Source organism: Synchiropus splendidus, chromosome 4 (genome assembly GCF_027744825.2).
Source record: "Synchiropus splendidus isolate RoL2022-P1 chromosome 4, RoL_Sspl_1.0, whole genome shotgun sequence".
NCBI classification, from domain to species: Eukaryota; Metazoa; Chordata; class Actinopteri; order Syngnathiformes; family Callionymidae; genus Synchiropus; species Synchiropus splendidus.
In genome coordinates, this window is record NC_071337.1 from 33,004,559 (window position 1) to 33,109,696 (window position 105,138).

Below are 105,138 nucleotides of genomic sequence, written 5' to 3' on the forward strand. Positions count from 1 at the left end.
TTCCAGTCCTGTGTGCCAGCGTAATTGTGAAGTTGACCAACATTGAACGAGGACATTTGTGACATTTAAACAACATTACGGCAGGGAGTGGCAGGAGCCAGTTGCTGAATGGTCAAATGCCTGTGGGCAACATCATGATTTCTGCCGTTTAACTTGTCCAGAATACATCCAGGTAGAATGCATAATGCACAGCATCATACATTCTACCTGGATGTATGACAACAGCACTGCAGTGTTTCTGTCTCGGTCTTCAGGTCCAATGCTTTCAGGGTGCATGCTTGAAACTGTCTGCCATAAGTGGAAATTGGAACAGCATACATTAGCACAACAACTTCTAAAAAAGAAAGCATTTAAGTTGGTGGTGATATGAAATCATCTCACTGTGATATTTATCATTATAATAAGCGTGTAAAATGTATATAAAATTCTTGGGTTGTATGTCATGTAGCGATGTTAAGTAATATTAGAACAGTTTGAGCTCGTAACCACTTCATTTTAAACCAGCACTACTTTTAGTCCATCTGAAACAGTACTATGAGTTTTGTCGTAAAGATCCGGGTGCTGTGAGATGAACACAATCAAGTGCTCCGCCATACATCAACAACGAGCATTTAGTTTGACTGGATGTTTAATTATCCAAATCGAGCTGGGTCCAAAAACATGAAAAACACAATTTCATTCAGCAAAATGACATTGCTGTTGTGCAAGCTTGCAGGTTCAAAAATGAGCAATTTTATTTCACCAGATCCCTCTCCTCCATCAAGGCTAGTATGTTACTATTGCATTTGACCTCACATATCGTGCGCCCTCACAATTGTCACTGCTCGTATTGCCTCTGGAAAGTTTAGAAAACCACACACATGGATTTATATTTCTTTCCCACACTAACCCAGGTGGGCTCAGCTGTTCAGTAAAATCAGGTTAAAACAAAACTGTGCTGTGAGACTGAGAAAGCCCAGTCTCCTTCAATCATTGTCTTTCAGTCATCAGTCATCTTTTCTTTGTTTTTGGCAACTCCAGGAGCAGCTGACCTTAAGGACCGCAATGGAACATAAGGGGTGAAAAGCTCTACCAGATACAGAGGGGCAAGATCATTTAATGCTTTGAAAACAAACAGAAGAACAGCTGCAGACAAGTCAGGGATGCCTGGCTAACTCCTACAAGGAGACAGTTACGGTAGTCCAACGGGCACTTGATAAAAACATGGACCACTGCTTCCAAATGCTACCTGGATAAAATGGTCTCTACCTGAGATGGGATAAAAGAAACACGACTTGACAGGATCAAATTTAAAATCACTGTCCATCTTAAAACTAAGGTTTCTACAAGTGGGTTTGACATAGACAGAAGACCCAACAACAAGCATGAATGATTATTTCGCTTCAAAACAACACAATGTAACCAGATAGATGGCGCTGTCACTGCTGAAACACAAGCAGTTTGTTTACTGCGCCAGTTTTTGCTTTTTCAAAAACTCCTTGCTTTCGTGTCATTGACTTTGTTAGATTCCTACAGAAGTTGAGCAAAGCAATCTTACAAAATTACACAATTTGACAGTTGACCGTCTTCCATTAAAAGGATGATCTCTCTGTCAATCTGTAAACAGGAAAGACATTGTTAATTTATATTAATCAGGATTCCCACGCACAGTGAATATTTGTATGTGCTAAAATGAAATTTCTATAGTTTACCCCATCACCATTGCATTTAATTATAAAATTGGAAGGCCCAAACATTGATCTTAGTGGCTCTTTTTCATCTCTCCCACTCCAGGAAGAAGTGTGTAAGGTGAGAGGGTTGTTAGAGAGTTGCATAAGTAGAATATGATGTGAGGAGCAGCAGAGAAAAGAGGAGAGCAGAAACATGAATGGAGGATTAGAAGATGTGTGACAAGATGTGGAGGGTGACAGAAGAAAGGCAGGAGAGGAAGGGGGAAGGGGAAGAGAAGGGGAGGAAAATCAGGAATCCGAGTACATTAGTCATCGAAGTCACCAGACAAGACAGTCATAAGAAAGCAGAGCTCCCGAAGTACCAAGCGAGTATATTGCTAAAAACAGGGAAAAATATCAATCAAAATCAGTCGAAGCAAACACTGGGCTGGAGGAAAGCTGGCCAGATGAAACAATCAGGAGTTCCGATGGTCAGTCAGCAATGGTCCAAATCTTTGAGGAGAAGATGAAAGGTTTTGTAAAAATTTTTTGATCCTAAAATGAGAAAATCAGAATCAAAATAAGAAAAAAATGTATTAATCCCAAAGGAAATTATTTTCATAGCATGCTCTGTACCCAACATATCACAATAAAATAGAAATAATATTATAAAGTGCAAAAAGCAATACAAAAGAGCTTAGAAACAATGTGCAAGAAAAAGCAGATTCAAGGACAGAGTGAACAGAAAAATCCTGCCAAAGAATCCGTCACTGTAGTTTTTTCAGGGATGAATTGTACAGTTTTATTGCCACAGGAAAAAATGACCTCCTGTGGCATTCAGTCTTTGAGTTGGGTAGCCTCAATCTATTGGTCCATGTGCTATTGGACCAGGAGCTGATGGAGGGGGTGGGTGATGTTGTCCAGGATGTTCCTTAGTTTCAGGAGCATCCTTCTCTCCAGAACTGTCTCCAAGGAATCCAGTTTCACCCCCACCACATCACCAGCTTTGTGGATGAGTTTGTGGAGTCTGTTAGTGTCTGCCACCATTAATCTGCAGCCCCAGCAAACCATAGCGAACAAAATTGCACTGGACACCACCAACTCATAAAACATCCTCAGCATTGTCCCGCAGAGGTTGAAGGACCAGATCCTCCTCAAGAAGTAGAGACGACTCTGTCCTTTTTTGTTCCGTTCTCAGTGTTCCGAGCCCAGTCCAGTTTATTGTCTGTGAGGACCCCAGGATATTTATAGTCCTCAACCATATCCACATTGACACCCCCGATGGAAACGGGGGTCACAGGAGACTTGGTCCTCCTTATGTCCACCACCAGTTCCTTGGACTTTGCCACATTGAGCTCCAGATGGTTCAGCATACGCCAAGAAACAAAGTCCTCAACCATAGCCCTGTACTCAGTCTCCTCACCCTTGCTGATACATCCAACTATGGCAGAGTCGTCAAAGAACTTGGCAAGTCTCCGACTATAGCTGAAGTCCGTAGTGTAAATGGTGAAGAGGAATGGAGAGAGAACAGTTCCCTGTAGTGGCCCAGTATTACTAACTACTGTGTCCGACACACAGCCCTGCAGGCGCACGTACTGTGGTCTACCCATTAGGTAGTCCATAATCCAGGACACGAGGGCGGCATGGACCAGCATCTCTATCAGTTTCACTCCCAGCAGAACTGGCCTGACGGTATCAAAGGCGCTGGAGAAATCAAAGAACATGATTCTCACCAAGCTGGCGGGCTGGTCCACGTGAGTGTAGACCCGGTTCACCAGGTAGATGATGGCATCATCTACTCCCAGGTGGGGCTGGTTGGCAAACTGGAAGGGGTCCAGAGATGCTGTGACCATGGGCCGGAGCTGATTGAGAATCAGGCGGTGGGAATACACCCTGGACAGGTCGACTGTCCATCACAGGCAACAACATTAACACACATACTTTAAGAGTGTACAAACCTAGTGAGCATGTCTTTTGGCTGTGGTGTTGTCCGGCTAGCGGGTTATACACTTCTCAAGGTGTAGCGTGGGGAGCAGAAAGAACCACAGAAGTAGTGGGATGCAAACTTCGGTTTATTCCAGATCAGCATCAGCATAACATCGTCTCAGCATCATTTTGCATCGCTTGGCATCATATTGTTCAAAGTACCGACACATTAAATAGAGACTGGATCGAGGCCATTCCTCGTACCAGATACACCTACATCACAAACATACATGTCCATATTTAGTATTGTAGGCTAGTGTTACGTGTTTTTCCAGAATTCAAGACACTTGTTTGGGTTACCATGACATGACCTTCATGAAATACTGGACAAACAGATATCCCTGTTTACACCCGAAGGTGTAAATCTCTGGTGTATTTGGAAACTTGGCTGAACATTCTGTTTAAAAGTCAAGGTTATCAATAAACTGACCTACTCCAGCGTGAGTGGATAGGAAACAGATTATCAATTAACAAACTGTTTACAAACATGTTTCTAATGAGACATATCAAATTACTCTCCAACAGTGGGAGGAAACCGGAGTACCCAGAGAAAACCAGCAGAAATGTGATGGTTTAATGAGCAGGGTGGAACCCAATAGCAAAATGTAGCGGGAACACGAGGCAGGAACTGTTCAGTAATTTAATACAATAATTGTCCAACAATAGTCCACAAAACACAATCACAAAATATCAGAAGTTCAAATGTCTTAAAAGGTCCAAAATTCAAAACGTTCACCAAACTGGGGAGAAAACAATCAACAAGCAATGAATCTGGAAATCAAAATCACACATGGATGTCAGAACAACACACGGTGAGAAGAAAAACACAACTAAAGCGCTCAAGCACCAAGGCAAACATTCAAAATCACAAAACTTCAGAGTCCAAGTAACGGGAGACCGATCAGGAATTTTACCAGTCTGGAAATTTGACGAACTGGCACACAAAACTGGAACTAGGTGGAATTTAAAGGGTGCTGCCTCCAGCGGGTTTTAGGGGTTTAGTTCCAGCTTAGTTCCAGCTCGAAAAAACAGTGACGAGGAGAGAAGTGCGGCTACACAAGAAAGGTCCTGAGCAGGATTCCAACCCTTCTTGCTCATTGCACCGCTCTGCCACCTGTGATTATTATTATTATTGTTATTATTATTATTATTATTATTATTATTATTATTATTATCATTATTAGTAGCGGTAGTATTCATTCTTAATATTTTGGTTCTTGCTGATATCAGCCTGAATTTTTTTTCAAGCTTCATGTTAGCACTCTTGGGAGGGTCATATCACAAGCATGGAAGAGGATGTAGGAGTCTCAGTGGCCTCAAAGAAAGGTTAGTCGGGGTTGAACCATTCAATCGAGGCTAATCGCAGGATGGACAGCTGATGTCCTTCCCACTAACACAAATTGAGAAGTTATCTATTGAACTATCTGTCAAACACCTGCCTCTTATTTTCTCCTTCTTGCCCATTATGCTGTGCATTCAGCAGGTCACATGACTGCTCAGAATGAAAAGAATGACAGCCAAATGGCTCACTATTTGCCTTTGAATAGCAAGAGGAAGGGGATGATGATGGGAAGCTGCAGAGAGATGGCTGGCTAGCCTCCTTACATGATTGTGTGGCCAGATGTCGCTGGATGCACTCTTGGTGTTGCAATACTTAATAACAGCAGGTTTGTCAGCGTTTGCTGCCCGAGCAGCTGCAATCTCAAGTGTCACTTCCCATGCTCTGTGAATAAGAAGAGTGAAAGTGGGCTTGACCAGGAGGTAAATGCTTCATTGAGAAAGAGATATAAAAGCCAAGCCATTATTCCATAGTGGAGCCAGATCTCCTCAAGCACATGTGGACTCTCTATGATATCTGAGCTGAGTGCCAATGAAAGTATGCAGCTGCCAGGCATCACTCGGTGCTTTGAAATTATTCTAATCGTTACCAACTAATTTCCTGACCATCTCTTGTTTGTTCAAAGAATGGCAAAACAATCATCTCAGTTTGTCGTAGTACTTTGCCTCATCAAACCAAAAAGTGAGGTGAAAAGGCAAGCAAACATTGACTGATCAAATGAAATTAAAGCAAGTATCGATTTTGATTGGAAATGAAAAAATACTCTATTTTTATAGCCGGAGCAAACAAAGTTAGCAATGCTAACAGCAGAACACTCAATTTGAGCAACAGAGCATCAGACGCTGAAAATCGAACATCAGGCACTAAAAACAGAACATACTGCGCTAACCAACCAACAGATGCTTAGGCGAGTGAACCACACTCGGGGAAAGCAGCTCAAGGAACAGCTAGCAAGAGGGTGAGATGCGGTAGCTCCGGTGTCCAATTTCATTCAGGTCATCACCAAGACTGATCTTGAGTGCTATAAAGCGTTGTAGCACTCAGTCTTGGTCACAGTGAGTTTCAGTGACTTAAGAGTCTCAGGAATTGCTTTGTCTGCACAGATGACAGATGGAGTTGTTCTAGTAGCTTCAATGTGGCCTGAGGTGAGGAGTAGAGCATGAGTCTCAGCTGTTATTATGGATAGGTATCCTGGAAACCAAATTCCATATCGATACTGTCTACATTAGCTCTTTTTTAGTGAGCCAGATCGTTTGGCTCAGCTTAACAAGAAGTTGTGTGCACATACCTCGTAAATAATTAAATACTACCTTTGTACTGAGGTATTCACCAGTAGCAATTACATTTTCTAATATCAGTTTATTTATGCAGCCAATTGTTTTCAAATTGTTTTACTGACCCCTGAATCCAGACGGCTGCACTGTCAGGAGTGAGGGGCAGCCGTAACCGTGGATATAATGTCGGCTCGTTGTGGACACATGTATGAGGACACCGAAACAGGATTCAGACTTCAGACAGTTGTGTGATGCAACTTGTTGATAAACACTTTGGGAAACTGACCAATGTTTTTACACCCTGGATGTGTCCAGGGAAGCTTGGAGTGTTTTAGTCAGAGACTCAGCCAACTCAGTTTGTTTTCATACATTTTTATCACACATACATTGTAAATGCTTTACATGACAAATTGTTAGACCATGACATAATGTTGCTTAGTTCTTTTTACATTACTTACAATTCAGCCAGTATTTCTTCAAAGTTGCATTTTTCAGAGATTAAAAGGAGAAGTTCGGATCATTCCTGCCCCTCACTTTTCCTAAATGTTTATTTTTAGGATAATAATTTAATAATTTAATCTATTATTTTATCATAAAAGCTCTTATCAACACTATGGGATGACAAACAGCATAACTCTCCATAAGTCACGCGTGATATAACCTCAAAGGTTTTGTGGGACCAAAGATCATTTAAACCAACTGCTGCATTAACCTGAGAAACACAGAGAAAAAATCACAAGGAGTGAATGTTTAAAAAAAACAGTTATGTGTCTGTGATTTATAAAAGTAAATAAGAATCTGTTTCAATGTGTCTCCTCTCGCTCCGGTCCGCGTGACCAAACTGTCTAGTTTCCAAGCTTCTGTATTCCTCTTGCATAGTGATTTCTCGTCTTGTCCTTCTTCGTCACTCCAATGAACCTGATCATCTTTAACTCTGCTTCCTGTCTGAATCAGAACTTCTGTCGCTAACCTCTCTTAATCACAGATCACCGTAGACAACCATCCTGACTTGGTCCAACCTGCTTTAGCCTTATCTCATTTGTTTTCTCTTCTTCTGCTCCCTCACCTGCCTCTCTCCCGGTGTAATCTTAGGCCCTACTTGAATCCTTCCCCAACCTTAAGTCCTCATTGTGGCCCTCACATGCTTCTTCTATTAACCACACTTCCTCTCAAGGACCTCGAGGAAGCTTCCTCTTGAACTACAAAGTCCAGTGTAACTCCTGACATCTCTGTACATTGTTATAAGCACCCACAGTGTAAACACATTTGTGGTGCACTGTCATGAAACCATACTGCTACTCCCCAATGGTGACCTCACTTTTCAGCAAAAATTCAGGAATACCTAAATGTCTTCCACCTCACCATCACTGTGGTTCTTTGGTTGCTTTTTTCATTGTCAGTTAAGAGGCCAATGTTCTATTCATGTCCCTGTGACCCAAGGTAGTCTTGGAAGGCCTCTCCTTTATTGCACACAAAGTTTGTCCTCACTTTGCAAAACGGTCCTCACTTAAATGACACAAGAGCAAAGTTAAACCAGAGTTCATCACGCCTTAAAACTACACGTTACACGCACATAGCTCAAAAATCGTACTAGAGTAGTAAAACCATTTATTAACATGAGGGCCACATAACTTACCTGGTCAGAAGTACATCCACTGGTCTGTCTCCCTTCAGTACTATGCCTGTGGTCCTTGAAGTGGGGCGTAGCACTTTCTGAGCCTATGACAACGCCTGTTTAAAAACAAATTGACCAGGCTTGCGTGCACATCCATGCATGAATAACTTTCATTGACTGACCAGATACGCAGACGTCACAATACTACTATTTCATCGAGAGCAACGAGAGAATCAGGGTCAAAAATAAAATAAAATAAAATAAAAAATAAGCGTCATATACATAAACCCAAAATTAAGAGTACACATGAAAACAACAAAAGCTTTTACTTTTTTTTTAAATCTTGCAATTTGGAGCAGTAATAGAATGGATGTCAACCATGTCTCGTGTTCAGACAGGAGAGAAACCTGTCAGTCAAATAAACAAAGGCATGCTATTCAGATAGCTATTGAGAAACAAAATACGTAGGTGAATTTTTTTCAGGCGTTTCCGTCAAATGGCTACGTTCTGCGCAGTGGACAGGAAGCTATTATGAAGCAAAACATATCTAGGAAAAAAAAACTAAGGGTCATGTACATAAGTCGAGCTGATAATATCATATTAAATATATTTAGCAATAGAAATGGCATCAAACCTCAACAAAAGCTTTTAATTAATTACAAAATCCTGCAATTTACAGTGGAGGAAATTAAATGTTCGGGTTAGCTCATCACACAAGTAAGCACTACATGAAATGAAATACAACAGAGATAATAAATATGCAACAACATAATAGCATAATATATATAAAATGAATACTCATGTCTTGTAAGTAAATTACTCTCTGAGTTAATTTAACCTTTAAATTAATAGAAGCAAAAGCGTAGAAATTATGTCTTGTCAGACTAATAATATGAAATGGACACACACTACATATAATGCAAAAACAAATGATAAAGCATGCACATGATGTTTCAAACTTGAAAGAAATTTGAATTTCCCATTTAATTTTGACCACTCTCTCTGAAACCGTGGAGCCCGTGTTAGTGTTTTGTTTCTTCCTCTGTTTCCGTGTGTTTCCTGGTTTCTTTTGTGATTGACTGTCTCTGTTCATTGTGCTTTTGTCTCTCTGTTTCCAGATTTAAGTTTGTTCGATTCTCTCGGTTCGGTGATGCTTTCTGTTGGACTCTCATTCAAGTTTATGGACTTCTGCTGGTTTGGTGACCCTTTGATTTTGGACATTCGGACTTCGCTTTGTTTCTCCTGGTTCAGTGACGCTTTCTGTTGTGGTTTTATTGTTGTTAATGAGTAATATATTGTACTTGACTCGCTCCTGCCTCCTGTGACTTTCATCACTGCATTTGGGTCCCGCTCCGTGTATTAACGCATAACATAGTGCCCACATTTAAACGAGCGCTACCTCTTTTATTAGTTCCATTAGCTCAGGGTCCACAGAGTCCTTTTTAGAGGTGGATATATAGTTGTAACACCACTGCATTAAAAAGTTTGGTGGTGGTCCACCCTGGGCTAGACTAACAGATATCAATCTAACAGTCTTGCGATCCCAAAACACCAAAAAAAAAAAAAAAAAATTACTTACTTATCAGAAGCAGATTTATTGCCAGTGTCAGAGAGGATCCCACCATCTACAAAAGAGCTTTAGTACATCATGCAGTAATGAAAAAATAAAATGAAATCTGAATAAATAAACCAAAATAAAATAAAATCAACAATAACAAAGAAACCACAAACAACAAGGGCTGTTCACAAATTCATCAGTCTCATGGTTGAGGGGAAAAAGCTGTTTTTGTGATGGGACGTTCTGGTCTAGATTGATCACAGCCTCCTGCCACCGGGCAGAGGGACAAACAGTCCATGACCAGGGTGAGAAGGATCGGCTGAGATCCAAACTGCCCGTCTCTGGGTCCTGGAGACATGGAGGTCATGAAGAGGTGGTAGTCTGCAACCAATCAACTTCTCAGCAGAATGCACAATGCGCTGTGGCCTGCCCTTGTCTCTGGGGGTGGCACTGCTGACGCTGCATCACCACACGGTGATGGAGAAGGTGTCAGGGAATACTGGGGTACTTTGCCACTCTTTCAAAAAAATCTCTCTATCCCTGCCTGCATTTCTGTTCAGGAAACAGGTAATAAAAAAGACAGTAGACAGAATACAGAAGTAAGAATTGTCTATATTCTGATAAAACTAATATTTTTACATCAGAAATTTCTTTCAGGTAAGAACTGAGAACATAGCATGAACAAATTCCTTTCTCAGAGTTCCACTGTCAATACCAGCTCCTCTGATAAGTGAAACTGAGGGGAGATTTTTTTGTTTTTCAATCAAACAAGGTTTAGTCATACTGAAGTAAATACAGCTATACATAAAAAGATACATTTCCAAAATGCATTGTATTGAGCTTTTGCCACAGATGCTTGCATTAACTGCTAAATATTGGGGTCGGGGATACAACTTTTGAAAAATTGCACAGGCCGTCTAGAATGTACAACAGCATGATTAAATATATTAATACTGTAACCACATACAATTGCCATGATTGGTTAACTGTAAATATCCAACAATTTTCAATGAATAAGTTATTAAATCATTATGAAAATAAGGTTGAAGTCTGTGGATTGCTCTACATACAGGATTAATGGGGAAAATGTGTAAACATGGATACATGTGAATGAAAAGAAGCAAGCGTGACTGACTTTTTCATGAAAGTTTTCCTGAATGTTGGGTCTTTCCTGGGGCAATATAATATCAGTGATCTGTAGAGGCATTAGACAAATAATCCACATGACAATAATAATTTATTTACTAATGCTTTTAGTACTCTTCCCTCATCTGAGAGTTTCTCCCTTTTACTCCTTGACAGATAGTAATTGAACTAGCGTACTCACCAACCAGGTGTCACATGTTGTTTTTGGCATTTTTTTCAAATTCCCTCACAGGGATAGTGAAGTGGAGCAGTGTCAGTATATCCTTGGACTGTCATAATGGACAGAGTTGCCTTCCCTCCTGCAAATGATTTCAGGTAAGGATCTATGTAGCCTTCTGCCTCAGGTGGCACTGCATAAAGTTTTCTTTGACCAGGTCCCCTGACAAGAAAAGCCCTTCAATGTACTACTCACTTTGAAAATATTCAACAGTGCCATTGGAGAAAGAAATAAAACGGCAATTAATACTTCAACATCTAACCAACAGCTTCATATATAACTTCAACGTGGCCATTTTGGCGAAAGTCAAAAATGTAAATTGTTATATCTTGTGTCTTGTCTTTAATAGAACCCTGTGTGTCATGTGCTGTCATTCTTTTTCGATTTGTCATTGTTCTCATTCTATTTCAGGTGTTATGTACAAAGCTGCAAAGGAATACTTTATTATCGAGAATATTATTTACATATCATATATATCACCACCATGTGACCGCTACAAATAAACAAGTCAATTACCCAAAGACAATTTACTCATTAATGATCTGCACCCTCAGCTAAATGTATGGTCCTTCAACCCATCTCTGCCTGTAGTGTTAACTCCTCAGCTGCGCATGGAGTCTTAGAAAATTGTACTGCAAAACACTTTGGTGTAATGTTTCCTTTCTTATGTTCGAAGGAAAAGACCTGCATCTTCTTTTCCCAGTTGTATTTCTCCCAAAAAGAGCAGGAAAATACCTTCAAAAGCAAATAAAGACAGAAAGCAATCAAGAGCTAGGAAAATGGCTCTCAGAAGTGTGCCGTCTTGTGAGGCTTCGTTATTGGATATTCTCCCGGAACCCTGTTCCGAAACTGAAGAAAAAACCATGAACTCGCCACCCAATGGGCCTCACGCTCCATTCGTTTTTGGCAATGAGTGTGGCAATACCATAGGGCTTCGCTCACTTCAAAAAAACAATGTTCTACGAGTACCATGTGCCACCCCCCTAGTGAGGCTTCGCTATTAGATAACCCCATGAGCGAAGCGGCGGGAGAAATGTACAGTACGAACAGTTTGTTTCCAATTACAATATATATATATATATATATATATATATATATATATATATATATATATATATATATATAATTATAGTGGTGGGACTTTGACGAGTTAATTACAATCAATTAATTACAACCAAAAATGTGTTTCAGCAATTTATCGTTTTCATTTCACTCACTTCAAAAAAACAATGTTCTACGAGTACCATGTGCCACCCCCCTAGTGAGGCTTCGCTATTAGATAACCCCATGAGCGAAGCGGCGGGAGAAATGTACAGTACGAACAGTTTGTTTCCAATTACAATATATATATATATATATATATATATATATATATATATATATATATATATATATATATATATATATATATATATATAATTATAGTGGTGGGACTTTGACGAGTTAATTACAATCAATTAATTACAACCAAAAATGTGTTTCAGCAATTTATCGTTTTCATTTCACTCACTTCAAAAAAACAATGTTCTACGAGTACCATGTGCCACCCCCCTAGTGAGGCTTCGCTACTAGATAACCCCATGAGCGAAGCGGCGGGAGAAATGTACAGTACGAACAGTTTGTTTCCAATTACAATATATATATATAATATATAAGCCTGTTGATCAATCACTTGGAAGGCGAAACGAGGCACGATTGTTCGAACACGTGAGTATGGTATGTAGATTGGATGACTACGTCATGTAATATGTATGTGCTTTTCTGTTTATTATTCTGTAGTTTTCACGGTGCAAACCGACAGTAAAAACACCAGTATTGAAACTCAATGTCTGTTGAAATTATTCCAAGAGGCCGCTACTGGGGGCAAGTTTCATTTTAAGACAAATATTTTCAAGACATTAAAAAAGCTGATTTATTGTCCTTGTCATGTCTGCACTTTGTTTCTTTCTGTTCCATTTTGTATTTATGTCCGCGTTGTCTCGTGTGCTTTTATTTTTTTACTCCTGGTTGCTCCTGTTTCCGTTTCCCATCTCCTATCCAGCTTTACAGGCAAACGCAGCTGGCACTCGTGTCCAGCTCAGTCCTTCCATACATATATTCACGGCAATGCCAGCTCCGTTTGCTAGATGGTTGCTTTTCACTCTGTTTAAGGTAAATCTTTCAAGACTCCCGTGTAATCGCTTTCCTCCCTGACTTTTTTCCAGATTCTCCCTGCGCGCTTGAATTCTTTTTCAGCCGTATCCTTTGTGCCATGTTCCTCCTCGCTCCACTATCGTTTCTCTCTTCCAGTTTCAATCCAGTCCGCGTGTGAGCTGTTGTTTAAGTCTCACTTTTTAGTTACATATCAGAATCAGAATCAGAATCAAATTTATTGCCACCAACTAGGAAAGTGTTTTGGAATAAAGTACTGACAAAAAATAAAATAAAATAAGGTAAAGTCAGGTAAAGTAAAGTAAAGTAAAGTAAAATAAAAATAAAATAACAACAAAGCTGTTCACGAATTAAACAGTCTGACGGCCGAGGGGAAGAAGCTGTTGCTGTGACGGGAGGTTCTGGTCTGGATGGACCGTAGCCTCCTGCCAGAGAGAAGAGGAACATACAGTCCATGTCCAGGGTGAGAAGGGTCGGCTCTGATCAGACCTGCATGTCTCTGGGTCCTAGAGGCATACAGGTCCTGAAGAGGTGGCAGGCTGCAACCCATCACCTTCTCATCAGAACGTACGATGCACTGCAGTCTGCTCTTGTCCCTGGGGGTGGCGCTGTTGTCCCAGACAGTGATAGTGGAGGTGAGGATGGACTGGATCATGGCCGTGTAGAACTCCACCAGCAACTTCGTTGGCAGTCGTAGTTTCCGTCAAGTTTAACCCTCGAGTGTGTGTGTGTGTGTATTAAACCGCCACCGAGCACTTTCAGTTTATCACCACCGCGTTGAGCTTAACTCCGGGTGTGTTTTCTGTTCTCCCAGTTATAGGCTTCAATTCCAATTTGCCTCTCTTGTGTTTCAGATTCTTCCCTAGTCCCTGTGTGTTGTTCTCGGCGTCATTACTTATCATTTGTCTGTCTGTACGTTATTTATCTGACGATGAATCTTTGTGATTTAATCTCGCCTCCTGTGCCTTCTGTCAGCCAACACTTCCTGCACTTGGGTCCATCCATCCAGAATCATGACAGTGCTATTGTCAAACTGATGCAAAATAAACAATATTTTGTTGTTTAAATGTATGTATGGGTCCATCATTTGATTCAGTAATATAACAAATTCATTCAAATTGAAAAATGTGGCTTTTTGTGGCAAATATTCTCATACCATTTAACTGCAATTAATTGAAATTAATTAATCACAAATTCTCAGATTAATTACTTTTTTTTTTTTAAACTGAGTATCACCCATAAAAGGTAAAAAAGGGTAAACTTGGGCAAACTGTGTGAAGGGATCCATCATCACAAGGATATGTTCATGTCTTCCTTTACACTTCTCCAGCGGCAAGAAATCCATGTTTGTGATCGGTGTCCTCTCTGGTCTGTTGTTTTTCACACAGCTGCACACTTGTGAGAAGCAGTGCTCCACATCTTTGGCCAAGTAAAGGCATTCCCTGATTGCCTTTGCAAGCTCTGTGGTCGGAATGAAGCTGGACTCTCTGGTGACCGTGGCAGAGTTGAGGACTCTGCTAGATATTATGGACAACGCCAGCCACCCTCTGCACACCGTCATCAGCAACCAGAGGAGCTTGTTCAGTGAAAGGCTGCTGCTCCCCAAGTGTCAGACCAACAGACTCAAGAACTCTGCCATCGTACTCTACAACTCCTTACTTGGCGGGAGGCAGTAGTATAGTAATGGACACTTGTTCAATGTTCAATACCCGTCTCTCTGGTGCAATAACCTATTTTAATCTTGCCCTTTCTTGCCTCTTTTGCTGCTGGAAATGTAAATATCCTGGAGGGAGTCGTCCCAAAGGGATCAATAAAGTCTCGTCTAAGTCTAAGTCTATAAGCTGGACAGTTTTGTGTATATTATGTGCTGTTTTGTCACGGTCTCTGCTCATAAACAAACGTAGGATGGGGGGGCGGACCGGAGACCCAGCAACGACAGCCTGCGATTACACTCATTTTGGCAAAAGCTAATATTTTCATTTCTACCTACAGCTGCTTTAGGCGTTATGATTTTTTTTGCCAATACTGAGGACCTTTTGCCTGGTCCTCACTTCTTCAACTGTCAATTTGAAGTGAAATAACTTAAAAAGAACTAGGTTATTATAATAAGATATTAGCAAGATTAAGGTTATCCTTTTGTTTTGGATGGTTAAGTAAAGGATGAGCGGCTGGGGAAAGTTTTATGTCATGGACAGTCCTCACGCATATAGAAAACTTATTGTGTGTGTGTGTGTGGGTGTGTTTATACATGGTCGAGTTAAAGCACCTTTCTATAACTGATGCAAACTGTGTGTGCAATAAAGGGAAGCCTTTCAAGAATACTTCAAGACATGCCTAGAAAATTGGCCTCATGAATTTCGTTGAAAAAAAGACAGAAGTCCAGACATGATGGTGAGGTGGAATTCGTACATTACACACACCTTATCAGAGACGTCCAATCTAACAGGACTGCAAACAGCTGCTGCCCACTTTGAGCGGTGATTTCCCCATCAGATGGACCCTCACCCGCAGACATAGATGCAGATGCAGATGTTCAGAGTTAGAACATTTGAAAGAAGCATTGCTGCTTTCAGTCTTCACAGAATGTACGTCTGGAGTTGTGTTCTGATCTGGATTTGACAAATGCTAACTTCATTGCAGAGCTAATATCAAATCATTGTTTTAAAGGTCTCATCATGCGCAAGGACCTCTGAAGTATGAATGTCAAATGTGAATCCCCAACAGAGGGAGTGACCTTTGAACCTTAATTAATGTCCACGTTTGAACACCCACAGTTGGTCAACAATTGGGTGTTTGGACATGAGACCAACAGTTCTTGGATGCTCTGAGAGTCCACCATCCTGTGGTTTTCACTTTCAACATGGGTGTGCTTTCATTTATAATTACGTAATCATCCCTGACCAAATGATACAATACTTAAAATATTCTCCAATGAATCATTCCCTTGTGACCTCAAAGCTCCAGAATTACACTCAGTTGCAGATTATTTATTTTTGTTCACCTTTTACTGAAGAGAATTTGAGGTTGTATGTTAAAACTGCAAGTCCCAAGCTAGCCCCATCACAAGCATCGCATGGTGGCCAACTGTTGTTGGATGCTAGACACTAGCTCACCCTATCTGCTGATGAGGGTGTCTGCAGTGTGTCCCATGGCAGGTAAGACACATTTTGTGAGTGGATGGTTTTGTCATCTACAGGGACACAGAATGCAGGTGTGACAGCGTTTATCCTGCAAGCAACACCTCTTCAGAAGGGACAGATATACCGCCCTTAAACCAGAGGCCTGTTGTGGAAGGGTTCTGGGAACAGGCCAGAACAGCCAGCCCCAGCAGAGGTTCTGGTAATGTCACGGTTTCAGGGTGTCTTGGAAAAGGACTGTCCAAACTTGTCGAAGTGGTTAATAGGATGAAAATTTCACAGGCATTTTTTGGTCCGACCTGAAGGATCCGGTCAAAAGGCAGTTCCTGTGGTCAGATGTGGACACACTTCTGCACAGAAATCATAGACCCACTTCCTAATTATAAAGAAGACAGAGGGGTGGAGACCAATACTGGTCCCCAGTGTCCTGAACCAGTTTATTGCTCGGCGTTCTGCATGTTGTAGAGAAAGGAGATTGGATGAAATCAATTGATCTAACAGATGCCTACTTTCATGAGTCAATTCGTCCATCAAACAGGAAATCAGAGCAGAAACACATGTGCTGTGGGAATTGGCACCTCACATTATGCAGCACACGTGCTATGGTATATGGTACGACAACTACACTGCAGTACATTCACCTGCATCAACTGGCAGGTGGGAGGAAGATCCAGAATAATGTGGCCGCAGAGAGGCTCTCCAGGGGCACCCACTCAGAATTGGTACTATTGCTGTTGGACATAGGTAGATTGCATAAAAACGCTCTTTGCGGCAGCTATATTGGCCTACCAGAATGGATGGAATGGCAAATCCAATCCAAAATGGTGTCTCTGACCGTTTCTCCTTTGGTGTTCGAGACTCAGCGTCAATTTAATGAAAAACAATCAAATCTAATTTAATCGATCTCATCCTGCCATGTGAATTTCTCCCTGTGGAAAAAGTCGAGTCACCTTATGCTCTAATAGAAAAAACAAAAAGAAGTGAACATAAAGCTAAGAAAAGTGAAAATGGCTCAGGGAGTGAGGAGCAAGATGATTGGCAATCACTCATTAGATTACAGCACCAGAGAAGAGAGAAGTATCCTGCAACCAGAAGCAGTTGAGTTCTAGCCTGGTGAAGGAATAGTGGCTGAAGATCAGGGCAGTGAAGGCGATATGGAACAACAGGCTGGATCTCAAGATGAAGAAGATGAAGATTTTTTTAATGGGTTTTTTTTGGTAAGACTTTTTTCACATGAAGGGGGGAAAAATGGACACATCATTCAAAACTGTTTATTAGCAATTCATTGGATGTGTTTAGATTAAAAAAAAAACAAAAAAAAAAAACAACTTTGTACAACACTTGTTGTGCACCCACAACAACTCCTGCATGAAACATTAATAATAAATAAAATGTAAGTGCTTTATGTACATAGAAATGTAGATCAAACATCACACTGAAAGCAGCACAAATTATTGAAAAATGTTTCTGGTATTGGCATCAGTATAAATTTTGAGTCATCGTTATTTACTATCCTGATTGACACACCACAGGCTTCAGGGAGCAGAGTTTCCTACCACCAAGGCTGCACAAGGAGTAAATGCAGTATTAATGTTCAATGTTCTTAGCATTTACCTGCACAATGTCTGAAACAAAGTCACAGTCACATACAAGCTGACAAATAAATCTTCTGAATTTAGACTTTCCGTAATCCCAAAACTATCTGATATCTATTGACTGCTTTGTTGATTAAGTTGTTGTTGGAACACTGACAAATGGGCTGGGATTTGTTGTTATTGCTTCTTGGGTTTCTGATTAAATAAATGAATAAATAAATAAATAAATACAAGATATCATGTTACCTTCTATCATAAATGACTAAAAGTGAAGCTCCGAGGGGCATATGGAACAGCTTCTTCCGGCAACAGTGCAGCCTTGGTATAGACCACCTTCCAACTCTATCATCTCACTTTTCAGCTATAAACTAAAATCAGAAAACATGTCAAAGCTTTTCCAAAATATACAAATTGAATTGAAATTGAATTTAATGTGTTGAGCAGAGTTACAGAGTTATTTCAACATTTTTGTCAATCAGTGATTTACAAAAGTAAAAAAGTCTTCAGATATCCAAAAGAATTTAGGACTGTACATTAGAAAAGTCATCTTGTTTGCCATATTGTATTGAGTGGCACTTCCTATGGCAAAGACACAAAATACGGTCATGCAGCACTAATATAGTGCAAGATGATGCCCGAAATAAAAAAATAAATAATAAATAAAACGGTGGGAAAGAGGCAACTTTTTTCATACATGTCCCTTTTTGACTTGGTCCAAGTGTGTTTAGTATGAGGTGCCCTGCATCTTTGCAGGAAGAAATGAAGAAGATAATGCAAACTTCCAGAAGCATAAAAAAATGAAGACAATTGAAATGAACAAAGTACATCTCATCAAAGGTAGGAATTCAAAGGCCGTTCATGAGGTTTCTCTTTTTATGGGAGCTATGTTGGTGACCCCATAGCATTTGGACAGATGAAGTACAAAGATGGATGACATCTACATGTCGGCATCTCCATCATAGTCAAGGGTTATTGGTTTCAGTCTGTTGGTCATCTGCCGGCGCTTTGGTTTCTTTGGTTTCTTGCTGGAACACAAGACATGAAATACATGAACACTTCTAAACCATCACCACAGACGTTCAGCAGGTCACTGGATTTATTGCCAATATTTGACAGTTTCAGTAAAATGTGTTTTCAACTCATCATATTGTCAGCAAACATGAAAAGTGAAAGTGTCAAAGATAAGGATGGCTGAAGTTTGAAGAAGGTGGCACACACAATCACAGCAGTCTGGTGGCACTCAACTTTTGGCAGTTCCTGCTACTGTTAGTACAACTCCGTAGCCAACCATGTGTGGTACAGCAGAGCCAAACTACTGTTCACAGCAGCAACCATTTTGCAAACAAACAGGGACTTGGGAACATCATCGCCTCAGAGCTGTTGACCTAAAGTAACCGTCCCCATGCTGAAGTGGCCCAGGCTCTAGACAGAGGAAACCAAACAAGACCGCTTTGACATCACAATCATTCTTCATCCATTAGTAAAGGAACTGATCAACATGGATAGTCAGTTCACTGTGCTCATGTGAGATCTGCTTCACGATCACAAGCTGCACTGAAAAGGATTGGAAGAATCTACAGCTAGTCATTATTAAAGCAGAGACGTTAATTGGGGCCACATTCCCCCTCCTCTCCATCTGCACTGGTCACCTCCAAAATAACTGCACTGTTTCTTCTATTTATGTTGTTTTCTTTGCCTACAGAGCTGTCCCAAAAAAATTCACAGTCATGCTGGAGACAATGGAAACAGTGACAATAAAGCTTCCCATCTTATCGTAAAAGTGAGATTTAAGATAGCAACTAGAGAAGGCTATTATATCCAAAGGTAAACATGTAACCATGTAATCTCATCTGTCATCCTGTTGATGTTTAATTTTGCTTAAGGTTTTTTGACAGTTCCTGATTCTTGTGTCTCTTCCATGATATTACCATGTATAGCCAATTAGTTATGGCCACAAAGTGGCATTAAGTACTTGCTCAACAAGATAACTCTAATTTCAATATAGTAGCAAAAAGGGACTAAACATTTTCATGAAATTCAAGAAAACTTTCTTGATTATTTTCTCTTCATTTTCACTTCTTAACCCCTGAGTTTTCATGGTTAAAATGTGCGTTTTGCCGCATGTGTTTTATTTCCTTACACCACAGGTTGGTCAGATGTCAAGAAATTGAGAGAGAAAGTAACAGTGTGTGGTCTTTCAAAGAAATATGTTCATATTGATCAGCAGTGTGCACCGTTCCACCAGCAATGACATGACTGCTGTAGTGAAATTCCTTCTTATCTGATCTTTAATTATTTCTTCAAATCCAACCCAGTGAATGTTTATAACCTAACCCCAGTCCTAAGCAAATCTGGTCAAATCTGATCTGCAAGTGGGATCCCTCCCAATAGTGTCTCCTCCATTCCTCCGCTCATCCTCTCAGATGACATTGTAAGATGCTGCTGGCATTACTTTTATCAAAGATTGATGCATGGAGTATCTTGATCTGAGAGAAGTAATTTAGCGCAGATGTGTTAAAATAAAATAAAAGTACTTTCATTCAGAATCATGAATGATGAGATGATTTAAATTTTATATCAACACACATTCTTTCAGAAGATCCTTCTCATCACCTACAAATAACCTCGCTCCTTTATACCTATCTGACCCTCTACAGCATCATTCCCCGACTCATCGCCTCCGCTCTGCTGACGCCCGCCTTCTCACACCCATCATCAAGTCAAAATACCGCACCCAGGGAGACAGGTCATACACCATCGCTGCACCAACTTTCTGGAACTCCCTGCCCCTTCATATCCGGTCCACCAACACACTTATCTCTTTCAAAAGTCAGCTCAAAACCCAGCATTTCAGAATAGCTTTGGAATTTGTTTCCTTTTATTAATTATTGTAACTTTTTCAATTGATCACATCATTTGATTAATGGTTAGCTAAATTTCATTAATTAATTCAGCACATTAACCAAAACATTTTAAAAGTTTCTGGGGAACTATATCGCAGGTGGTGCGCTGGCAATAAATTTAGAAAATATTAATTTTGCGTCCCACCCCATCATTTTCACTATGCTACTGTAGCCTGTGAAGGACATCCAGATTTAGGCTCTTCATCAGTTAGTTTGTGAAAGGATCAATATTTTTAAAAGTTGCTTCATGTTCGATATGCCCCAAATGTGACATCACGATATTATTTTGCTTTACTTACGTGATATGACTCGATATTCATCAGTTAACAATTATAAACAACAGAACCAGACGAAATGATTTAAATTATGTAAGTTCATTAAACAATATAAACATTACTAACTTTCTCCTGAAGCTATTTCAAAATATAAAAATCTCAACATTGTTTCGCGTTTGTGTGAACAACAAAGTATGCTCCTCTATATTGACCAAAATTGCAAATACAGTTAATACAGTTAAACAAAATAAATAAATAAGAGTAGCCCCACTATTTTACATTAGTGTAATTGCAGTAATGTAAAACAGGTTACAATTATTACCTTGTTTCTGTGGTAAGTGAGTAGTGATGCGGTGTAGCTGTGGCAGCTACTCACCTTCACGACAGGATGCGCTGGAGCACCAGTGGGACGCTTGGTCACAAGTGGACCGGAGCTGATCTGATCTTCAGACTAAGTGATTAAAGTCTCTACGTGATATGAACTTGGTTGTGTCCTTTGTGCTTCTGACGTAAACAGCTCTAGTCGATCGTCACACATCATCCGACAGTGCCTCTGAAACTGAACCTGCTCTAGTTCACGGCAGGCCTGACAGGTGTAAGGCACCCTGTTGCTTTGTGGTTCTGTCCAGTAAGCCCCATCTAAGGGGGACTGAATGCCAGAATCACAGAAGAGGCAACAACCCTGACTGCTGAAAAATTGTGTAAAAGATGGAGAAGTGACAGGCACAAAAAAAGACAATGGATGAATAAATGATGGCAAAGCTCAACACAAAATAAAAATATGAAGACATAAAATGAAGTCGGGACAGCTTGGAAAGGGAAACAAAAGGGTTTTCTGCTTACCATGCTACGTAGGTCATTGAGATGATGAAAACCAAGAGGACCAGGGCTCCTGTTGCTACGCCGTATACCCAGGTCTTCATCTTCCCATCTGCAGAGAGGCCATACACTCTTATTTAACACATTGCATAGCACATGCATACTTCTGATTTGCTTTCTTGAATCCAGGGGATATTGCTTATAATTTCAGCCACACAACAGAGTATTACCAGGCCAGTGGTACTGGAAATTATGTTACAAAAAAATTCACTTTGAAACAATTCATGACAACAAATAAGGGGTTTTAGGAGAGGGCGTCCTGGGGAATCCATTAATATATGGGGCGGATTGCTTGTTGTCATGAGCCGTTTCATTGGAGTCAGAGTTGTCTAGATGTGTATTACCTGGACCAAATGGCTGCAGGAACCATGTTCGTCCTGCCCTTCCTGGTGAGCTCGATTCAGCCTCAGGGGGGTTCAAGGCTCTAATGGTCTTCACATCTGCTTTAGGGTATCCTGCAGTTGGAATCTCCAGTACTGGGATGAGCGTGCACTCATCCAACTCACCGTCAGAGGTCATGACCTCTGTGTAGCCATCTTCACAACCACATACACCGGACTGCAAACAAAGCAGCAGGAAGCACAGGGTCAGCATGTCTTAATGAGTTGTCTGAGGTAAATTCAGAATTGAATTTGTGATGTAGTGATAAAATTGCATCCATATTTAATTAGTAAACTTGTACAGGATTCTGTGTACAAAACACTTCTCTGGCTGGTTTGAAAAGGCGTTGGTTTCAGTTAGCTCCGATGCTGGTGCTGTGTCAATGAGCACTGTATCCACAAGGATATATTCGGTCAGATTGTACGTACATTTTTCATTTTTTTTAAATACCACGATTATCATGTTTACACATCAAAACTACAACTAGAACTAAAACTTGACTAGAATTTTATGTCAATCCAGCACACAGCTATCAGACATCCAAAAGAAAATGCCCACAAGAAATGAAAAATGGTCAACATCTGATCCAGAAAACATCTATTTTACATGTGAAAATCCCTGGTAGACCAACTAAAGCTAATTGACCCTTTAACATATTTGTGTCAGGATGACAGCCATGATTTGGGACCTATCTAATCTTGGTTGTGTTTTGTTTTCTGATTTTGTTTCAGTTTATGCCCTTCTCCCAGGCAACATACACCAGGTCCAACCTGGCGGATACCGAAACACCCCCAGGTCTGTGTAGAGAAACAATCCCTTCACCTGGTCCTGAGCCGACCCCTCGGTCTCCTCCCAGCTGGCCGTGCCTGAAATACCTCTAAAGGAAGATGTCCAGGGGGCACTCTCATTAGATGCCCGAACCACTTCAACTGACTCCTCTCAACGCGGAGAAGCAGCGGCTCTACTCCAAGTGTCTCCCAAGTGACAGAACTTCTCACTCTATCTCTAAGGGAAACGCCAGCCACCCGTCGGAGAAAACTCATTTCATCCGGTTGTGTCCAGGATTTCATTCTTTCGGTCATGACCCACAGCTCATGACCATAGGTGAGGGTCAGGATGAAGACTGATCGGTAAATAGAGAGCTTTGCCTTTTGGCTCATCTCTCTCTTACACACAGCAGTGAGGTAGAGCGACAGCAATATGGCCCCTGTTGTGCTGATTTGCCGACCAATCTCTGACTCCCTTACCTCCCCACTGGAGAACAAGACCCCCAAGATACATTAACTTCTCCACTTGAGGCCGGGACTCATTCCACACCAAGCCACCCTTTTCCAGTTGAGAACCATGGCCTCGAACTTAGAGGTGCTGATCCTCATGCCAGGCATTTCACACTGAGATGCAAACCGATCCAATGAGAGTTGAAGGTCGCACTGTGACGAAGCCTTGAGAACCACATCATATGCAAATAGCAGTAAATATAGATATAAACCAAAAACAGGATTTCTAGACAAAGCGCAACCCTGGTAGAGACCAACTCCCACCGGAAACACATTGGACCGTCCTCTCCAGCACCTTAAAGTAGACCTTACCTGAGGAGTGTGATTCCTCTATAGTTAGAACACAACCTCTGGTCCTCCTTTTTAAATTGGGGAACCACCACCCCAGTATGCCACTCATCCGGTACTGACCCAGACATCCTAGCAATGTTGAAGAGGCGTGTCAGCCAAGACAACCCTTCAACACCCTGCGCCTTCTTTTTCTTCTCATCCTCCAGCTCTGCCTCCCTTACAAAGGGTAGAATGTCCGTGTTAAGGAGTTCTTCAAAGTGTTCTTTTCGACGGCCAATTACATCCTCAGTTGAAGTCAGAACATACGGCCGCAAGTCAGATGATATGATTACAAAATCGATCATTGACCCACGACCTAGGGATCACTGGTACCAAGTACACTTTCCGATGTTCAAACATGGTGTTCGTGATGGACAAACCGTGACTAGCACAATCCAACAACAAACAGCCATTTGGGTTCAGATCAGACAGACTGTTCTTCCCAATCATGCCTCACCATCATTGGCCATATGTACAATGACGTCTCCCAGGAGGACAATGGAATGACCTGGCGTGGCCCAAGACTCCACCAAGGGCCTCCAAGAAGGTCGGATACGACGAGCAACTGTTCAGCGCATACGCACAAACAACAGTCAGAGTTTTGCCTCCATTAAGCTTAAGCCCAACAGAGGTGACCCTCTGGTCCACCCGAAAGAACTACAGCACACAGGTGTTCAGCCAGGGGCTTTGTGAGTATCCCCATGCCCACCTGGCCTCTCACACCTTGAGCAACACCAGACAAGGAAAGAGTTCAGCCTCTATCAAGGAGCTGGGTTCCAGAACCCAAGCCGTGCGTAGAAATGAGCCCCACCAGATCCAACTGGTAACACTTCACCTGCCACACTAACTCAGGCTCCTTACCCCACAGTGAGGTGACGTTCAACATCCCCAGGGCTAGCCGATGCAGCCCAGGCAATGTATGCAGATGCAGCCCTCTTCCACTGCCACCCAGATGACAGCGTACTCGACTCATGAGACCACCGCAGGTGGTGTGCCCATGGGGTGAGGATGGAATGGATGGAGCATCCACATAGCTCTTTTGAGCTGTGACCGGCCAGGTTTTGTGGGTCACCCGGCCACCAGACGCTCGTGATAGGTCCAACACCCCGGTACCCCTCCAGTGCAGGGTACACTTAATATATCCATTCCTCTTCATGAATCAATTTGGACAATGCTTAGTCTGACCTCTCTTCAGGGACTTGTTTGCCATGGGTGACCAGACAACGTAGCCTCCTGAATCAATTAAGTATGCAAAACCACACCACCACAATAAGGTGATGGTCATGGGCGACCGGAACTAAAATCTGTTGGCTTATTTCTTGAAATTTGGCATAAAAAAAAGAAAGAAAAAGGAAAACTGGTCAGGGGTGGCGTCAGAAGCACTTGAGTTTTCAGGGATAAAAATGTTTAAAATCTGGAAAAAAACAAGAGGGTTTGATTGATAGTTTTTAATGAATCTTTCAAAATATATTGATACTTGTAGACCATCTTGGCTGAGTTGTTGTTGGTGGGGTAAAATGTAGGATTCGACCTTGGTTGTGTGTCAGAGATTAATAAGGATTCTGCTGTGTTTGGTTAGAAACCAGGATATAAACTCACAGAACTGGATTTGTTTTCGGGGGTTTATAGAAAAGTAAACCTACAACAGGTTATCTGCAATTGACAATAAAAGAAAGGTGTTCTAGTGATTGATTACGCCTAAAATACTGTTTTTCGATGACAGTCAAATCCCTTTTCCCCGCTGGTAAATTACGGGGGGATGGCTTCTATAAGGCAAGTACAGTCTTCAATTGTATGCCAAGTCTCACGGATGATAAAAAAGTCAATGTCATTAGAAGTGATAAAATATTGACATGAAAACTGTTAGTGTTCAAACAGCAGATGTTTAAAAGGCTAAAGTTTACTGCTGAGCAGTTTTAAAATGCAGGAATCTATTTATGAGGATTAAATTATCATGTCTGATCAAGATCTAAAAAAAAAAAAAACAAGCACACACCCACCCAGTTTCATGGCAGTCACATTCAATGAAAAGTCACAACAAAATGTAAGTTACAGAATACAGAATCTGTAAAAAACAGATAATCGGTGTAACGGAATACATAAAAACTTTGTGTTACTTTGTGTCCTCTAGTGGCCATCAGATGGACGAGTAGTGGCCCAGTGAGAGGTTCTGATTGGCCCACGTGGCGAGTGTTTATTTATGGATAATGACGCAACTGGGAGTGAGATCTGTGTCATGCATTAGAAATACACAAGCAAACAGTGAAAGTAAGCCGTTGTCTTCATTGAAACTTCCAGCACATCACCATTGGATTATAAGGACTGATTATGTCGTGGCTTAGAAACAACCATCATCTGCCTCTGAATATGGGTGGAACTTGGATGAGGCCCTCAGAGATTGTTTTGTGAGTGGTTTGCGTTCAGGTGTCATACAACTTGGGTTGCTATCAGAAAGTTATTTGGATTTATCACATTTGCAGTGTCAATGGAGTTGGACTAAACAAACACATTGGACTGTTTGTGCATAATGGACAAGAACATATTTTTTCTGGTCAAACTGAATAGAAAACAAAGGCACATATAATTGTATGTATTTTGTTAACATCCAAACACAACACAACATCCTAAGTTGAGAAAAGAGAGTGGGCAGCGCCCTTAGTAGTGGTTCTGAAGGCAGGCAAAACATTGTAGAACATGTGGTGATTATGAGATCAGTGTGAATCAATTCATTGATGCTGAGACATAGCCTTTGCCAAAAATGGGGGATTTGTTTGCAACATTGGCAGGAGGAACAATTTCCATCCCATGCATACTAGCATCTGCAGTTGAATGAGGAGTCAAACAGTATCTGACAGTGAACACACATAAAGGACTCTAGAAATACAGTATGCACATCTCAGTCATGGTGCTTTTCAGTCTGTCATGGACCAAATTCTTTAGGTTAGGTTTGGATTACGTGACTTCAAAAGTCTGAATGGGATGTTAACACCCCTGGGAAAAAATGGTCGCTGTGTAGAGCTATCAAAATGTAATTTCCTCGAGTGCAGTGTGGAGTATCTGGGACATTGCATCAACAAATATAAGTTTCCACACAACAGATGAAAAAGAACATCCTTCCAACAGCAAGTGTCACTGAGTCGAAGTTGTTCCAGGGACTTCTGAATTATTATTGATTGTTTCTGAAAAACCCTTCTTCTGTTTTGCAAACTTGGCATGATCTCTGAAGAAAGCGTGTCAAATGGATTTGGACAATTAGCTGTGAAAGAGCATCTAAGGAAGCTCAACAGTTGTTGCAGCAGGATACTGTACACAACAACACACAACTGCCATTAAGGATAGCATGTGATGCTTCTATGCGTGGTGTGGAAGCAGTCATAACACATATTCTTTCCAAATGGAAAGGAACACCAAATAGCTTTTTCCTCCAGCACCCTGACTGTCACAGGACAGAAATATGTGCAGATTGAGAAAGAGGATCTAGCAATAATGTTTGGGTTGAAGAAATTTTACATGTATCAATATGGGTGGTTTCAGTGCTGGTAGCGATGAGAATGCAGCTTTGCGTTCTCACTCTAAAGGCATACCGCTGCTACACTGAGTGCATGAGATCAGCAGAAAGTGCTGATGTATTGTCTCGCTGATCTCAAACTGCAGAGCACAGCAGAAGAGGCTTCGTCTCTCACCTAGAGTAATAACTAGTTACTTCTACGGACATTGAGACTAAACTATCGAGCGCAGAGCAAGCTTTGTATAAAGGACCAAAAATGGTATAATAATGGTATAATGAATCAATTCCGAAATAAAAGAACAAATTAATGAATTGGGTTGGACATATCATACTGTATGTATGGGCGGCCTAACTATGAGGGAAATGAAATCCTGAACTTCATTCACAGAAATGAGTTGTCTGCAGAACAAGGTAGTATCCTATGAGTTCAGCAAGGCATCATATCACCATGTTTTGGGCAGCATTACTTAAGATCCATTGATCTCTATTATGAGTATCCGTGTGTCTGTCAAATGAAGGAACTTTACCACATTTACCGGTGGTGGCCAGCATGTGATGTTGAGATCAAAGAGCTTGAAACTCTGTAGTTTGTAAAATAGTGCAGAAAACACCAGCTATGGCACTATTGTACATTGCAATGAAGATAGCCAGAAAGAGCTTGGCAACGAATTCACAGTGACTTTGCAGAGAGAGATCAACAATGTTTTCTGGTGGTCATTGACAGCCACACAGTTCTTCCTACAACTTCTGAGAAAACTATTGACATCCTGTAGTGGTCGTTTGCTCCTTACAAATTGCCAGAAGTGACTATTTAATAAAAGTGGATGAAAGTGGAAGAGTGAACTAAAGCAAGTGGATCAGAAGCGTCATTATGATCACAATGCTCCGCCACTTCATCCGTCTTTGGAACCATAACTGTCCATATTCAAAATTTCAAGGGAGGAACTGTGAAATAGTCAAAAGCAACTGTGAGAGGGACTTGGATCATTATCTGATATAGGAAGAACCAAAATGTACAAGCAACACCTCCACTGAAACAGGCAGCTAGTTCACTCCATCAGTGTCAGGATACAACCCAGAAAAAAAAACAAAAAACAAACAAAAAAAAAAAAACACCAGTTGAAAGGTGGTATTCAGAGCAGCAGAAAAAACCACTGAAATGTGATTTGGTTTTGGTTAAAAATGACTAATATTGTCCTATTAGAGATCAGTTATTGTCCAAAGTATTGTTACCATTAGCAGACCACATTATGTATGATATACCGAATATCCCAAAGGGGCTGTCATAGTGTAGGTTGCGTTGTTGCCCTCTAGTGGTGCTTAGAGGCTCAGTGAAAAATTTTGGCTGGTCAACATGGCGAGTGGCTTTATGCCACTATGTTCCAGTAAGGTGCTGAAATAATACAAAGAAATTTTCATTTCAAATTTAATTTTCCCAAATGTCACTGCATCCAAAAGTGTGTGGCACCATCAAAAGTGATGTAGTGGCACTCAGCATCTCAATACTATGGGAATTGTACTGGTCAAATTTGCTCTGTGAGCATCAAACACACATCTGAAGCACAAAGTTTGCCGCATCAGTCTTGCACCACCCTGCTGTGTATACGAGAATATGAAAAATGGTAATATCCACATGAGGCATTTTATAATTTAAAAGTTTAAACAAGCAAAACTATAATGCTGAATTAACAATAAATTAACTAAAGTATGGCTTAGCTCTGTAAACAAAAAAACAAACAAAAAAAAGATGAGAACCACTTAAGTGTAAGTTTGCACTTCAACAGTCAAACAGATGTGTGAAGGAAGCGTTGATTTAGATGTCAGTTAAATTACCACATATTGTTCTGTGGATGCCTGTGGTTACTGTTATTATTATATGTAATAGAAACCATTGTTCCTTGTCTCTGCAACATATGTTTTAAGGCATGTAACAAAAGGTCAGTTGATGAAAATGCCGAAGACCATAAGGTAGTGTTACAGTGTCTATTTCTGTTGGGTGATTGGCTTGTGACTCTTCAATAATCCAAACAGTTTGAACTTCATGTATGGCTTTGCCTAATACTGTCTGTCCGACCAGAAAAACATGCCATCACAGGAGTGCCTCCAGCTAAAAAGGAGATTGAAATAAACACACATTCATAAATGCCGAAATGCATTTATGTCACAATTTTTCAATGGTAGCGCCCAAAGGTTTAACTTGGACGTGGAATGACATGACCCGTCATTTCTAATGTCAATATTACTTTTGCACTAATAAAATGTTCAGCCAAGTTTCCAGGTGCGTCAGACCTGGTGTCCTTAGGAAGAAAACGGGGACATCCATCATTTGTAATGTCAGACCATGATGGCCTGGATTCGGGAAATCACACAACACTTCCAGTGACTGGACATTCTAATATGGTCATGTGTTGATATAATAATACATGCGTGATACTGTGTATTGGATTGGAGGAACACCCTTGATCCTATTGGGTATTGTATGGTGTAATGGATATGAGGAACCATATGCATTTCTCTATTTAATGTATCTGTATTTTGACTTCTTTGATGCTGACCATTGATGCTGATCATTGACAACCAGATGCTGATGTTGATCTGGAATAAACTAAGTCTGCATTCCATGACCTCTGTGGCTGGGCTGGTTATGTCAATGCTCATTTATATATTAACTCTTTGGGTTGGACTGTTGAAATATTTTTTTCAAATAAAAGTTCTGCACTTTAAAACTGATTTTAATATAATTGCATGACTTATGATGTGCTTGAGCCAAGTACATCATATGTAAAAGTCATGTGGTGAAAGGGGTGCTGCCACAGACTGAGTCAGTGACCCTTTTTCCAATTATTCATTTTATTTTTACTCACAGCACAACACCGTTCAGTCCGTTCATTGAGCTATTGCAGTTCTTCGATTTCGCCACATGATGGAGATGAAGAATTAACATTCCAATCTATCAGGTTGCTGCTGGATGTGAATATAAGTAAATTGGATGCACAACTTACTAATACCTACACTATCCCACAAAATCATGTGGTTTTGCAATAAATTAGTCCGAACTGTTTTTTCTACAAAATATTTAAAAGGTCTTGCAATCTTTTCATATTCCAGGTGTTCCTCATAAAACATGTTGACATGAGGTCAATTATGTTTTTATTTATTTTTGCATTTTTGCAATTTTAAGAAATTGCAGTTCTTGTATCACCACCCCACTTAAGTGGGGTCAAAAATGACCCCAGTAACAATCAATTCAAATCAAACCCTTTCTGCTATAATCTAAAGACATTTCTCATATCTCGGTTAAGATGACACAGTTTGTTCAAACAAAAGAGCAATTTCATTTTTGACATCCACATCTCTTATCAAAGAGCAGGAAACAGCGAATATCTTCAAATATTCAAGTTGGCATCATGCCCTTGTACATGTGTTATGCAGAAGACTGGTACACCCCAGTTCTCACTTACTGCAAGAGTGGTCTATCCAATGTAGGCTGTGAGCTCATGGTCCCATTTTTTTCACTCTTTTCCCCGTGGCTACCCTTTGTCCCTCTATGTTTGTACATGCCAGCTCCTCTTCTATTTTATATTGTCAGACATGAACAGCTTCCATGCATCCATTGGGGAGTCACTATTATACCCAGGTGCAGACCCGGGCAATAAAAATTAAATCGTGACTGCAGCTTATTCGGTTGGACTCAGAGGACTCCTCACAGGCTAACTGGCCTTGTTCAGTGGAGGGAAAGAACAGTCTTTCAACAGCGGTTGACAGAGAATTTTTGACAGTGAATAACTGAGATACCTGCTCACTCGCAAACAACAGTGCTGCGCATACTGCCCCCAGCAGGCCAGAGTGAGTAAGGGAAGTATGGCCCTAGTGTCACATTGGACAGTGATCAGAGGAGCTTACAAGATTTGAAGAGTTCCTTTGCCTTGATCTTTGCAATTATATATTGCATTTAACCAAATACAATATGCACCACCCCCTCGAATAACAATTACCGGAGCTACCAGAGAACAGAATTCAGTCCCTGTAAAAAAAAGTCATGGGCTCACTCACCTCTGTGCAGACTGATCGTGGCTTGCTGCAGATTGGATCACATGATCGGTCCACCAGTGGCTCAGCTGCACCATGGCAGCCGCCTGTGGATCACATATTCGATCTTAATTATTGAACTTCACTGCTACTTTGAGGAAATGGTAACACATAGCAGTAAAAATTAAATGATACATTTTGACAATATGTTGTGGAATGTGTAATGAGTTTAAGGCAGAAAACAAGGGGCAGTGTGTGGATCAATTACAGTAAATGCAGTAAATGTAAATATAGTAATGCTTTGCAACTATGGCTCTGATGGAATACCATCATCAAAATGCCTGCTGGTAGTTGCTACAAGAGGCGTTTGTGGTTCCAAATGAAAAAAAGATTTTCATTCAATCAAGTGTCTGTTTCTTGTCTGTCATTTTATATTAACAAATGGTGTTTGATTTGTGGTTCATATACTTCTTTTTTTAAGCACATCAAAAAATTGTACAAAACAAAATTAAGGAAAGAATGAAGGATGACAAATGGTCTACCAGAAAAAGTGACATGTTTCCAGGTCAGGATTGTGTAAAGAGTTATCTACAGTGTTAGCAAGATGACATGGTGGTGATGGCGTCAGCGTGAAAGAACCAAGCTCATTCATTTCTGAGTAATTTAGTTCTAAGGATTTTCCGGCACAATAACTTAGGCCCCTGTGATCTGTTTGGTCTATGATGACAAACCACGTGATGTGAAAAGGATTAGACTACATTTCCTTACACGGGATTGATGAAGCACTTTGTGTTGTGAACACACTTATAGACTTCACGGAGCAATTTGTGAACTGCAAATCTCTCTCTCTCTCTCTCTCTCTCTCTCTCATTCTGAGTTTATTAGAGGTCAAGCATATGGACTGAGGAGGGAAGAGAACATTTTGACTCTGGTGGCACTGATGGGGCTGATTCAGCGTATTACCCGGAGTTTTTGTAGCGTCGTGTTTTGACACTGACCTATGTATTGAAATGCTGCAAAAAACGTCTCCCCAAGATGATACAGTTGGCAGTTTTATTCTGTATTAACAAACATATTTGTTTAAGATGATTTAAAAGCTACGGTGGTTGACGTTTGAGATTGCTTGAAACTGTAAGGGACTCTCGGGCAAGTCCCATTGCCCCAAGTTTGAAGTTCATTATAATCCTGATCAGTCATTCAATGTAAACATTTGTTTACGAGTGTTTTTTGTGAGGCAGCCATATTGCAAACCAAAAATTGTTTGATTTTGAATTGACACGCATGTAAAAGTCACTTTGATGTGAAGCTCTATTAGTATTTAAGATGTGATGACGGAAAAGGAAAAGTTGGATCCCAGGGTATATGTCACTCTAATGTTTGATTCATAAATCTGACCTGTAACATTGAGTCCATCAGAGCGTTCGCACCAGACTTCACGTGACGATCCCTGCCATGGTCCAGTTCTCCACTTGTACTCTAAACACTGGCCATCTACAAGGTAAGGCATGGTGGGAAATTGTTTAGCAAAATTCTACACTGAGAATCCCCAATTCAAATCATGATTATATCACTGACCTGTGCATGGTCGGACATCCAGCTCCTGCTCTGGGCATTGCAGTAGATTTTCTGGGTCTTGTGCCACAACAGCCCGAGATCTGACCTGGACTGATCCAAAGCCTTGATCGTCACCACCAGCACAGCTGAGCTGACACTGACTCCATGCTGTCCAGTCTGTCAGGTAGCACTCGCCTGTATGGGTTTTAACCGAATATAAGAAATTCTGTGATGAATATTCTTTCAAATAATCTCTAAGAGAGGTGATGACTGCTGAATGGTATGCTAAGAGCAAATTTCAATGCTGGCACTGAAGAATAGCACTTCAACAGCAAACGACATGTGCACCTCCAAACAGAAGCCCCACCTCAACAGAACAAACACAGGGAACACACATAGAAAGGATCCTTACATTTGGTTTGGTGAGGAAGTGAAACTTTGGCACATAATTGTAACCAAAAAGTGTTTTACAATGCATCTCATTCCCACTCATTCTCAGCATTTGCTCTTTTGACACCTTGTTTTTTTCAATGCCACCGACATCACTCTCACTCCATTGTCTATTCGCATTTTCATTTTCAACTTTCATCTTTCACTCTGCCAGCAAATTTTTTTTTCTTCATTAATGCAATAGCATTCCCCTATCTCAGCTCATCTCCCTTTTGTTGGACCTCATCGATCATAACGTGACATACCACAAAACATGTTACAGTTCTATTTCATATGTGCTCCGCCATGTAACGGCCTTCGCCATTGGTTAATCCACCTCGAGGCACTGGCCTCGGCCTGAGACTTTGATTGATTGTCTCTCTGGCCAGGAAGGCACCTCCCACCACATATAAGACTCCCCTACTCCCGCTGCTCTGCTCCATTTTCCACTCAGCCTGCTTGGGCCCGGGCTTACTCATGCGTCATGCACGTTCGCTCCCTGGCGAACAACATGAACTTCCTGGCCGCTGCTATGGATCGCTTGTTGTTCGAAAAGGACAAGCTCCGTCGGGTCCAAGTGACGCCGTGGCATTTGAGAAGATGGTGCTGGCCGCGTCCGTGGATGCTGCGCGCGTTTGTGCCTTGTCCCAGATGGCTACTCGCAACCTGTGGCTCGCCAAGACAGGAGGCCGAGAAGAGGAACCTCATCGACACCCCCATCACCAATGGCACGCTCTTCGGAATGTCTCGGAGTACCTGGAGAAGCTCGAGACCCAGAAGTCCTCCGCAAAGCTCTCTGAACACTTCCGCTTCTCTCTCAACGGGGTCTCAGTCGTCGTCGTCCAGTGCATGGGACGCCGCAATGTCTGGGTGGAGCTGCCTTGCCTCCGCGAACCTGACCAGCCTTCCACCTGGCCCTTCTGTGGCTCCTCATGGCAGAGCGCCTGTCCCCAAAAAATACCTACTTCTTCATACAATAAATCTTTCAAGAAGTATTCTCTGTTGTGAGATACTTTTGAAATTTGTGATTTGCAACATTTGCGTGCCGCTTTTATGGGTCCGCCACAGTCTGGTCCCGTAGGTCGGCCTCGTGTACATGCTTTGGGCCCGCTAGCTAAGTAGGCTAAGCTGGCGCTAGCCCTCCCGACCGGCAGCCAACTTGCACCATCCGCGTTGGGGAGGCCCAGTGCAGCTGCCCCAACCGCTCTTCTGGGTATCGAGTCTAGCAGTGGACTTCATTTCCCTGCATCCCTTGCTGATGATGTCACCAATGTTGCCGGAAATCCACAGCTTATGGTGATAAAAGCGAGACCGGACAGCGGCCCTTTCGAGGGGAGGCCCCCCGCACTTTCCAGTCGTGACGGGCGGGGTGTCTCTTCCTATGGCCCCACCTCTCACAGATTTCCATTCAGTGTGGGTGGATCTGTGTGCCCCCCTCTCTCTGTGGTTAAACAGAACACTGAGCAGGGGCTACGCACTTTAGTTTTGCGGCTGTCCCCGCAACTTTGCTGGAATCTGAGTGACGTCTCCACGTTCCCCAGCGGAACGACTGTGTCTGGAGCAGGAGATGGTGTCACTCTTCCAAAGATGAGTGATCTCCCCAGTTCCGCGGGAAGACCGCGAGAAGGGGTCCTATACAGTCTACTTCCTGGTTCCAAAGAAGTCAGAGGGTCTCAGACCCGCCCTGGATCTTCGAAGGTTGAACGCTCACATCGCTTCCCACTCGTTCAGAATGTTGACAATCAGACAACTGTTTGAGTGCGTCAGACCAGGGGATTGGATGACCTCCGTGGACCTGATGGATGCATACTTTCACGTCCCCATTTTGCCATGCCACAGGCGCTACCTGAGGTTTGCAGTGGGGGACGATTATTACCAGTTGGACCGTCTGCCCTTCGGGTTTTCACTGGCTCCACAAACCTTCTCAAAGGTAATGGATGTAGCGCTGGATTATCAGGTTATCAGGTATAAGAATCCTGACATATCTGGATGACTGGCTCATTCTGGCGGCTTCAGAGGACGAAGCGGGCTGCCACACGGTGATTGTGCTGCACCATATCAGACGTCTGGGCTTCGCAGTCAACGTCCAGAAGAGTGTGCTGCAGCCCAAGCACTTGCGCTCAGTATCTGGGGCTTCTCCTCGATGGGGATTCTCCTCACTCCATGACATCTGGTCTCATGTCAGCAGCACACTCTGTGGTCAAGCTGGGTCTGTTACACATGAGGCGGCTTTAACGCTGGTTCGCACATCTCAACCTCGACCTGGTCAGAGACAGATCGAGGTGGCTGGTTCTTTCGACCCAAGCCGGGTTGGATCTGATCTTCTGGGACCCCAGAAGTCATCTCCTCCGGTGTCTGTATGGGCTCCGTCCAGCGATACGTGCACGTCTTTAAGGATGCATCCCCGACGGGCTGGGGAGGCGCGCTAGGAGAGGAGCGCGTGTCGCATATAAATCAGCTGGAGCTGACGGTGGTGGAGGAAGTGCTGATGCACTTTGCGCCCCGTCTGGAGGGCCATCACGTGATGGTCAGGTCGGACAATTCCATGACAGTTGCTTATATCACCCGCCAGGGGGGAGTAAGAGCTCCTTCTTTGCACAGAGTGATAGCTCACATATTGACTTGGGCGTCCTCTCATATGCTGTCTCTGAGAGTGCGTCACGTTCCAGGAGTGCTGAACGTGGACGCGAACAGAATGTCCAGAGGGAACGTGTTGGCGAAAGAGTGGGGTCTGGCGCCACACGACAGGGCCTCAGAGCTCATTCGACGATGGCCATCTCCTCGTGCTTCTATGGAAGACATCTGCCAAGCAGCTTCTTGGTGATCTGCTTGGACCTTTGCTCAGAATTATCTGAGAGACATGATGGACACTTCTGTGGCTCACACTGTTTTCGTCTGGACGTGGGTCTTCGGCCATGGCTGGACCATCTGGCCGTTTGGTTTCCGTGGTTTAACCAATAGCGAGGCCATTATAGGCCGTTAGAGGGTGGAGAACATATGAAATAGAAATGATGGTTACTCACGTAACCCAGGTTCTATGAATATGTGCATAACCCTCTAACTGGCTGCCCAGCAGGCCTCCTTCCGCTGAGTTCCAAAAGGAGCAGAGCGGCGGGAGTAGGGCAGTCTTATGTGTGGTGGGAGGTGCCTTCCCGGAGGGGGGGGGCCAATCAATCAAAGTCTCAGGCCAAGGACAGTGCCTCGAGGTGGATTAACCAATAGCGAAGACCGTTGGAGGGCTACGCACATATTCATAGAACCTGGGTTATGTGAGTAACCATCACCTTTTATTTGAAAAAAATGATTTACGACTACAGTGGGGTCCTGACTATCCAGTCAAAATCTGATAGTCAGTATTCAAACATTGGGCTTTTCTACAAGATTATTTTCTCTTTTTTTTTCCATTTTCACATATCAAAGGTATTAAAACCAAACTTATAGAGTCACTGAAATGCCTATGGTATAATGTATGAAACAAAGTTGGTTCTGTTAAACTACAACACTAATTAAGTGTAAAGCAAGTTCTAAAGATCGAGAACAAGCCCTTGTGATGTCACACATTAGAATGCAGTTAAAAAAGCTTTTAAACTTCAGTATTGGAGGTGAAATGCCAATGCTGGTGGCAGTGAGCAAGTAAGCCTGTTCTTCTCACTGTAAGATGAAGAGAGTCAAAAGAATTGGATTAAGGTAGCCGTGGTAGTGACCATGCTGATGCTAAAAGACAGAATAAGTCTCACTGTTTACCCGAATGCATTGCGTTTTGTCCTGCTGACCCTGCTTAAGAGAATTTAACATTCATTTATCTCTGAGCCATCATTTCATGTTAGCCTGAGGTCATGTGGTTGAAATAAAAATAAGCCTTAATTTACATGAACCTGCACTTCTTCCACAAAAAATTACAAATACCTCAGTATTCAAACATAATTGCAGCTACTTCCACCGCCTCAGAGCACAGCGCACTGGTGTTTGGTACCTCAAGTGACGTCAGAACATGGTGGCAGTGTTTGAGCCCCTTATAAAAATCTTTTCAGAATCACATCAGCATGTTATGTAAGGAAACATAACATGCCATATATATATATATATATATATATATATATATATATATATATATATAGGATGAAAACTCTGACTTCTAATTATGCATTGGTGGATGTAGATGATGGTGACACTTTCATGTTGATAGTTTTTACATTTTACGTTATATTTTATAATGATAACTGAGGCAACTCAATGGTCAGTTGCAGTGAGTCACTATCCTAATATGAGTGCCCCTTTCTGCATTAAAACGAGATGATTTATGGGTTCTACCACAAGATTTACAAGATAACTTCACTGTAACTGACTTTTGGATTTGGTTTGTTGAGCTTATTCGTAATTCTCATTTATTGTATAATATCCTGTTCGTGATCCTTTAAGCTGGGATTTCACATTGAAAGCATTTTGAATCCTTCTTGAATGTTTATTTCTAACCTCTGATACATTGCATACGTGTTGCTTAACAAATTGTATGACATTTATGTAACTATTGTATCAAATGGCTTCTTAGTCGATACATTGCATACATCTCAGACAATATTTGAGCTTCCATGACACTGAGAATGAAGTGGAGTGAAAGACCCTTTTCGTAATTTTGGCCCCTTATTCCCACTTTACATATTTTTCAGATCAGTGGCCAACATTTTTCTTCAGATTGTAACCAAATATCACTTTAGTTCTGCCTCAGAACTCTATATTAGTTACTTGGTTCCCATTAATGCTAACTTTTTGCAGCTAAAAGTTCCCACTTTTTAGGAACTTAGGACTGGATATGTGTAAGGTTGATGTTGCCATTGCGTAAATCAACACCACATCCCACACAAAATGGAGGTGGTTCTATTGAGTCTGACCCTTGTGTGTATGTAGGCCCTCTCTCCTGTTGGCCGGTGTAGGTACCAAATGTACCTACACTGCTTACCAAATGTGCCCTACCTGCATTGGGATGATGACATCACATCCAGCATACACAATGTCTTTTTTTAATGTTTTAATGACCCAGAGAAAATCAAAATCACATTTCACATTCGTAACATTTATTTCCACAAAATACGAAGTTAGTCATATTATCATGTCAATCTTTTTGAAAATTAATGTTACGCATGTGGTAGAAAGCGCCATCAAATACTTTTTCTCTGGCTCATTAAAACGTTAAAAAAAAGATATGTTATACGCCAGATGTGACGTCATAATCCCAAAGTAGGTAGGATACATTTGGTAAGTGGAAAAATTTGTTACCTGTACTCTCTGGTGAGGCGGTGGTAACTTGTCCTCGTAAAAAGGAAACACTACGTTTTACAACAATAGGAATAAAAAAAAAGCAATCAATGTCAAAATGCTTTTAGATTCTTACCCGGGCAAGGCTTGGTGCACGGCTCCTCAATTATGATGGGGGTGTCTTTCTCTACTGTAGGCTCCAGATCTGCACACAGGTCATCATCAACCAGGCGGCTGTCCTTCAGGTTTTTACCATCTGATACATAGCAGGACACACTTCGGAAGCGCATGCCATCCCCACACCTGGCACCCTACGTGAAAAAGAAGAATGTTTGTCGTGAGGCACCCAGAGGGTAGAAGAGAAGTATAGCCAATCTGACTAACCTCAGACCTGCACTGAGACCAGTCGCTGTATCTCCAGCTGTAGCAGGGTTTTACCACACATGGCTTCCACTGCTCCACCTGAGAAGGACAGGGCCTGCCGTCACCCTGGGGAGCCTGGATTACGACCCTCCTTCTCCACAGCTTCCCTGAAAAAGAGACAATTTACTATTTGCGACATGCTGCTTTTGACGTCTGTGGTGCGCCTTCATTATCTCAGCACACCACACATATTTAGATTCTGTCTCTGCTTTGAGCAAGATGTTCGTCCTCCAAGCCAGAAATAGCTCAAGATCAAAGAAGATATAACAAAGTGGAAACAATAATCACAAAAAGGGGTGGAGTTTTAGGTGTTTTTCACAGATGAATTCCAAAACGAAACACTTTAATAAAATGACGTAAACACACCTGCTGCTCACAAAATTAAATTTGACACAGAGACAACTCAAGGATCGGACTAGGCGAGGACTGTGGTGGATGTGAGATTTCCTCCTCTGAATTAATTACAAGTTGAGGCTCGCGAGTTATCGGTTCTCCCCACACACAGAAATTAATGGTTGTCAATACTGTTGTGTTGACATCTTTCACATTTATGACAAATTTTGGTGCTGCTCTTTTATACACAGCGTGTCGCAGCCCATAGCAACAGATATTAAGCAGAAGTTAAGAATCACGATGTTATTCCTTATGCATGTTGTTGAGTATTCAGTGCCTCTGAGGTTATTGGAAAGAATTTTCTTGACACTAATGTTAAACTAATGTTTACAAGTGTAAATCATTATTGTGTTTGGTTTGGTTGTTCATAAAATTGTCAACATCTTGGAAAATCTTAAGTTACGTTCAGAACAGATTCAAAAAGTGTGAGTGATTTACGAGAACAAGGTTTAATCTACTGAAGTGGTGGATACATTTGTGGAAGAATAAATGAATGTATCTCATTAGAAACATGTGCAACAGTCAAGTTAAGCTATGATCTGTTTCCTAACGCCAGTGGAATGTTGAACCGTGGTCCACCCATGCTGAACTCGGTCAGTTGAACAATAAAAGTCACTTTTGCACAAACCGAATGTTAAGCCAAGTTTCCAAATACATCAGATCTGGTCTCCTGAGTAAGTAAACAGGGACATCTATCATCTGTAATGTCAGGTCTTGAGGACCAAGCACCCTGGATTCGGGAAATCATGTAACACTTCCAGCAATCGGGCATTCTAATATGGTCATGTGTCCATGTGTGTAATATTGTGTGTATTGGATGGTGTAATGGATTCGTAGAACGGCCTCGGTCCAGTCTCTATTTTAATGTGTCTGTACTTTGACTTCTCTGATGCTGACCATTGACAACTAGATGCTGATGCTGATCTGGAATAAATTAAGTCAGCATCCAACTGCTGCTGCGGTTCTTCGTGCTTCCATCTCTAGACGCCCTGAGATCTATGGAACCCGCTGGCCGGACATCACATTCTGCTGTTAGCTAGAGTAGTAGTATAGATGAAAAAAAAAAAAATTCCAGTACCTTGAAGACCACATGTGTGTGTGCATTCGGACCAAGATGACCAGCTGGACAGTAGGCAGTTCAGTGGACACTCAATTACACAGGAAGCATTCATCTGCCACTTACTCTCTAGGCCCAGCTGTAAGAGAAATGTTGGAATTTAAGACAATGCTCTCCAATCCAGAAACTTTTCATCTGTAAGCATTCATCTCCAACTGTGTGAGCAAATAAAGAAGTGATGTTGTCATTCGCACTCAATGTCACTTGTTTTTTCATTACTTTATTCACTGTATCCATAAAGCTCTCAGTTTTACTATGAACCACCAGACAAAAAGTTGTTTAGTTATCATGAAACACACATGCACGTTTTTAAGCAAAGTAAAAGCAGGGGTTGAAAAACATACAAACCTCTTTGCAGATGTTGAGGTCGACTGATTTGCCATCACTGCGAACACAGTCCAGCATTCGTGTCTTGATGCCACTTCCGCACACAGCTCTGTTGCTGAGCTGACAGGTGCTCCAATCTGTCAGGTACAGAACAAGTCAAAAAGGGTACTAGGATGACAATGTGGACAGAATGGACTCTTACCAGTTATGTTGTAGGAAAAGTGGAAACAATTGGTGTTCAGTGTGCATGTCTCCGTCTCTTGGTTTGGAGGGCAAACGCTATTCTGACCCGGCTGACGAAGTGGAGTGGCATTTCTGACCCGAGTGTGGTTCCCACCGCATGGCTTGAAAAGAGGTGACAAAATTTGTGAATAAATAATAAATCAGTAATGTGAAATCTGAAATACTGGTTCAGTACAGATGTGAAAAAACGGGTTAAACATTTTTTGCTGCAGAAAAGAAAATAACCATGTCTCCACAGCAGCAATATGCTAGGAATCCAACATCAAAATTGATCGGTTCAGACGCTTACCAGAGGACATGGGTTCCAGGGTCCCCACTCTGACAGCACACAGTCCTCTGGGCAGGGCAGTCTGCTATTCCTGGACCCGAGTGGCATCTCCTCTGGATCACACAAGTAGTCTTCCACTTGCTCCATGGGCCCATCAACAGTATTCAGCATACACCTTGATCAGGAATAAGCCTTTGTTAACTTGTCATTCAAAGAGAGATTACTTCATTTGAATGATCAGCGTTAAATTCACACTTTCCTGGTGAGAATGAATAGTCAAAAGCCCTAATAAGAAGTTGATGCATTGTCCAAGGACGAATGGTGATGTCTTAGAACTCTCCCCTTCCTGTGGGATAATTACCCTTTGAAAGAATACAGATGTGTATTTTTTAATTCTAATACTAAATCAAATGTATATAAAGTCTTCATTGTATATGGCAAAGTTGTCTTGTCGAGAGAATTTGAGAAAGTTATTTGTTATCAGAAAGTCCAGGAGAAAATTCTATAACAGGACTTCATCACATCATCAAGTGATACCTCCTTTATACTCTATTTATTTTGTAAATCATCATTTCTCACTTTTAAATTGTGTACTGGTATGCATCCTGGTTTGTTTTATGAACATCCTGTAACCTGTACCAAAAGACAATTTGGCAGTTTTTTTTTTTTTTTTTTTTTTTTTTCATGAAACACATTCAGAAGTAAACCTGAGTGCTGATAAAACTCGAAGGGCTCCTGTTTACAGTCTGACTGTCTATCGGAATCCCAATTAATGTTCCTGACACTCAAAATTTTGTGAGATTAGTAACCACTTTGGTTCGTATTTGTTTATGCAGGATTTTTCATCCAAGCCATAAACTCAGCACGTGTTGCCTGTGGAGAACACAGACTTGCAGAACAAGGAAACAGGGTGGTCAATCTTTATTATGTGTGATAAATCACATATTTCTCTTTCAAGGAACCTGTTACAGGAACTGGAGTATGAAGAAGTGAATAAAATGTAATAATGCCATTTAACGTGAGCTTTTCAATGTGTGATCAACTAAAATCTAACTGTATACATCTGTTTAGATCCATTCTAGTGCACTCTGAGACAGTAAGAATGTGGGTTGATCCATATCAATTATTGACCTCAGTGTTTGAAGTTGAATAAGAGTTCAAGTCAATGCAAGATCCAAGCATGCAGGAGGACAGTGATGAAGTCAGATTTCATTCAGCAATTTGTAAAATGATGTCAGTTGTATTGCTTTGGCATGTTACAATCAATTTACGGGCCTCTGATCAGTATAGGGCCATTAAATCACGACATGTAGGGGGACTTCAGATGAAGAGATTTATTGAACTATAAGACATTATTTAACTTGGTAATCTATTAATTGAACGTGTTAGTTTAAAACCTTTAATAGTTTCCTTTAGACTTGTTATGTTCCGTGTTTTTCTTGTGCTTTTATTAGGTTATTTCCTGTCTGTGTTTTCCTTTTCCTTTGTTCCCCCCAGCTTAATGGCAGCGCAGCTGGAGCTTGTCCGATGATCGCTGATTTCTACACCTGGGTTCCAGTCTGCCCTGCCAGATGGTTGATCCTCGTCCGCTGGTAAAGTCCTCCTCGAAATTAGGTCTTTGAAAGCTGTCTACTGTCTGTGCCGTTTTTGCCGCTTCCATGTTTGTTCCTCTAGTTTGTTTCCTGTCTTCGCCACACTGTGCGCTCTGCGTGAGTCTCTTGTTGGCTTTTTTTCCTCATGTGCGTGTTTGAGTGTTCCACCACCAAGCGTTTTTAGTTGTTTTGGGCCTTGTGGATATATGCGAGTGCCGGTTCGGTTGTCCCCGTTAGCTGGCTTTATAATAATTTGCCTCTTTTCTGTTCTCAGGTTTTCCCCAGCCTTGAGTGTTTCCCTTGCTCCGCGTTTTTGGATAGCAACGTCCTTAGTTCTTCATCTCCTGTCTGTGCCCTGTTATTGGTTTTGTTGTTGATCAAATATTGTAAAACTTAACTTCGTCTCTGTCGAGTCATCTGTGGGTTACTATTTAGCGCGTGGGCCTGTTCACCTGAGCCAACCATTACAGGAATGAATCAAATGTAGTATTAATATTGAATCTTTCTTTGTAATATATTTGCCACAAGACACCAGCATCTGTGATTATACTCCTCCCACCTTATAGTAACTACAGTTATGAATGTATTGAATGTTTTTTGTCAATTTATTATGAAATATCTACATCATAAACTGTATTGTGAAAACAAATGTACTGCTGTGCTGACTATGGTTCGAAATCAATTTTAAGGGCATGGTCACAAGGGCCAGCATGCCTTGCATAGAAGAAAAGCCATGGTTCTACAGTTAGTGTAAGTGAACTACTGAGCACAGGCATTACCTGAGCTGGCGAGACAAACACTGTGGGGCATTTTCAGAGCCAGAAGGAGGCTGACATGGGGTCATTTACAAAGGCTGTTCAATCTTAAGAGTAACAAAACATAAGGGCTGAAGGCTGGTGTTTTGAATTCAATTGTTGACATCTCCGTTTGAATGGTAATATCATTTGAGTAAAATCACCCGAATGAATTGCAACAGATTCAAATGAGCCATGTGTCATATAAAAAGACCTACCGGACTTTTCTTGTCTGGACACCCTCTCCACAGTTTTTCTGTAGGTTAACATTGCTGACCTTCCAGACACTCCACTGTTCAGCCACCCATACATACTGGCCACAGTCACTGTGACAGGGCACCACTTCATACACCTTAAATAGAGATACAACATGATAGAAATGCAAATGCTAAATATTATTTCTTAGAGGGTCATGAAAATTTGTTTGTCTACTTACTTGAGCCTTCAGATCCAGTGCATATTACCAAGAAGGGAAAGAACAAGAATTAGAAAATAATAGCATCAAAAACGCAAACCAAATTATACATATATATGGAACAACTGATTGTCAAAAATGGACCAATCTATCTATATAATTATCTTGCTCCTCTAGTATCAAGACATCATTCAGAATATTATTTTTACTTTTAAACATTTATTTTTTAGTTTAAAAAATTCTCTCCTGTGTCTTCAACACAGCAGACGGCTCCTTGCCCCTGAAGCACTGTTAAATGTCCATGGAAGAGCCTTCGTTGCTAAGAACAAAAATAGACTGTCAAGTTTCACATGAAAGTTCCCTTTTTCCAGCCATTTTGAGAGTTAAATGGAACCCATGTGAATGTGATACTCCTGATACTCAACTAGCTCAAAGGAAGGTCAGGTTTATAGCTTCTCGAACCAGCTTAAGTAATGTGCTAGCAAGCAGACTTTCTAATCATCTTTTAGCCATCTAACACAATTAGCAAATACAATGTATCATACGAACACTGGAGTGATGGTAGCTGGAAAAGGGCCTAATATATACAGATATATATCTCAAAAGTAATAGTAATTACCTTACCTGATTGACATGGTCCAATTTTGGACAGGGTCTTCCTCCATTATATGGTTTTTCTCTGAGCCACTTAGAACGAACTTTTACCCCACCACCACAGGACTTGCTACAGCGCGACCAGTTGGACCACTCGCTTAGCTTGCAGTCCGAGGGACAAGGAATTATGCAGGCCTCCTCAATGTAACCTGGAAAATGTTTAGAATGGTCAGTACTGTATACCACATAGCATATGTTGTCGGTCACAATTGTATAATGATTGAAGTTACGTGACAGCAACCAGAAAAATCATTTTCACCAAAAAGTAAAAATAAATTAAACAGCAGTGTGGTAAAAGAGTATTTTTTCCTATATATTACGAATGTCCATAGATTAAACATTTTCTTCTCAAATTAATTGCACTGCAGAGATACTTTAATGGCATATTAATCACGCATTGTGCATCTATACCATGACTACAAGGATTTTTTTTTTTTCAACGCCAATAATGTTTACAATGTTATGCTTTCAACATATTTTTGTTGAGGACAGAATTATTGGCCACTGGTGTTGCTAACATTTTACTAATTAAATTGAGAGCAGATGCAAAATGTGTGATTAATTTGCCATAAATCACAAGTCACCTCGGCTCTAGTGTGAACAAGATTAAAAAATGGCCAGAAATATTCAACTATGATCAGATGACTGTAGCTTGAAAAGGGTTGAAATGCAGGCATACTGTAAAAGAGAAGAATCTTCAGTGTGACCCAAATAATGGGATGGGATTCAATTAACTACTCATCTTCTTTTGCATATAGTGATGCCACCAGGGGATGGGTGTTCATCTGATCCACTACAGACGTTCTTCCTCATCTGGCAAAATGAGAATGCCTACTCTAAGTCTGCCTTCAGAAATCAATGTCATACTCCAAAATGCATGGACAGTTTAATTTCATATTTTACATGCAATTCTGAGGAATCAAAGGAAAACTCAAAAATGTAAAATCATAATCACCTAGAATAAAAGCAAGACAATAGAACCTCTGCCCCAGCTCTAAGGAAACTTACCATGACTGTTGCAGCGGGAAGTCTCAACAATACGGTTGTCCTGATCATAGCACACCGTTGCTTGGTAGCGGTACCCTTGACCACACTCCCTGATGTCACCCAGGACCTTCATGCCCAATTGACTTTCAAGCCGTCCTCCCTCTGACAAGATACAATCTGACCAGTTACCCACTGGCCGGGCGTTGTATTTGTTGCAGGGGCAATACTGAGTCTCAGTGAGTGGGTAAATCTGGTTGTTTTTGCACTGCTCCCGCTTTTTGCTCTTTCCTGCAAAGGCAAATCCAGATTGCAATGTGTAATCCACAAGTACACAGCAGTGAGACTATAACACAAACTACAGATGAAGTCCATTCACCAATGAGGATCCTCTTGCGAGTCCGGACACCAATGCAGTTAGCTGTGCAGGAAGAAAACTTTGACCAGCTGCTGAGCTGACATGCTTCCTGACAGGGGACCTGGCAGAGCTGCGTGAGTGGAGGCATCGAGATGGCAGACTTAAGACATGCCTCAATGTCTGCTGGCCCACCCTCCTGCTTACGACAGGAAACAGCTAGAGAAGAAAATAGAGGGGGAGATTAAGAACTGTCAAGACTCTCAATGGAGTTTTGCAGCGGCTTCAGGGTCGAATAGAAGAAGAAAATGAATGAAAGAATTAAATAACCTGACTGACTCCATTACAAAATGTGTTTTACCAAAAAAAAAGTTATTCTTAACATCCATATTAAGACGTTACAAATAATTAACAATTTCTGTAAAAATCAAAATATAAATGTATTCATTGATTATTCATTAAAATATAGACAAAATCATGCTTTTTTTGTTTGTTTCCACAAATAAGTAAGTATATATATATACTTACTTATTTGTGGAAACAAACAAGTAAGTTTGTTATAGTATATATATATATATATATAAAAACTTAACGTGCGCAGACCGTTCAGCTGACCCACGACGTGCTTTGTTATTATGTATAACGCAGCTTCTGTATGCAGACGTGTCCCGTTAGCTACTTTACTGACTGTTTTTTCTTCTGACTGTTTTTCTTCATATTGAGGTGTAAAATCTGTCCTGTCTCCGCACTGGACCGTGGTAGAGTGTCACAGGGGAGGTGCTCGCTCTCAACAACTACAAAGCTGGAGCGCTCACTCCAGGGTTGTATGTCCTGTTGTCGACTGGAGTTCGGACAGGGATGAGGCGAGTCTCGGACAGTTATTTGGTTTACTTGGTTTATTACTTTGTCGTCGTGGGTCAGTCAGTAAATATTAACACAAAATCTAGTATAGTGAACATAGGAAACCTTGTTGTTTGCAACATCCATACATTTCATACTGACCATGACATTTTTGCTCAATACTAAGTGGTAAATCAAATCAAATCTGCCAATCTCAAACAATGAAAAAAGCAAACAAAAGGCATTGCACACAGGAACATAACTGTTCAGGACAATAAGTATGTGTTGGTATTAGGGGCAGAAATTTGTGTATAAGAACTGTTCTTTATTCAGGTCCTTTTCAGTCTCTCCAAAATATATGCCAGAATTACGCTTATAGTATTTAGTATCAAATTAAATGTAATTTAATACTATGTTGTAAAACTAATATACATGTAATGTGTTCAAGTATTCAAGTAAATGGTAAATTCAAGTAAAATATTGCAATGGATATTGAAATAAACATTCATTTAGCTGAGATTTTTGGGAGCCCTTGGAAATGCTAGGACTCTGGAGCTTGACTCTTTTCATATTGCTGACCATGACATGACCAGCGAAAAGAGTCCACAGTGATTAAATAAGTACTCCACTCAGCAGTGGAAAAAAAAAATAAATCGCCAAAAGTCATTATATTTCTGAGGGACAGCAGCTGTCAATGAACATGAGGCCTGGTAACTGTTGAATTGGCATCATCTTTGTGGTAGAATTCACTCTCACAGATAAGATTAGATTAGATTACATTAGTCACAGCAGCAACAGTCAATGAAAACAAAAACGCCCAAGATATTAAAGATAAGCAACAAGCATCAAAGATGCTCACGAAGCAACAACATACATAAAAACACAAAGCAACAAAAGAAAAGAAAAAAAACAGTCAAGTCACATTCTTGAAGTGCCTCTGGCTGGAAGGAATGAATCTGAGTTGTCAAGTGGTTTAGTAGCACAGTTGGTGTGAAACAGACATGGCCCAATTTTTGCAGTGCGATAACCCCTCTGAAAAGCCTTTTGCATCCAATCTAATATCATTTAACCTATAATTGATCAGTCAAATACAAAGGTATTCCAATGCACAGATGTGTATGAATTGTGTCCTCACCTCGAATTTGCAGACCTGAGCCACATGTTTCCTGAGCTCCAGGACTGTCCTGACGAACTGACCATGGCACCAGCTGGCACCGCCTCCATTTATGAATTTTCCATCTTCAGAAGACAGTGAGATTTTACTAGTGCTGCCAAACATGCATCACTAAAGGAGCACTAAATTTCTCATGCACTTTTACACACATGCACGCACAGGTTTGTTGGACCATGTTGGGTCAATAGATCGTCATAGTACTTGCAGATTCTGAGACAAAGGGAGTCATTCAGGTCAACATAACATATCGACAAAGGAACGATAGTCATATTTTCTTTATTTCCAGTGGTGTTCTAGACAGCTCTGTACAAGGCTGAAAAGTGTTGTCTTCAGTCCTCCTAACCAGTTAAAGAGGCTATGTGTAGTTCGAGAATATTTGCCTTTGGCTGCGCCGCAGGTAAATGAGTGTAATTGCAAGCTGTTGTAAAGTTGGGTCTCTAGTCTTGCCTCCATCCCACGTTTATTTGTTTATGAGGAGAGACCGTGGCCAAATAGCAAAAAAAGTGATCACAGATGACAATATGCACAACACTGTCAAGCTTATACTTGTAAAGGGAACTCTGGAAACGTCTGTCAGTCAACATCGGATTTACTGTGAGATGTGGAATTGCCATTGTGCCGACTGTGTTTTTTGAGCGGTATATCGACCATCCCTAATATATACAATGTAACACTGCTACTCATGAATCACGTGGGTGAGAGAATATGCCCCAAAGAGCCAGCCACACAGGATCTGTCATGTTGGTTTGTTGCAGTGAGCAAATGTTTGCGATGCGAAAGCATTATTGGCCACTCTTGTATTTACAAACATTATTGTTCCTGCTGTGCCCTCCAAATTGGGGAAGATTGATTGGAGAACCTTCAAGTCAAAAATGTTGAAAGAAAACGTAGATTGTGAGAAAAAAAACATACAAACTAATCTGTGGTGTGACCAATAGTTTAGAACGGCGGCAAATTCACTCTTTTTTTGAATATTGTATATTATGACATAACCAGGCATTGGCCATATTTAATTACATACTTTTGCAGCTGTTTATCTGATCCACTGGCACTACTCCTATTCATTTCTTTAGCAAGAATGATGTTGTCAGCAGTCCAGCTTCCTCCATCACCATTTTGACTATGCCCTCCATCGTCATTATTATTCTTATTATTCTTATTGTTATTATTATTATTAGATCACTGCATTGTTATATTAAACCCTAACCCTAACCATGTATTGCACAATGCTGCAGAAAATGAGCAAGCCGATGATTAACATGTTGCTATGATAGAAACCATTAATGAGATGCAAAACATCAATTAAACAAGACACGACATGACAGCAGGTGAGTTTTTATCATAATAAATATAATATTGACAAAGCTGGCAGACCTTCACTATGAATTGTACAATGACTCTGCCAGATGTGTTGGCATGCAGAGCAGTGAGGCAGTTTTGCTGTCATCAGCCTTGTGCGCTATATTGCATCTAAAGTGTTGCTACAGTCATCTGATCATGAATACATATAAGTCTACAGATTGTGTGTGTGTGTGCGTGTGTTTGTGTGTGCTAACCAATCAAAGTGACTCAGGATAGCCAAGATGTGAGGTATACAGATCTCCTGGTGTACGATAGACATACATTTTAATATTCTGTAATGCTTTCTATATATTGTCTCATTTTTATACAAGCAAACACATCAAGTGTTGGATGCAGTAGAGTACCTATAACCCTTGCAGACAGATGTTGCATCACATTCTCGCTCTTGGGTCAAAACATCAGGGCAGTCCTGTCCCCCATTTGCCGGCAGCTGCAAAATGACACGTTTTCTGTATTGCCTCTTCTTCTTGTTCCATCCTAGAAGAAAGCAAGAAGCTTTGTGTTAGAAGGCGCTCTCCAGAAGATCTGAAATATTAAATGAAGTGACCGGGTGCTTCTATACACAAGACTGAAAAGAATAAGAATGCATGAAATGTACAGAAACATCAGAAAAAAACATTGTCAATACTGAAATGCATATAAGCAGACAAAGTGCATACAGCATTGGTATAACCAAACATTCATCATTGTTTGGTCGGCATAACAGCAATAACTGAACTGGAACCCGAGAGAGTGCATCAGACTGAGAACAGAAGAAGGAATTGACAAAATTGTACGAAACAAATTGTCCACAAGCTTTGCATGACAGATGTTATAAGATGGATCACTAAGCTAAAAAAGCTTTATGGTGTTTCCATTATTTTGGCCAACCCTTGTATTGCGATCCCAGATGTCGATCCATCTGTTGAGGTCGTTGGTCCAGCTGTTTTTAACCACTTTGAACCTATAACTATGACTTCTCTCGAAAAAGTGGTCAGACAAATTAAACCATCTGGATCTCTGATCTAGTGCCTTCATGTCTACTCAAAGATATTCTCCCAATGATTGGTCTGCTGGTTCTTCAAATTATTAACAGCAGCCTGGCATCTGGAGTGGTTCCCAATTGTTTTAAGCATGCTACAATACAGCCACTGTTAAAAAAACCCAGGCCTGGATCGCTCAGTCCTGTCAAATTACAGGCCCATCTCCAAGCTGCCTTTCCTCTCCAAAATTCTGGAGAAGGTAACTAAAATCCTTTTTAGATTATTTTAATATTTTAGAGGCTTTTCAGTCTGGTTTTAGGTCTCACCACAGCACAGAATCTGCTTTGTTGAGAGTTTTTAATGACATATTCTTTTAGTCTCTACACATCACCCCCATCTTAGCTTCTCTCCACTGGCTGCCTGTGACTTTTAGAATTGATTTTAAAGTTCTTCTGTTTGTTTTTAAAGTTCTAAATGTTCTTGCCCTTCAGTACCTAGTAGACCTTTAAACCCCCATGTTCCTCCACAGTCCTTAAGGTCAGATGACCAGCTGCTCCTGGAGGTACCTAAAACTAAGCGGAAGATGAGAGGAGACCGGGCTTTCTCAGTCTGTGGCCCCAGCTATGGAATACCCTCCCTCCCCATGTCAGACAGGCACCATCATCATTTTATCCTGAAAATACAGTTGTACAGCACTCAGTAACAATCTTGTATTGCTTTTTACGTGCTTTATAAATAAATATGGTATGGAATGGTATAAAGAGTGAATTCTAGTTCCGTTAGTCATGTACTATAACCATGAGGTGTGAATGTGTAGGAGTAAATAATATAGTATAGTATAGTCTTTCTACTGAATCATCAGGGCTGTGGATATCTAGCAGTGATCAGAAACAGGTTTAGAATGAGAATCAAAGTGGCTTTATTTATTCCCGGGACAATACTGTATAACCAACAGCATTTAATAAACCTTATTTACATTGGTATTAAAGTACACTGAGCTCAATTAGCAACAACATCTCTCATGACATGGCAAATTTGAATGGCATTAGGTTTCTTCATGGCAGAAAAAGTTAGAGTTTGCTCTATGTTTAAAGATCATTGTTGCACTTCCACTCCTAACAACGCAGCTCCTGGAGTAAGTGTCTCCTGAGCCCTGGCAGGCCTCAAGTCTTTATCAGTGGTATTGATGATACATTTTCCGACTGGTATACCCCTTAAGGTTTGAGCTGAAGAAATTTACTGCTTACATGTAATTCTGTGCTTACATGCAAGCGTCTCCTTACTGCAGGATGGCTTCTCAGCACTCTCCGATGGCAGGAATGTGGACTCTCCGTATAAAGGACACATCTAAGCATCGGCCTCCAGTCAGCCTTCGCTGCTGTAAACCAGTGTTGCTTCTGTGAACTCTGATCTCAAGTTTACTGATCTCACCTCATAACAAGAACAAATATCAAAACCAATCCAGAGATCTGCCGAAAGATGTGTGTTGATGATGATGATAGCTGTGTGATAGTGACGGTGGTCAACCGTCACTCTGAAACGCTGATTCTGCTTATTCTGACTTACACGGCAGAATGGAAAGAGGTGGAGGGAATAAAATTCAATGAAATACTGTTCAAACTGTAATCGCTAATTCTAAAATAGATCCTGTGGTTTAGAGAAAAATGGCAGTTTTCCTTAAACAAAAGTTTGAAATCACTAACAAAATCACCAACTTGTCACCAACTAAAATGATTTCCAAACTGTACAACGGTATCTTGAGTAGATAAGGAGAGAACACACATATTGCAACCGAAAAATGGGAGGGAGGCGGAGGGCCTATAATGCGACAGCATTTGAAGTAGTAGTATATTAGGTAACAGCTCTGTGCAACCTTAATAAGAAGGACAAGAGTCATGTCAACATTGTACACAAGATCAATGTGATGAAAACAAATCATCATTTTCTAGTGCTATTGGACTCATTTAGCAAACTGGCCAAAGTGGGCGGAACATGTTAATTCAGTTAAATTATAAAATCACTAAATAGCACATGAAGGATAATGGCTTTGTACAGGTGGAATATATTTTCCCTCACCACCACATTAATGCTCTATATACATAACATTGTTCTCTGTTGATATTCAAGTCAAAGACACAGTATTAAAAAAATATATTTTATAAAAATGGGGCTTTTCTAGTTGAGGTGGAGTACCAACACCATTTCCATTTCCCAATCTGGGCCCCGGATTCAAAAGTTTCTGGATTCTGGTGGCACTGTTGTCCAAGTATGGTTTGTGGAAACTTGAGCTATTATTTTCCCTGCAAGCACTATTTTTGGGATGTGCTTAAAATGGTAATTCAGGCTCAAAGTGAACCACGGAGAGAAAATGGCAATGACAGTATTCCATAATGGTGTGAGAAAAAAAAAATCTCTACAAAAAATATGCGCTGCCTGTGTGTGAGCATGCAGGTGTGCATGCCAATGTGCATTTCCATTACATATGTCATAATAGAGATTAATGAATTCAACAAGGTCCCCACTGAAGACCCAGGGATCAAATACACCACCGTCCACTGTGAAACTAAGTGAATAACAGACTAATAATTCACATAAACATTGGTTCGGCTGACCTGGTTCACATGTAGCTGGGCACGGGCTCCATTCACTGTAAGGAGTGACCACACAGTCTCTCTTGCAAGGCAATAAACAAGGCCTGACCGAGTCTGGACGCACAGTTTCTGGACACCTGTGGAGTAAACAGACACAAACAGTTGGAAACAATAGGAAAAGTCACTAAAGAATAACATTGTAAACAAAGATCTTCCCCACTGGCTTCAATATTAATTTGCCTTCTTAATTGTTGAGTTTTACTCATTCACATAATCATCATCCACCAGATATTTGTAAACCTTCATATTTAAATGTAGCAGAGAAACGCATCCTTGCCAACCTGCACCTACTGGTGAGCTCCTTGATGTACCCCCTGCAGTTAGCCTACCTTGCCTGGCATCAGTGTCGAGGACTCCATCATCTACCTCCACCACACATCTACCTCTCACCTGGAGTAGGCTGGGAGCAGTCTGAGGATTATGGTCTTTGATATCCCGAGTGCTTGGGGGACAAGCTGAGTTATGCGGGGGTGGCCCAACACCTTACAAGATGGATAGAATATGTGTAATGCACACTGCTTTGCTGCACGGGGACACTGAATGGCACTCTCCTGGCTCATGTCCTCTTCACCCTCTACACTGCAGACTTCCCCACAATACCCCATCCTGCCACCTGTGGAAGTTCTCTGATTACTCTTCCATCGTCTGTGTATCGAAACTGAGGTCCTTTGGGGTGCAGGGAACATTCCTCTGTGGTGGTATCACCTATTTTCTATGGATTGGTTTGTTGGGTGGGCAGTATTATGGACAGAGACAAGAAGAGGCTGGACAGACTAATTATGAGCGCCATCTCTGTTCTTGGCTGCCTTCTTGATTCAGAGGATGGCAACTTGGCATCTGGAAAGGTGAAGGCTGTCTTAACTGTTATACGTGATTTGAACTACGGGGACCACAAGAGCTGATTGCAATACATGGTCTCCACACTTGATGGGAGAAATCCTTATACAGTGGGCCATCTGTGAGTTTCTGGGATTGCTATTATATTGCCTGCTGGTGTTCTCACAGATTTTGTATAACTACCTTTCTCATGAATTTCTAAGATCATGCTGTCCTGTAATACAAACCGTTTGTGAGAAAAAGAATATTGATTTGTCAAAATAAAATGTGAATTACAAACTAAAAAATAATGGATGGCGGAAGTTGAAGTATTCAGACAATGTTCATTTCTAGCATGAGTAAATACCAATACATGGCATTTGTGTAAATTACTTTTTGGGTGGAACTTGACCCACGTTGACCCGTGTGCAGATCACTTTGCGGGTTTGCATCCCCACTGAGCAGGAGAATTCATCCCCTCGTGTCCGACCTAGTGTGGAGTTAGTGGTGGGTATGGACGTGTCTTCGATGCACTGTCCCCATGCACCTGTCTGCCAGTGGTACACAGTGCATGGGTGCTCATTGCAACTGCGCACCTCCTGCAGGGAGCTGACGTTGGGACACTGGATGCCTCCTACGAGGATGGAATGGAACAAAAATAGTTAATTGTTATCGTTTTTTCAATTCACATCTTTTATTACGACGACCGGAATAAGGTGGTTTGCTCTCTCCGGGTCGGTGGAGAGTTATTGCCCCAAGTGGTGAAGTTTAAGTATCTCGGGGTCTTGTTCTCGAGTGAGGGAAAAGGGGAACGTGAGATTGATAGACGGGTTGGTGCAGCGGCAGCAGTGATGCAGTCGCTGTATCAGACAGTCGTGGTGAAGAGGCAGCTGAGTCACAAGACGAAGCTCTCGATTTACCGATCAATCTACGTTCCCACCCTCACCTATGGTCACGAGCTTTGGGTAATGACCGAAAGGATGAGATCGCGGATACAAGCGGCTGAGATGAGTTTCCTCCGCAGGGTGGCTGGGTGCACCCTTAGATATAGGGTGAGGAGACCCCGGGGAAGACCCAGGACTCGCTGGAGAGATTATGTCTCCGGTCTGGGATGAGTTCTGCACAAATGCTGGAGATATTAAGGGGTCGACATGAATCCAAGCTACAACCTTCACAGTGGCTGCGAACCAACACAAGAGAACTTCTAGCTTAAACCTACTTTAAATGAGAGAAAATTAAGATAAGTGCGCTATCCTCTTACCGTCTCCGGCATTGTAGGCCAAGATGGACCGGTGCCTGCTCTGCTTGCCCTCAGTGTTCTTTCCAGTGCACGTGTGAGAGCACAAAGACCAGGCAGTCCAGGTGCTAAGGGCACAATCCTTTGGGCATGGAACTTCACAAAGAGAAGGCATTGGTAGAATAGCATCCTGACAGAGTTGATGCTCCACACTGACCCCTAAAAAAGATTGATTGATTGATGAAAAAGATTTGGATGGACAACAGTACAACAGATGTACAATGCTGGCAGCAGTCATAAGTCTATTTCCAAAGACAGCCTCTGGATGTGAAGCTGAGCATGTCCACTCAGTTTTTTTGCTCCACCATGGCGAGGCCTGCTCTGAGTGGAACCACGGCAGTGGTGAGCTGTGCTCACTTTCAGTGTGTTGACTATCTTCTTATTGAGCAACAACTGTCAGAGCGGTTTTCAACTCACACCTCTGGGATGCTTTCTCCTACATCCCTGTGGAGGTTCGGGACATTCAGCACGAGTAGTCAGTGTTCAAGGCTGCCATGGCTGAAGCTTCAGTGGTGAGCTGTAGCATGAAGGTCAATTGTACCTCAATGGGCGATAACCCAAGGACATCTTGGTGGACACCAGATGTCATGGAAGCCGTCCAACTGAAGAAGGAGTCTTATCGAGACCCAGTGTCTAGTGGGACTCCTGAAGCAGTTACAAGGTACCGGCTGGCCCGAAGGGTTGCAGCTTCAGCTGTTACTAAGGCTAAACAGTGGGACCAGTTTGGAGAATTCATGGAGGGAGATTTTTGGTCTGCACCAAGGCGCTTCTGGAAAGTGGTCAAGCATCTCAGAAAGGGGAGACAGGAGAATATCCAAGCTGTTTACAGTAAGGATGGAACATTGTTGACCTCAACTGAGGATGTAACTGGCTGTTGAAAAGAACTTTGAGGAACTCTGTAAGGGAGACAGAGCTGGAGGATGATAGGTAGTCTTTGTCAATTTCTCAAGCTGAAGTCTCTGTGGTAGTCAAAAAGCTCCACACTGGCAAAGCTCTCGGAGTTGATGAGATTGGTCCAGAGATACTGAAGGCGCTGGGTGTTGAGGGGCTGTCTTGTCTGACACACCTCTTCAACATTGCGTGGCTATCTCTCAAGGGCGCCTGGGACTATGACCTGCCAGTCGACATGTGCTTTAAGGACTTGGAGAAGGCGTATGAATGGGTACCTATGGACAACTGCCTATTGAGGGCAGCTCAATCTTTGTATTCCAGGAGCGGGAGTTGTGTCCGGATCCTTGGGTGCAAGTCTGATGTGTTTCCGGTGGTGGTTGGTCTCCGACAGGGTCGTGTTTTGTCGCCAATCATGTTTTCGGTTTACATGGACAGAATTTCGAGGCGCAGCTCTAGTGGGGAGGGTTTGTGGTTTGGTGACCAAAAGGCAACACTCTCTATTTACCGATCAATCTTCATCCTGACCCTCACCTATGGTCATGAGCCGTGGGTCATGATGGAAAAAATGAGGTCCTGGATACAAGCAGCTGAAATGAGCTTTCTCCAACGGGTGGCAGGGAATCTCCCGAAGAGATAAGGCGATGAGTTCTGTCACTTGGGAGAGACTAGCAGTAGAGCCGCTGCTTCTCTGCATTGAGAGGAGTCAGTTGAGGTTGATCTGGCATCTCATGAAGATGCCTCCTGGATGCCTCCCTTTGGTGGTGCTTCAGGCACAGCCAGCAGACCGAGGGGTCGACCCAGGACCAGGTGGAGGAATTATATCTCTACACTGGCCTGGGAGCATCTCGTGACCCCCTAGTTGGAGTTGGTGGATGTTGCCTGGGAGAAGGGCGTTTTCACATTGGGGTGCACTCAATCAGTTGCCGATCATTTAGACATCAATGTGTTTTGATTTATTTTGAGGGGACAGTGAATTTGCAGTCACACAATCTGTAACTTGAATATGTGCATGTGTTAATAACATTCATTTCAACACTGAAAGAGGGTCATCTTACCATCATAATTGATACACTGCACTTGAGGAATCTGTGTTCCAGGACCACATTTCATTTTGTTGTCAGCAACACACTTTTCCAGCTTCACCACCAGCCAGTTATAGCAGCTAGGGTCTTCGCAAGGTATAGCCTCCACCAGGTGGGGGCAGTTCCCTGTGCCTCCTGTTGGCTCATTCATGATCTTTCTACTCCGTAGTTTAAATCCTGCCATGAAACAACAAGAGAAATTTGAGCAGCCTTTTGAGAGCTAATTATTCCGCACCAGTCTGACAGATCATATTTAATGGCCCATCCCTCATTATCAAAGTTTAGTGTTTGTGCTTCCTGCACGGGGCACTCGCTAGTATGATTAGACACTATACGTTCCTGCAGCCATCCTTGTTTAGTTTGCTTAAGTGAATATCATTTAAATATGTGACTTGTGAATGACTTGAGTGATTCAAACTGAGCTTTTGTATATGCGTGGTGGTCTGGTAAGCAAGACCCGAGGCCCATGAACATGTGTTGTCCATGCTGCCCTCACGATTTTTGACATCTCCAAATCTGAGTTGTTCACAGAACTCTCCACTGACCTAAACGTAGCTACAGTAATTTGGAGGAAGTATATTAATAATCAATACCACCTGACTGGATTGAAGACACTTCTTTTGCTAAAGAACAGGGAGTGAGATGGAGAGTGTAGCATTCAATTCACCAGAGCCTTTGCCTTTGTATGCGACATATAATAATAACCAAGTTAGTTTTTCTTCATCCTGAAATTGAGGCTTAACCTTGTGGCATCCATCAAAAGGGACCTATGAAGAGGTGTTTTCCTCAAAATTGGCACTCTCTACGGTAGTTATGCTTAACCACACACATACACACATATCACAATGGATTTATAAGGCTTCATAGAAGATGTTATGAGGGTGTGTCACTGACTTAAGTGTCACTAGCATCTACATCTAGCAATACACTTGAAGAAATACTTGGTTTTCATTGCAGCCAAAGAAAAAAAATGCAATTCAATTTTGTGCCTATACAGGTATACAGTTGGTATAACAGTTGGTTCAAACCACATTGTTGTGGAAGCGACAGCTCGGGTTATTGTAAGAAGATGGAGTGTCTGAACGGCTCAGAGACGCCAACGCTGGACATTAATGTAAATGTAAAACTCTATAAGAAGGGTGAGCAGCATAAAACAGTGGGTAGACAGTGGGACTCACTGGGTCTTTTACCAGCAAGTATTGATGCCACCTCACCAATGTTTCCATAGCTTCTCTGCGCTGTTTTGATAGTGGTGATACAATCACTTGTCATTTGGTAGTTTTTGAAAACTGTGGGCATTTGCACTTAGTTTCAAAACCCATTAGAGGCAAAATTTCAGGGCAAAATAATATATTATGGGTGCCACTGTTCCCTCATTCTGACGCTCTTCGTATTTTGGTGAGAAGAACAGGTTTCCATGCTCACTGGCACCATCAGAACGACGGTTCGGCATTTCTTCTCTGACACTTAAGCTGAAGAGCTTTTTTACATGCATTCTAACAGTGCACCGACAGTATCTACCTCCAGTGATGTCACAAAGCATCGTTTTCGGTTCTCACAATTGTTTTTCGAAACTCAATGTTCATTTTGTTTGTTGTGCAATTATAGTTCTTTAGTATTAGTAAATATCCCCAGTTACTGTCTGCGGTGATCACTGACACCAGATCTATATAGACGCATTTTGAGTAGGTGGAGACGTTTTCAGTGTTTTCAGTGATGCTGGCACCATGTAAATGCAGTCTTAATTAGCACAACAATGCATGATTAAAAAAAATCCATCATCAAATCATTGCAGTTAATTACTAAAAATATTGAATTATTTACAAAAAATGTTTTAATTAAAAAAAAATCTACATTTCAATATCTTAAATGCAAAATGGGAGGGATTATGTTCTTCTTATTTTTCGTTTTTTCTTTTTAATCTGTTGTTTTTTGTGTTTATTATTGTGTTTCATTATATAGTTAGGAAAATATGTTGACTGAAATGAAAACGAAAATATGTATAATGAATGTATAAACACTGACAGCTCAACATCAATAAAAAATATTTTGATAAAACAATGAATAAATAAATCAACAATTCAATATTCTGATGGCACAGACATACAGTACCAGTGCCATAAGTAGATACAAGCTATACTCGTAATATCCGACTTACGACTGCGATCGGTTCCATCAGATTGGTTGTAAGTCGAATGCCAATTAAAATAGAGTGAGATGCTGGGATACTGTGCTGCCGTAACTGTCGTACGCAATGTCGGCTGGCTGCCATAATGGCCGTACGCGGTGTGGCTGTGCTGCAGTGCCAGACATTGAATTTAAAAAATGAGCATCTGCTGGCGGTGGTCAGTATGAGTGGACATACGCCAAGCAGGTCATAAGTCAATGTTACTTGTATACAAAACACTATTTTTAGTTTTAAAAACAGATCCAGGAACAAGACCCAGCAATGATGATAAAACAAACTTTGTGAAATCTCTTTGCTCCTCGTCTTCACAGTCAGTGATCATTCAGATTTTACATTTTAAGTGTCGGGAAAATAGAAGACACGGAATATGTTCGCCTGTATTAAATTATTGAACGGTAATCTGTAATGAACAAAACACAAAATACATGACACGCATGTAGCATGACAATGTGAAACACTGAACTTACTGACTTAAGTCATATGTTGATCACTGGTCTGATCCAAGTCAGACTGCCGGGCTGCAACTAACAACTACTGTACTTTAAAAATATAGGCATTGATTATCTTAACGACAAGCCGGCATATGTGATCATAGTTAATTCTTGCTGAAATGTCAGCATTATCTTACTTAAGCCACGATATGTACTATACATGTCTCAGTAGGAATGCATCCTTTTTGCAACTGCTACTCTTTTGGACTGTAAAACTAAAAAAATAATATTATAATATGATTGTTTCTATTTGTCAGATAAATTGCACTTTGTCATACTGAAAATGAATCAGTAAAATTATGTAATTCTAAATTCTAAAACTTTATTAATTTAAAAAGTATTCACGAAAGAGTTAATATTTGTATATGCTAATATTTATACATGTTGTGTCTACCTTGTCATTGTACTTTAACTGTTTGTGTATTTATAAAGATAAATACACAAAAGTTTCAAAAAACATGGGATGCTGTGAAACAGAGAAGCTTACAGGTCAAATTTTTTATCAAGTCTCAAGTCTTTGGTCACAAGTCCAAGTCAGAAGTCAGAAGTGTGTCCATCTCTGCTGTGAAAAAATTGCGTATGTTGTTAGTACTATTATTATATTATTATTGTGTTTTTCTGCATAAGCATGTTTCATATATGAGCCTCCGTATCTTTGTCTTTATTTACCTTTTTTGACTGTCTGGTCCTGACAATTGTCAAAAGTGCATTGACCCCATGCACTCCAGGAAGACACTTCACAATCAATTGGACAGCTGATATGGCAAAGCTGTGTGGTGTTTGGTGGGATTCCCAGGCAGAGACCACTGTCAACTGGACGCAAATCTGTAAGCACAAAAAAGTAAAAATTATAAAACTTCAATAATCCAATCACGTGTGATGAGAGAAAACAATCTGAACATCAAATAATCTGAAATGTCTGAGGTAGTTATTTTATTCCTCTATTCATTTCTATAAACCTTTTCAGACATTCAGACCCAAAACTGCAACCACACATGAAATGATGAAAATTATGGATGTCACGATGCCACTTATTTTGTGGGCCAAGTGTGAATTAGAAGGACAAGTACAAGTAAAAGTTCTGACATTTGAGGACTACCGAGTACAAGTAACATCCGACTCACCACCGGGATTGGTTCCGACCAACCAGTCATAAGTCAGATTGGATGTAAGTGGAATGCCATTCAAAATAACCAACGCGAGGGTTATAGGTACTTCTGTGTGAGAGTGAGATGCTGGGATACTGTGCTGCCATAACTGTCAAACGCATTGCCGGGCTGCTACGTGCTGCGGTGCCAGACATCTGCTGGCTGTGGTTGTAAGTACAGGTGGGCGTGAGTCGAGCAGGTCATAAGTCGGATGTTACTTGTACTAACACCAATAATCAGTAATTATTATTATTACATAACAGCCATTTACGTATTATTATTTAATTGCTATTATTTATTTATTTTCTCAGCACATGTTCCCTGAACAAACATGACTCCACTGCCACCTGCATATGCTGATATATATCTAAGATGCTGGTACTGTCTATAGGTTTGCATTAACAGTGTTCCCTTGTTGACAGCAAATTGTGAACTACCTTATCATCATATTTTATTTTGATATGATACTTCACGTCTCTTTTCATGGGCTGACTTCCTGTCGAAAATTAACGACACTTGGGGGCATGAGGAGCTCTCGCCAATCTGAAGTTGCCTGCTTACCATACATGCCTGAGACCACCCTCATTCGCGTGAGAGGTAAAAAAAATCAGCCCTAACACGTCATCTTCTGTCAGCATAGGGAACACAAAACACTATTTTTAGTTTTAAAAACAGATCCAGGAACAAGACCCAGCAATGATGATAAAACAAACTTTGTGAAATCTCTTTGCTCCTCGTCTTCACAGTCAGTGATCATTCAGATTTTACATTTTAAGTGTCGGGAAAATAGAAGACACGGAATATGTTCGCCTGTATTAAATTATTGAACGGTAATCTGTAATGAACAAAACACAAAATACATGACACGCATGTAGTTTACATCATGACAATGTGAAACACTGAACTTACTGACTTAAGTCATATGTTGATCACTGGTCTGATCCAAGTCAGACTGCCGGGCTGCAACTAACAACTACTGTACTTTAAAAATATAGGCATTGATTATCTTAACGACAAGCCGGCATATGTGATCATAGTTAATTCTTGCTGAAATGTCAGCATTATCTTACGTTGTTACATGTTCCCTGAACAAACATGACTCCACTGCCACCTGCATATGCTGATATATATCTAAGATGCTGGTACTGTCTATAGGTTTGCATTAACAGTGTTCCCTTGTTGACAGCAAATTGTGAACTACCTTATCATCATATTTTATTTTGATATGATACTTCACGTCTCTTTTCATGGGCTGACTTCCTGTCGAAAATTAACGACACTTGGGGGCATGAGGAGCTCTCGCCAATCTGAAGTTGCCTGCTTACCATACATGCCTGAGACCACCCTCATTCGCGTGAGAGGTAAAAAAAATCAGCCCTAACACGTCATCTTCTGTCAGCATAGGGAACATCTCTCCACAGATACATTTACGTGTGGTGTTCCGCAGGGTAAAATTTTAGCCTGGGATGTACATTCTTTTCACTTCTGATGTCAGCCAAATACCTGGATTTTGAAAGCTTAAGACATTATTTAAATCCAATATTTGCCCCACTATCATAATTTTTGTTGATGCATCAGAAAAGGAAGCTGGAAGCAACCAAATGACAGAAGAAAGTGAGAAAAAGATGAAATCATGTCAACAGCAAAAATCCCATCGTGAAAACGAGTTTGCAAGTCTGAAATATCTTATATAAAAGGCATAAGAGATAATGTAGTATATGATGTAGAAGATGGAATCTCATTTTATTTTAAGATTTTTCACAGAGCATTTATTTGAACAACATGAGGAACTTAAACTTCTGTGGTTTTGCACTGTTTGTTTACATACAGAGGCGCCTCGCTTATTCATTCTCATACAGATAAACAAGGATCAAGACAGAAACATGCTAAGACAAGAGTGTTTAAACTGGCACATAGATAAAGATGTAAGAATGTGGTCTACAAATGTCTCAGTTAAATACAAGGCTAGATAATTTAACATAAATGCAAGCCTATAAAATATGTTATGAACAGCACTTTAAAGGTGCAGATATATCTTCCGCTGGCAGACTGTTCCAGTGTTGGGGAGCCCTGACAGAAAAGGCTCTTTGACCTCTAGATGTAAATATTGGCATAAGGATAACTGAGGGTCGTGGCTCACTCGTAGGTCGTTGTTGTTAATATTATATTGACAATGTAAGTGTTGGAAATCACCTTCTTTACTATGTTGAGTTCTGAAGATGGATGATAAGTCCACAATGGTCTGGACACAGAATATCTCCCGTGTTTGAATTCCACCTCCACACAAACCAGTCTGGTTTCCACGGCGACGATCCTGCTGGCTCAACAGTATGTCCACTCTGCACTCTGTCCACTCAGTGGTTTTCCAGCTGTAACTGAGACACAAATGCAGACAACATGATGAGGAAGTTGTGCTGAATATTAAAAAGACTGAATATCCATTTCAATTCGTTTGCCTACTCGTCAACACCAAAAAAGACAGTCTTCAACCTTTGTGGATGTGATGAAGGCAGTCTGTATTTCTCAGAGGGGGTATTAATGTCTGTGACGTCATGTGGCATCTGAACAAAAGATGCACCAATTTGTCCTTTCTCCGAATAATAATCAGTATAACTTGTCATGGCAGAAGAATCCCTTGGGCAAAAATAATCAATACTGCTTGTTTATGAACTCCTCGTTTGATATTTGAATGTTGTGCATGTTTAGTCAATTACTTCTTTCACCCTATAGCGCTGATCTCTGAAGATAATAAAATAATAATAAAATTCAAAGATCATCCAACCAGATTGAATTGAATGCATATGACATAGGCCTTCAGTCAAGTCCAAAAAAATCAAAAATAAAAACAAGAACTGATTGGGAAAGAGGGGGAAATGTTTTGTCACTCACTGAATTGGAAAGAGCAAAAACGCCACTTTTTAATCACGAGAAGTAAATCTGTGCCCAAACAGCAGCAGTCCGTCTCCTCATATGTATATATTTAGTTTATACGTGGCGGAAGCCCTGTGGTACATTCATTTGGAAATTCTCAGTTTTGTATCAGAAAGACTCTGACAGCGGCACAAGAAACATGTCAGAGTAGAATCAATTGGCTGCACGAGTGCACCAGTGCGTCATATCATTAACATTCAACGTGAAGAAAATATTTATTTGCACCCACCAGGCACTAAGTCTGTGGTAGCCGCTTAATTGGAAGTGCCGAACTTTCTCCGCCTGGTTATCTCGCCTATATCTCAGGAAATGTAGGGGCAGAGATCAGCGTGATACGCGCTGGAATGTCACCTCATTTTGAAAATGAAAAAATGAAATTTGCTTGTTATGTTAGGCTAGCAGAGAAAGCCTTTCTGGCCCTGATGGTCCAGCACTGTGCGTCACTCATTACCATAATGTGCACAAAAAAATCCTTGATTGACGTTAATGATGGCATAGCCCCTCCCGCCATGCTCTTATTTTTGTCGCTTCCTGCTCCTTTGTGTGTTTTTGTCTTTCTTGACAGTGTTGAGCACGATCGACAGCTGCAATCAATTTCACTGATGAATCTCCACGTCTTAAGAAGAAGCTGGAAGTTGATCGTGAATTGTCAGTGTTTTTGGACCTCTTTGATTACTCCCTGGATTTTGGTTGCGCTTGCTCCGTTGGAAGCTTACATTGTTATTTGTTTTGGACTTGGGCTATGCCTAATTTGTGTTGGCTTTGCCATTTTTGTAACAAACGTTGTTTGCCTCTCACCCTAAACCTAACAATCCAAAACAAATGGCCAAACTCAACCAGGACTGTTAACCAATCTGAACTTTAATTAAAGGACGTTGTTGTTCTGGAATGACTCATTTGTGATCGTTGAAATAAGAACCATGACCTAGTGTATGTCCACAAGTTTACTACAACCATTCAGCATCAACATTCAAACTGGTGCTTCACACGATCTCATCTCTCATCTCCATTTTCAACACTCAGTAGATTCAATCATCACTCATGCCTTATCACTCATTCAGTTTCGGAATAACTTATTTAACTCACTTATTTAACTTATGTAACTCATTTAACTTATTCCATTCATTGTTCAAGATTCTGAAGGATTTCTCAGTGACTCCACTTCATGGAGCTGTCATGATGTAGCTCTGAAATGTTATTCATCACCATGGGTCGTGTGGTTAAAGCTGTGTTCTCATCTTCAAGACTTGTGTTTGATTCCTGGCTCTGCAACTGAGCAAACTTTGTTGCGACAGCACATAATCACTGAAAGTTATTTGACAGTATTCTGAATATACATACTCCCAGTTCTTTGGACATGTCTGTCTTTACTGCAATTGAATGACCATGAATAGTTTTCTCCAAAACATGTTATGATTTTGGATAGTGATGATCTTAATTAACAGGTATATGCGTGTGCATGAGCAATACATGCACACACAGAGGAGGAGCAATGAACAAGAGGGGTAAGGTTTCACCTTCCAATCAAGAAGCAGACTGGAGAAGGAAAGTGCTTCTCGATTTAAAAGCCAGGCATGAGAGGCACTGTCATGCAGAGTGCTGTGCAGCAGTAGAATGCAGAGCAGTACCGTGAGTTTGCTCCGAGGAACTGTTGCATTGCTTTTATCAAGCAAATCCACTCTTGTCTCTTCTCATATCTCCTCCACATGTACAACATTCGGCAGCTACACAGCAGATCACTCCCCAGACTTGTAATTACATGTTACTGGTTAAAAGTAATGTCCACACGAACCAGGTCGTCGGGTCCCCCGCCCTCAACTGCCACCTAGTTCTCTTTGCACCCGACCCCTATGACTCCCTCTGTGGGTGGTGGGTCTGCAGGAGGAACAGCCCATGTTGTTCATTCGGGCTTGGCCCGGCCGGGCTCCATGGGCAGAGGCCCGGGACCTTCAGCATGCGCTGGGGCGGTTTGCAGCGTGCAGAGTGTGAAGCGGCCGGGATGAGAATCAGCACCTCCTGAGGCCATGGTTAATAACCGGTTTGCTCTCTCCAGGTCGGTGGAGAGTTCTTGCCCCAAGTGGTGGAGTTTAAATATCTCGGGGTCTTGTTCTCGGGGTGCAGCGGCAGCAGTGATGTGGTCGCTGTATCGGACCGTCATGGTGAAGAGGGAGCTCAGTCATAAGACGAAGCTCTCGAGTTACCGATTGATCTATCTTCCCACCCTCACCTATGGTCACGAGCTTTGGGTAATGACCGAAAGGATGAGGTCATGGATACAAGCGGCTGAAATGAGTTTCCTCCGCAGGGTGGCTGGGCGCACCCTAAGAGATAGGGTGAGGAGTTCGGTCATCCGGGAGGAGCTCGGGGTGGAGCCGCTGCTCCCCCACATCGAGAGGAACCAGTTGAGGTGGCTCGGGGATCTGATCCGGATGGCCCCTGGACGCCTCCCCGGGGAGGTGTTCCGGGCATGTCCTACCGGGAGGAGGCCCGAGGAAGACCCAGGACTCGCTGGAGAGATTATGTCTCCGGTCTGGCCTGGGAACGCCTCGGGATTCCCCGGGAAGAGCTGGAGGAGGTTTGTGCGGATCGGGAAGTTTGGGCTTCCCTGCTCCGAATGCTGCCTCCGCGACCCGACTCGGATAAGCGGTAGAAGTAGGTGAAGGTGAAGGTTAAAAGTAATGCTGTTGGGTCGATTATCCTCAACCAAGAGATTACCCCAGGCCTACTTGCCCCCTCTTCATCCACTGCATCCAGATGACATTGTAAGATGCTATTCACATTATTTATATCATAGATTAATGCTTTGGGTGTATATTGATCAGAGGTAAGAGAAATGTAGCATCGGTGAGTCAAATCAACTTTACAACAATTAACTTTCATTAGTCTCAGTCTTAAAGATGTTCCTTGTGGTGATATTGATGGGATCTTTTTCATTTTATATCTTTACGCAATCTCTATTTTTTTTCTTTCATTCTCTACTTTTCGTGAACAAACATTACAATAGTGTGTATGGTGTGCAAACCGATAAAATATCAAACACATGTAAAAACTAGAGAAGAGGGGCAATTTGTCTTCTCTGCGTTTACTCTGTTAACAGTGTCAAATGACAGTAGCGGCATGACTAGCCAGAGGCTAAAGTGGCAAATATGGCCAACTTGGAAGTAATTCTTCAGGAACGATGAGAGTTTCACCAGGAAAGAGAAACTCAGTTTGAAGCTTTCAAAGAGGAGATACTGAAGGTGACTAAGACACACGATGAAGCAGATGGGCAGGTTGTGAAGGTGAGGGCGAGGATACAGAACACAAAGGAAGTGGTAACAGAGATGCTAAAGCTACATGCAAAGAGAAGGTAGTGGAAATGGAGAGCCATTCCGAGGGACAATATAACAGTATACGGCGTACTGGAGGGTGCAGAGAAAGAGTCAATTATGACATAGTTGGTGGAGAACCTGCTCTGCGAGGGTTTTGAGTTAATGGAAGATGCGGCCAACTTGAAAAATCACAGCTGAGGTGGGCCGAGAGTGTCCAATAGGGCATGTCCATGTGCCATCATTGTCAAATTGTTGAGTTTCAATGAAAGAGATAATATTCCACGAGGCATGGCAGAGAAAGGGATTCACCTGGCAACTGTTGTGTTCTGGTATTAATATTGCGTGTGGCCGGTGGATGTCGCAAGTGAGCTGAGCTACAGAGAAGAGGAGAAGAAGAGAAGCATCCAGAGAGATAATGAGAAAATAACAGACATGGAAAGTTAAAAAATAAAATAAAGAAGAGAATCTGGACTCCAAGTGTCCTGTGACTACTTCCACCAACACCACAGCAACCAAGCCAAATAAACCTATATTATCACGACCCTATGACAGTTCTGAAAAAACGAGTGTATGCAGAGGTTCGCAAAGTTCTGAAGGAGAATCATATTCAAGGGTCTGACGTGGGTGAAAGGAGGCAAGAAACAAGCAACGAGGTGTATGCTTCCAGGAAAGGATTTGAGCTACAAGGAGAAACTCAGAGCCTCTCAAAGATCATCATCGGCTAGCTCAAACAACGGATGGAGAACTTGTCACACATGCACTTGTAGCAGGTGGAAAGTTCTATCTGGTTTTTGTTCATCTCCATCTTCACCTCAGTGTGTGCTGTGGGTTGGGAATTGAGTGTGCGTATCTGTGTCACGGAGCATGAATGTTGTGAAAATGTGGATTTGTTGATGTGTAGCATCATTGCGGGTGTTGTTTGGGCGTGTCGGCGAGGTTCGTGTGTGCTGAGTTGTGAGTGTTTTTAGTGAGTTGTGTGCATGTGCATCAAGTTGGCTGCAGCTGTCGTGGTCACCGGGGTGGATAGTGGATCATTCTTTTTTGCAGGTGATGGTATTGTGTTCTTTCCAATCAATACAGGTATGGGATATTATTTCAATCTATGCACTTGTATTTATATTTTTATATTTATATTTTGTATGAGTTATTTAAATTTTGTACAAGTTGTTTGTTACAGCATGGTGTATTTAGTTATTTTTATATATATGCGGAGTGGTTTTCTGTGGGTTGGGAGTGTGTGAGCTGTAGCTGCACAAAACTGGTATTTTTTTTTGTGTGTTCTTTCCAATCAATGCAGAGAAAAAACAATGTAGGAATTGGAAGTCAATTTGACTGCTCATTCACGTGCCAGTGCTGGTTGATGTAGAAGAGCTGATTTCTCTGAAAGTGGCTCATGGTTGGTCAAAATGTGCGTATGCACTGAGCCAATAGGTGCAGCGGAGCTATGCACAGGAGAGAGAGAGAGAGAGAACCTTTGCTGTGCAGGTTTCAGAGATAACACACTAGTCAGGTGAAGAAATTAAGAGTGTAGTCAGTGAAAGAAACCTGTTCCTTGTACATTTTAGCCTGATCCACCCGAGCTCACTGTTCCATGACAAGTAGTCACAGAATACAGATTTATGAGCCTTATCAGTTTTGAGAGAGGATAAATATTTGTAAAAGTTGCTTCAAGTTCTTTGATATCCAGCGCCCTCAATGGTGTAAAATGACTTCAATGACGAGTTAGGAATCTTGATATACATATTGTGACTATATTACATTATGATTCAGTTGAAGAAATATGTAAGGAATCTATCCAATTCAAAGACAATTTTATTTCTACCTTTTTAATTTTTAAATTTCACACATTTTCCATTCCTCAATGCAAATCATGCAAATTGTAAATTCCCATCTCTGTTATAAACGCTATAAATATATTTGTATATATATATATATATATATATACTTGTAAGTATATATATATATACTTACAAGTATAATGGTTCAATGGAGGAAACAAATGTTGTATGACTATATGGAATGTAGTATTCTTGAAAACAAAAAGATAATCAAAAAAATGACAAAACTAGTGATTACCATATCCTTACAGAACCATTAACATACTATTCATTCAACTATTCAATTATTCATATCATAGAGCTGGAGGAGGTTTGTGCGGATTGGGAAGTTTGGGCTTCCTTGCTCCCTTACCCCGGATAAGCGGCAGAGGAAGACCACGTTATGCCATACCACGTAGTCACAGATTAAGTTCATAAATAGCGTCATTTTGATGCTTACTTACACAATGCAAGGAGACACTGAGTCCGCTTCAGGGTTGCAGGACACCTTCTCTTCCAGTACTGGACATTCTGCTCCTCCTCCGATGGGGTACTGCCTCACTTTGCGAGTACGATACCGTTCCCCTTTGGGCCCACTGGGATCATAGCACTCCTTCGAACAAGCTGACCATTCTGACCACTGAGTGACTTCACAGTTTTTGGTCATGACACAGGCCTGTACAGTCGATGGCAGGAGATCTTCGATGCACCGGCTGGGGAGAGGGTTGGGCAAACAATAAGGTCCATTAAATCACTCATTTTCACAAATGTGATTGCAGTGTACTTTTGAAGAGCATGGGACAGTAATCAACAATTGAGATTCAACTTTAACAACACAACCTTAAGGACTTACAGACAATCTGACACACAAGTGGAGCTCACTGCTGCCTGAACAATGCATCCCCCAAATCACGCCTATCCTATTCATGTCTTCATTTAGTGCATTCAAGAACCACATTAGTTTTCTTTTCTCATTTTAGCAGGAAGCACCATTTTTCCATTCGTCAGAGTGGGGCGAAAAAAAGTAGGTATGCAAAGATTCGCCCAGTTTACTTCATGGAGCTCCATCACCTCGACTTAATGGCAGGGGAAGTGGGGTGGTTGTCATCCATAATGAATATTTTAAGTATAAACAATGTCACAACAGCACTTTTCCCTACTTTGAAAAGAATGCTTTTATAGTCAGAAAATGAAATGGAATTAACATCATTTTTTCATACTTGATGTATGGCGTGATGAATGAAAAAATTTAAATATGTATCAGTCTGATGAGTCACAGATCAATCTGAACTCCTACTTGTAACTGTCAACCTATCCTCACTCACAAGGCATTATACACACAATATATAGTGGACGTCCTACACTGACGACAATGGCCCCTTTCAGCATTGCATGTTGACGGATATGCATGTGTATTGATTTGCCCACTGCGTCCACCAGGGTCGAAGCAGTTGCTATGTATAACAACCCCTCCTTGGTGACGGTCCTGTCAGAAAGTCACTGTGACTGATACACGCAGCTGTTTGAGGGCTTTTAAATAGCAGTTAACGTTAAAACCTCAATGTTTAAGAATATTTGCTTTTGCAAGCTCGAAGCAGGTCTGCAGAACAGAGGTAGAACATGAGATATAGCATGTTATACTTGTCCAGACCAGATGGACCAGAAACACTGCTAATGACAATATAGTCACTAACATGACTAACACAATTACGAGTACGCTTTGACAGTGCAATACGACAAACATCAGACATCGATAATTGTGTTAGAACATGAACAAGTCATTCCTGTTGTTTCGCTATTTTCGCCATGCACAAAGTATATCTAGCACCTGTTCATCTGTTTCGCTGCAAACATATATACTACACTCATATACAAGCTCAAGCATATACATACAGGTATTTGTTTCCCTTAAAAATTATTTAGTAACACAACAGAGACAGTAGTGAACACAAAATTGACTTACAATTTGAGTAGAAACATGTGTTTCAGGATCAGAAAAAAAGCCTTTCGTAGTGCTCAGTTATTACCAGGCTATAAATGCATCTCCTATATCGACTCTTGCCCGGGATCTTGCTCTTTCATCCCATTCTTCTGCCATGATGTAAACAAAGGAACTCAGCTCGCTGCTGAGATCGCATTGCCATTCTTTTGTTAGTTACATAGTCCAAGGGAGTGTTTAACAGAGAGCTAGAGAGTCTGAGTCTAGGTTTTTTGACAGTTCAAGCTGAAACCTGTCATCTGAGGGAATATGAAAATAATGTATTTATGTCTAATTGACACACATTGTTGCTGAATGAAAGGAGTGCCATCCCATGACTTACCTAACCCTAACCTCCATCTTTTTCTACACGTCAACCACTGTGTCGGCATATGCTGCGGGAAGAACAAGTGCTTCAAATGAAATACTTATGCGTCAACATGCGAAGATGAAGGCTGCCTTTGGAGTGTACCCTCCCCACCCATTCACCCAATGTTGTATCGCTACAAGATTATGCGGTCTGAGTCTCAAAATGTGTATGTAGATGTAGATTGTATGTAGACATTTTAAAGTACCATCGTGCTGAAAGCCAAAAATGTAATCATAACATATGTGGACGGGGAGACCTAAGAGGTTCCACCAACTTAGAGAAAGTGCCAACAGGTCAGGTCATTCTGGATAGGTACATACATAATTGCTTCTCACCTGAGAGCTTCTACATTTCCATTCTTGTGCACACAGGACACTTCCCTAGTCTGGTATCCAACTTGCAGTTCCCAGGACTTTCCCCCTATGCGGTTTAGGCGGTTGGTTGTTCGGTTTTTCTTGAGGATCTCCGGTTTCTCCAAATTAACTTTCTTTGTCTTCTTAGTCATCCTCATACGTTCTTTAGTCTTTGTTGTTACCCATTTATCCACATTCTTAGCTCTTTTCTGTTTTGAATGGTCTTCATCTTGCATTGGCCTGACTGACTTTTTACCTTCTCTGCCCATATTTTGATTTGGTCTTGCAGGCTTTTCTGCTTTTCTGTTCTCTTTTTTTCCTCTCTTCAATAGTTTTTTACTGACTTTCATGGGTATTTTAGCCCATTTTGACAATTCTTCTTCTTCTGTAATCAACTTGTCCTCCTCTTGTGAAGGTTTCTTACTGACCAACAATTTGTCATTCTCAGTAACAGGTTTGTCTGCTTGTCTGGCTTTCCGCTGCTGTGGCAGAGAGCATGGGCCCCAAGGTCCAACTTTGAGGCTATAGTGATTCTCAACTTCCTCACACGGTCCTGGTTGGCAAGTTCGGAACTCAGTCAGATTTGGACATGCAGTACCACCAAAAAGTGGTGGGGTTAAAACGAAGCGTATTCGATTCTGCAGGCCAATACCACAGGTTTTAGAGCAAGAATTCCATGGACTGAACAGGGACACCACACAGTCCTGTGGACAGGGTATGAGACAGGCCTGCTCTAGACGAGGTTTAGGCTCAAAGTATTCACAGATTTCATCCTCTGCAGATTGTCCATTTGTTCTCTGGACACAGCCCACCTCTCTAGTTTGGATACCTTCCACACCTCCAGTGCACTGGGTTGAGGGCTGCAATTCTTTTTGCAACTCAATTTGCATGGACACAGGAACACATTGGTTCCAGGCACCCAAGTGCCAGTCATATAGGTCTTTGTGCCAGTCACACACTCTGAAGCAGCTCTGCTGGTTGTCTGGCCTCGACGTTTGGTCACAGTTGGTGTGCAGAGTTGTCCATCCTTCAGAGTGTGCGCACCACACTGCCCTGCTTTGGCTCCCTCCAGGGCCACACTCACTCCCCATGCATCGACCCCATGGACCTGCATAGACAGAGAAAAAAAGAAGAAAAGGTTAGTTATACTAAGCCTCAATACTTCATCAGAATCAGCTTAATTGCCAGGGTCAGTGAGGACTCCATCAACTAGGAAAGTTCTTTGGTAAATTGTGCAATAAAATAAATAAATAAATAATGAATTAATAAATAAACATGAAATTTTTTTTAGAAGTAACTAATAAATAAATAAACCACAAACAACAAGGGCTGTTCAATTCAGCAGTCTGACAGCTGAAAGGAAAAAGCTGTTTTTGTGATAGGAGGTTCTCTTGTGGATTCACTGTTGCCTCCTACCAGGTAAGAGGGAGGGAAGAGGGACAAACAGTCCACGACCAGGGTGAGAAGGGTCGGCTCTAATCCGACCTGCACGTCTCTGGGTCCTGGAGACATACAGGTCATGAAGACTGCCACCGATCACCTTTTCAGCAGAATGCACAATGTGCTGTACTCTGCACTTGTCCCTGGAGGTGGCACTGCACCAAATGGTGATAGAGAAGGTGAGGATAGAAGCAATGCATCTTAGTCGGCAGTTGGGCCTTCTTGATGAGGGAACTGATGGTCGGTTCCCATTTGAGGTCCTTGGTGATGGTGGTTCCCAGGAAGCAGGAGTCCACAATAAAAATGGGCGACTCAGCCGTCATGATGGGGGATGGAAGAACTGTGACTCTCCTGAAGTCTACAATCACCTCTACTTCTGGATGTTCAGTGTTCAGCTCCAGGTTGTTGTGGCCGCACCGGGACACTGGCCGGTCCACCTCTCTCCTGTAAGCAGAGTCATCTCCATCTGAGATGAGCCCAATGATGGTGATGTCATTTTGATTAGCTCAACGGACTGGTGGTTCTATACAGGGAGAAGAGCCATGGAGAGAGTTCACATCCCTGAGGAGACCTGCTGTTGAGGGTGCGAGTGTCCGAGACAGTCGTCACCAGCCGCACAGACAGGCTTCGGCCAGTCAGGATGTCAGTAATCCACCTGCAGAGGGAGTCAACCAAAGCTTCAAGCAGATCTGGGAGAATCGTATTGAAACCAGAGCTGAAGTCCACGAACAGGATCCTCGCATAGGTTCCTGGGGAGGGGGGAAGGGCCTGGTTAACTGCGTCATCTACATATCTGTTGGCTCTGTTGGCAAACTGCGTTGAGTCCATCAGGGGAGCAGTGATAGACTTCAGGTGGACTCCAGGCGCTCAAAGGCCTTCATGACCACCGACGTCAGTGTCACTGGTCTGTAGTCATTCAGTCCTGTGATTCTGGGTTTCTTTGGGACAGGAACAATAGTGTTGGATTTAAAGCAGGCTGAAACATGACAGAACTCCAAGGACTCATTGAAGATGTCCGTGAACACAGGGGCCAGCTCATCGCAGTGACCAAGAATCCTACCTGCACCCACAGCTCATCAGGCGGGCATTTGACTACGTCTACATGACTTTGATTAGACAGAAGTACTGACAGACTCAAAGGGTTTATTTTTATTTTTATTTTTTTTTACTTTTCAATTGAAAAAAAAATACATGCACTAATTGATATAGAATGATATTACTGGTGAACTTTTTTAAGATTGAGGGAAATTAGTAAATCAAAACATCAAACAAATCAATTTCTGTTTAATTTTTTTGTTGAACTACATAAACCTACTGCAATGTTCAGAAAAATAGTGAAATGTGGGAATTTTGGAGCAAAAATGGAAGCCAACTTTCACTCTGCTCCTTTCTATCTCTGACATGTATGAAGTAATATTGGTTATAATGCAATTTTTATAATGTAATTGTAATTTTCTGTATATTTCGTTGAGGTCATACCAATGGCAAAATAACTCAATTTGCCTTGACTGGACAGGGTTTGGTCATCTTCATCAAATTCTTTGCAGCACTGTATCTGAGGGAAGTTGTCAGAACACACCATACCGATAAGCAAAAAGAAGAAAACTGACAATATAGGTATGTCACAAACCTAAATGCACACACGCACGTTTGTCTTCTTATCTTAGTGAAGACTGTCATTGACATATATTGACATAACCCTATTCTCAGCATCTCCCTCTAAACCTAAGCATCTAAAACAAATGGCTAAACTTAACTTTCACACTTAACCAAACTAAAAGCCAATAATAATAACCATGGTATTTTGGAGTTTTAACCCACAAAATGAAGCATGACCGGCCAAAATGTCCTCACTTTGCAAAAATGTCCTCACTCTGTTGATTGAAAACTCATACAGGTTCTCAAAAAAATAGAAGTACAAGAGCGCGCACACACACACACAGTTCAATGTAGCTAATTGTGAGTGACAAGAAGAGGAGGAAACAAGTTGGTGTAAAGCTCTTTACAGTACTTAGCCAAATCTCCCGCATGTTCCCACAGCTAATCAGAGCGCAAGTGTGCCAGTGAGTTTAACTCAGCACAAATGTCGTAGCAAGGGTGTTTATGGGGGCAACTGCATGTCAGACAACGCAGAACTCATATTACTCATTGTCATATTTCCGATTTATTATTATTATTATTATTATTATTTATCCATTTTTTAACCTGGTAACTTTTGCAGAATTCCCTGCATTAACCACCGTGGAATTGTATTTGAAGTCATTTATTTACAACGGAACAATGTTGCAAAATAATAAACCTTGTAAAGTTTCAAGGAAAAGTGTAGTTTTGAAAATCAAAGCTAAAGAAAAGTGAGCTTGGCCATTTCATTTGTCATGCTTAATTAAATGCATATTTTAAAGATCACATTCCATAATCACATGCATTTATAGAGGCCAAATGAGAATCAACTTCCTTTCTCCCTAATGGCAACAGCTATTGAAGTTTGTACCAGTGCTTCCGATATGACAAGAATGGAGGAATGGAGAGCTGCATTAGCAGGAGCAATGGCATTATGCCCATGCTTTGAACAATATCACTGTTCAAACTATTCTCTCTCCCATGGCGTCACATAGTGAGCATCTTCAAGTGACTATTGTGTCAAATGATGGTGTATAGATTAGATTACATTACCTTCATTCTCCATTCATCGCCTTTAAAAATGTATCTTCGCTATTTCGCTTCAGATGTCATAAGAAATATATAGGACGTGAAGAGCACCAACCCAAACTGCCGACCTTCATCTACGCTCATCCCACTGAGTCAGGATATGCTGCAGGAAAACACTACACATTAAACACATCTACTCACATGTCCGTTGTCCTGCCAGACTCCTGGTGAAGGTGAATGACAGCAAAGTGGAACCGCCAAAAATGATACATTAAAAAATTGCTTTGCGTTCCTACGGTAAACTCTCTTTCGTGACTCTGCTCTCTTGTACTACTGTAATTATTCCTAAATTCTGGGCATGCTTGACTTTCTTTCTGCCGCCTCCTTAGTTTGTAGTTTGTAGCTTGTTTACTGTTTCTCACTGCTCTTGTGAGTGTTCCTTTTGTTTTCTCGCGTTATAGTTATTCCTCGTGTGTGTATTTTATTCCACCACCGAGCTCTTGTTGTTATTTGGGCCTCATGTGTTAATTGCAAGGGCATTTTTGTTGTCCCCCTTGTCAGGCTTGAGTTTTAATTCGCCTGTTTTCTGTTTCCAGGTTTTACCCATTTCCTTTCGTGTTTGTCTCCTTTGCTCCACCAGTCTTTTGGTTCATCGTTCCAGTTCGTCTATTGTTTATAGTATTCTCGTAATAAATCATTATTAAACTTACTCTCGCTCTCCCGAGACTCTAACAGTTCAGCAACTGGGTCTGATGACTGAGCAGCCATGACAAAGACGACAGGGCACATACAGTACCAATGAACTAAATCAAGATGAATGAAATTTCAAGAGATAGTGGAAAGACACTGCTGGTCATGTTTTGATTGCACAAGACAAAAAAACACAATCTGGGTGTTTTTTGTAGTACAAATTCATTTGGGCCAGTAGGCTCCTACTCTGCCTCTTAGTTGGTAGAGTAAACAGGGATCACACCATTCCATGAGAGAGGGATAAGGTATGTTTTGCTACAATGCATTATGGGTTGCAAAAGATGGTTTTTCCTCAATAACATGGGATGTGAATATCATACTGGCCTAAAACATACATTGCTGGACAGCACACATGTCTGAGTTGATGGCAGTGCGGTGGCAATTGTTGTGACATTAGGAACTCCGCCCAGTTAATTTGAGGGTTGTGACGCTTCAACCACGGTAAACATTAAGATGAAGGGCGTAGTTGGGCGAGGGAAAAATCAAAACCTGATCTGCTCGTTGTGATTCCCTACGACACCTGAAACAGGTGGTGAAATAGGTGGGCCTGCTGGTTTAAAACGATATGAGATTTCATTGCAAAGCTTGTTTAAATCCAAAGATTTTAGAGCAGATTGTGCCATCTGATGGGCTCTGAAAATAAGGACGGCATTTCATGAAGCCTCATCAGCACATCACTGCAATCATCCACTACACGTATGATCTCTGTGTGCTCATGTGGGGCCAAAATTCATGCACACTAGGTGTGGGCCACTGAGAGAGTTCCGCTCCAGAAAAAAAAAAAAAAAAAAAAAAAAAAAACGTCTGAGGCAAATTCAAGAAACAGTGGTGAGCCACTTTTCACCAAACAGCAGCTCAACTCAAGGAAACAGGTCACCTTATGGCAGATTATGTTCACAAACTGCAGCAGTGAAAGTAAGAAAATATATTAAGTAACATTTAGACTATTGCTTGGTCAAATAAAATAAAATATATGAATAAATAAAATGAATGAGAATAAGTCTGGTGGCGATCATTGTGGAACAGGGGGGCTATGATTGTCTGGTTTGGCTATCACCAGGATATCTCCTCATGTCAGACGAATGGGAGCAGCGAGGGACCGAGTCAACTAAGGGACTTGATGACAGCAATATCTTTTGACTCATGTGAGAAAACTGAAATTATTACATAAAAGTAGAGATGTCCTGATACCGATACCAGTATCACTTAGTGCTCCGACACTGGCCAATTTCACTGTAGTCATAAGGAGTCAGCAAGTACTCAGGTGTCAGTACTCATGCTCAGTCAGTAAAAAAATGGTATTGGGACATCCCTACACAGAAGTCAGATTACGAGAGGGAGAGTAGCACTTGGTGCACTTGGAACAATGAGTTAGCAGAAGACTGAGGTTGAGAAACACCAAAGGCTAATTAAAAAACAAGTAAGGGAATGAGAGAACTAAAGTCTGAATTCTGTCCCAGGAATTAGCTGTAAGAATACAAAAAAGAGCAAAGGGAATCATAGAAACACTAGGACCACCAGGGAGACAAACAATAAAATCACCCCAACAAAACAACCAAATTACTTCTGACAAGCATATGACAAACTATGAAAGTGATATTGATCTCAACTACATCTGTGAGAGCCGTCACCAGACCAACTATAGAGTTTGAATTGCAGCATAAAAAGAAGAGAAACAAATGATGTGCCGGCCAAATAACCTTTTTTCATGTGTGGTTAAAGATGTATGCTATTTCTTCAAAAATGTACCGTACAGCTTTAAATACAACAGAATGCTATGTAAGAATTAAATAAAACAATCGAACACTGGTTGACAGACTTTTATAGTATTTTTTTTTCGAATAGATGATACATGTGGCACCCAAAGGGAATTAACAAAGGTAGTACGACATAAAATTGTAATGTAATGTCGTTATTGTCATAGTTTGCACATAAAATATTCAGCAGGAAGCCAGTGCACTGAAAAAAACCCAACTTTTTGGTGTTGTAAAATGTACTCAATGCACTGTCATAATTTCTACGTTGTAATTTTCGGTTTCAGTTGGAGCTAGATTTCTTCAAGTGTATGTATTGGGGTGGGATTCCATTAAAAAAAAACTAATTAAATAGTGAATTTGTGATTAATTAATTGCAATTAGTGGTTATAGTCGCAGTTTAATGGTACAAGAATATTTGCCACAATATTTGAATTTGAATTTGGTATATTACTGAATCAAATGATGGACCCATACATACATTTAAACAACAAAATATTCTATATTTTGCATCAATTTTGACAATAGCACAATAAATCACAATGGTGGTTATATTCAAGTTTTTATGTAATGTTATTTAAACTAAAGCTCTTTTAATGTCTTGAAAATATTTGTCTTAAAATGAAACTCGGCCCTGTAGCGGCCTCTTGTAATAATTGCGACAGACGGTGAATTTCAATACTAGTGCTTTTTCTGTCTGTTAGCACTGTGGAAACTACAGAATAATAAACAGAAAAGCCCATACATATTACACGACGCATTGATCTAATCTACATACTGTACACACATGCGTTCGAATCGTGCCTCGCTTCATCTTACAAGAGCTCTAAATAGCGCGGCTGCACTCCTTCGCTTGTCACTTCAAAATTGTGATACAGACGAGTGATTGATCAACAGGCAGAACATACATATATATATATATATATATATATATATGTATATATACATATACATATATATATGTATATATATATGTACATATACATATATATATATATATATATATATATATATATATATATATATATATATATATATATATATATATATATATATATATATATTGTTCTTGCACCGGCAACAAAGCAATTACAAAATAAAAACATGATCATTGACCACGACCATGAATTAAATTAAATTAAATTAAATTAAATTTTTAAGGTATTTTTAGAAGTCTCGTATCTCTTGGAACGCTTCACCTGCACATGCGCAAGATCCCACTCAGTGATCCATACGGGTACCGTAAGGTGCTAACATTATGTAGCGATCATACTAACGAACTACTACACCGCCCCCCCCCATAGATTATAATCTCAATAACCTCAGTTAGAGCTAGATAGCTAGATATTATTGATAATCAGTGAAGACCATATACCTTTTTTTTTACTTAACTTATTTGCTAAATGTATTACTCAATCTCTCTACATGAACACTTAGAGATTCAGTCTGTTTAGTGCGGTTCTCTGCCTATGTGGCTTACGTCGCTCCGGTTGAGTTTCTTGACATGGATGAGCAGCTGCATCTTCTGTCTGTGTGACTTCTGTTTGTTCCTCAGAGCTCGCTGAGTAATCCGGGAAAGCACAGTCATCCATTCTGCTTAGAATCATAACAGCATTAGAAGCACGAAGGTGATCCACATGCACCTTGATTTGACCTATTCGCACATCATAGGTCGTAGGACCTCTATGTTGTTAAACTTCCCCTGCAATCCACAGTGTCTTAGGATGTCTAAAAAAGAGGTTTTGCCTGCTCGTCATGAGCCGTCTTCTGTTGCAGCTGATGTTTGACCACCACTTCTGACATGTTAGCCTTAGTAATGACAGGCGAGTGCGTGGTTGTATCTTCAAGAACAATTCAGCTGGGGTGTGCTCACTGACTGTGTGAGGCGTGTTCCTATATATGATCAGGAACAAGTTGCAAGGAGCAAGTCGATGAAGGGGTGACACTGATTGTGCTTCCATTCATTCTTGAACGTCTGCACGTCTTGTTCTGCTGCTCCATTACATGCAGAATAGTAGGGTGGTGTGCGAACATGCAACTTCATTTTAAGAAACCGAACAAACTCTGTTGACGAAAAAGGAGGGCCATTGTCAGACAAAAGCTCCTTTAGGCAGTCCATATAATGCAAAAAGGTTCCTGAGAACATTTGCAGTCTTCTCTGCAATTGTGAGCTGTGTAGGCAGGACTTCTATCCATTTTGAAATTACAGCGCAGACACCGTATGGACTGGCATCACACGCAACCGTAAGTGGTTTTTCTGGATCATAGTGTGCAAGACACTTACTGTTCAGGAGTTGCTGTTTGCAAGCCTTGAATGCATCTTCACATTGTTGAGACCATTTCCATGGTGTGCCTGCTTGTAACAGCTGGTGAAGTGGAAGTAGTAATGTTGACAGATTTGCCACAAACTTGCCGTAATAATTAAGCAATCCTTTTCCACATTGTTTGCCGTTGGGTGAAGTCCCTGTGCATCGATTCTGTACCCAAGATACTCTACTGACTCTTGCAAGAATGCACACTTTGATTGCTTGATTCTTATTCCCAGTTTTCCCGGTCTTTCCATGACTTCATCTGGTATTTCCAAGTGTTTTTCTGTTTTTGGTGCTGAGACCAAAATGATGACATGAAACCGACAACATTTTCCATCCCATGAAGAATCTGGTCCATTGTGTGTTGAAACACTGATGTAGCTGTTGAAACACCATAGGCGAGACGGTGGTATCTGAAGAGGCCTTTCTGCATGTTTATCGTGATATATTGCTCTGATTCTGGATCAAGCTGCAACTGTTGATAAACGAATGACAGGTCTATCTTACTGAAATGTGTTCCTCCAGCCAGACTTGCAAACAAGTTTTCAGCATTTGGTTGGGGATATTCCTTAGGCAGTATGTATCTATTCACTTTGTAGTCACCACACAGTCTCAGAGCTTTGCCCTGCTTTGGTACGACAACAATCGGTGCAGCCAAATCACCCCTTTCCACTTGAGAAATCGCTCTGCACTCTAATCTTTGCTCTGAAGTCTTTCATCTTTCCATATCCATCTATGAACATCACCATATGCTTTTCCAGCATGTCCTTGACCGACAGTGGATTTTTTTCTCTGTAAACTTACGATCTTTCTCCCATTCAGCTTCATCTTTCGCAACCAATTCCTTCCCATTACTGGTGGTTTACAGCCTTTACCCACCAAAAGTGGCAGCTCCCATTCTTGTTCCCCATACTTCACAGTCACCAGAATCTTACCCACCACTGGTATGGTGTCCCCTGTGTATGATGACAGGTGGACGGCTACAAGCTTCAATGGGCAGTTCTTCAGTTACTCCCCATAGAGGGACTCTGGAATGAAGGAAACAGAATCCACTTGCATGCGCACTACTTTTCCTGATAAAGCCATGTCGATAAAAATGTCATTTTCCTTCCCTTGTCCAGTGTAGACTGTAAACAGATCCAGTGCATCATCATTGCTATACTGGTCCATGTTTTCAATTGCTGTCACCATTTGCACCTTGTCACTCTGTTTTATTTTCTTGCAGACTCTTTTCAAACGTCCAACTTTTCCACATCCGTGGCTAAACATTTTGGCTTTTCAGTATGCTCTCTCCATGCTCTTGTGTCCCTTTAGGCCAACTCTAGAGTGAGTGCAATATCACAAGCCTTTGTAAAGTTGAGGTCTTTTTCCTGATAGTAGTCTTTTGTAATAGTGTTCCCCCATTAGGCCACAAACAAACTGGACTCTCAGGGCATCATTCAGAAATTGCCCAAACTCGCAAGTGCTTGCCAATTTCTTTAGTGCCAGGATATATTCAGACTTATTCAGTTTCATCTAGTAGTTGCTGTCATTTATAAAATCAGAAGCGTTCTGCATTCAGAATTGGCTTTGGCCTGAGATGCAGTGACAGAGCTTTTGTGAGGTCTTCATTGTCCACATCCATCAATTTTTGTGGTGCAATCAAATTACTTAGAAGTCTGTACTCCGTTGGACCCAGCACATTTGAAGTCTTCAAATATAAATCAAAATCTTCTTTTGCTCTGTCAAATTTTGGAACTTTTCCAATATACACCATTACAGTTCTGTCTTCATAAACAACCTTTTAAAAGTTATTACCTCTGTTGATAATGATAATGAAGAGCCTAAGCACAGTTTACTATTGTGCAATCAGACATACTGGGAAGGAAGGAACGACAAAGTTGCTTCTTCGTGCAGTGAGATTGGATCACTCTGCCACTGAAGGTGCTGCCCAGTGGCATCAGAGTGTCCTAGAGGAGAAGTGACAAGTTGGCCATCATGGATTGAAGCTTGGACTCATTCCTCTAGTCTCTGTCCTACAGCACTGAGTCTTAACTAGTCTGGCCAGTCTCTCCTGTCAGTAATACAGCCTGCCCAGCTGACTTCTGCATTGAGACTGGCTGATGCCACCTCAGAGTTGTAGTAGGTCCTCAGGATTGTTCCCTACACCTCAAAAACACCATCATTCTTGCTATTCGATGCCTTGAAAGGGAGAATGTGTTGGTCTAATTGCTTACAATGTCTTGTGCAAAAGAAAGAAAGAAATAAACTCATTTGTGAAACTAAAAACTTTTTGTGAATGTTATAATTTTTTTCTTTAGTTTCTTTAGTTTTCCTTCTGGCTGGTCTCAAAAAAGAGCTCAGTCAAAATCCACAAGAATCCACCAAAAGCAATATAGTTTACATTAGTTTTCACATAGTTTTCGTCTAGCAACAAACAAAGACGGCTCACAGAAAGTTGGAACTCTGTAGTCCAACAACCAGTACCTGGACTGATGACCCTCCCATGTGACAAGGGAGAAGAGTTTTCCTTTTTTTTTTTTTTTCCTCCAGGCATGTGTCCACCTGCTATATGGTTCATAAACTCCACCACAGGGTAATCTGTATTGCTTTTAATCACATGCTAGTTATCTTTTGCTTCAGGTTTTAGAAAACAAACAAATAAAACAAAGTTAAAAATGAGTATGTCATTGTTCAGTGAGAGTGTTGTTTTTGTGTCATTTCCAACGAGCACTTTGCATTGTTGTAAGGGCACAACTTTTGGGGAGTGAGACAGATGTGGGATTGACACAATGGTTTTGGTTTGCAACACAACTACAGTATTTTAGCATGTATCCGCTGTGGGATTCAGAGTCAAAAAGTATAGAATTCAGTGATGTGTGAATTGAAAGGCTGGATTTGTGAGAACAAAAGGCCTTTCTGGTTAATCACCCCATGACACTGCCTACCAGCTTGGTTATAGGGAGACTGAGGAAATAGCAGCAGTCTGTGGGTATAGGAACAAAGAGAGGCTCAAGGGTGAAGGACCATCTGTGACATGGGGTGATGCAGAAGTACGAGGTCCAATAAACCTTTTAAATACAGATAGATACATACCAAGACCAGGAAGTACTCGTACTGTACAAGAGCAAACTTACACTTGTTTTGAAAGGAACAATGAAAGAGATTGTTCAGGCTTTGAAGGTGATATGATCCTTGTGCAAAGCACTTGCTTCACTAAAAGACTTATCAACCAATGCAAACAACATGCATTTCCCACATTTTAATAAAATGCACTTTGCACATGCCATGCCATCACAATCAGTGCACCTCTGTTATGACCGAGCTAGATGCATTTAGATTACATGCAATTGTTACATGAGAGACAAATATGAACAATTCTGCTGTGTATTTAGGTTATCACTGTACAGGCAATCTGGTGTCTCTACCATGATGCTAATCTCGTTCGCTGCTCTGACAGAGTGGCAGGTGCCTGAGGCTGTACAAAAGGGCATGCAACTATTAACAGTTGGTAAACAAACATCTAAGTACATACCCCCTGAGTAGTGTCACTGTTCCAACAGTTCTTCATTCATACAACTAATGGTGTTTCTATGGCAACATGTACTTTTTTTCTACAATAATTTAGATTTCCTGCATATTTGAATAATAATGTAGTTTGAGATAGAGTTTTTTTGAATGAACTTGTGCTCTGAATGGTTGATAAATCATCGGGAATATGATAATTGGACCTCATTCATTGCATTCAATGATTTAACTAATCGTTACTCATGTATTCCTGGTCCAGAGGTGGGAGAATTTGCTTTCTCTGACCATGTGCTCCTCTCGAATTCTTAACAGAGCCACCACCCCAAAATCCCCATGCTCTTATGCGCTACTGCTGTTGCTTCCTTTGCACCTCAACATCCAGCTCTTTCAAGCTCATGCAGCACATCAAACAAGACAACATCCCCACCCCCGACTCCAACCTCATGTTTGTTTTCACACCAAAAAATAAGATGCAGCTTTTATCAAACCAGGCAATGTGCGCCAATCTTGGTCACAACAAATCCGTGAGAAAGGACTCGCATATAAAATAGTACACTGAGGTGCTGCCATGTACAGCCTCAAGCGACATGGAGGTTTGCACCTTGTTATTGCAGAGCTCATCATCTCACCACACAGGAACCATGTCTGATTGAGTATTGAAATCTTCCACTTCCCTTCCTGACCGCGCAAACACCAGTACATCAACAGCTACTCTCCACTTAATTGTTACCACATGGTACTCAGGTGTTCCTACCTGTTTGCCAGATATAAAGAGCTTTCCTCTCCACAGCTGTCTTTGCGTCCAGTATCCCGATGGAGATAGAGAGCAGCGCTAACCCCCAGATGGACTGCCCTCTGAAGATCACCAGTGTCCCCATGACACGGCTAGACACCACTTACTGCCAGAGCAAGTCGTCGCTAATGATTTCAGAATAAACCACTGCAGAGATTATCCTTGGTGGATCTTCCCCAATGCACACTCGCTGCAATTAGAGAAGGCTGTTGCTTGGTTTGAAGTCTTCTTCTTTCACTCTGACTTGTGGCACAGCAGAATAGGGAACAATGGATCCTGCTTCTGCCACTGTGCACCGGGTGGATGCAGCACCCCCCCTACTCTCTCTCGTCTCACACACACACAAAAACACAAGCCACCCTCCCCCCACCTTCTGGTCTCTTATTCCGCTTTCAAAGGACCCAGATGAGCTGCTGGCTAGCACGCTTGATCAAATGCGGTCACTTTTTTTGTCATCCGTGTGCTCAGGTTTTTGGGTCATAAACAGTGAGGTTGTCTAGATTATCTTTTCCTTGCTCCATATTTGATTGGCCAAGGTGTTCACTGTCCCTTTAAATGCTCAGGCTTGTGGGATTGTTTGAGCTGCTGAAAAGGAGAGGGAGTGACTGACTGGAGATGAATTGAGACAGTATATAATCAATTTCATCATTTCTCTTGACAATACAAACTACTGATATTTCTCCCCAGAATCAGTTATTTGTTTTTGTTTTGATGAACACTTCTACGAATCAAAAAGAAAAAAAGTTCATATTTTCTAATCCAAACCAAGCAAGCATTTGACTCAAATGTATAAGATGGAGGTAAATTTACTCAGAAATAGCATGTTTCAGTATTCTTCTTGTGGATTGTTTAAAATGTGATGCCTTTAAAATGAAATGTCCTCCTATTCCCGAATGACCTAAATACAGTTTTTGCTTTATATCATAGTAGAAGAAAGCAAGAAAAGCAGTGAATCACATGATAGGCTGGACTTAACATTTTCAAACTGATTTCCAAAAGAATGGGAATAACAAGGGTATTTCCTCTCTTCCTTCCTTGCTAGCCTTGATTGAATGTCTCACTCTACCTCATGCAACCCAGTTATGCATTCGATCAGACCAAGACAAATATTAATTCTATTTTTATTTCTTTTTAGAATCAGAATCAGTTGCCAATGTCAGTAAGGATCCAACTAGAAAGTGCTTTGGTATATTGTACAATATTGAACAAAAAAAAATCAATTAATGTAAATAATATAATAATAAGGAATTATTTAAAAAAAATAATAAACCACATACAATGGCCGTTCAATCTGGCGGCCGAGGGGGAAAAAACTGTTCTTGTGACAGGAGATTCTGGTCTGGATTAACCGTAGCCTCCTGCCAGAGAGAAGAAGGACAAAGTGCATGATCAGGGTGAGAAGGGTCCGGTCTGATCCCAACCTGCAGGTCTCTGGGTCCTGGAGACATAAAGGTCACAAAGAGGTGGCAGTCTGCAACCGATCTTCTCAGCAAAATGCACATTGCACTGTATTCTGCCCTTGTCCCTGGAGGTGGCACTGCTGTACCACACAGTGATAGAGAAGGTGAGACTAGATTCATGGCGGTGTAGAGCTGCACCAGCATCTTAGTCGGCAATTGTAGTTTCCTCAGCTGCTGCACGTCTCAGCAATTCTTTTGGGCATTTTGCTCCAGGTTGTGGTTCCACCAGGACACCAACCTCCCTCCTGTAAGGCGACTCATCTCCATCTGAGATGAGCCCGGTGATGGCGATGTCATCCGCAAACTTGATCAGCTGAACACACTGGTGGCTGGAGGTGCAGCAGTTCGTATACAGGGAGAAGAACCATGGAGAGAGCACAGAGGCCTGAGGAGACCCCATGTTGAGGGTCTGAGACAGTACACGCTGGCTACGGCTGGTCAGCAAGTCCATAATCCACCTGCAGAGGGAGTCAGGCACGTTGGCCAAGAACTGCTGCCTAGTTTAACTGAATATATGGCCTTTGCTTTCTTCAGCTCCCTCTGAAACCAATACTTCAGCTCTCCGTTGCAGTTCCTGTCCCCAGTCTTGCGAGCTGCCTCTTCACGAGAAGAAATGCTATGTGACTGGAAGATTGATCATAAGAAGGTCCAAATCGTTTTAGTGGACTAATATGGGTTATTATTTTCTTCTGATTATGATTTTACGAACAGTCTGGACATGTACAGGGTAACCCACAGTTTGATGAGAATAGATTAGATTGAATTTATTAATCCCAAAGTGAAGAAATTCAATAAATCAGTTTTCTTTCAGGGTCGGTTTTTCTCATTCCTACTGTGGTTGACAAATACTGTGTTCTCTGGTAACATTACTTTATCAAGCGTTTGCCAACATGCCACACGTCGTAAAGGATTTATGAGTCATTATCATATTGGAAATGTCTGTCACAAACTTCACCAATGTATAGAAGCCTGTAGGACAATGTCACCATTGTTTTGTTGCAGATTTATTGAACACGCACTTGTTGTCATTTCTTTAATCGCAAAAACACAACTGAACCATTCAACAATGACCTTTATGGGGGGGCGAGGGAGGGAACTCAGCACTGAATTGCGTCGGGTATATGAAGCATGGCTTGCTCCTGATCAGCAATTACATCTGGAGATTGCCAGGAGGAATGAATAAGAGAGTCGTACAGCTCCTCAGTGTCTTCCAAAAACCTTTGGTTGGCCACATCCACATCCAGGTGAGGGTCAGGATCTACAACCAGAAAACACTTTAATATTGGATTGCATCCTTTGATAAATCCATTTTAGTTGACGATTGCACGGCACCCTGCAAACAATGGTTTGGTAGGAATTACTGTTCTTGTCGAATTCAACATTGACAATGACATTGATTATTGGACCAGGTGCTGAAAATCTGAGCCGGAGAGTGTGAATGTGTGTTGACCGCATTTGAACTCAGGTGATGCTGCCAGAGAGGTGATGTCATGAGCATAGAGAGGCTTTTCAATCATTATACACTATATAACCAAAAGTATTTGCTCACCAGCCTTGACTCGCATATGAACTTGGGCCATCCAATGCCTAACTTATAGGGTTCAATATGATGTCGGTCCACCTTTTGTTGCCATTACAGCTTAAAGTCTTCTAAAAAGGCTTGTCCATAAGTTTGAGGAGTGTTGATCAGAATTTTTGACCATTCTTCCAAAAGTGCATTGGTGAGGTTGTGACCTCCACACTGATTTTGGCCTTGAGGGCCTGGCTCTTAGTCTCTGCTCTAATTCATCCCAAAGCGGTTCCATCAGGTTCAGGTCAGGAGTCTGTGTAGGCCATTCAAGTTCATCCATACCAAACTCTGTCATCCATGTCTCTATGGACCTTGCCTTGTGCACAGTCATGTTGGAACAGGAAGGGGGCCGCTCCAAACGATGACTCATCACACCAGAGAATGCGTTTCCAGTGCTATATAGTCTAGTGGTGGCATGCTTTACAGTAGTGATCCCCAACCACCAGGAGCCTACGACTTCCATGAGGAAGAATGTTTTTAACAATAGGAGTTGTAGTTGAAATATGGATTTATCATGGTCGGTCATTCCCACGTGCCAATACATACCTTATCTGACGGTTCAAAGTGGCAACTTCATACTCCCCGGGCCACGTTGGCCAAATGGTCAAACATAGACCGGTCTGCGGTGATAAAAAGGACCACTGCTTTACACCACTGCATCCAGCGTTCGCATTGCACTAGGTGATGTATGGCTTGGATGCAGCTGTTCGGCCATAGAAACCCATTCCATTCAGCTCTCAGCATACGGTACTTGGGCTAACTTGAAGGTCAAATGAAGTTTGGAGCTCCGTCGCAATTCACTGTGGAGAAAGTCATTATATGCCTCAGCATCCGCTGACCCCTTTCCGTCAGTTCGGGATTTGTTGCACAGGTGGCATTCTATGACAGATCCACGCTGGAATTCGTGAAGCTCCTGAGAGTGGCCCATTCTTTCACAAATGTTTTGTCAAAACAGTCGGCAGACCTAGGTGCTTGATTTTATACTCCTGTGGCCAGGCCAAGTGATTAGGACACCCGATTCTGACCATTTGGATGGGTGAGCAAATACTGTTGGTAATACAGTGTACATAGCAGCATTATGTGATAAGGGAAACCCATAAGCAAACGTGCATGTATCTGAATTTCTGGCAGAATCAATTCATACTGTAGTGTGGTTGTCGAAAATATAAAAACTGTAAAAGGTATTTTAAGTAAATTATCAAATGCGGATACAAAACTAATTTGCAATGGCATCGATACTGCTGTGCGCAAGCATGCAGTGCCTGTTGGACGAAGTCAGTAGATGGTTGTCATGGCAACTGACATTTTATTAGGATCCTGTTTGTTCCTTCCTTGCTGTATGATACCAGCTATATTTATATTGCTGCTTCAAATTGCAGCTGTTGGTTATTAGCCATTAGCCACAGCTAGTTGCCTACAACACACTTTTTCAGATTTTTTTCCAGTATTTGATTTAATTTATTCAAATTGACCAGTGGCTCTGTTTTTATGAAAAAAAAAATCTCTTTACATGGATGAGAAATAATTTCTACTTTTTTTTTTAACCCACGTTGCATAAGTGCTGGGAGGATGCATCTCATGAAAAATGAAAATGAACAAATGATGACATTTTATTATCTTATTATAACTTGGTTACAAACCTTCAAGGCCATCATCGTGGATTATTTCAGCCTCCTAAAAAAGGAAAAACAAACAGAATCAAGAAAGAGACCAAGCTACAGCACAAAATGGATTTGAATGGGAAAGGGCCACATACTTGCGTCTGACTATACATCGAGTAATCGTACTGAGGGTAGGTGTAACCATAGGTCATGGCGGTCTGGTCGCAGCCCCATGAGGCATAATAGTTAGAGTAATTCTGTTGCTGGTTGTACTGGTCAGTACTCTGGGTGTATCCAGCGGTCGATGGCCAGGAAGTGGTGTCTGTTGATTGCTGTGGCCGATTCTTCAAACTGCAAATGTTATGGAGATAAACAGCTTAAATAAAGTCACATTTGTTGACATAGCATCAAGAGTGTGTCATAAATAACTAACTCTGTGGGACAAATAAAGGTAACCTAGTCTCATCGACATAGTTGTAAAAAGTGTCTTTCAGCTTTTCACCTGCAGGGGGCACACCCAGTGCAGTCTGTTGCCCATGTGGTTGCTACAGTACAAACAATCGAAGCCACTGACTGTTTCACTGTTGTGTCGATTATTCTGCCTTTTCAAGGTTTACGTGTCAAGATGTGAAGCTCACGCTCATTTTTGTTTCAGTCAAAGTAATGGAGAAAGTATTGGTATCCCTACAATGGTGTATTGGAGGCACTTCAGTCCGTTTCTGTTAGGGCTAGACATGTTGGATGTGAATCGCAGCTTATTGCATCATGCTGCTCTTGTAGAACCATAATCAGCTTCCAGCTTGAAATGTAAAGGTTATGTGCTGTGTAAAAATAAAGACAATTAAGGAGCTGTCACAGTGACAAATTTTGCTGGTCAAATATCATGCTAAAATGTCATTTCGCAGATAACGGCAACTATCACAATAAATGCATTTTCATTCTACAGTCTCACTTTTTTATACTACTATACTCTCCACACACCGGTGCCGGTTGTCAAATGTCATGGAACTGGAGAGCACAGCGCGGCGTCATGGTCTCTTTGTTTTCATGTATGCAAGTCCTGTGCAGCAAAAGTGCTGTGTGTTAATCAAATTTATCGCAAGATGCAGAATTATCATCGCAGGGATTGGTTTTGGTGGTATATCGTGTACGATAAGTTTCACCCATTAGTTCATTTGTCTTAGTTTCCTTTCCTCTTTACTCCAACTCTGTCTACAGTCAACAGGCCTTATCTCTGAATGTATAAAATTTTCAAAGCATTTTTTTTGTTTTTAATTGCCATAACGGTAAAGTGTTCATCATTTTTCGAGGGCTCCTTCAGAGAAGAATTCCTTTCATTATAAAACCTCTATACTTCAGCTCTCTTTGCACAGTCTGATGTGCATTTTCAGGACGTAGAATGACCAGAAGCGCTTGGTCTATTCACAGCTGAACATGCATCATTGTCCTTGCACTGCTATCACTCCTGCTGTGACTCAGTACTGGATGAGCATCCATTCATGGGAGGTTCGGACTCTGAAAACGATGCTGGCATACAGAGGACTGTAACGGCACTGTAGTAGCATCCCCGACTCCGTGTGAACAGCGGGTCGAGCTCGCTCACTGACTAAATGGAGCTGTATGCAGCAGCCGTTTCACCATGGGCCAACATATATTTTTTGAAACGAGGCACGCCGTCTGTGTCTGTCTTCGCTCCGTGCAATTTTAATGCTCACAACACGTTGACTTAGAAGCATCCGGTGTTTCTTGCTACTCCAGTGTCGCAACAGTAAAAAATATGGTTCTGCCTGTGAACTGTTACGCCATATGCCTGACTTTTTATTATTTTTTTTATAAGGGATTCTGTTTTTAATCGGCAATCTGCAATAACTATCGTAAACGATATGCCGCCCAAAACAATGTCATTCTGCATCTCATGATAAATTCGATAAACGCACGGAACGCTCTGCATTGGACTCGCATACATGGACAAGACGAGACCGTGACGGCATGCCGCAGCATTTGATAGCCGACACCAAGGTGTGACACTTGTGGAAAGTATAGTGTTCAATAATTGCGGACACACTCTCACAGGCAACGCTAATGCTACCACCCGGCATCAGTTGAAGACCATCAAAACATTCTGATTTGGTCAGAGTATTAGTGAAAACTTCGATAATGCCAATAAAAAAAAAAAGCCATTTTAGGTTGTGAAGGTAGGTTGTGTTTAATTGTGAAGCAATTTTTCATCACACTAGACAATGAACAGTTTGTATAATGATTTTGAGTATAGAATATGACTTAATTATCGTTTATTCACATGATTTCTATTATTTCTTCACTAAACAAAATGCATCCAGATGTGTCCATAGCTTAAGTAAACTGTTAAGAGACACGAGATACAGCAGACAGATGGCTCAATTTAACCCCCAAAATAAAACTGGCAGAACAGTCATTGAGAGACGTGAAACATTGAATTTCTCATCTCTACCCTTAGTTAGCGTTATATTATTATATTTAAACATAAACAAATGATGTTGAGACACACTCCACTGATAAAACAGTTTCAAGAAAGACTGCAGTGTGTGCAAAGCATGAAACAGAATGAAAACTTATTTATTGTGATAATTATCGTTATCATCACAATGACAACATTTATCATGATAATTTTTTTGTCCATATCGCCCATCCCTAATGGGGACCCTGTTGTATGTTTATACATTTATTTGGTAGCACATACTGTTTCAAACCAATTATTAAAAGTATTATGAGAAGAAGGCCCCTCAAGTTTAAATTAAGTTCAGCAATGAAATGTCATGTTAGCTGTTAGCTCGCAGTTCAAGGTGTGAGGTCTCAATAGAGGAGCTTTTCTCTGAGTGAGTGAGAGACAGACTTCTGAGGACTTAACGTTGAAATCTTGTCACAAATTCAATTCACAGCTGCAGTCAAACAGGAGCTTAACCGCCATCCTGCGAGTTAAAATCCGTCACAGCCAAAGCCCCACTTTCTTGTTAGTTCAAATGAACTGACATGCAAATTTTCTGTGTGCTTCGTTGTTTAGTGTACAGAAGCGGAGCTCCTCGTTTGGTGGACCAGAGAACAGTGATGTCACCAAAACATCTCTGGATGCAAAATGAACGTTTAACTGTGAGCAAGAGAGGAGACAGCAGCATAGATGCTGTCTGCATTCGCGATTGTCACTGGAATCTGTCTGAAAAATGAATTTAGACTCGGGTTGCAGGATATTGGGGGAAAAATAAATACATTGTAAAATATTATTCATTGCGATTAATTTTGCGATATTAACAAAAATCAACAAGATTTTTCACCAGACAGCATGAGTAGCAATATTTGGTCCGAATTAGGTTCTCAAGTGCATCTGAACGAGTGGTCAAATGTACTTTTTTCTTTTTTAAATACAAAGGTATTCTGTCTCTTTGTGCCCCTTTTTAAAATTCTTTTTTAAAATATTTTTTTTCATTGTTCTCAGATCCCCTTTGAAAAAATTACATCCCATTTCTAGAAGATGAGAAACATACAAGAATATGTTTGTGTCGTGTCCATGAGGGCGTATTTTTTTGTTAGTTTTTTTTAATAATATTATTACTTTTAACTGCTGATAGATATAACTTCTTTATGCACTTTGAGTTGTTTGTAATCAGTTTTGATATTGAATACATGATTGGATATTAATGCCTAGTAGTTTTTTTGTCCTTTTTGTTTTAAATCCGATTGATCAATTATCTAGAAAAAATATAGCCGGTGAATCAATAAACAAAATCGATAATTGCAGCCTTGGACAAAATAAACATTTGCAGAACTTGTTTGTGACTGGCTTCACTGTCTCATGTGTGTGGAGCCAATGATTGTTTACTGCTCATTAAAATGAAACTATAGCCAAGTACTTTGTGTTAATATTAACAGTAAAATGAACAGTTATCAAATGCACATTAACCTGTAGTGTGGCAGTAGTGTTGTGAAAGTAATAGCTTTCGGAGACCGAGCAGAGGCAGACGGGGCCATGATAAGATCAACAATTACAACAACAAAAAAAAACAAAACAAAAAAAACAACACTGACCACATGCACACACTCACTTGTTTGCAGCCAGGCTCAGTCTGAGAGGTTTACTCCCAAGTCCTGTTGCTCCCTGACACTCATCCAAAGCACGTTTCTGCAGACGCTCATCGGGGAACTGAACAAACCCACAGCCTCTGCAGAAACATGTCACACGTCAGTCAATACATTTGATGATCTAACAAAAGCAATTAAATGTTTTACTGAACACTCCAAATGACATTTAAAATTGCATGCCACTTCAGACCTTACTCCACCACAACAGCAGACACCGCACACAAGTTCAATCACAATCACATTCCTGATCAGAATCTGAATCCAATTTTTGGCCATTGGCAGTGGGGATCCAACCAACTAGGAAAGTGTTTTGGAATAAAGTGCTGACAAAAAATAAATAATAAAATAAAATAAACAACAAAGGCTGTTCACAAATTCAACAGTCTGACGGCCGAGGGGAAGAAGCTGTTCCTGTGACGGGAGGTTCTGATATGTCAATAATAAAATAAAAAAATAAAATAAAATAGTTCTGATATGTCACTAATATTTAAATATCTAGATTAGGTATACGAGATATCTTATCAGTTGGCTCGAAGGGTTGACGTTCGGGATGCTCTAATCGATCGGTCACCAATCATGAGCAGCCGATATCAGTGTCATCATGAATGCCGATCACTACCTGTCATTGTCGATCACAAGTGACAGCCGGCCCCCTGATGAAGCCCTGCAGGTTGCGATGCGTACGCCAAATATAGCAGGAGCACTTTGTGGAGCACTGAGAGTTTTCAGGGCTAATGAAAGTGAGACTGCTGGTTAACAGCAGGCTGTTAACGCAGCTGACCGGCAATACCCGCCAGTCCGAGCGTGACATTCGGTACACTAAGCAAATTGCCCCAGCAATAATTATTAATTTCACTGAGGTGACTTTCTCAGCCTGCTCAGGTGCCGTTTATGCTGAGACAGAAACGACCCAATCTGTCTGTGTTTGGAATGGAGTGAAGCATTCATTAGCCACCTGAATCTGAAACTTTTGAAAATGTTAGGAGTGGAAACCTTCATAAATACAGTGCTCTCTGTCTCCGAGTCCAGCATCCAGTATGTAAATATTGAACGGACATAGCAAAATCTCAAGTTTTACCAAACTGCGACCTCTCACATCGAATTAAGTTTTTTTTCAAGTTGCTGCATTCTGCAAGGTTTTTCTATTTTTTTTCCTCCTAAAAGAGGTATACAAAAAAGTCTGAAATAAAACGATTTAAATGGTTATTTTTTCACATTGTGTATACAAAAGGTCTCATCATTTTGATTACAAATTCATTGTCAATCTATGTGATCGGTTTCAGTGATCGGCGCATCCCTAGATGACGTCACACCGCAATGCATTGTAATCTAGCGATTCAAGTGCAATGTGCGTTTACAACACCTTCAACATTCAGTGGTGATCATTTAGTTAGTTTGTTCGTCAAACTTTGTTTATTGTGCAAACATACTGTGTTATGAACTGCCACATTTGTTCCCACGGCCGCTGGGCCTTCTTTTTTTGCCGCATCGATATTCCTCTCTTGTAGCGCCACGGTGGATATAAAGTCTGTTGACCGTTAAAATGGCCAGCACAGCCTACAATTGCAAAATCACATGCGCTTTCAAAGCCAATTGGTTTGAGCGCTGCATAATTGACAACACTAAACTCAATGAGACAAGTGACAAAGAGTGTTCTCGAACTCACTCATATAGCTCATCACCACTAGGATCACAAGCACGGCCCAGGAAAATGTATGACAGAACACGACCAGTATCCAACTTCAAGATATTAGCATAACATGAGACCATTAATAAAACTCTCAATTGTATATATGGCTAAATCTTGTCGTTGCAACAAAGCCAAAGTATATGGAACACTTACTTGGAGTTACCCAAACTGTCCAGAACCACTTTGCCGCCTCGGCATGAAGGGTAACGATTGTAAAAAAACTCGTAAAGCATTCCATCATCCACCTCAGGAGTAAGGTCACCCACAAAGAGAGAGAACATTTGACCGGCTTCCTGTTTTCCAAACGTGGCACGGTTAAGCTTGAACCGGGTGGGCTGTAAGAAAGAGCATTGAATTGGGAAATGTTTGTGTTTAAGCAACAATGCATAACATTATGGCACAAATACATTAATTTCTCTGTTAAAGGCCCCATTGGACTGTGTAACTTTCTCTGGGTAAGCCAGCCGGGGGCATGTTCTGAGAGAGGCGTCACAGCCCCAACTCCACCCTCACGACACTTTACGGCTCAGCGACCTAGGCAGCGAGCAGAGTTTCTTTCCATGAATAGTTTGTAGTGAGGAATCCAAATTATTTTTAAGGGAAACAAATGTGCATGTGCCTGTTTGTATTCAGGGGTAGACTATATGTTTGCAGCAAAACAGATGAACAGAGGTTCTAAAACGGGTGCCAGATATACTTTGCAATTGTTTTTCAATAAATTTATTGCTAGCAAAAATGACTTGTTCACAATTATCAATGTCTGTTGTTCGATGTATTGTACTGTAGCGTACAGTGAACATATAGCTGGCTAAACCGATTAGTCCCGCAAGTCAATATATTGCAGCAAAAAAAAAAAGGGTTTGTGCCTGACTTGTAAGGCATTCTTTGTGTCTACTGCGAGTCTTGGGTGTGTTATATACAAACGTGAGTGTCCTTCACTCATTGTATTGTGTTTATCACAGTATACTGTAGATATAGCCAGCAAAACGGATTAGTGCCGACATTACCCGCTGACGGCTAACTTCTGCTAGCATTTATCAGACAGAAAAAAAAGAGTTCAGCCTATTCATGGTCATTAGCAGGGTTTTATGGTCCATCTGGTTTGGAAAAGTGTAACATGCTATATCTCATGTTCTATCTGTATACAGGTATGCTGGAGCTGAGTCCCCTGTTCAGCAGACCTGCTCAAAGATGGTGAGAGACGTGACCAGCGGCACATTTCATCATCCCTGGCAATTGTTCAGGAACTTAATGTAAAAGAATAGTTTCTCACTCTGACGTCTGTTTCCAATGTCAACTTGTGTTTCCACTGTCAACTCGAAATAAGAGTGGGAACGGACCCGCTGTATATTTTTGGGTTCAGTTAAAAATGGGAGGTATTATGATCCCTTATTTGGTGCCACTGAGATCGCTCTGTTCCCTGTGTTGCGTTGTTAATAAATCTTTAGTCACTTTTTGGCCTCGTTTCCTCACAGCTCCCTCACTCACTCCAGCTTGTTGCAATTAATGTTGCACCCCCCCATTGTCGTAAGTGGGGGCTCGTCCCCGATCTTATTTTTTTGGGATCCATTTACAACAAGTTGGTTCGTGTTGGTGAGCAGTGCTCACATAGTATAGGATGTGTTGTAGTTTAGCAGTTGAGTTGTGTCAGTAGTCATGGGTATGTTGATGCTCACACTCTGATCGCAGTATGTTCCTTATTGAAACACATGATGTGAAAAAGCTAGAGGAAAAAAGCTGCACTTTCATCTCATTATTCTAAAGCGTTGTAAACGATGGTGGCGCACCGCCACGGCTTAAACGAGTGCCGCTAGGCCATCAAAATAGTTCTCTCTTTTTAGAGACGTATTCTCACGTGATCAAACGTATTTAAACAAAGTGGAAACATCAAAACAAGCGGATAGCGCATCATGGAGGTTGAGATGAACATGACAGTTTTCAGCATGTTTTTCACGAAAGAAAACTATAACAAACATCACAATGCCTGAAGTAGTGCATTGCAGTCGGACATGTGAAGAGACGGACCAGTGATGCATCATACAGACAGATCTATCGCTCATCGCTAAAAGACAGCAGATTGTTGTCACCAATTCAGTAAATGTCAAAACTTTCCCCTTTGCTTCATTCTGAAACGTGAAGTCGAAAAAAGGCGGCCTTGCCGCTGCTTCAGCCCCCTGCTGGATCCTGGCTCTCAAAATGTGCATAAACATACGTAAACATGACAAAAAGTAAACAACAGCACCGAAGCAAGTATTCTAAAATTACACACTGCTGCTTTAAGGAGACACAAACCTTATTGAACTTTTATGTTGGCTTGCCAAATTACTTGAAGCTAACTATAGTGACAACTTTGTGACATGGTCTACTTTAGTGTACTCTCTGGTTCTTATTTTTGTGTTTCAAATGTTCAAGAACTCTTACACAGTTCCAAATCATTTTTTAAGAAAATGACTTGAGTAAACACCCTTGCCATTTATCTTGACAAGGAAACTCAATATATTGTCTTCAGGAGGGGAAAAAGGGTAGCCCTGTAACAGAGAAACAAACCCTTTACCGGGCTGGATCCCGGTAACGTCTTGCCATTGATTTTGCGGAGACACCTCTCTGCCGTGGCTTCATCTGCCATCTCCACAAAACAGTAGCCAAGCGCTCCCCTAGGTTAAAACAAACATTGTCAAAGCAATAGAACTAAAAAGCCAACATCAACACCATACTGGTTCTCACCCAGTCACCTTGTTCCTGATGATGCGAACATTGACTGCCTGTTCACCCATGGTGGCAAATGCATTGGTGACAAACTTTTCATCCATGTGTGTGTCCAACTGAACAATAATGTCAAAGATGAGGAAGATTAGAGTTACAAAAGAATATCACTAATGCAAAGGCAGCATACAGGTACATGAAGATACATTAGTAGCAGCTGTTGAGAGGGAGAACTAGCTTACAGGTTTTGAAGAAAAGGAGCAGTTTGAGACTTCAGCTGAAAACATCTAGTCATTTAGCATGCAACCATTTAGCAGAATGCTGGGATGTGGGGTATTTATGAGGCAGTTGGATCCCAAAGTAGACGTAAATAAAGTGGAGCGGAGGTGTGCACTGACAAAACATAATGCGACTGTGAGATAGTTAAGGAGGCTTCCCAGGATGTGAACGAAAAGAGTCAAATATCAAGGATGCTGGCCTTCAGACGTCTGTCCAACATCACTTGTCAGTTGGAAAATTTATTTATTTATGCTACAGAAGTCAAAGAAGTATCCATTCACTTTCTATATATGTCTGTCTTGGATTTCATAAATATCAAATGCTGAAGTTCGGCTGTAACGCAACTTCGGAGTTGCAAATTTATTTTTACTATAATCTTTTTGCTATTTTTAGGATTTCATGATGTTCTGATTTTGTTATGTGTTCTCACACTGCCTCCTTCTCCAATTAACGCACAATCAACAATAAAGTTGTAAAAAAAAGTGTTTAAAAAAAACTGCGCTTTGGCATCGGATTGGAGGAATATCGGTATCGACAGAATTAAAGTATTGGGATGGGAAGTCCAAATATGTGGATGCCGAGTTTGTATCAGATGCCATTAGTCATACCATAAAATGTTAGATTGCCTGTGTTTAGCGTTAAAATCACATTATTGCCAAAATATATAGCAATTCAATTTTCCCCCAAAATCGTTCACCCTAAAACTTAGTAATGAACCTTAACCAAACCACGGCGTTACAGATACGGCAAAAATATCAGATCACAATTTCATAATGTTTTATAATGAAATGAAATATAATGTAAACATGACAAAAAGTCAACAACAGCACTGATGAGCACTCATGCAACATAAAAGATGTCTTTCAACAAACATGGCAGTTACTGAAACATCAGCGATGACAAGGCTTTTTGCTTTCATTAATGCATTCAGTCATTTTAATAGGTCTAATAGCATCAAAACACTCAACAGCTTTTTTGATTTTTGATTAAAAGGGCATCTTTAGATCATATTACTATTTCATCCACTTTCACCATCAACAAAGTAGACATGACAAGATTCCTATCATAAGAAAACTATGTTGTCAACTTAATAGGACTAGCACTTAGTTAAGGTTGACGTATAATTTTTAATTTACATTTTACAGCATAACTTTATTCTAGTTTTGGGGAGTTTACTGTGAAAATATTTAACACTTATTTTCCCAGATCGCTTCATAACAGTAATATCTGTTTTCATTTTGGGGCACATTTACGGAGTACTGCAAAGGTCTCTGCTACATGCAAACAATTGTGGCACAGCAGCCATGGCTTAAATAAGAGCTGCCATGGCTCCAAAATGATGGTCTTTTTTTCAAGATGAACTCTGACATGATCAAATGTTTTAAAATTCAGTGGAAAATTGAAACATGCAGACAACATTTAACGCATCGTGGAGGTGGACATGATCGTGATGGTTTTCTGCACACTTTAATGAGAAAACCCTGAAAGAAATAGAACTTAATTTGGAATAGCATTCATTGCCGTTGTACCACGAGTAGTGACAACGAAATTCCAAATAACGTGAATGGGTCCAACTGCTTGCGGAACTTAAATCGCACACCCAGACGGAAATACGATGGAATTGATGGATGGGATATTTACTTCAATAAACATCAAAACTTAAAACTCAATAAATGACCAAACTCATCGAACTAGCTCAGAAATATCTGTGTACAAGCAGCACGTGCCACATCAGCGAATAGTTCATGCATGAAACCAGAAAAAAGTGAACACGTTCTTTTTATCGTCGAACCTCTCAAGTGTTCTGGCCTTTAAGAAGACACACGTTTCATTTCAAAACCGTTGTTATTTTGAAAGACACTTGATTGTTAACATTTTTCTTTTTTTTGTCACGTTTTATGTCCATCTACGATATCGTAAATCGCAACGTTGTCCACACATACCGCACGTTTCCATCAAACCATACAGCGCTACAGTGGAATGGGGTGTAGATATTAATCGATTGAATCTTCAATGGGTTCATTTTTCAATCTACCAGGTGAGAAGATACCGAAATAGTTGAGATGAATATGCATGTACGTTGGAAAACTAAACTATTTGATGACTATAAAAGACTGATGCGTTAGCGCACGGCATGTACCGTCGACAGGACAAGGAAAGTCGACTACATGCTAAACTATTAACACAACATGAAAAAACGTGACTCAGCAATTGAACAGTTGCATACTCACGTTTCCCATCCATAACGTGCTCATGTTGTCAAAGGGAGGAACAATGCAAACAATGAAAAGTTGAGATGACACAAAAGAATGGTTTAACTACAGGCCTCTGACATTAAAACTCGCTGGCTAATGCATAGCTCCCGATTCCCTCGCAGAGCTCGTTTAATGACGTAATTTCCTGCCCGCATGCGCATGTTTGTTTCCGAGCAACACGCATGCGCATGAGTTACGTGACTACTTGATGTCGAATGGGACGACAAAGTTTAATTACTAAATTGCGACGCAGACGTCATAACTGTAATATTAACCTTATTTTAGTACATCCACACCTTCGTCACTAATTCAATTATTATTTAAATTAAATTAAGTTTTAGTCGCAAACATTGGTTTTACTAATCAAGTATGGAAATAATGAGATTATTTAAATGTGATTTGCATCAGGATTGGAATACACAATCTATCAACAACGACCACATGCTGTTACGCCTGAAAATTTGAGTAATGTAATGGTAGTCTTCCTGATGAGTGTTTTTTTTCTTAAATGTAGACACACTACCTACTCTGTGCTTGTTTTGAATTAGAATTGAATTTCTGTAAACATGAGCTACATTATCATTTGTAAATAATTGGACTATTCTGTGCAAATTGGCAACTGTAGTATTCCTGGAGTATGTTTGCGGCAGTCCAATGTTTACATTTGATTTGGTATGGTGCCATCTGTGGTGTTTGTTGTAACCATTGTTAATCACTGATGATGTAACTCATGTAACTCGGAAAAGAGGATTCTTTTCCGAGAAGAGAAATTGATGAACCTGTTGCACTGTCAATAAAGTATCATTACTTTTAATCATGGGTCGTCCAGATAAGTGGTTACAGGAAACCCCAAGAACAAGACTGCAACCAAATAAACCTTGTCAATGTTCGTGGTAGAATCACAACTCTGGAAACAATACATTTTATTTACAAAACATGAAAACACAACAACATTATTTACAAATGTCCTAACACTTCAGACAAAACAAACCTTTGCCTACTCACAATTATCGATAGCACAGATGGAGATGAGTCGGCTTACAGGAGGGAGGTGGAGCGGCTGGTGTCCTGGTGCAGCCACAACAACCTGGAGCTCAACGCCCAGAAGACAGTGGAGATGGTCATAGACTTCAGGAGAGTAACAGTTTCTATGTCCCCTCTCATGTTGGCTGGTTTACCCATTCCTATTGTAGACTCCTTCTGCTTCCTAGGAACCACCATCACTGAGGACCTCAAATGGGAGCCGACCATCAGGTCCCTCATCAGGAAGGCCCAGCAGATAATGTTCTTCCTGAGGCAGCTACGGAAACTACGATGCCGACGAAGTTGCTGGTGGAGTTCTACACGGCCATCATCCAGTCCATCCTCACCTCCTCTATCACTGTCTGGTACAACAGCGCCACCTCCAGGGACAAGAGCAGACTGCAGCACATCGTACGTTCTGCTGAGAAGGTGATGGGTTTCAGCCTGCCACCTCTTCAGGACCTGTATGTCTCCAGGACCCAGAGACATGCAGGTCGGATCAGAGCCGACCCTTCTCACCCTGGACATGGACTGTTCCTCTTCCCTCTGGCAGGAGGCTACGGTCCATCCAGACCAGAACCTCCCGTCACAGGAACAGCTTCTTCCCCTCAGCCGTCAGACTGTTGAATTCGTGAACAGCCTTGTTGTTATTTTATTATTTATTTACTTTTTGACTGCATGTTATTCCAAAACACTTTCCTAGTTAGTGGGCTCCCCACTGACCATGGCAATAAATTTTATTCTGATTCTGAGAATATCATCCAAGTAGACCAGCATAATCTGGAAAATCAGATCACTCATGGTAGTTTGCATTAACCGCTGGAATGTTGCAGGTCCGTTACAAACTCCCATGGGCATGCGCAAATATTCAAACAGCCCAAAAGGTGTTGAAAATGCAGTTTTGCAACGATCGCTCTCCTTAACAGCCACTTGGTGCTAACCACTTGCAAGATCAATTGTCGAGAAGAACTTTGAGCCTTGCAGTGCATCAAAACTCTCGTCAATCCGTGGTAACGGAAAAGCATCTTTCTTAGTCTTCTGGTTGAGTTTACGGTAGTCCACACATAATCTGATGCTTCCATCAGTCTTCCTCACCACCACCACAGGGGATGCATAAGAACTGGTGCTTTCCTGAATTACCCCCTTTTTTTAGTAACTGTGAAATATGTTCCTTAACTTCATTGTACTGATTCGGTGGAATGCGACGATAAGGTATGTTCACTGGCACATGATCCACTAGTTCAATCTCATGAGTGACTCGACCTGTGTAACCCAAGTCATCATCAGTCACAGCAAAGACTTCAGGAAATCTAGACAGCAATGTTTTCAACTGCAGCTGTTCTTCTTCAGTACCACCAATATCCAATTTATCCAGTAAACTCTCAATATTGGGATTGGACTGACTGTGTGAATGAACTGAAACTTCCTCTGTACAGCAGGAAACACGCTGAAATTTCACATTGACTTGAGTCTCTTCATTCAAACATGAAAGAGGTGAAAGGATACCAAGCCAGGTTCTAGGATGCAGCCACACATCCTCTTGAAAAGTTTACCACCCGCACAGGTACCGTATGACTGCTAACATCCACTACAGTCGGCAGAACCACCACACCACCTGGCAAAGGAACTTTTAATGGCTCTAACAAACTGTGACAAGTGACTTCAGATTTCTGTGGTGAACCTTTGGCAATAACAGTAAACACAGATGCTGCAGGGATATAAACTTGATCTCGACCTGCCACTCTAGACACTGTTTGTCTCCTGATCACACACTCCTGTGTCTGTTGAAATACACTTCTCCAATCTGAATCAGGTTTTCCTTCCAGAGTGGACTCAAACTCTTCATGATCCAGCTGACGCTATTGACTAATAATGTTCATTCCAACAATGATGGATTCAGACGCTGTGGAACCGGGTAGGTCTTTCACCACTAAGAAGCCACAATTTGGAATTCTGACACCCACTGTCTCTACAGCCAACTCTAGATATCCCAAATATGGAATCTCGAGACCGTTTGCCGCAGTGAGCCCAAGCCATCCACCTGTAGCTAACATGTCCTCATCTGCACCAGAGAAATGCTCACGAAACAAGGTTTCACAAATTGTGCTCACTTGGCTTCCAGTGTCTAACAAACATTTAGTTAGTACACCCCCATCTTCATCTCCACCACTGGACACGTTCCAACTGCGCGAGCAGCAACTGATCCTGTTCTGAGCTGGTTTCTGGTGACTTTATTTTACGTCCTTTCGTCAATCGATTCCTAACAGAATGAGACACCTGACTTCCATGATCAACAACAGCTTCTGACTTGTCAGAGTCATTTTTCTTACTGCAGTTCCTTGCCCTGTCCTTCCCCTTGACACTTGAGACATATTGGCTTTCCATCTTCAGTAAATTTTAATTGCGTTCGATATTTGTTACGAGGTGGAGCTCTTGTACTCATTGCCTCAGTGGTAAGTGACTTGACTGCAGCTGTCAACTCACCTATCTGTTTCCCTTGCTCAGCCACAACTTTGAAAAGTTCTTCCACACTCACAGATCGTCGTTCCTCCGACCTAACTGCAGAACATCTGATACTTCCATTCAAACTGTCAGAAACCTTGCTTCTGCTCTTTAAACTTTTGTGTGTGGTAGTATCTTCCATTGACCACAAAGAGGCTTCTTCCCTGACATCAATCATTGAACAGTCTGGGTGTGATCTAACAAACTTTCGTAGCTCTCTTTTTAGAACTGGATCTCTCAGACCTTGAATGAATTGGTCTCTCAGTGTTTGTCTATCATCAGCTACTACATTAGCATCGTTATTCAACACAGATCTTAGCAGCTGACATGAGGCGTGTGAATATTCAATCACATCTTCAAAATCCTTTTGCTTACGATTATAAAAGTCCTCTAACAGTTCAATGAGATATTCAAATAAGTCTCTTACGTGAGTGGACCCATAACTGCTTCTGAGTCTTACTTCTTCTAATGCTGATCCTCTGAGCAATGACACAACAAAATCATACTGATCACCTTCAGATTAATTTCTAGCATGCAGAACACGATCTACTTCTTCAAGGAAGTCATCTACTGTTCGGCCATCTTTGACGTAATCAGCACTGAAAGGTGTGATATGACGTTCCCTGGGAACATAAGCATAAGATTTTGTCTGTGCATCTTGACTCAGGGAGGCAATAGTGTCCATGGCTTGTTGATGTTTCCTTTGCAACTCAGCAATTTGTTCTTACACATCAACATTATCAACTTCAGTCTCTATCTCCAGTGATTCCATGATTTCAGTTTTACTTGCGTTGTAGGAAAGCCGTGAGTCGGTTGGAGTGATGAACTGGTTCAGTCCTGTGCCCAAGTGATGTCACGTTCTCGCTGAATCCTTGGCGATGCAACGTCCAGAAGTTCCTCTCAGTCTGCTCGGAGTTCTGAACACCTCCAGCAGCTCCAGGACGTTCTCTCTTCTCTGCAGTTTGTATACCACTACCGGTGATTACTATACTGCGTTCAACTTATCCAAAATAAAACTAATAGATAGA

General features: G+C 41.3%; 2 protein-coding genes across 3 annotated transcripts; both read right to left on the reverse strand.

Moving 5' to 3' along the window:
* Positions 1-17,089: 17,089 nt before the first annotated feature.
* On the reverse strand, positions 17,090-85,199 carry thsd7aa (thrombospondin, type I, domain containing 7Aa). Its single transcript, XM_053862109.1, has 28 exons — positions 84,876-85,199; positions 71,695-72,820; positions 69,476-69,724; positions 63,146-63,327; positions 60,474-60,629; positions 57,099-57,302; positions 55,117-55,311; positions 54,249-54,489; positions 53,001-53,116; positions 49,771-49,903; positions 48,026-48,129; positions 46,075-46,269; positions 45,720-45,986; positions 44,682-44,860; positions 44,079-44,084; positions 43,861-43,994; positions 41,278-41,431; positions 40,948-41,089; positions 40,767-40,882; positions 40,380-40,497; positions 38,870-39,015; positions 38,622-38,796; positions 32,825-32,998; positions 32,645-32,740; positions 31,274-31,356; positions 22,069-22,282; positions 21,689-21,776; positions 17,090-18,692 (listed from the first exon to the last, which is right to left on the reverse strand). The coding sequence occupies exons 1-28, from the start codon at positions 84,997-84,999 to the stop codon at positions 18,605-18,607; spliced, it is 5,205 nt and encodes a 1,734-aa protein (XP_053718084.1). The 5' UTR covers positions 85,000-85,199; the 3' UTR covers positions 17,090-18,604.
* Positions 85,200-87,360: 2,161 nt separating this feature from the next.
* Positions 87,361-100,714, reverse strand: LOC128757983 (tRNA selenocysteine 1-associated protein 1-like). 2 transcript variants are annotated; one of them, XM_053863686.1, is made up of 8 exons: positions 100,562-100,607; positions 98,081-98,170; positions 97,903-98,002; positions 95,502-95,683; positions 93,622-93,738; positions 89,701-89,896; positions 89,585-89,618; positions 87,361-87,632 (listed from the first exon to the last, which is right to left on the reverse strand). In XM_053863686.1, the coding sequence occupies exons 2-8, from the start codon at positions 98,152-98,154 to the stop codon at positions 87,472-87,474; spliced, it is 864 nt and encodes a 287-aa protein (XP_053719661.1). In that variant the 5' UTR covers positions 98,155-98,170; positions 100,562-100,607; the 3' UTR covers positions 87,361-87,471. The 2 variants fall into 2 exon arrangements, with proteins under 2 accessions (XP_053719661.1, XP_053719660.1); XM_053863685.1 differs by having other exon boundaries at positions 87,363-87,632; positions 98,073-98,170; positions 100,562-100,714.
* Between the last annotated feature and the right edge of the window lie 4,424 nt (positions 100,715-105,138).

Bases quoted from the DNA above. Each gene is read 5' to 3' on its own strand.
- LOC128757983 (XM_053863685.1), bottom strand. From the start codon at position 100,585: ATGAGCACGTTATGGATGGGAAAC. The intron at 98,171-100,561 runs GTGAGTATGCAA...ATTATTGTTCAG, and splicing joins GCACGTTATGGATGGGAAAC to TTGGACACACACATGGATGA. The intron at 98,003-98,072 runs GTGAGAACCAGT...GTTTTAACCTAG, and splicing joins ATCAGGAACAAGGTGACTGG to GGGAGCGCTTGGCTACTGTT.
- thsd7aa (XM_053862109.1), bottom strand. From the start codon at position 84,999: ATGGGGACACTGGTGATCTTCAGAGGGCAGTCCATCTGGGGGTTAGCG. The intron at 53,117-54,248 runs GTAATTTACACA...TTTACTCCACAG, and splicing joins GGTCAAGTTCCACCCAAAAA to GTGTCCAGAAACTGTGCGTC. The intron at 32,999-38,621 runs GTAAGAATCTAA...AAACCCATACAG, and splicing joins GTGCACCAAGCCTTGCCCGG to GCGAGTGCTACCTGACAGAC.